The sequence below is a fragment of the Larimichthys crocea genome, chromosome XVII (assembly GCF_000972845.2).
Source record: "Larimichthys crocea isolate SSNF chromosome XVII, L_crocea_2.0, whole genome shotgun sequence".
Taxonomy (NCBI): Eukaryota; Metazoa; Chordata; class Actinopteri; family Sciaenidae; genus Larimichthys; species Larimichthys crocea.
In genome coordinates this window covers 21,137,100-21,248,081 of record NC_040027.1, presented here as the reverse complement: position 1 = coordinate 21,248,081, position 110,982 = coordinate 21,137,100, and the positions used below count along the sequence as shown (strand labels likewise).

The 110,982-nt window shown below is 40.6% G+C and overlaps 5 protein-coding genes and 1 long non-coding RNA gene across 11 annotated transcripts; 3 read left to right on the top strand and 3 right to left on the bottom strand.

Moving 5' to 3' along the window:
- Positions 1 to 5,496: 5,496 nt before the first annotated feature.
- On the top strand, positions 5,497 to 12,309 carry mindy4 (MINDY lysine 48 deubiquitinase 4). Its single transcript, XM_010732441.3, has 18 exons — positions 5,497 to 5,899; positions 6,310 to 6,429; positions 6,503 to 6,720; positions 6,807 to 7,068; positions 7,164 to 7,420; positions 7,535 to 7,593; positions 7,697 to 7,806; positions 7,908 to 8,024; positions 8,122 to 8,213; positions 8,401 to 8,502; positions 8,761 to 8,824; positions 9,379 to 9,444; positions 9,515 to 9,582; positions 9,748 to 9,811; positions 9,908 to 10,069; positions 10,602 to 10,782; positions 11,017 to 11,095; positions 11,192 to 12,309. Exons 1-18 carry the CDS (start codon positions 5,810 to 5,812, stop codon positions 11,238 to 11,240), a joined length of 2,160 nt encoding a protein of 719 aa, XP_010730743.3. The 5' UTR covers positions 5,497 to 5,809; the 3' UTR covers positions 11,241 to 12,309.
- A 6,612-nt stretch (positions 12,310 to 18,921) lies between these two features.
- On the bottom strand, positions 18,922 to 23,504 carry LOC113748025 (uncharacterized). The gene is made up of 4 exons (XR_003464065.1): positions 23,481 to 23,504; positions 21,381 to 21,434; positions 20,653 to 20,736; positions 18,922 to 18,937 (listed from the first exon to the last, which is right to left on the bottom strand). It is a non-coding gene; the product is annotated as an uncharacterized LOC113748025 (long non-coding RNA).
- A 1,814-nt stretch (positions 23,505 to 25,318) lies between these two features.
- zgc:153738 (dynein regulatory complex protein 11) lies at positions 25,319 to 30,992 on the top strand. The gene is made up of 19 exons (XM_027289905.1): positions 25,319 to 25,478; positions 25,944 to 26,271; positions 26,405 to 26,524; positions 26,692 to 26,874; positions 26,986 to 27,057; positions 27,261 to 27,466; positions 27,583 to 27,667; positions 27,764 to 27,874; positions 27,990 to 28,065; positions 28,261 to 28,367; positions 28,536 to 28,622; positions 28,701 to 28,762; positions 28,893 to 28,975; positions 29,260 to 29,367; positions 29,451 to 29,650; positions 30,007 to 30,093; positions 30,185 to 30,362; positions 30,439 to 30,677; positions 30,781 to 30,992. Exons 1-19 carry the CDS (start codon positions 25,468 to 25,470, stop codon positions 30,913 to 30,915), a joined length of 2,478 nt encoding a protein of 825 aa, XP_027145706.1. The 5' UTR covers positions 25,319 to 25,467; the 3' UTR covers positions 30,916 to 30,992.
- Positions 30,993 to 33,258: 2,266 nt separating this feature from the next.
- On the top strand, positions 33,259 to 74,910 carry obscna (obscurin, cytoskeletal calmodulin and titin-interacting RhoGEF a). The gene is made up of 85 exons (XM_027290247.1): positions 33,259 to 33,489; positions 34,349 to 34,462; positions 34,560 to 34,826; positions 35,183 to 35,344; positions 35,524 to 35,628; positions 35,736 to 36,002; positions 36,203 to 36,472; positions 36,643 to 36,909; positions 36,993 to 37,256; positions 37,343 to 37,609; positions 37,752 to 38,021; positions 38,179 to 38,445; positions 38,583 to 38,849; positions 39,069 to 39,341; positions 39,431 to 39,694; positions 39,883 to 40,149; positions 40,572 to 40,838; positions 40,921 to 41,190; positions 41,562 to 41,828; positions 41,922 to 42,197; positions 42,570 to 42,836; positions 44,316 to 44,582; positions 45,132 to 45,398; positions 45,492 to 45,758; positions 45,929 to 46,195; positions 46,289 to 46,555; positions 46,824 to 47,090; positions 47,393 to 47,662; positions 47,849 to 48,145; positions 48,267 to 48,524; positions 48,639 to 48,905; positions 49,265 to 49,531; positions 49,763 to 50,029; positions 50,225 to 50,491; positions 50,719 to 50,985; positions 53,294 to 53,560; positions 53,792 to 54,058; positions 54,288 to 54,554; positions 54,781 to 55,047; positions 55,157 to 55,423; positions 55,638 to 55,904; positions 56,135 to 56,401; positions 56,626 to 56,892; positions 57,020 to 59,248; positions 59,343 to 59,415; positions 59,522 to 59,616; positions 59,717 to 59,829; positions 59,968 to 60,168; positions 60,327 to 60,409; positions 60,638 to 60,808; positions 60,907 to 61,066; positions 61,189 to 61,290; positions 61,535 to 61,699; positions 62,329 to 62,487; positions 62,667 to 62,844; positions 63,013 to 63,126; positions 63,305 to 63,472; positions 63,944 to 64,046; positions 64,144 to 64,273; positions 64,367 to 64,472; positions 65,927 to 66,107; positions 66,154 to 66,324; positions 66,550 to 66,671; positions 66,748 to 66,860; positions 67,073 to 67,241; positions 67,368 to 67,455; positions 67,543 to 67,743; positions 67,832 to 67,892; positions 67,989 to 68,066; positions 68,163 to 68,335; positions 68,504 to 68,530; positions 68,610 to 68,762; positions 69,094 to 69,139; positions 69,223 to 69,300; positions 69,428 to 71,162; positions 71,271 to 71,399; positions 71,492 to 71,614; positions 72,323 to 72,490; positions 72,688 to 72,793; positions 73,012 to 73,251; positions 73,401 to 73,624; positions 73,738 to 73,752; positions 74,004 to 74,100; positions 74,431 to 74,580; positions 74,709 to 74,910. The coding sequence occupies exons 2-85, from the start codon at positions 34,423 to 34,425 to the stop codon at positions 74,887 to 74,889; spliced, it is 19,941 nt and encodes a 6,646-aa protein (XP_027146048.1). The 5' UTR covers positions 33,259 to 33,489; positions 34,349 to 34,422; the 3' UTR covers positions 74,890 to 74,910.
- A 1,022-nt stretch (positions 74,911 to 75,932) lies between these two features.
- On the bottom strand, positions 75,933 to 79,232 carry guk1b (guanylate kinase 1b). Of its 3 annotated transcripts, none has more exons than XM_019258966.2 (8): positions 79,121 to 79,232; positions 78,866 to 78,907; positions 78,429 to 78,548; positions 77,471 to 77,567; positions 76,782 to 76,920; positions 76,350 to 76,434; positions 76,184 to 76,269; positions 75,933 to 76,023 (listed from the first exon to the last, which is right to left on the bottom strand). In XM_019258966.2, exons 1-8 carry the CDS (start codon positions 79,230 to 79,232, stop codon positions 75,991 to 75,993), a joined length of 714 nt encoding a protein of 237 aa, XP_019114511.2. In that variant the 3' UTR covers positions 75,933 to 75,990. The 3 variants fall into 3 exon arrangements, with proteins under 3 accessions (XP_019114511.2, XP_027146202.1, XP_027146201.1); XM_027290401.1 differs by lacking the exon at positions 79,121 to 79,232 and adding an exon at positions 79,001 to 79,072; XM_027290400.1 differs by lacking the exon at positions 78,429 to 78,548.
- Positions 79,233 to 81,235: 2,003 nt separating this feature from the next.
- rnf220b (ring finger protein 220b) lies at positions 81,236 to 109,947 on the bottom strand. Of its 4 annotated transcripts, none has more exons than XM_027289910.1 (16): positions 109,625 to 109,947; positions 107,752 to 108,363; positions 90,493 to 90,619; positions 89,599 to 89,641; positions 89,403 to 89,495; positions 88,482 to 88,524; positions 88,050 to 88,139; positions 85,587 to 85,630; positions 85,160 to 85,247; positions 84,660 to 84,756; positions 84,361 to 84,420; positions 84,162 to 84,232; positions 83,977 to 84,061; positions 82,870 to 82,978; positions 82,059 to 82,133; positions 81,236 to 81,952 (listed from the first exon to the last, which is right to left on the bottom strand). In XM_027289910.1, the coding sequence occupies exons 2-16, from the start codon at positions 108,341 to 108,343 to the stop codon at positions 81,881 to 81,883; spliced, it is 1,689 nt and encodes a 562-aa protein (XP_027145711.1). In that variant the 5' UTR covers positions 108,344 to 108,363; positions 109,625 to 109,947; the 3' UTR covers positions 81,236 to 81,880. The 4 variants fall into 4 exon arrangements, with proteins under 4 accessions (XP_027145711.1, XP_027145712.1, XP_019114449.2 ...); XM_027289911.1 differs by having other exon boundaries at positions 84,162 to 84,229; XM_019258904.2 differs by having other exon boundaries at positions 84,162 to 84,226.
- Between the last annotated feature and the right edge of the window lie 1,035 nt (positions 109,948 to 110,982).

Below are 110,982 nucleotides of genomic sequence, written 5' to 3'. Positions count from 1 at the left end.
TCAATATTATAAATGAAAATGTTTTAATAAAATGAATAAAAATAACACGATTTCTTGTGCTGTCTTTGGTTGTGTGGGAAAGACTCGACTGTCCCTTAATAATAATAATAAGTAAGTATTACCCATGTACATCATCCTTGTATTCTCATAAACCTGAAGTTTTTTAAATCATGACAAGGCAAGACAATATTTTGTATCACTCCCATCTGAATCATTTCAGATCAAACTTCAATATGAATCTTTTTTTTTTTTTGCTCTTTGGTGTGAGTCCTCCCTTGCTGCATTGCAACTGCCACGTGAAAACAAGATAAATTGTCTTTTTGATCTTTGGCTCCTTAAAGGTCCAGTGTGAAATATTTAGGGGGCATTATGTTTTCGTTACTGTACATCACCTGAAAATAAGAATTGTTATGTTACCTTGCCTTTTAGATCCACAGTCCCATACCCAGTAACCCAGACCATCCAACGCTGGCTCTGTAGGGCACACTGGTCCTTTAAACAAACCCCTCTTCATCAAGACGGTATAAACAGGTACTGGTTCAATGCAAAAAGTAAAGTTATAAACACATACAAAAAAAAAACAGAAGGTTTTGTTTGCAGAGATTTATCTTGTGGCCCCCTCTATTTGTTTATATCCAGACCCCTTTGTTTTGAGCCTATTGCGCATGCGTCGGGCAGGCAGCGCATGATAAGCTTGCGCCGGGTGAGCGTCCTCATTCAAAAGAAACAGGCCGCCATGTTTGTTTCACTTATTCTCTACTGTGAGTATCCGTGAGAGCGGAGCTACTAGCATCTCCATGGAAACGCACATAGCCGAATCAACCGTGAAAGAACCACGCAGTTACACCAGTTTACAGCACACATGGACGGGCTGTGAAGAGTCAGAGGCCTGTTATCCACGTGTACGAGTGCAATCTGTGCTGTGTGGGGGCAGCGTACCCCACAACCGTGTTATGGTCCGCTACACGGTTAGCTAGAGGCTATCTATAACCGCTTCTTGTTTATTTATCTATGTTACAAGAGGGACACATTCCCATCACCATGGCTGTATCAGTAGAGGAGGTTTCTTCGTCCCTTGTGCGGGAATTTCTGAGTCGAAAGGTAAGTTGTCTAACGGCAGGCGGTGAACCGGACTGCTAACAGAGCTGACCGACTAGCTTAGCTGTGTTTCGGTGTAACGAGTGACCGTGTTAACTGGTGACCGTAACCGAATGCGTCTGCGGTTGTCGTAGTTACGACAGATGTTTGAAACAGGAAGACACTAGCTGAATGCCTTTCTTTTATTTTATTTTTGCAATGGTAAAAAAATATATACCTGATTCGTCTTTGGTGTTTTATTTGACATTTACGTATATTCTTTGTTGTTTTACGTCTGTCGTTACTACGGCAACCCAGACGCATTCGGCTCAAGGTCACCAGTTAACGGTCGCTCATTAACCGAAACACCTGGTCCAGCAATTGTAAAGAGTTTAGCTAGCTTATTGGGGTGTTTCAACGAAAATCTGATTTGATAAGTTTCTTTGCCACTGACGGAGAAATTCAACTTGAAACAAGTTTCTGTTGTTACTGACAGTTTATGGGCGTGTGTTAAAAGTTATTATTTAAAGATATTCACCTTATTATGGCTGCTACCCTCACCACTTTTGCTAAGATTCATGCTGCAGTGTCAGTTGCAGGTCTGATAGGTCACAAAAAACACTGTGTTGATGTGCAGGGACTCAAGAGGACGATTGCCTGTATGGATGAAGAACATCCACGCACAGAGCCAGTTCAACAACAGGTCACACTTGAGGCAGATCCTCAACATGGAGGGCTCTACAAAAGATAAAGTAAGTCTTGGGCTGGAGGTTGGCTGTGCAGGTGGGCATTAAAGGTAGTAGCTGACTTCTCTGTGATTGCAGGTTCAGAACGCCCCTTTGAAGACATTGCTGGAGATTATTGTAAAGTATCACATCAAGGACCTTAACAAGACAAGGTCACAAGCAACGAATATGAACCCCTGAAGTCTGAACGATCCACCAGCTCGATAGCTAATTCTCCTGCCGTCACACCAGCAGTGATGAATGACACAGAGGAGAGTACAGCAGCTTTTGTTGTCAGCAAACACGCCAATAAGGTATTTCACAAGTGACCTCTGATTCATTGATTTGTGCTGTTTATGACTTTTGTTTTAACTATATGGGATGTTCTCTTTCAGGTCTGTATAGAAGAAATCTACCCTCCTCAGCCTATATTTGCCACATTATTGCCTGAGACAGACAGGCTGTCTGGTCGTAGTAAACAGGTTTCTGGGCTGGAGACCCAAAAGCCAGCCATGGTGGATACCCTGCAGGACTCCAAGAGTTTATCAGAAGAGAGCCCGAAAAAATCTCCATCACTGAGCACCCACAAGGCAGAACAAATCGCATTAGCGTGGCATGATGGCTGGACCAATAGCTAGCACACCTCAGGTAATGAACTTCTGATACACTTCTTACATATACTATTTATCCTATTACTCATATTCATATATTCTGTTCCATCACTGATGTTTTCCCTTTCAGGAATCAAACAAAAAAGCGAATCGAAGGATAGAAGTGTCCCAGCCGCTGCTCATAAGAGACGAAGGAAACAGAACGTCTAAGGATGGATTATTATTAGTGACTGGCGTACATCAGAAAAGCTTGAAAGTGGCCTAACTGAAGTCAGCTCAGCTGACCGTGCAAGAGGGCGACGGGAGATGTGGAGTGCTCCTGAAAGAGTGCAGAGGGAAAACAGCTTTGAAAAAGTTGGACAAGACCTACTGAGACTAGAAAGTAAATAGCTATAAGATGCTAACAGTCACAGTGTCTGTGGCAACTTCACAGTTTTTAATACTTTCATACCAAGTTTTGTTTTTGTAAATTGTGTAATTGTGTCTTTTTCTTAGGGTGAAGTCTTTGCCCTCCCAAAATGGGCCGATCTGGATGTGTCTGAGATGGTTTTAGGTAAGTACAGTATTACAAAAAGAGACAGTGTTCTTGTCTTTGCCTTTTATTTGGTTGCTTTGTTTTGTCAAAGCTGATGGTGAGTTCATTGATTTCCAGATGATGTTGATGATGACGACGATCTACAAGAACTCTCCAAGTGGCCTTTCAGAAAACCATCACAGAGCACAGCTTTGCTGGTCGTCCAATGGACCAACACACTGCCATGGTTGGTGGTTTATGCCAGCATTTCTTTGAAAAACCAGGGACGGTTTCTGTTGTTGCCTTTGATTTTCCATTTGTTTTTCTGTTTGTTTTTTTTTTCTTCCAGGAATTGAAAGCGGTTCTTCTTGGTTCCAGCCTAAATTGTTTCAGTGTTGAGTGGAGAATCAGGTTTACATTCTCAGAAACGCATGACCTGAGATACGGAATTGTGCAGAAAAAGGTTGCCATTCTGTAAAATTCAAAAATACTATAAAACTCATTTCAGATTTGATTTATTTATTTGTGTTATTGTGCACTTTGTGTGTTTGTTTTCTAGGGTGGTCCTTGTGGAGTTCTTGCATCCATCCAAGCTTTTGTTCTAAAGAAACTACTGTTTGGAAAACATCAAAAGCAGTGGCAAGGCCTTCAGTATGTTATCCTTTAATTCATAGCTTTGGCCTATGTCATTAGCCTCTGTTAGCCCTATTGTAATCACTTGGATGCTTTCGCAGTCATTAATTCACATCAAGGCATGCTTTGTTAATGTTGACCTCTGCATTATGGTATTAACTTTACTACAACCTGCTTTTCTTCAAATGCTGCTTTGTTCTCAGGAGGTTAAGACCTTCCAACACTACCAGAAGAAGGTGTCTTGTTTTAGCTGTGGCTGAAATCCTGTGGAGGCAGGGAAGAAAAAACAGCCACATTTGCAATGTAAGATCACACTGGATCCCACTTAATCATCCAGAATACACCAGAGCCTCGTTACAAGATTGAAATAGGTCAAATGCATGTAAATACCTGGCTTACAAGTTGAAAATCGGGCTGGTTCTCTATGTCAGTGTCATGAACAAAATACACTACAGATGCTTGTCAATATCTACTCTCAGACCAACTGATCTCAAATACCTGATGTCTGTGCAGCATTGTTTTAAACCGTGTTGTTCTCGTTTTTACCTCACGAAATTCAGGGAGAAATCATTTCACCCCAACCGGACACTACAGGTCTCAAGGAGTGCTTGAAAAGGTATAGACATGCCACTGCTACACTGCTGCTGAAATTTGACCAAGGTAGCAATTCAGTTGGATTTAGCAGCATATAGATGAGAGGGTTTATATTAAAAATATCTTCAAGGGGTAGCCCAGGGTTCGAATCCGACCTGTGGCTCTTCCCATGTCATCTCCCTCTCCCCACATTTCCTGTCACTCTTCAGCTGTCTTATACAATAATACAATTAAGCTCAAAAAAGGCAAAAAAAAATATAAAATGGATTTCAATTTGTGAAACTACATCTAAAATTTTATTAAAGAAAACATATTTGTTGAAAATGATATGACATTGTAATCGCAGTTGCATATCACAGGAACAAAACAATTTGAAATCACACAATGTACACCCTGATTTTCAATGAAACTTTATGTTAGGTCCAGATTAAATGTATAAACTGCAACATCTGAAAAAGTTTAATATGTTGATTTTTCATGTACCAAACACCCTTTTTTTTTCTTTTTCTTTTGAGTTAAATGTAATACTCTTGATACAGTTGTCATAATTCAGTTGTGCTGGACTGTAGGTAACCGTTTTATGGTTTGTTCATGAAAAAAAAACATAGGCTAGCCTGAATATTTGTCATATATTATAAATGAAAATGTTTTAATAAAATGAATAAAAATAACAGATTTCTTGTGCTGTCTTAATGGTTGTGTGGGAAAGACTCGACTGTCCCTTAATAATAATATTAAGTAAGTATAACCCATGTATACATCATCCTTGTATTCTCATAAACCTGAATGTTTTTAAATCATGACAAGGCAAGACAATATTTTGTATCACTCCCATTTTAATTTTTTGTTTGTTTTTTTTGCTCTTTGAGTGTGAGTCCTCCCTTACTGCATTGCAACTGCCACGTGACAACAAGATAAATTGTCTTTTTGATCTGTGGCTCCTCAAAGGTCCAGTGTGAAATATTTAGGGGGCATTATGTTTTCATTACTGTACAATCACCTGAAAATAAGAATTGTTATGTTACCTTGCCTTTTAGATCCACAGTCCACCATAACCCAGTAACCCAGACCATCCAAACGCTGGCTCTTGATAGGGCACACTGGTCCTTTAAAACAAAGCAATGTTTTGTTGGGACCCCTCTTCATCAAGACAGTATACCAGGTCACTGGTTCACTGCAAAAAGTAAAGATTATAACACATACATCTAAAAAAAAACAGAAGGTTTTGTGTTGCAGAGATTTATCTTGTGGCCCCTATACTATTTGTTTATATCCAGACCCCTTTGTTTTGAGCCTATTGCGCATGCGTCGGGCAGGCAGCTGCATGATAAGCTTGCGCCGGGTGAGCGTCCTCATTCAAAAGAACAGGCCGCCATGTTTGTTTACCTTATTCATCTACTGTGAGTATCGCGTGAGAGCGGAGCTACTAGCATCTCCATGGAAACGCACATAGCCGAACCTCAACCGTGAAAGACACACGCAGTTACACCAGTTTACAGTACACATGGACGGGCTGTGAGGAGTCAGAGGCCTGTTATCCACGTGTACGAGTGCACATCTGTGCTGTGTGGGGCGCAGCGTACCCCACAACCTTGTTATGGTCCGCTACACGGTTAGCTAGAGGCTATCTATAACCGCTTCTTGTTTATTTATCTATGTTACAAGAGGGACACATTCCCATCACCATGGCTGTATCAGTAGAGGAGGTTTCTTCGTCCCTTGTGCGGGAATTTCTGAGTCGAAAGGTAAGTTGTCTAACGGCAGGCGGTGAACAGGATTGCTAACAGAGCTGACCGACTAGCTTAGCTGGTGTTTCGGTGTAACGAGTGACCGTGTTAACTGGTGACCGTTAGCCGAATGCGTCTGCGGTTGTCGTAGTTACACCTGGTCCAGCAATTGTAAAGAGTTTAGCTAGCTTATTGGGGCGTTTCAACGAAAATATCTGATTAATAAGTTTCTTTGCCACTGACCAGAGAAATTCAACTTTAAAAACAGTTTGTGTTGTTACTGACAGTGTATGAGCGTGTGTAAAAGTTATTATTTAAAGATATTTACCTTATTATGGCTGCTACCCTCACCACTTTTGCTAAGATTCAATGCTGCAGTGTCAGTTGCAGGTCTGATAGGTCACATAAAACACTATGTTGATGTGCAGGGACTCAAGAGGACGATTGCCTGTATGGATGAAGAACATCCACGCACAGAAGCCAGTATCAACAACAGGTCACACTTGAGGCAGATCCTCAACATGGAGGGTCTCTACAGAAAGAATAAAGTAAGTCTTGGAGCTGGAGGTTGGCTGTGCAGGTGGACATTAAAGTTAGTAACTGACTTCTCTGTGATTGCAGGTTCAGAACGCCCCTTTGAAGACATTGCTGGAGATTATTGTAAAGTATCACATCAAGGACCTTAACAATGACAAGGTCACAAGCAACGAATATGAACCCCTGAAGTCTGAACGAACCACCAGCTCGATAGCTAATTCTCCTGCAGTCGCACAAGCAGTGATGAATGACACAGAGGAGAGTACAGCAGCTTTTGTTGTCAGCAAACACGCCAAATTAAGGTATTTAACAAGTGACCTCTGATTGGTTGATTTGTGCTGTTTATGACTTTTGTTTTTAACTTATATGGGATGTATCTCTTTCACAGGTCTGATATAGAAGACATCTACCCTCCTCAGCCTATATTTGCACCATTATTGCCTGAGACAGACAGGCTGTCTGGTCGTAGTCAAACAGGTTTCTGGGCTGGAGACCCAAAAGACCAGCCACTGGTGGATACCTTGCAGGACTCCAAGAGTTTCATCAGAAGAGAGCCAGAAAAAATCTCCATCACTGAGAGCACCCACAAGAGCAGAACAAATCGCATTAGACGTGGCATGATGGCTGGACCAATAGCTAGCACACCTCAGGTAATGAACTTCTGATACACTTCTTAAACATATACTATTTATCATATTACTCATATTCATATATTCTGTTCCATCACTGATGTTTTCCCTTTCAGGAATCAAACAAAAAAAGACAGAATCGAAGGGTAGAAGTGTCCCAGCCGCTGCTCGTAAGAGACGAAGGAAACAGACAGTCTAAGGATGGATTATTATTAGTGACTGGCGTACATCAGAAAAGCTTAGAAAGTGGCCTAACTGAAGTCAGCTCAGCTGACCGTGCAAGAGGGCGACGGGAGATGTGGAGTGCTCCTGAAAGAGTGCAGAGGGAAAACAGCTTTGAAAAAGTGGGACAAGACCTACTGAAGACTAGAAAGTAAATAGCTATAAGATGCTAACAGTCACGTGTCTGTGGCAACTTCACAGTTTTTAATTACTTTCATACCAAGTTTTGTTTTTGTAAATTGTGTAAATTGTGTCTGCTTCTTAGGGTGAAGTCTTTGCCCATCCCAAATGTGGCCGATCTGGATGTGTCTGAGATGGTTTTAGGTAAGTACAGTTTATATACAAAAAGAGACAGTGTTCATTGTCTTTGCCTTTTATTTGGTTGCTTTGTGTTGTCAAAGCTGATGGTGAGTTCATTGATTTCCAGATGATGTTGATGATGACGACGATCTACAAGAACTCTCCAAAGTGGCCTTTCAGAAAACCATCACAGAGCACAGCTTTGCTGGTCGTCCAATGGACCAACACACTGCCATGGTTGGTGGTTTATGCCAGCATTTCTTTAGAAAAACCAGGGACGGTTTCTGTGGTTGCCTTTGATTTTCCATTTGTTTTCGGTTTGTTTTTTTTTCTTCCAGGAATTGAAAGCGGTTCTTCTTGGTTCCAGCCTAAATTGTTTCAGTGTTGAGTGGAGAAATCAGGGTTTTACATTCTCAGAAACGCATGACCTGAGATACGGAATTGTGCAGAAAAAGGTTGCCGTTCTGCTAAAATTCAAAAATCTATAAAAACTCATTTCAGATTTGATTTATTTATTTGTGTTATTGTGCACTTTGTGTGTTTGTTTTCTAGGGTGGTCCTTGTGGAGTTCTGGCATCCATCCAAGCTTTTGTTCTAAAGAAACTACTGTTTGAAAACATCAAAAGCAGTGGCACAGGCCTTCAGTATGTTATCCTTTAATTCATAGCTTTGGCCTATGTCATTAGCCTCTGTTAGCCCTATTGTAATCACTTGGATGCTTTCGCAGTCATTAATTCACATCAAGGCATGCTTTGTTAAGTGTTGACCTCTGCATTATGGTATTAACTTTACTACAACCTGCTTTTCATTCAAATGCTGCTTTGTTCTCAGGAGGTTAAGACCTTCCAACACTACCAGAAGAAGGTGTCTTGTTTTAGCTGTGGCTGAAATCCTGTGGAGGGCTGGAGAAGAAAAACAAGCTACATTTGCAATGTAAGATCACACTGGATCCACTTAATCCTCTACACCCAGACGTCCAGAATACACAGAGCCTCGTTACCAGGATTGAAATAGGTCAAATGCATGTAAATACCTGGCTTACAAGTTGAAAATCAGGCTGGTTCTCTATGTCAGTGTCATGAACAAACAGATGCTTGTCAATATCTACTCTCAGACCAACTGATCTCAAAAATACCTGATGTCTGTGCAGCATTGTTTTAAACCGTGTGTGTTCTCGTTTTTACCTCACAGAAATTCAGGGAGAAATCATTTCACCCCAACCGGACACTACAGGTCTCAAGGAGTGCTTGAAAAGGTATAGAGATGCCACTGCTCACAATGCTGCTGAAATTTGGGCAAGCAAATTATGCCAAGGTTGACCAAGTGGAATTCAGTTAGATTTAGCAGCATATAGATGAGAGGGTTTATATTAAAAAATATCTTCAAGGGGTAGCCCAGGGTTCGAATCCGACCTGTGGCTCTTTCTCCATGTCATCTCCCTCTCCCCACATTTCCTGTCACTCTTCAGCTGTCTCTATACAATAATACAATTAAGCTCAAAAAAGGCCAAAAAAATATCTAAAATGGATTTCAATTTGTGAAACTACATCTAAAATATTATTAAAGAAAACATATTTAGGATTTGGAAAAACACATTTTGTGCATTTGATATCTTTGTTGTTTTTTATTTGGAATGAATTTAATAGTGTGTAATAAATAAAGTGTAACTGTATCAATTAGCATAATGAACTTTTTACTTTAAACCATAAACTTAACAGTTCTGTTAACACTGCATGTTTTCTTGCTACTTAATTTATAAGAAGGCTGTGATTCACACTGTGGAAGTTTTATAACCATCTTTTGTTTTAGATCACATGTTTCACCGTGGACAACATCAACGACCTGCAGTTGCTTCTGGAGCAGCATATTGAGCAGGTGAGACAGATTACACAATTATATAAAAGACTGTCAAACATTTTGTCTTATCTGTCTGTCTTTTCCACAGTTTGAGTCCGGGGTCTTAGGATGTATACTGCTGACCATATCTGCCGTTCTCTCTCGATCCATTGACAAGTATGTTGAGTTAGCACAACTTCATCATCATCATCCTTCAGCTAACTGAGCAAGATGTGTAAAATCATGATCATCATCCTTCAGCTAACTGAGCAAGATGTGTAAAATCATGATATATATTTTTTTAAATCACTCTTTTGGTGGTTTCTCTTTATTTTTCTTTAGAGTAAGAGAGGATATGGATGTGCCCACCACTACGCTCATCGGAGCTCATGGCTACTGTACTCAGGTTTGACATAAAACTAGACCTTGCTAGTGTTGTATTGTGGTTTTATCACATATTCTGGTTACTAAGATTATTTTTCGATATTTATTTATTCTCCAGGAGCTGGTCAACCTGTTGCTCTGTGGAAAAGCAGTTTCCAATGTCTTCGACAATGACATGCAGTTGGACTCTGGCAATGGCAACATAACTCTGCTCAAAGGAATCAAAGGCCAGTGTGACATTGGCCTGCTGTCCTTATTTGAACATTATAACATCTGCAAGGTAAGTGTTAACTCTTTTGTCACCCTGCTACTGACAAGCCAGATATTACTCAGATTTAAGTGAAAACACAAGAACCTCAGGAAGCATTCTTTACTGTAATTATGGACACGCCAGCAGCACAGATGTGCCCATGATCACAGCACAGAATGCTCTTAAGACTATTAGGGTTTTTTTTACATGATAGTTCACATACACTGCCTGTAAATATTTCCGTTCACGTACACAAGAAAAAGATGACTGAAAAAAGTGTGTAACAGACTCTGTGGTTAGTAGTAACACATCAGACTGATCATGTAAAGTAAAATGTAACAAGTGGGTCAGTAATTGCACCACGGTTATGTGGATGTGTTTTGATAGGAAACATAGTGTGCTGAAGCTGATGTAAGGCTCTTCCACCCAGGATACAGTGATCAGTAGCAGATTTTTTCCTGGCATTTCTAATTATTGTGTCTTCAGGGTTCTATTCAATTGGAAATGAATAAAAGGGTCTTGGTATTTAATGGACCAGTGTGCTCTGTTCTCTGTATTTAAGGTTGGAGCTTATCTGAAGACTCCCTGTTACCCTATCTGGGTGGTGTGCAGTGAAAGCCACTTCAGTGTGCTGTTTGGCCTGCAGAGGGAGCTGTTGTCCAATCAGGACAAAGGTCTGGAGTTTGACCTCTACTATTACGATGGACTGGCCAATCAGCAGGAGGAGATCCGCCTCACTGTCTGTATGTAACATCATTTGTCCCGCACTTTTCTTTTTTAATCACTGTGTTTCCTGTAATCCAGCCACCTCAGTAAATGAGCACTCATAATAATGTACATCAGGGTATAATTTCTATAATCATGATGCAGTCTTGTTTTCATAGTAATCTAAATTATCTGCATCCTGCTTGGGTGTTAATGCTTGAGCAGTGTTATTACTGTACGTATGCCAAAACTAAAAATGTTTGTATTTTTAGCTGTTGGCAAATCGGCCCTGAGCTGTCAGGAGAGCGACACTGATCTCATTCCTCCTCTGGAGCACTGTATTCGAACTAGGTAAGGACACATTAAAACATTAAAATCTAATGACGTTTTTTGATGTTAATCAAAGGAGTTCAAATTTCCTGCACACATTGTTTTTGTTTTTTTCAGGTGGAAAGATGCATTAGTCAATTGGAATGACACTGAGCCTATTCTCTGACACGGTTTGATGTTATTTACAGTACGACAAGGACAATTAAACAACAAACATTTTGCAAGTTTTCAACATATTATATTGTTATTTCTTTATATTTAGCCATATATTTTAGCATAACCATGGTTCACGCGTGCCTGTAAGTTATACATCACGCAATATATGTGTAGCTGGAAAGGTTTGAGACCATACTGGAATATGGTATATCATTTCATCCATAAACACTGCCTTCATTGCCTGCAAAATTATATCAGTGAGATGATGTGTTTTTAAAAGGTTTAGCAATATACTTGAGGTAACTTTGTCTTAAAATGTACATGTCTGGAGAAATACTTGTTGGTGAAATGTATATATCGTATAGATACCGTATTGACCACAGTGGCCTTTTACTCTAGACCTGTACATTTTACATACAGAGATAACAGATCAATGTCCACATTTTATATTAAATTATTAGCATTTCCCTGCCTATTAGAGATGAAATGAATATGTGATATTTTAATCAAGAGAACGGTTGACTTTTGTTGTATGTTACTTGTAATTCCCAGAAATCAGAATTGCCTTGTATTACATGTGCACAATTTAAATTAGATAATCTGTTAAAGAGATTAAATTCAATAAATACAGATGTGTGTGTGTGTGTGTGTGTGTGTGTGTGTGTGTGTGTGTGTGTGTGTGTGTGTGTGTGTGTGTGTGTGTGTGTGTGTGTGTGTGTGAGAGAGACAGTCAGTCAGTCAAAGAGAGTGAACACTATACTAAATTGCTTGTAATTGCTCAGATGAATTTTCACTTTTGACAGACCTCTCATCTGGAACAGAAAATAAATGAATCGTTCAATACCTCAACTGTCTCCACACAGTGATGGTTGTTTTTTTCTTTTTTTCATGAAGCTAATTTTAACTGCAAACCAAACTGACTAAACTACTATTATGTCACTTAACTATAATTTCATTGTATAATGTTGAGAAAACATCACATCCTCTACAATAGACCATACCACGTCATGTAAAAATGTCACGTGTCCTGCAAATGTTTCTTTTCTATTTGAAAGGAAAATAAATCCAAAATAAACAAACAAATGCAAGGTGTAGAACATATTGTATTTGTAATAATGTCACCTTGTGTAAGGTTATGCAACTCACTGTCTTTTATAAGTTGTTATGTCTCGGTATTATTTAAATTATGAACTGCTGAACAATAAATAAAATGGACAAATATATAAATTACTAGAAATATCACTATGTTTGGTAGTACAGTTATAAGAAAAGTGAAGTGGTAAACTTCTGTGCATTTGAGGCATTTATTTCTTACTGCATTTGATAAAATGAAAATACTTTTTTCCAAATAAAGAAAACAAACTCGAAGCTTAACTATGTCGCGTGTCAGGGTGGAAAAAAACATTCAACTAAAAGATGCCTTGCAGTTAATCTGTGTTTGATATTAGCCATGGCAGGCGTCAGAGCACACAGTGTGGGGCATGCAGAGGGGGTGGCAGTGAGAGACCTGTGCCAACACCTCCAGCACATGGGATCAAAGACACTGCAGCTGGCGCACAGACAGAGCTACAGCAATTGAAATGTCTTGTGCAACGTGGACAATCTTGGAAGTGTGATTTGGGGGTCAAAACATATTGAAACCACCTTGGCAACCACACACAATAGAACAATAAAAGCTCCTTTTGTTATTAAATCTGTCAAAGGCAATCATATCCATTTCTATTTTAGCGAATGCAAATGCTGGAGAAGAGTTCACTGTAATAATGACAATGCATTCATCTTTCAGCTGTCAAATTCCTAATGGAGGCTGTACTACGTGAATGTATATTATTGGTGACTCATATGTAGGAATTTATGCGTTCTACAAAAGACATAGAAAGAGTCATGAATTAATCATGAGAGATGGAGTAAATCAATGTACTCACACAATTTTACAGCCATCATGGATACTGCGATCACTATAAATAAGGTGCCTTGCTTTAATGAGGCCTTGGGGTCTAAGAAATTGGATTAAAGTATTTACTTTTGCCACAAAATTCTTCTGTGGATGGGGGGAATTTTATATACGTCATAAGGATCCATGTTTAGGTTCTAGGTTATATGCTAGTCATAATGTTCCACGAATAGTTGCCGCGTGAAACATTTAAGTAAGTGCCAAATGGCAAATGTGTGTTTCCGATTTCAAAGTTAAAGACAAGAATAGGGGCACTCTATTTACTTGGTGAACTGGTATTAACTCAGAATTGGGAGTTGCTTAAAAAGTGTGCAACACTGGTGTTACTGTCAGTCCAAATCACAGCCTCTTTGTACAGAAATTATTGGAGTAGACAGATAAAAAGAAAAGGCAAATCTGCAATTCTATCTCTGTGTTTTAAAGATTACAACAGTGACGTTGAAGGTGACTTGTTCTTGGTTAAATCATTAAGGTATTTCTTCTGCTGCTGATCTTTGGTACAGCAGGATGCCGTCTGACAGGAAGGAAATGGCCCGTCTTTAGTCTCTATTTACTATTTATCGCACCAGCATTTCTCAGAGGTATCAGAAAGGGGATTTGGTGCTTGTGTGTAATTGTGTTAGAGCCCTCCCACATGCTGTCCCCAGTGCATCTTCTGTCTCCTCTCCTAATCTGTGCTGTTTGTCTCCAGATAAGTGATATCCTCCTCAGATTAGGATCCGGTGTCCCTGCCCTGCCCACCCGGAGAGAAAGGGATCTCCTGTGCGTCCCCTTGAGGTGCAAGCTGTATTTTTAGCTGCTTAATCCTTTTATAGCTCAGCCAGAAAACATCACTGCTTTCCATTAATTGTCCAAGCTAATCATGATACCAAATGCCAGTGAGGAAGTACTTTTCTTCTTCTTCTTCTTCTTCTTTTTTTTTTGGTTTATTGCAGGTCTGACAACATTCAGACATTTGATGGGGCATAAATTTCTAAGCTCTTCTGTTCCTGAGGAAGCTGTGATTTGTAGAGGAGGAACAATCTTCCATTTTGTGGCTCTTCAGAACAAGACAATCTAATTTTGAGATGGAAACATGTTGCATGGATGGATTAAGACCTATATTACACTTGCAGGATCGGTACAGCCAAAGAAAACATGTTCTTCCAGTCTAATTTCAGTTCACAAACTTTTGAACTGACAGCTTCTGTGGATGATTGTTTAATGATCTCGCAAACAAGCCAAACCTTGTTGAATAATGCATGATCCAATGTAACAAACATTCAAGCTCAGTCTGTAGAGACATGCTGGCGTGAGAACCCAGCTGTTGTAATCTTTGGCTTAGCATATGTTTTCTTCAGAACCTTGTCTATCACCGTCACTATGTGTGCGTGGTTCAATATTTATGTCACTACTCCAATAAAACAGCAAACACTGCGACTATTCCCCAGGCACACATCACAGTACATAATGATACAACATGACGAAAATGAAGAAAGTTGGACCCTGGTTTATTTTGTCAAGACTTTTTAGTGTTACTGTAGGAGTAGGTAATTTAAACTCTCTTATCTACCATTAAAACGTCGCTGTGAGGAAATGACAGGAGGCTTTAATTCTCATATAAAGTGTTTGTTGTTTTGCTTTTACGAAACCTAAAAGGAAAACAAGCAGCAATTTTCTTGTCTGACATCAAGACAAAGTCAAGTTATGTTCGGTGTGAATCAGATTTCATTCAGTTTAATCATGTAGCAAGTGGGCTAAGGCCAGGTTCATAATAGCAGGCACACTTCATTCATTGGATCATGATGATTGGGATTGAGTTAGCTTGAAATTGTTTTGCTTCCTAAACTACATTTTGTAACTGTACAAGAAAAACAAATTGTCAAGCCTTCCAAAAGGCAAAAAGAAATCTCAAGGAGCAAATGAAATTATTATTATCCACTTACACTCAAATATATCTACAGAATTAAATAATCTCTGTACAAAATTGCAAATGTTTAAAATGCCTTGCACATGTGATTACTTAAAGGGTTTGCTAAGCTTTTGCTGGTCTTATCCAAAGTATATCTGATTCTGTTAAGCTGGAATTGCTCAACATCCTGTTCAGTCCAAGAGTCCAAGATATCTGACAGCTATGAGTGAAAGTGTGATTGCCAGAGACAAACACAAGAATCTGCCAGACATTCTGACAGGGGTAAATGGTGTGTCGTCATTGAAAGACCTAACGCATTTTCTTCAATAATAGGTAGTCCCACTCCCTTAGGCTCCATTTGTGGTCACACCCATCACACTGTCTCACTTTATAGGGCGGATCTAACTTTCCATATTGCCCCTCATTTCAGTCATCTTTAATAATAGCAAAATATGCTGTGCTTCAATATTCTTTATTGTTCAGTACTGCAGTGCAGCGCATCACCACTGTCATCATTCCATATGTTCTCACTGTCAGCAATCACTCAAGTGCCAAATAAAACATAATGAAGACAATGACGAAGGATGACATATCTTTCAGACCAATAGTGGAAGAGGAATTCATATATAAGGAGAAGAAGAAGATTCCTCTCCGTCAGATATAACATTTATAACCAAAATAATCTGATTTTGAATGATTGTGAAATTATTATATACATACCCTTTCAATAAATAGGTGTATTTAATATTAAATTAATGTTTTCTTGCAAATATATGGTACAGACAGGTAAATAAAAAGCAAATCCATTCAGAAACAACCAACAATGTCCACCAGCAATTTCAGTATTGACAACAAGAACAACAAAAATAGAAATACTATAAACACAACAATGTTCATATGACTGCTGTGGATTTGAAGGCACTTCCTTGGCAACACATTGATCCCTCTTCCATTATTTTGGGACCTGAAATGAGAAAAAGATTATTAGAGTTAAAACATCTTCAGTTTCTGCTTTAAAGCAGTTTTTTAGATTTAAAAAAAAAATCCTCTGTTCAGTATTGGCAAAGACAACTTGACATCTTGGCCTTTCTGAGGAAGTCGTGTTGTCAGCTTCTAAAGAGGGTCATTACTGGTCTTCCATTACTGGCATTCCTCCATGTTATGTCTAAGCTCATTCAGCAATGATCAGGATGACTAAATAATGAATCACCTTAAAAAGTCCCTCCCTGTGATATACATTTGTCAGATTTCTCAGAACAGTGCAGACAGGATCTTATTATCTGATCCACTTGAGAAACTGAATACCTGAGGATGCGTCAGCCTCTTCAATTTTATAATCACCAGTGCTATACTGCGAAAAACTCAAATGAACTGAAATGACCATTTGTGTAGATGAACTCTCACAGCAATCACTCACCAGCTAGACCTAATTGCTAATTCGCTAAGAGGACATGCTTTTACCCATTGGATTGGATTTACGACTAGACGACAGCGAACACATCAGACCTGCTGTCATCCAAGATCACCTTAACAAAGAGATGACTATGACTACGTCCAAAATTACTCCACTGACGATAGTCTGAGTCCTGCCTTTGTCTTTGAGAATGGCTATGTTTAGGATTAGTGTGTTTAAGATTAGCATAAGAAGTATGTTTCTGGAAAAAACAATCTATTCATAAGAAATCCACCCTGATGTGTGCATTACTTGTTATACAATGTTTGGTTTTAAATCACTACTGTTATACAGTACTGGTTAAACATTAGAACACACCTTCTCATTCAATGTTTTTTCTTTATTTCTCTTACTTTATAAAATGTAGATTAGCTCTGAAGACATTAAAACTATGAAATAACGCATGTGGAATTGTATGCTCAAGAAAAACATGTAAACAAAGCATAATACGTTTTATATTTTAGATTCTTTAAGATAGCCACATTTTGCTTTGATACACTCACTTTGAATTTTTCTCAAAAGCTTCATGGGGATGTCTCCTAAGTTGGTTTTCTTTACAGTTGTGCCTTGTAAAAAGTTAATTAGTGGCCTTCTTAATGTGTTTCAGGCCAGACATAGTGTTAGTATACAGTAAACAGTCATATTTAACTACTGTAATAACCCATATTATTGCAAGAAACTCTAAACTAAGCACAAACCAGCAGAGGAAAGGAAAACCAAGAGTTACTGCTGCTGTAGATGATGAGTTCATTACAGTGACCACAGCCTCTGAAATCGCCAATTAACGGCACCTCAGATTAGAGCACCCGTAAATGCTTCAGAGTTCAAGTAGCCATCAACCATCAACTGCTCAGAGGAAACTGTGTGAGTCAGGCCTTCATGGCCGAATTGCTGTAAAGACACCACTGCTGAGGGAGACTAACAAGGAGAAGAAGAGAATTGCTTGGGCAAGAAACGAAAGGAATGGACATTAGATCAATAAAAATCTGTACTATGGTCTGATAAATCCGAATTTGAGATTTTTTGGTTCCAACCACCATGTCTGTGAGATGCAGAGAAGGTGAACAAATGTTATCTGCATGTTTGGTTCCCACCGTCTCTTCCCAAAGAGGAGATATTGTGGTGGTGTGGTGCTGCTTATTTGAATAATAATTATAATATTTACAATAATAATCAACATTGCTACCCTGTATCCTACCGGGACATACCATCCCATCTGGTTTGCGCTTATAGGGACCATTATTGGTTTCTCAACAAAAGAATGACCCAAAACACACCTCTAAGCTATTTAAGGGCTATTTGACAAAGTGAGAGTGACTGCATCAGATGACTTGGCCTCCACAATCACCCGAACTAAACCTAGTTGAGATGGTTTCGGATAATTTGGAGTTGAGCTCCTTCATGACAGTTGGAAAATCATTCGAGGTGACGACCTCATGAAGCTGATTGAGGGTATGCCAAGAGTGTGTGCAAAACTCATCAAAGCAAAAGGTGGATACTTTGAAGAATCTAATATCTAAAACATATTTTGCTTTGTTTACACTTTTCTTGTTTACCACATAATTCCAGTGAGCTGTTGGATCGACTAAAGAAGACTTCATCTCAGACTCTGGGAAACTATCATGGAAAATTTTCACTATTTTCTGTCTGTAATTTTACAGACAAAATGACTAATTGTAAAAAGCTATCCAAAGATGAATCCATAATAGAAATCTTATTTGTTGCATCTCTAAATAGTTATGGTTATGTCTGCTTACATTAACAGAGCTGTCACCAATAACCATGCAAGCTATTTCTCAAAGGGCATTTTTCCAATGAACAACCAGTGAACAAGACCATAAAAACAACATATAATAAAAACAACAAACACATACATAAACAATCAAGATGGACATAAATGTAGCAGCAAATAAATGTTCTACTCAAATTGTTTTTTAATGTGTCCCTTTGATGTTCTCGCAGAAGGATACAGGAGACACTGGGTCTAGAGCATGGAGTTTCTGATCCCGTCACATGCTCATTTCCCACATTTGCTCAACAAGATAAATTAAGATTTGTAATTCACATAATTCTTAAATCATACAAATGTTGAACAGATGCACTGCACGTATGCTTCTGATTATGTGAGCATTCTTCTTCTTCTGTTTCACATCAGACACATTACAATAAATCTGACCACAAGCAATAAACAAAGTGGTCACACTGAAAGGATGTTATATAAATCAAAACCCACAAAATCAATATATGTATGTCTTAATTAACCATTTATACTTTGACACATTAGAGGATGTTGACAGGGGATTAGAGTATGAATGAGAAAAACACTTTTACTCACATGCAGTATTTACGATTGCATGCAGAGTGGACTCATTGCTAATCGTGTTAGCAATCTTGCACATCTTTTGTAATCTGAAAAACAAAACAGTGGGGACAAGAGCCATGGATATGTTAACATCATACTATCAGATTAAAGCCCAATCATATAATTTGCCACTTTAAATAGGTGAATTATTCAACATTGGAAACAAATTATAAAAATAAGCTTACTTTTTTATTTAGATGTTTCAAATACAAATAAATTGTAATCCAGGTCAGATACTTTTAACTCTGATGTTTAAAAATAATCCAAATGTCAGAGTGTTTTCAAGACACTTCCAGTCCTTTAATCACAGTATGTCAGAGTGTTTTCAAGACACTTCCAGTCCTTTAATCACAGTATATACTAGTGCTCAATACATAATAGTGTCAAAGTGCTAATTATTGTCTGAGCAAGTTGCAATGTTACTTTAACAGAGCAGCTCTGCATGTTAAGTACACAATCACTCACGTTTTCTAATAACACTATCAGCAACATAAGCATGAGAAATGAACTATAAATGTTGCAGTCAACAATACTCTGCCTCATCCCAGTCCAACAGATGAATCCTGATAGTGAGCCAACTACCTACTGTATATCACAACAGGACATTAAGTCTGATTTGATGCGTACTTGACTGCATCACAAATACATTCTTTCCACAATGAAAACAAGTGTAGCAAAACAGATATTCATCTGTGACAAGGGAGCGCTGTCTGCAGTCATTCTCTGATCTCAGCTTGACGTCATCTCCTTAATTCCCAAAACATCCCAGGAGAAGGATGGATCCTTCAATTTGCAGACCATGGTTATAGCTCTGGATGCTTCTATATCAGCCGTACCCAGCCTAAAGTTCATGACATTCTAAGGGGTTACAAATTGATTGAAAGAAAATAAACATATTCTGCTACACAAATTATCTTTATTTATTTTTTTAATTATGAAATACTGGATAGATTTATGTCTTCATGACTCTAAAAACTATTCAAATAAAAATGAAGTGAAGTAAACATCACTCTTTGTCTAAACGGCTTGCAAAACACAGAATTATGCAAGGTGTTACATGACCAGGGGGTCAAAAATAGACATAGCTCTTTCTTAAAGCGCCAGATTTCAAAGCGGTTGGGAACCACTCAACAGTATTAAAATCAGTCATGTTTACATTCACTAGAAATCTTACATATTTTAGTATGGATCATTAATGTTTTTTCTACAGAGTTTATGACTCAATATATTTAACAATAAATTTAAAAATTAAAGTTTTGAAAAAACATACAAAAAATAAAAAAAAAGAAGTAAGTTACTTATTACGTATTAGTTTAGCAATCTAATCTAAATAGTCAATTAATCTTCTTTTTCAGGATTGTTTGGGTGTGGTTTGATCAAATGTGATTGACACTGAAACACAGCCCATCCACTGTAAGCAGATATTGATTAAAATATTGCTAAACCCTGACTGGTGTGTGTTAGTATGTAACATCAGCCAAACCCCACCCACTGAAAACCAGTAATTAGCAGAAAAGGATGAAAAAAACAAACAAACAAACCGCAGACAGAAATTTCTAATTTGAAATGACCAGAATTGCAAAACTGTTCCAACAGCAAATGTTGTGTTCATTAAGGAACAAATCACTTTCAAAAACATGATGATTAAAAACACTGAGTTTTGGAGCAGTCAAAGCATAATACGTGTGATGATTAAAATGCAAAATAGGCATAGAGTACATTATAAAAAAAGAGCAACATGAGAGGAAAAGGGCATACGTACATGCTGGTCTTGAGCAATCCCTTGTGTTGTGATAAAGTCTATGAAAGTGTGTTCTGCACTCCGACGAGAACTTGACTGGTCCTGCTTAATGGAAAAGGTCTTGTCAGGCAAAATGAGAAAAAGATTTCAAAGGCTTCATTATTTTCCCTTCCCTTCAAATTTGCCTACAGTGAAATTTGTAAATAATCAACAGAAAAAAATAGAAGACATATCACAGAGATAAAAGGTGACATGGTTAAGGAGTCAGGGTTCAGCTGGACTTAGTAAATTGAGTCCTCACTTATAATCACCTCTAAGAGTTCCTGCACCAACATTTAAACTTCCAGATTTTCACACCAATAATGAAGTCTACTATGGGTTCTAAGACGAATAATCAGCTTAACCTTGCACTGCCTTCAACTTAATTCTGTCAGCTTCTCTGCACTGCTGCCGTACAGCTAAGCCAGCCAACCCTCTTCTGACCCACAGCAATGCCAGTGTTCACAAAGCTTTCTATGACTTAAGAACTCTCTATACTCTATGCTTGCTTACAGGACTGAAAATTATGTTCGTAAAAGGGCAAAAACAAATCATTTCCAGCCAAAAGTTGCAGGGGAAAAGTGCCAACTATGTTCTAAAATATGCTGCCAGATAAAAAAGTTTTGCAATGTTTGGAGAGGGCAACAGCTAATGCAATCAAGGCTGAAACTTTTCACTTATGATGTTGTCTTTGGTGGCAATTTTCTTACCTGTGAAATGCTGAATGAATTTGCCTTTCATGTTTACGTCTCTAGGAACAACTTCTGGAAAAGAAAATCACTGTTAGTTTGTCATTTTGCAACCAGTGAGCACTAGCCAAATGTTGTCATGATTAATATATTTGTCACTGTCAAAGTCACCCTCCCCTGCATCTATCATTGTCAGTACAACCACTTTAAGGAAAACATTATGACTCAGTTTAACACGAGGCTGCACCATTATTATTCAATACCCTTAAAAGTCAGTATTATACTGCACTAAATACATAAATAAATATTATTTATTGTGAAATTTGTTCATCAGCAGTGCTTAAAATGTCGTATTTGTGTGAGCAGTCTATACCTTTATATTATTCTCACTGGACATCTGGTGCATTTCAGAAGCCTAGATGGGGATAAGGGCATCAAGCACCCCCCTGTCTGCTCTATGTCAACGCAGGCAACACATGTAGGTGTCAGATAACACATTGGCCATGCTAACAGGCTAAAGAGATTATTGTATTGGAGTTTAATGCTCATCACAATAAGTCCATGTCAGTAATTACCGGGCCTAACATTACATTAGCCCCCAGACCCAGGAATATGCAATGCTGGAAATGCAGGAGGAGAATGAAAGATGACTATTTGAACCCAACACATAAAGTCATTTAAAAAACATTTACAATCCAAATATACAGTAAAGCCAAAACAAACCACCCTATCAACAATGATTAAGTAAGTAAGTGTTCTAAAAAGAGTTATGGACATGTAAGAGCCAACTGTCATGCCAAACCCCAGATGTGAAGAGTGAAAATGGACAGTCTGGATGTGTACTGTATTACCTGGAGTTTAATAAATGCATGTCAACAAGAATAAAATCCAAACGTCTAAAGCTGCCAGTCTGAAATGTGTAAACAAATAAAAGCAGTTGTAAAAAATAATATAGTTCCTTTATATTAAGTCTGTCTCACCGTATCTGTCATTCTGATGACACCGCTGTGACTTTTGAGGAACACACAAGGACAATTACTATAAAAGTAAACAAATCAGTGGGTTTACAGATGTTTCTCCTCCTTTCCTTAATGTGTTCAACACATCCATCCTTGCGTGACCATGGATCTTTGGTAGAGTGACACGCACCAGTTGCTAATATGCTGCTTTTAATATCCTCAAAAGATAAATTCCATCCAGCCAGTGGTCTGAGAAAAGGTACTTTTCCAATTGCATAAGCTGCGGCCAGGACTTCGTGATGCCTGTGCAACATCTCTAAAACGTGATCTAATTGATAGTGATAGATGGGAGAATCAGAAATTGCAAATAAACAACAAATCATACTAATGAAGCACAGTTCCAGACTGAACTTAAAGTTAAGTATGCCTGTTGCAGCAATAAAAACAGTTTCTGTATAAAAAAGGATTCTCTGGGTACAATTTCAGTCTGGCTTGGACAAACCGTCTGTCTTGGATCTCGGATAATTACAGTTAAAAGGAGTGCTAGGGTAACAGTGACTTTGCTGCAGTGCTGTAAATTACATCAATATGACACAACACAGCCAATTTTGTTTCTCTGCTCTGTCTGATATGTCTTGCAGAGAAGCTCTCGATCTGAGATGCTTTCTGGCACATACACAGTGTGCATGCGGGGTGGTCATCATTCATGTTTAAGATTCAACAATGAATCATACTCAATGAATCATTCACGGGTTTGGCATGACGATGCTCCTCCTACATGAATTCATAGTACCTATCCACGTCTCCGTCATTAATCAACAGTTTGAATGAGAGAATGATACTGTATGTCTAACGCATGTGGTGAAAAGGTTTCTTTTGGAAACAAGTAAGTCTGATAAATATTCCATAATCATTTTGTCCAACAAAAATGAAGCATACTTGCTTTAAACGTGTTATACAACAACTTTAAATTTAGTTAGACATTTGAGAACAGAAAAGTCTGTATAACTGAACACATGAAACATGAACAGGCAAATTTCATTTGCTGTTCTATTCAGCCAAACTAAATAAGATGTGCAACACAGACTAGACCAATGACAGCTGTCTCCCACAGTAAAATGAGGTCATTATCAGGATCTAAAAATAAATCTTATCAGCTTACCTATGAGTCTACTGTTATCCAGCCTAGGAACATAGAAAGGCTTTTCAGGAGAGGAGAACTTCATGTCTTGGGCTGAAGTGAAGAGTCCACTGCTACAGCGCCTGGAGACAGCTTTGTCCCGTTGCTGGCTATCTCTGATAACCTGTAAGATTAGATCCAACAGGGTTCTTCTTTCTTTTTGCTTGACATCCTTGCTGTCCATACACTGGCCCGAGGTGATGAGCAGAAAGAAGATAGTCAATAGTATGTGCCATTTCCTCTCCACCTGCATGACTTCACTGTCTGAAAACATACAAACAAGTTTTGTTACACAGGGTTTGCTTCTATTACATAATTCAACTGAGGAAAAAAAGATAACTGCATACTTTGCATCATACTTAAACTCAAAACAGATGGATCAGCATTGCTATATCTTCACATTCACAAAATGACACACACACACACACAAAAAAAAAAGATTAATGCCAGAGGTAACATGCACAGCCTCTAAAAGTGGAATTAATCGCCAGAAATGTTCTGATGCAATACACTTTACACAGCAGTCGCATTTCTTCTAGTTTAATACAAGAATAAAACATGTATAGTCAATCTAACTTTAGACTTACTAGTTTAGGAGTTAAAGATGCTTATGTCCTGGAGAGTGGACACAGTTGTCTTGAGCAAATTCTTCCAGGCGTTGTCTGTGGTCCCGACAGGAGAGAGAGAACAGCCAGTAGATTGTGCTCACCACCGTCTTTCTTGAAATAATGCGTCCGTATTTATATGAGGAGCCACCTTCTTGAAGGTAATACAATCGATTTCGAGTGGGTGGTAAAGCAATGTTGACATCTTGCAATTTCTTCCAGTGGCATTCGCTCACTTTGGCACGCGCCCCTCCTTTACGCACCAAAACATCACCAGTTAACTCCAAATAAAAATGACCCTTTCCAGACAGACTAAAGGTTTAACATCTAAAAAAGCTCCTCTGACATTTTCATTTAAAAAAAAAAATGAAAATAAAAACAGAAACCACAAAGACTTGAGGCGCGGCAGCGCGCATGAAAGTAGTTTTCCAAATGGACCAACTTGTTGGATGTTGGATGCAGAGAAGAGAAGAATCTGTGGGCCTGTAAGCTTCTAGCTGACCTGTCAGCGTGGCGATGTTTTTGTTCACCGATGTCCAAGTCTTGTGACCGCCTAAGCGCTCCAGAGAATGCGCCTCCAGGAGCAGCCATGCGGCTGTTCTCTAACCCTTACTTAATATAGACCTATAACTGTTAAACATGAAATACATAGGCACATAGGCCTTTATGGTACTAAAATGCATTTGAATGAGAGTCCAAAAAGTTTGTGCGCCTGCTGGCTAAGATATTTAAATTATAAGACAATAGTTTAAGCGCAATCTAACGCAGTGTAATAATTAATTAACCCATGAAGCCTGCAGATTGGTTCATATTTTCATCTGTCATTCCTAATGGAAATGTAGTAGGCTACAGCCTCCTTTATATCTTTAATTAAATGCAATCTAGCACTGGCACTTATAAACAACATTTGCAGTTTGCATGCAATTAAACAGTAAATTAGATTTATATAAACTGCATCTTTCCCGACAGACATTTAAGTGTGCGTAAACTAAACTCACAGGAAGGACGTCGCCTAGTGGCGCATCACTTGTTGAGCAAGAAAAAAAAAACTGTAGGCCTGTATTTCAATCAGTCTGTCAGTGTTTTAAATGCTCACATATAAAAAAAAAGATAAAATAATTGTTTCCTGTTAGTGTTATTATTGTTTTTATAACAAAAACAATCATAATATCGCGTAATGTCAGCTCAGTTCACGTTACTTCCGTAATGCCTGTTACTATGGAGACGGCGTGAGCACCATGTCAACTAAACCCGCTGTAGCTATGGTTACTCTAGTTGTACACTCTGTAAAGTCGTTTTGTTATTTTGTTATTTGTTAAGAAACACTGAGAAACATTGTTTTTTACTTCTGTGGAGGCAGCGACATGTCGCAAAGGTAAACTTCCCAGCTCCCGTAGTTTAACCTGTTAACTTTAACTTTAGCTCAGTTGTGCTTGCACACTTTGTCATGTAACTTGTAAAAAAGAAAGAAAAAGAATGATCAAGCAACAGGACAGAAAGCAATACATGTAAATAATACAACAACGTGCGATACTGCTACTGAATGAATGGGTCTTCAGTTTGTTATCAAATGAGACTCCTGCTGGCTAAATGTCAGATCACTGACTGAGGAGCAGCTCTGGACTAACTTTGTTACCATTATGAGACAAATTTACCAAAAACACCAACAGGAACAGAAATCATATCTTCTGTCTTGTCATTATTCACTGTGTTTGATTATTTCTCAATGAATATGTCAAATTATGATGTATTTCCTATTGACTATCACTCACCTAATATTAACTAAAATACCATTTTACCAGTCTTATCCTCACTGTTTCATTGTTTTTCACTGTTCCAGAACATACAACCAGATGTGGGCAGACGTCCAGTTAGAGTTGAGCCGTTTGCTGACTGAGGAGCTTCCTGCCGAGCCCCCTCGCCCAGAAAAGGACAGGGTGGTGTTCTTCCAGCGTCTTGCCATGCTTTTTGTGCGCTACGTCCAAATATTTAGAAAGCTGGAGGAGGTGTATGATCAGGTGGTCCACCCTCAGAAGAGACAACTTATTCGGACAGTTCTTGATGGTGTGATCGGGAGGGTGTTAGAGCTGAAGAATGAAATGGTGGAAAAGGAGTTTTCAGAGTACCACTACATGGATGACGTCCTTCAAGACTTGAAGCTTAAACCTGTGAGTTACATTTTTTTTCAGAGCACCAATAATGAAATGACCTGAACACAATTTTATTGCCTTTTTCACTGCAGGCATTGGCATTATCTGGGATGACAAAACTGAACAGCTGTTTTCTTTGTTGTCACTCTAGGTAGACCTTGAGATCCCTATCCCTCGATATTTCATCAGTGATTGCAGCAAAGCACTCCAACAACGAAAGATGATGGTGGCAGATATCCTCAAAATGGTGGCGGCTACTGAAAGCCTAAGTGTGAGTTTAGAAGATATTTTCAGGACAGAGGTTTACCACATATGGGGGACAACTGGGAATTAGTTAAGTTTTAGATTTGTTTGTTATTTGTTAGAGTTAACAAATTAATAAAAAGCAGAAAAGTAATTGTTATTTTGTCTTTTCACTCCTATTTACGGTCCTTACAGCCTCTAATGGCCAAGGACATGAGTCAAGAAGAGGCCATAAAGATCATTCAAGTGGCGGAGAGAGCGCGCCAAGGACGCCTGAGGGCAAAGTTGAATGAAGAGAGCCGGAAAATGAACAGGATGTACACGACCAAAGAACCTGGAACAGGTGGCATTGAGTCAGCTGCAATCTGCATTCAGAAGGTCTCATTCTCATTATCAACATAAACCTACACGCCTCTTTTTTCCACCTCCTCTTTGTCTTGTGTTGTACAGTATTTAATGGCAAAACATTTGGTTGAATGTGATTTTCAGGTGTGGAGGGGCTACATACAGAGGAAGAGGACAAAGATTGCTCGGATAGAAGAGATGATTTTTTTGGGAATGGTAAGTAAAATTGCCAATCAGTCTGTGAATTTAAGACCTTATGTCATCTATTGTATTGCTTGAGATATTCAATATTCCATTTTGTTCAAGTGATCTTTTTACTTAAACTTTTCTTTTCCTTGATTGTAATTCCCTTCTGAGAGCTTGCAAAAAGGATTTTTAGTTTTTAACATATGAAGTATGTTTGGTCACTCCTGGGTTAGATCATGGATCCAAAATACCAGGCACCGTGCCCTGCAGAAATCTCTGCTCGGGCCAATGAAGCTTACACACGGACTAAACAGGAAGAGTATGAGGAAGACTATCAGAAGTCTGTCGTGGCTATCACAAACCAACTGCAGGATGTGGAGGGTCAAGACATGTGCATGACCATGAAAGACCAGATCCGACAGTGGTTCATTGAATGTCGGTAAGGTGGCATAAAGGAGCTTGTTGTGATTTTGGTCATTTCAGTGGAGCATTTACACATTTAGTAATATTAATCAAATAATTATGTTTTCCTCCGTTTGCTTATTTTTTGAATAGTGATGCTACGGGATCGTTCCCAGACTACCCGGATGAAGAGGAGGGAGGCTCAGCCCTCATTTTTTCTGAAAAGGACCCTCAGCAAGTAAATTACACTCTTAGACAAAAGTATTAATTTGTTGCATATTTTTGCAGCAGTTTGCAGAAGGAGAATGATGATTTGTGTACTCATTTCTTTCAGTTAATGGAAGAAATTGCTGCAAAGGAAGAGGAGGACTCCAACAACAAACCAAAAGGGAAGGAGGAGAAGAAAGAAAAAGGGAAAAAGGACAAAGGGAAGGGTGATGAAGAAGTAAGGGCTCATCACTGTATTAAATATGAATATGGAATAAGTTGGTCACGTATTTAAACCAATCCAAAAATGCTGCACATTCAATGAACCAATGCAACTTTATTTTGAACTACAGGAAGAGGAGGCAGGATTAAAGATGCTACCTTCGGCTTTTCTTCCAGACTTAGAAGTGGGACACAAAACCTATGTAGGTATGTTTAAATCGAAGAAAGGTTAAGATTTTCCACTGTCCAGTTTGTTTAGAGTCTATCCCCTCAGATATAAAGAGAACATTTGTAAGTTCACATTCAGTTATTAATATAGTAATGTCATAGCGTCTCATTCACAAAAATAATGCCTTTTATTGTTTTATTGTTTATTGTTATTGAATTATTGTTTGTCATCAGATTTTTGGCAAAACCGCAATGAGACCAAAAACTTCAACCAGAGGCATGAGGTGGAGCTGATCAAGGAAGAAAAGAGGAAAGTCATTGAGGCACAGATTCGACTACAGGTGATGCTTACTACGAAACAACAACAAAATATGAAACATATTAAAGCGCTACATATTCAAACAACACGTTAGAAATTTAACAGGAAATTGGGCATCACTGTTGTAATCATAACAGTTCAGTGTCTCACGCCACCAGCTGCGCTCATTAGTCTATTCTGCTTGTATCAGGTAGATGAGCAGATGAGACAAGAGCTAGCCGAATGGAAGCTAGCTGTGGATAAAGACAAGGGCGGTAAAACCAAAGGAAATCCCAAGGTAATAAATGAAAGACAAATGACAGTTCACACACAGTTGACATTGATTACCTTGAGCTGATAATATTTCACTGCACAGAAAAAGAAAGGATCTAAAAGTGGAAAGAAGAAAAAAAAGGAGAAAGATTTGACGTCTGACAGGTGAGGTCACACAGAGGATGCACATGTGGCATATATGATTTTCAGCAAAGCATTGAGTTGTATGAAATCAATAAATTAGTTAATGCTAATTATGGAGAAAACACTTACATCATTTATTCACATCTGCTAGGACTCTTGAGTCCCTGTGTCAGGAGCTGGTGGAACAAGGCTTGTTGAAACAGGCAAATAATGTTAGGATGCAGGATTACTTGGGTAAGACTTTGTAAATTGTTTGTGTTAACTGTTGTGCTATCTTTCAGAAATCTTTGTGTTTTAATCATCATAACTGTATGTGGACTTTTAATCTGACAGCAATCAATACATAGACATAGCACAAAACTCTTAGGATACACTACTTTGTAACAGTTTAGTGGTGATGTGCTGCCCTCTTCTGGTTTGTGATTGCTAAAACACTAACTCTTGCAGTTTGCCCCACTAATTCACTTTGCAGATTAATAACTGATGGTAATCTAATAGTTGTTCCCGCTTGTTCCTAGGGGACTATAGCTACCTTGGGACCACACTGAGACAAAATGACATTGAGCCCATGCCATCATTGTCAGATGTGCGGCAGGTCTTATCTCTGTATGCAGTTCTACCATTAGGTAAGAAAGTTATTCAAGATATATTTAAAATAAATATAACTAAAAATGTTTCTTGTGATTTGTAAATAAGATAATGTCTGCAGGCTCTCAGGAGGTACACGAGAAGGCACCTCTCATTAAGGCCATCCTACTGGTAGGGCCGGCTGGTGTAGGTAAGAAGATGTTGGTCCATGCAATCTGCCAGGAGACCGGTGCCAACCTCTTTGATCTGTCACCTCTGAACACAGCAGGAAAGTACCCAGGCAAGAGTGGCCTCGCAATGATGCTTCACATGGTGTTAAAGGTAACACACTTGTTTCGATAGATAGATAGATAGATAGATAGATAGATAGATAGATAGATAGATAGATAGATAGATAGATAGATAGATAGATAGATAGATAGATAGATAGATAGACAGACAGACAGACACTGTAGATAGATAGAACACTGAAACACTCTAAGTCTAAGAAAACTGTGAATACTCCCGCCGTAGGTTGTGGTATGCAGGGCAGTATGATGTCATGTTGTACCTGCTATTGATCAAATTGAACAAACTGTGGAACATGAGGAATTTTCTGTAAGTGCTTTCCACAGGTAGTTACATTATGACTCGTCCAGAAAGTAAAAATGCAATTCTTCATAATCATCTTTGCACAGGTTGCAAGATTGCTGCAGCCTTCTGTAATATGGATTGAAGATGCAGAAAAAATGTTCTACAAGAAAGTTCCCAAGGAAGAAAAAGAGGTATTTCTGAGCAAGTACAAAAGCTGAATAGCATTATCATGTTATTAAACATTTCAGTTGGTCATTGAAACTATTTTGTATGTGTACGCAGTTAGAACCAAAACGTCTGAAGAAAGACTTGCCCAAGTCTCTCAAGCTGATCAAAGGGGAGGATCGTGTTCTGATAATAGGAACAACTAAAGACCCACTAAGTGCTGATATCAAGTCACTGTGTAAAATGTACAGCAAAATCATCCTTATCCCAAGACCTGACTATGGCTCAAGACACAGTAAGTATAGAAACAATTCACATTTTTAATATTATGTTAATGATATCTTTAAAATTACTTTGACTTTTGTCTCCAGTCTTGTGGAAGCAACTGATCAAAAATCAAGGAGGTGAGATAACTAAGGCGCTGGACCTCAGCTCTCTTGCGAAGATTTCTGATGGCTACACACCCGGTCACATTGTCCAAGTGATCCAGAGTGTTATCACCAAGCGTCGCATCCTACAGCAGGCAAACAGACCACTCACTGCTGCTGAGTTTGTCGTTCCATTAGCCAAGATTGACCCCGTGTTTCAGGAAGAAGAAGAGTCTCTTAAAGTACAGTGGATATCTCATATTTTGTTTATGTTGCATTTTCATTCAAATTGTAATCTAATCATAATTTTTGTTTTGTTTTTTAATCTTTATTACATATCTCCAGAACTGGTATGCAAAGACACCCCTTGGGAAGAAGAGAATTAAAGCTGCCACAGGAAAGGAAGAAGAAGAAGGGGGGGCGCCAGTTAAAGATAAAGGCAAAAAAGACAAAAATGCAAAGAAGAAAGGGAAAAAATAAGTTTGTCTTTATGTTTTTTTCACAACTGAATGTTATATATGTAAAAAATGCCTTCTGATAGCTGTCTCCTAAAAAATAAAAATAAAAACAATCCAATTAAAAGCATGCATTTTGTTTTTGTTAACTGGGACTATCAGGAACATTTTTCAGGATGTGACAGAAATATCAAGCAGTAAAATGCTTTTACTAGTTCATGTTACAAAATGCAATATAATATCATTATGAAAACATCTTAGATCTGTTACTAAAACTTGGTTAAAGGAGCCATACCACACACACTTCACATAGGACTTTGTATGGTCTATAAGGGAGGGTGATAATTCCTGCCTTAAGACCATCATGTTAAAATTTAAGCAGGTATCAACAATGTTTTTGTCCAGAGATAAGAACGTAAATAGCCATTCTATTTCTGCTCTTACCACTAATCAAATCACAGCATTGTTTTCCATTTGTGTGTTATGTTCACTTTAAACCTTGTAATACCTCTTGCAGGTGATTATGTTTGGAGTTGATCTACTGGATGACTGGTCCTTGATGAAATATTTACCTCAGTATGCAGCCAACCACACTACATATTCTATATAAATATGATCTGAAATACATTCAGGAGTTGGCATGGGTGGATGGACCCCTATGGCTGTAGTTATCAGACTCAAGGCCATGCTGTAATTAGACATGCCAAGACTGTCTCTTTTACTTTCTTCAGTCAAGGGCATCTAAGGTTGTTCTACTGTATGACTATGGCTGCCTGACTATGACACATAGTTATGCATTTATTTTGGAATAATAACACACTAACACCACGTGTTGCTTACCTGAATGAAATGGCATTTTACCTGACTGGGTTGATGATCAGATGACTACTGTAGGTTGAATATACACTATGTTGAACATCTATTATGACTGCTGTCAGGTGTAGAGAGTCTGGACCAAAGGAAATGTGACACACACAAGGGGGGAGTGTTTCCAAACAAGGATCCAGAGGCTTAGGTGGACTGTTCAGCTGTTTTGTCGAGTTCTAAAGTCACTCAACACATCCTCACATTGCTTTGGTTCCTTTAACATTACTCTATTTTTAGCCTATGTGCGCCATCGATGGGATGTTCCACACGTGAAGACCCACATTTCAAGATTGTCGGCCATCTTCACTGTGGCGCGACATGATTTTGAGTCATTTCTGACCCCAATCTTCAAGGGATTTTACATCCTGTTTTGAAGCTAGTATGAAAATACCACAGACTCTTTATCCTTTCCTTCTCACAAGTCACAAGAAATCTGTTAAGAGCATTGTAATGAATAGCCTGCTGAAATGTAAAATGAGATGGTTAGCTTCTGTCCATCATTCTCCTGTCAGTGACGACAACTTGTTCTTGTGTCCCAGCAGGGCTGCAAAGAGATTATCCGGGCGAGTTTCACTGGAGCAGTCAGTGGCACATGGAGCTGTCTATCAAATTGAGGGGAACACAATGTAGGGTAGCGCTGGCTTTGTTCTGTCTTTATCTGGATCAGGGAACCCCAAAATTTCAAGCTCGAAAATGTAAACAAAAACACCTGAGCCTAATATATCTTGGATAGGAGGAGCGAAAGGTGGGTACACTGGTATTCCCCCACTATGTGGAATCAATATCTGTGTTGCATGGCTGCTTTGTTTCTTTTAATCTTTTCTGTTTTTTCATTGAGCCATTAGTATTGAGAACTGAGTCATCATGGGTCAAAAGAATAGATAACCTCACAAGGGAATGCTGATCTGTGGTATATAAGAAAGGATATGTATGTCTTTATATCATTTAACCTTTTGTGACCTTTCAACTGCAGCAGTGGTGGAAAGTCCCTGTGGTGATCCATGATCTCTCTAACCTGAGGTTCAACACAGTGACACATTGGGTCAGTACTGTATAGGGCACGCGATTAAACTACATCAGTCTTACAATACATGGAATGATGTACTTTTATCTTGGGCTTGGAATTTGATTGTTTGCAAAACACATTCATGTGCAGACAGTACAAACTGTGTAACCTACATCCTCATGCTACACGAAGATAACTTTCACTTCCTGGGATGCCATTGAGTAATTTGCACTAAGCGTGTCTCTCACTCATTCATGCACACTAGAAAACCATCAGCCACACTGAGCCTATTGTATACATTTTGATTGTTTTTTTTATAGTTCTACTGATACAGGGCATGAGTTGGCTCTAACCAATAAAGCCAAAGCTATCTTTGCCCTCATACTGACAGAAGGCTATTTTGGAGGTTAGTATGTGGGGAGAGATATGTCAGCTGTTCAGCACTACTCTCCATCAAAGCAAGAAAAAAAGGGAAAAGGCTATAGGCTCTCTGCTTTGGGGACTGGGAAGCAGCTTTCAAACCTGGGCATGCTCTCCTTAGGGTAGATGTTTGTTATTTGGGGGCATTGTGAGAAACAAGACAAAACTTGTATAGATCTGTTGCCATGTTGGATCTTTTGTTAGGCACTTTTTTCCCGGTGAAAGTGTTTTGATTGTTTTCCATCGGGGCAACAAGAGGGCATGCATGGATTTACTCTTTCTAGAAAACACCTGTCTACATTGAAGGTGGGTGCATCGCTGCATCTTGATGTGATATCTTGACTTCTTGGTGTTACTTTGGTGTTTTTTTTTCTTTCTAGCCCTTATTTTGTTGCATAAGTTTTATAGAACCAAACGACAGTTACTATTGAATTTGGATATAAATACAAAATTACACTGTGCAGTTCTAGATATGCAAGTTTCAAGTACTGTCAAAATCTTAATGGGCGTGTACTGTATTTCACTTTATTTCAACTTATTTTAAAGGAGTTTCTTTTAAATTATTTACATTATTATATTTATTCATTTCACATGCCATCTTGGTAAGCGTCTCATTGGAGTTTACTTTTACTTTGTTTGTTGTCGTTTGACACATTATGTGTTTTTGGTACAGTAGGTAATGAGATCGATGAGACCGACCCTCCTCTTGGAGTGCTTGAACAACCTCATGCCTCTTATAATAGTGGGAGGAGCCAGCCTCTGGAGAGTGTTTCATGATCTCAAATATCATATCAATGAGTTTAGTAATTGTCAGATCTCATTTGGCTTTGTGTTTGTTTTTTTTAAAGCTTTTTCAGTTTAGTGTATGCAGCCTCATAGAGGTGGCATCACAGCTGAGTCTATATTGGTGGTGCTGAGCTCAGCCAAGTGAGGTGACAGAGATTACTCTGCTCTTCATTACTGTGGAGGACTGGCATGCCATCACATGCCATCAACCATATGAGGGTGATGCCATTTTGACAATGTTTCCATTTTGGAAGTGAAGATTTATATCATTATTAGGCTGAGAGGTTTTTGTGAAACATACCAAGTATCCTTTATAATAACAACAATTATGAGTTATTTTCTGAGCCAGATTATCACCCAGTATATATTTCTATTTCAGTTGTAGCGCTTCTGTGATAACCGTCGTAAAAAGCAAACAAGATTCCCCAATCACACTGAAAGAGAGAAAGAAGCATGGGAGACACTATACCTGGAGGAATAGTAGCTGCTGCAAGTAAGTCTTCTTCTTACACAAAGCTGTACATTTCAGTGTAGTCTATGCAATGAGATTTTGAATCTCTGATCTTTTTCTGGGTGTGTTTGTGTGCTAGAGAACCGTCTGCAGGTGGTGAAGGGATTGGAGGATGTGGAGGTGTCCGAGTGTGAGAGCTGCTCTTTTGAGGTGACCCTCAACCTGGCCTATATTGAGGGTGTGTGGATGAGAGATGGGATGCAAGTCAAGTCGAAGCCCAACTGTCGCATCAGCACGCATGGGAAGAAACACTCCCTCATACTGAACAGGGTGTCTTTGGTAGATGCAGGCCTGTTCTCTTTTCAGGCCAATGGCATTGAGACATCAGGCAGACTCATTGTCAGAGGTATGATGGTACAATAGACTTCCATAATATATAATTCTATGTCCAAGTCAATGATTGCTAACATATTATCATTATCATTGTGAGTATATTAGCAGGCTGATTTAAGTCGATGTGCTGTTGTACAATCTCAGAGCTGCTGGCATGGCTCTAGACTCGTAGTCTTTTAATAGTTTTGAGAGCTACATTAGAGCCACATTGCCTTTATGAATCAAAGAACATTCAAACACTTATTAAAATTTTGTAAAGAAGTTATTACAAGGCTCTCAAAAAGTGACAAGCAGATTCATAAAAGTCTGTTTAGTTGCTTTAACTTTAAGTTTTAAGTTTACAGTCATGCTTTGGTTATCCTCTGCCAGCTAGGGACATCCAGATATTGAAGGAGCTGGACGATGTTGACACCACGGAGCGTCAAATTGTGAACTTCTTGTGTGAGGTCAATCAGGTGGATGTCGATGGTCGGTGGTACAGGGATGACTGCCGAATTCGACCTGGAGACAACATCAAGATCAAACATCAGGGTAAGAGACCAGCAACATGGGTTTTACACAGCCTTAAATACTCAAGAGAATAAATACTCACCAGTGTTTGTTTCATTGTACATTCAACTTTACCAAGAAATACACAAATAATATACACAACCAGGTTAAAATACACAACCAGGTTAATCGCAGTACATTTTGCATTTTGCTGATTGCAGGTAAAACTCACACCCTGTTCTTCAAGTCAGTCAGACCAGAGCATGCTGGAGAGATCAGGTTCACCGCAGAGCGTGTCTCATCATATGCAACTCTCACAGTAAAAGGTGAGCCATCAGAAATATTATGTTGCAGTTTAACAAATTTATGAAGGAAATAATGTCTGACCACATCTGGTCACATGTGGTTTACAGCCTGTTCCTCTCTTCTTCAGAGCTCCCTGTCCAAATAGTGCGTCCTTTAAGGGTTAAGATAGCAATGTATCACCACCGGGGTTTGCTGGAGTGCCAGGTGTCAAGGCCTAATGCTCAGGTCAAGTGGTACAAGAACTGGAAGGAGCTCCTTCCCAGTAAGAAGTACCAACTAATCAGCCAAGATATCTACAGGCAGCTGACGATTGATGACGTCTGCTCTTCAGATGAGGACACCTACACCTGTGACGCAGGAGATGACAAAACCTCTTGTCAGCTTCTGGTGGAGGGTGAGATGCCCGCTGTATCATATCATATCGGTCTCAATGTATGTCTTGCATTCATGTGCCCTCACTTTGAGTATTAATGAGTAATTCCTATGTTCATGTGTTCGTAATGTGCAAACTATACAATCAAGAGTGTGTTTTGTAATGATATAAGTCAGGAGTTGTGTCAGTAGTAGTGATGTGTTTTATTGCTGCACATGCAGAGCAGGCTATCAGCATAGTACGGGGGATGAAATCAGTGGTGGTGATGGAGCCAGATCCTGCTCTGTTCCAAGTCGAGACCAACCTAAAATCAGGGAGGCCGCCCCGGTGGACCCTGAACGGTGAGGTGTTGGAACCCAGTGCAGCAGTGAACATTGACAGGGAGGGAACCATCCACAGCCTCTGTCTCACTGCCACAGAAAGCTCCATGTCTGGCCCTGTGCTCTTTGTAGCGGGCAAGAGTCGTTCTACTGCTCAGCTTACTGTCCAGGGTGAGTTGCTTAAACCGGAAGAAAGACTTCTCTTGCTATTCTCTTATTGTACAGTGACAATGTGAAAGGTAGTAGGAACCATGCTCTGTGCAGTTTGGGTAGCATTTATCATTGAACTGAATTTGTAAAAACAATGTCTCATTAAGCTGCTTTATATTTCTCCTCACCAGAACGACCCCTTCAGGTTGCCAACCACTTGGACGATGTAGAAGCCAAGGAGAACAGCTCTGTGACACTGAGCTGTGGGTTTGCCCCCTCTCCCAGGGTGGTGCGGTGGTTTAAAGGTCGTACGGCGCTGAAGAAGTCAAACAAGTACAGCATGAAGAGGGAAGGGAAACGGGCACAGCTGACCATTCATGGCCTGACAGGAATGGATGCAGGACAGTACCGCTGCATTGCTGGAGGTTCACAGAGCACAGCACATGTGAAGGTGGAAGGTAGGTTAAACATGTAATAACTTTCTGTACTGGATATTCACTACATCTTTATAATAAATTATTTATCCCCTCTTTTACTGTAGTGCGAACACTGAAGTTGGTTAAACACCTTGAGCCAGTGGAAATTGAGGAGGATGGCATTGCCACATACTCTTGTGAGCTCAACTATGTGGTGGCCAATGTGGAGTGGCTCCTCAACAATGTTCGCCTCTATTCCAATGCCATTAACAGGATCCAGCACATGGGCACTATGCACAGCCTCACAATCAAGAAGCTGCGGCCCCAGGAGAGCAGGGTCACCTTCAAAACAGGCCCTCTCTCTGAGACAACCAGCCTAAAGGTCAAAGGTGAGCTGAGTGAATAACTAATGTGTATGATTGCGTTTATCTGATGCTTGTATCTGAATATATGTTAATGATGTTCTTGGCTGCAGAGCGCCCAGCAGTGTTCCTGAGGTCTCTAGAAGATGCAGTAGGAGAAGAGCAAGGGGAAGTCTGCTTGCAGTGTGAAATTTCCAAAGAGACAGTGACCCCTGTTTGGAGGAAGGATGGTATGGTCCTGACTGCTGATGATAAATATGAGATACTCCAATTTGGGAAGTCCATGGCACTGATCATCCATTCACTGAGCAAGGATGATGCTGGACAGTACACCTGTGACCTGGGCACGAGCCAGACCAAAGCTAAAGTTACTGTACATGGTGAGTAGTAGGAAAAAAAATGGTGGTAATTTGACAACAGTGCCACCAAATGATTGATGGAATGAGAAAACTGGCACTAAGCACTGATTAGATATATTTCCTGTAATAAAGCTGCTTTGTTTTTTAAATGTCTTATTTACAGACTTACACATCACTATTGTTCAGCGTATCAAGACAACATCTATCCTCGAAGGTGAAAGCTGCACTTTTGATTGTCACCTCTCTCATGATCTTGATGATGAGCCTTCGTGGACCATCAATGGGCAGGTGGTGGTCACCAATAGCCGTATCCAGGTTATCAACAATGGCTGCAAGTATAAGATGACTATTAGAGATGCCATGCTGAGTGACGCTGGAGATGTTGTCTTCACAATTAAAGACCTGAGCTGTAGGACTATGCTCTTTGTTAAAGGTGAATACCTGTCAGATAAATGATAGGCACTTTATCTGTGTTTGTGTATGTAAGGATACTGTATATTATTTTGAAATATGCCTTTGGGTAGATGCATTTATGCAACAACAACAAAAAAAAGCCTGAATGTGAGTGAATGCATTCTTCTTCCTTACAGAGAAGCCAGTGCACATCTTCAGGGACCTGTTGAATGTCAAAGCAGTGCCGGGTGAAGACGCAGAGCTGAGCTGTGAGATAAGCAATCCAGATGCTATCATTCATTGGTTGAAAAATGGTCATTTGATTAGGCAGAGCCCTAAGTATGAGATGAGTGTGGAGAAGAATCTGGCGAGATTGGTGATCAAGAATTCCACCATCAGAGACTCTGGAGAGTACTGCTGTGAGGCTGAAGGTGCCGCCTCACGTGCCAAGCTGGAGATCAGAGGTAGGTGACGGCTTTTTAAAACAAATGTTAGATGATGATTATATACAGCACAATGGTATGAAAATCAATGCTGCTCTCAAATGCAGCTCTAAATATGACGCTTGACTTAGTTTTCTAAACTTCATCATTCCTTTCAGAACTCCAGCACACATTTGCAAAGGAGTTAAGGGACGCACAAGCAGATGAAAAAGGTAAAGTGACCTTGGAGTGTGAGACCAGGCGGCCAGCCAAGCACGTGACTTGGCTGAAGGGCATTTTGGAGCTGAGGTCCGGTAGGAAGTATGTCATCAGGCAGAAGGGTGTGGTGCTGTCCCTCACCATCACATGTCTGGAGAAATCGGACACAGATATTTACGTGTGTGACGTCGGTACTATGCAGAGCCGGGCACAGCTGACTGTGCAGGGTGAGACCATAGACACTGGGCATTGCATCACTATGGTTTGGAGGTGTTGGTTTAAACTGTTTGGGATAAAGGTTTATTACTAATTGAAATTAGGGTTATGGTTAATTCCTTTTAACTGAATGATAAATTGATTTAATTCAAAATAAATACTCAAAAATAAATTGAAGGAATGCACATGCAATAGCTTTGACTTTTCCATATTTTCCATGTCTCTATCAGGTCAAAAAGTGTTGATCCTGGATGAATTAGAGGATGTTGAGTGTCTGGAGGGTGACACAGTCACATTCAGGTGTCGAATTTGTCCCAGTGACTACATCGGGGTCAAGTGGTATCTGGATGAGACTCTACTGTACACCAATGACCTCAATGAGATCCAGATGGTGCCCGGAGGCTACCACACGCTCACATTCAGACAGCTTGCTCGCAAAGACACTGGCACTATCTCGTTTTCAGCAGGGAACAAAAGATCTTATGCCTCACTGTTGGTTAGAGGTGAGGCTTTAATCTGCAATTATTTTGTTGTATTTTTAAGTCACCTTTAATTTGATCTTGATTTGGCTTCATCTTCATCATGTTCCCAGAGAGACGTCCCACCATCATCAAAGCGCTGCAAGACTGTGAGGCTATTGAAGGAGGTGCTTTGGTTTTGTCTTGTGTGACCTCCAAGCCATGTCACATCCTGTGGTACAAAGATGGCTGCCTGATGTGGCACTCCTCAAAGTATTTTACCAGTCGTTCTGGCTGTGAGGCCTGGCTGACGATTCGGGAGGTCTGCAACAACGATGCTGGAGTCTATGAGTGCAGTGCTGGATCTGTTACAACTAGGGCTGTCGTAACTGTCAAAGGTATTGTTGTAATTCCTAGCTGATACTTTATTTAGGCAAGGAGACAGTTGACTATTGTCTTTTGACCTAGGTATCAGACAGGTTTCTATATAGGATCGATAAGAATTATGCATTATGGAGGTAAAATTTGTAATAACATTAGTTTTTCTGCTTACCCCCTTGTTTTTACCCTTTGTTGTATTTCTTAGCCATTCCAGCAGAGTTCATCCAGCCTCTAAAGTCTGTGGAGGCCAAAGAGGGTGAGACCCTGACCCTGACCTGTGAATACTCTCTGCCTGGGGTCCAGTACCACTGGAGGAAAGGTTTGGACAGTATCAGGCCCGGAGATAAGTACACAATGAAACAGAGGAAGACAGTCAATTCCCTAACCATCAAAGCCCTGAAGCCTAGCGACTCGGGAGACTATACCTGTCAGTGCAGAGATCACTGCACAACAGCAAACCTCAAAGTTCATGGTATGACATTAACGCCTTACTGTCATGTGCATCTAACTATCCCTAAAAACAAGAGCAAGAGCATTTCAATTACAAAATCAGTACAGGAAACGGTTTTTACCTTCCAGAATAAATGTCACTGTATTTTTTGATTCTCTTCTCTGACTTGCCTGCATCATGAAATGTTTTGCTTGTTGTATAGCTCCATTATGCAAAAAGATAATGTATTCCGTTATGGAGTGTTAACAATTTTTATTGGGTGCTGTGTTGTCATTTTGTCTCATATCTCCATGACAAGTTGCTGACAGGCTATGTATGGGCATAAATACATAAATAATATTATTTATGTATTTATGCCCATGCATAGAATTGTTTCACTAATTTACTATTTCCACCTTTCTCCTAACTGAATTTATTAACAAGTGTCGCCTCTTGTTTTCCAGGTATCCCCATTACGTTCATACAGCAGTTAAAGAACATGCAAGCAGAGGAAGGAAATAATGTCATACTGCGCTGTGAGCTGTCTAAACCCGGGTTTCCAGTAGAATGGAGGAAGGATAATGTGCAGTTGAAGAATGGGGTTAAGTACCAGATAAGGAGACGGGAGACCAACTTGGAGCTTCTGATATGGAAGCCTGTGCCTGAGGACAGTGGGGTCTACAGCTGTGTGTGCACTGATCAGACAACATCTGCCACTGTCAGAATCTCTGGTAGGACATACCAATAGGCTGATGTTGATAATTATCAATAATACATCATCAATAATTATTTATGTCACCCATAACTCCTCAGCTCTCCCAGTCACCTTCAAGCATAAGATGAGGAATGTCCTGATTGAGGAGGGCAACATTGCGGCTTTCCGCTGTGAGCTGTCGAAACCTGGTCACAGTGTGGAGTGGAGAAAGAGAGGGGATGAACTTCTCAGGAATGGAGAAAAATATCACATGCGGCAGAGAGACACGCTGATTGAACTGAGGATCTTTGATGTAATGCCTGAGGACAGCGATATCTACACATGCATCTGTGGAAACATAGAGACCACCGCAACTCTGACTGTTAATGGTAACTGTTTGTTATTGACAGTGTTTCAGTTATGGTCAACTACTTTTTTCTGTTTACTTTGTAGGAAGTCATAAACATGGACATAGACATTAAAACACAACAAAGCAAAAAACAATACAGAATTAATAATTGAATCAGAAATTAGATAACCTTTTTGTACAAAATGCACATAGACTGGAAGCTTCTTTTGTCACAGCTTTTTGAAATGAGTTAGAATCATGAAACCAGTACTGAAAATATAATAGTAGCTACTGTAACTCTCCATCATTTTGCAAAATGCAGACTTTTACAATACAGTAGCACAATAACACACACAAAACTGATCATGACTGATTTACTTTTTTTCTTGTGAATCTAACTTCATCTTTCAGCTCTTCCTATCACCTTCAAGCAAAAACTAAAGAACCTTCAAGTGGAGGAAGGACACAACATCACACTACATTGTGAGATCTCTAAACCTGGTGTCCCAGTTGAGTGGAGGCTTGCTGGAGATCTCTTGGAAAATGGGGAGAAGTACCAGATAAAGCAGAGAGACTCAGCCCTGGAGCTGATCATCAAAGATGCTGATCCAGAGGACAGCGGCGTCTACACCTGTATGTGTAGAGAACAGAGGACAAAGGCCACTGTCAAAGTCATCGGTATGTTTATTGTGTGAGATGCGTGTTAGGAGTGCATTGAGTTACCTGCAAAGCACTTCTTTAATGTTCTTTTGTCTGTGTTTGGTTCAACAGCTGTCCCTGCCACATTCAAAGTTAGCCTAAAGAGCCAGGAGGCTGAAGAAGGGAACAGTGTGACTTTACGCTGTGAGCTGTCAAAAAAGGGACTCCTGGTTCAGTGGCAGAGGGAGGCTCAGGTGCTGTCTGAGGAGATGTTTCGAGGAAAGTATCAGATGAAGGTAGAAGGAAAGGTGGCTCAGATAACCATTCTCGACGTCCAACCAGAGGATGCCGGGAAGTACAGCTGCATCATAGGAGATGAGAAAACCACAGCTGAAGTCAAAGTGAAACGTAAGTTTGAAGACCCATGAATAGGATTTCATACCTGTTTCCCATGTTATCTTTGCAGTATATTTAAAATAGTGATTATATGGTTGAATATGGTTGATGTAATCTTTCAATCATTTTGATGATAATATCTAAAAAGCTTATGGGTGCCGCCATTGGATAGCCCAATGCTGTATCTGTTATTTACTTATGCCGTGTACCTCTGACTTCAATCCAATGCCAAAGTGTGAAATATTTTTTGGCTTTGAGTAGACTAGGAGCATAAACATGTAGGTGCCTGCTCCTTGTATTGCAACAAAAGAAGAAAAGTGAACTTGGCAGGTTGCAAATGAATGCAATCAGTGAATACAGGATTACCTATTATATCCACAACAGCACTTCCTGTGATGTTCAAACGAGAGATCCAATCCCTGGTGGTGAAGGAAGGCGATGGTGGAGTTTTCTGCTGTGAGCTTTCCAAACCTGGAGCTCCAGTGGAGTGGAGGAAAGGCAGAGTGATCTTGAACCCTGGGGGTAAATATGAGATGAAGCAGGAGGGACGTCTCAGTAAACTAATCATCAACAACATAGAGGAGAGTGATGCTGGGAAATACACCTGCAAGACCAAAGACAGCCAATCGACCGCTGAGCTCACTGTCCGAGGTAAGAGACATTTAAGTCAAAGTTCCCCCACATACGTATGTATGTTGGATTCATTATCCGGTTAAACACGTGTCTTCCTCTTTTTTTGAATTCTCCTAATGTATTCAACAGAATCACCTGAGCACAGACGTCAAAGAGGTCAGCTCTGATATAGTACAAAAACAAAATAGACCCAGTGGGTATCAGCACTGTGTGAACACCATTATTCATTTCACTTGAGGTCAATGGAGAGATTATTGTTTCATATCCTAGTCTTCCTTTGTGTGGCTAAATGTCACAGTACTGTGTGTACTGTACATTGCTTCTCATGAGTTGGGTGGAAAGACAATAGATGGGATGTAGTCACGTCATATTGATGTGTTTAACTTAGACACATCCCAAACAGTTTTCTACTAAATTCTAGTATTAGTATGAGCTTTAGTGTTTTTCGTGTAAGTGATGTTACATGTTTCATAGGTTTGACCACCTATGACGGATTATCATATAGTTACAGAATCCCTGAGGGTAACGTGAGGAAAAAAAGCATTCTTGTGATCCATTTTCCAAGTCTGATATAAATAGTTTTTTTCTTCTGTGAAAAGAAAAGTAAAATCGATTTATTTTTATTAGGATCAAGTGTTTGTTTTTGTTATACTCATTGTGGCCACAAAAGACCGAACTACACCGTTCCCCCTTGTTCTAAATGATAAAAACATGCTTTTTTCCATGTAAGTTTTCATTTCTCCATACTCATTTTCACCTGCCAAAACATTTCTTGGATGAAAAGAGAGTAAACTAAAAGAAACCTATCTGTTTCACAGGTCACTTAAACCATAAACAGACAGAAAACAAACTAGACTTAGACTAAGCCTAGACTCATTCCTGCTTAGAAAATGGCTCACCAGTTGTTTTTGTGTGTCTCAGGGCTCTGTATTTAATCCATTCCATGATTCAAACTTCGATTAGCTAGAAAACGGATGATGAGCATGACAGTAAGCATTCCTGTCATTTTGCTGACATCACTGTTTTTTTTATAGCTTTTTTGGTTCAGAAGAGATTAGCTTGGATTTTTTTCTATCCTTTATTTGACCCTGACCTCAGCAAAGGACAAACTCTAGAAACACAAACGTCTGTTCCTGTTGTGATGATGTTACACCGGTGATCAGTCGAGTGTTGGAGTTTCTACATTGTTCTTTCAAAATGAAGAAGCATTTACATCCTCATGAGGCTTTTACAGTGAGGCGTGGAAAATCCTGAATTATGTCCTCAGGAGCACATTGACCAACCATATACTAGATTTCGACCCAGTCTTATTTGCTTTTAGTCTTTTTAGTTGATTTTCAATTTGGCCACTAATCACAGGGTTGATGGTTTGAGCCCAAACCCCAAATAGGTGCCAATGGTCAGGCAAGCACCTTCACAAGCTACAAATTGTAAAGCACTTTGAATAAAGGTGCGATATATATGCAGCCATTTGCCAAGAGTTTCTCTAATTGACAGGTTTACCAGCAAGTTTTAAGATGCCACTAGTCAACCAGGAGGTGATGGAGGGCAACAGTGTGATTCTGCGCTGTGAGCTTGACAAACCGGCCTCTTCTGTGGAGTGGAGGAGAGGAAGAGAGCTGCTGAAAAATGGAGACAAATATCAGCTGAGGAAGAAGGATCTGCAGGTTGAGATCAAGATTACAGACATGACCTTGGATGATGCTGGAGATTATACATGTATATGTGGAGAACAGATGACAACAGCTAAGGTCATTGTGAATGGTGAGTGTGCACATTATAGTAAATTACATTTATTTATTTATTATTACGTTTTTCTTGCGGTCTTTTGAATGTACTAAAGATTTCATGAATACATGGTATATGCTCTGGGTTACAACAGTGGCAGATTCAAGCTTATCTGAGGGGCGGGGGTAAAAAAATAAAGGGTATCTTATCACATTTTCTTGCACCTTGGGCTAGAGGGGCACCTAAGAAACCATCCGGTGTCATGGTTTAAGGTTATGTTAAAGTAATAATCTTAGAGATTTTTATTTAGATAAATGTCTCTCACTATCTATCACCAAATTAAGTTATGAAACTTGCAAATCCAATTGTCAATTGACTGACATCATAGAGGCGACACTGTTTTAATGTCTGATAACACACACAAAAACACACATGCAGTTACCACGGGTGTGTTACCTAAAATGAAATTAAGATCTTCCTGACTGTTACTTCATTTGACTTATTAATCAGAGACCAGAAGACATTCCTCCGTATGAAAATGTTTTCACCTCATTTTGATATTTGTCCTCCTGTGGTCTCCTCTAGAACGACCCATCAAATTCCTTCAAGAACTGAAGAATATTCAGGTGCAAGAGGGCAATGGAGTGACACTCAGCTGTGAGCTCTCTAAACCTGGCACTCCAGTGCAGTGGAAAAAAGGAGATAATGTGTTAACCAACACAGAGAAATACCAGATGAAGCAGAGCGGCTCCACCGTGGAGCTTCTCATCAGGAAAAGCCAGCCTGAGGACAGTGGCACATACAGCTGTGTTTGTGATGACATAAAAACTACAGCCACCATCATCATCACTGGTGAGAGCTATTACACATTATCTAACACAGTAACACAATTTGGCCCATCTTATACAGTATTTTGTGTTGTCTCTCTGGGTTATCACTCCTCAGGCATCCCAGTAACTTTCAAACAGAAGCTGAGGAACCAGGAGGCTGTGGAGGAGGGCAGTGTGACTCTGCGGTGTGAGCTTTCCAAACCTGGAGTCTCAGTGGAGTGGAGGAAAGATGCTCAGCTTCTGAAAAAGGGACAAAAATACGAGATGAAGCAAGAAGGCAGGGTGGCTGAGATGCTGATCAAAAATTTAATTCTCTCAGATGCGGCGGAGTACAGCTGTTCTGTTGGCACTGTTGTGACTTCAGCTGACATCAAAGTAAGAGGTAAGTATCACTTCCGCCATTACATGGAAATACACTACTCAGCTCAGTTTCTTAACCACAATGAGACAGACTGTCCTGTATTTCTTACAAAGTAAGGAAAAAATTAAGTGAGAGTGCACTATTGCAATTTTAGATTTTTGCCTAAGTTGCTGTTTGCTTGTTTTTGTCAGCAATTCCTGTGACATTTAAACAAGAGGTGGAGAATTTGGAGGTGAGGGAAGGGGACAGCGGAGTTTTCTGCTGTGAGCTCTCCAAACCAGGAGCTCCAGTGGACTGGAGAAAAGGCAGAGTCATCCTCAAACCTGGATATAAATATGAGATGAAACAGGAGGGACGTCTTACTAAACTGATCATCAACAACATAGAGGAGAGCGATGCTGGAAAATACACCTGCAAGACGAACGACTGCCAATCAACTGCTGAGCTTACCGTTAAAGGTAAGAGAGAGATCCCACACGGATAACATAACGAATATCTAAACTTTCTCCTTTTTTAAGAAAATAACCATGTGCTGGTTGTTGTCCTTGCAGCTCCTCCCATCACATTCAAGACAAAGTTAAAGAACGAGCAGGTGGAGGAGGAGAACAGTGTGACACTGAGCTGTGAGCTGTCTAAGCCTGGCCTTGCTGTGGAGTGGAGGAAAGGACAAGAGGTGCTGAAGAATAATTTCAAGTACCAGATTAAAAATCGAAACAGCGTCATGGAGCTGACTATCAAAAACGCACAGCTGGAGGACAGTGGGCTTTACAGCTGTATATACAGTGACATCAAGACCACATCCAATGTCACCATTACACGTAAGGGCAGCTTGTAAATGCGAACATGTTTTAAACTTTTTTTTTAATTAGGAAAACCTGACATGTATTTTGATTTGTGATTATTCAAGTTTGAATAGGCCAGAAAATAGCAAAATGTTACACTGCCCTACCCTGTTTATATATTTATGTACATTCTTTTTTTTCATTACTCGTGTTTTCATTTTAGAAAAATCTTAAAACTAAAGTACAGTCACCATGTAACAGTCCGAGGCAGGTTAACATGCATTTAAACTTGATTTTTCCACAGCTATCCCCCTCTCATTTAAGACGGGTCTGAAGAACCAGGAGGCCGCCGAAGGAGGCAACGTGATCCTTCGCTGTGAACTGTCCAGGGCTGGGGTGCCTGTGCAGTGGTGGAAGGCCGAGGACCAGCTCTGTCATGGAGGAAGATATCGAATGACACAGAAAGGGAAGACAGCTGAGTTGTACATCAAAAACGTTCAGCCTGAGGATGTCGGGGAGTACAGCTGCATCTTAGGAGAGCAGAAGACAACGGCTGAAGTGAACGTGAGAGGTATATGGCCTGCTGTCGATTACCACGTGAATTCTCATTACTCACAGCAACAAACAATTTATTCAATGTACCGTTTGCAATAAGGTGGTCTATCTAAGATCATGATGCTCTACTCAGTCTTTACTCCACTGCTGCTGCTTGTACATGAAATTATTGTTATAGAGTATTTCATAGTCCTCAACATCTACTTGTAGGCTCTGTTTTAGATGTAAATTGAACTTTTGTAACACATTGCCTCCTTTTCTTCTTTTAATGTAAATTGAACTTTTGTAACACATTGCCTCCTTTTCTTCTTTTACCAGCGGCAGCATCTGTGTTCTTTGAGAAGGAACTGGCGAGCCAAGCTGTGATGGAAGGAAAATCTCTGCTGCTGTCTTGTGAAGTTTCCAGTGCTAATGTCCCTGTCACTTGGAAGAAGGACGACAGTGTCGTAGAAGAAGGAGGGCGATACATTTTAAAGAAGAAAGGCCCCACACACACACTGGAGATCAAGAAACTGTGTCTAGAGGATGCTGGAGAGTACTGCTGTATCACCAGAGGCAAGAAGACCATTGCCAAGTTGATTGTGCGGGGTAGGTGGATATTACAGTACAATTGAACTCATATTTTTCTGTTATTTATTGATATATTTGGCTAATTCATTTACAGTACAAGAAATGGGGCATGAATAAAACCACCAGGCCATTCTCACCTAAGTTGTTGTAAAATATGTCACAATCCATCTCCATCTCCACCTCTAAAATTCCAGCTGTATATAGCTTCTTCTTCCTCCACAGAGCGCGTGCGGATTGTGACCAAGCTGCAAGACATAACGGTGAGAGCGGGTGAGGATGCAGAGTTTGTGTGTGAGCTGAGCCATGCAGACGTGAGTGAGGGTGTCTGGTGGCTCGGCTCCAGTCCTCTACAGAAGAACGAGATGAACCAGATGACATACCAGGGTCGTGAGCAAAGACTGGTCCTCACTATGACAACGCCTGAGGAGACAGGCACCGTGGCATTTGTGATTGGGGAGGAGAGGACCTCTGCAAGTCTGGTAGTTGTTCCTAAGCCCAAAGGTAAGCAGAAACCTAAGGGATAGAGGGCGTAATTTAAAATGTATTATTCTGTATTAATGTGTAATTTCAGCTAAAGCAATATCCTCTGAACCAGACCATTCTATTTGATTTCAAATTCTAGTTTTATTTGAGGAGAAGCCTAAAGACCTTGTGATAACGGAAGGAGAGACTGCCACTTTGTCCTGCACGACCTCTGATTTTATCTCTCCGGTTGCCTGGAGGCGCAACCACATCCCTCTCCGAAATGGTGATAAATATGAGATACGTAAGGAGGGAAAACTTAACCTCTTGCTTATCCATGATGTGGATCCTCTGGATACTGGAATATACTCCTGTGACACAGGAGATGTGCAGAGCAGTGCCAAACTCACTGTAACAGGTAAGTTTCACTTAGGATGCTCTCTGCTGTACCTGTTTTGTTTTAAAAAAAACTAAAACAAAAAAAGGCCTATCAAATGTATTACACCACATATCTCAATTATTTCTCTTCCAGAGCTCCCTCCATTTTTCCAAGAAGAATTACAGAGTGTGGAAGTAGAGGAGGGAGGTTCAGCCTCTTTATACTGTGAACTGTCTAAACTTGGAGTGCCGATTGAGTGGAAGAAGAACAATCTGACACTGAGACCCAGCAGAAAGTATGAGATAAGGCAGGACGGCTGCTTCCTCCAGCTGCACATCAAGGAGCTGAAACTTGAGGACAGTGGCAGCTACACATGTCAAGCAGGAAGTGCAGAGACCACTGCAACTGTGTTAGTGACAGGTGTGTACATTTGAACAAGTACTCTGTTTACTCTGATGCATTTAACCAGTAAACAGCTTGCTGTATTTTTACTGTATCAGCATACTCACAGAGAAGTTACATGTTTGTCAGTCAACGTCTTTCTGAACGTAGTAACAACTTTCCAACATTAAAACGTCCAACCAAATATAAATTAATCAGTAAATTTGGTTGTCAGTATTGGATGCAGTGTAGTGTAGTACATACTTGCGTCAGGTATATAGACTTTCAAGTAATTCCTTGTAATTGTGTGAATGTGCAAATACTGCATGCTATTATATTATGTATTATTATATGTTATTATTGCTATTGTGACTTTTGGTGCCGTCCCTATTTCTCAGAGCTTCCTCCATTCTTCAAGAAAGAACTAAGAAGTGTGGAGGCTGAAGAGGGAGGTACAGCTTCCCTGCACTGTGAGCTGTCTAAACCCAGAGTGTCAGTGCAATGGAAGAAGAACAAGCTGCCGCTGAGAGCAAGCAGAAAGTACGAGATGAAACAAGATGGTTGCCTCGTCCAGCTGCACATTAATGAGCTTCAACTTGAAGATAGTGGAAGCTACACATGTCAAACGGGAAATGCAGAGACCACTGCAACTATATCAGTGAAAGGTGTGTGCATTTGGAAAACCTAGTAATTGTTTGAATGTTTTTTTTATTTTTAGAATTAATAATCAAAACTTCCTGAAACTCTATGATTTAAAAATATGATATGATATGGAGCAAACAGCACTCATCTTTCTCATAGGTTACAAAAACATTAACATATTTCTTCTACTGTTTATTTTACTTAGGTATATTATACATTTAATTTCAAGTCTCTTACCCTCTTATCTTTCCCAGAGCTCCCGCCATTTTTCAAAGAAGAATTACGAAATGTCAAAGTTGTGGAGGGAGGTACAGCCTCCCTGTGCTGTGAGCTGTCCAAGCCTGGGGTGTCAGTGCAATGGAAGAAGAACAATCTGCCGCTGAGAGCCAGCAGGAAGTATCAGATGAAAGAGGATGGCTGCTTCCTCCAGCTCCTCATCAACGAGCTCAAACCTGAGGACAGTGGAAGTTACACGTGTCAAACAGGAAGTGCAGAAACCACTGCAACTTTATCAGTGAAAGGTTTGTGCGCTTGTGAATCTGCACAGTAAATTATGGAAAAGCATTTTTAAATAATTACTTGTTATTAACTGAACTTGCCGAAAGTATTTCCAAGTGGAGCAAACATATTAAGCCTTAACTCACATGGTCTTATTACTGTTAAACTATAACATCCCACTCTGTTACTCTACTCTACTAATATTTTATATTTCACAGAGCTCCCCCCATTTTTCAAAGAAGAGTTGCAGAACATGAAGGTTGACGAGGGAGGTACTGCCTCCCTGTGCTGTGAACTGTCCAAACCTGGTCTATCAGTACAGTGGAAGAAGAACAAGCTGCTGCTGAGAGCCTGCAGGAAGTACGAGATAAAACAGGACGGCTGCTTCCTCGAGCTCCTCATCAAGGATCTCAACGCTGATGACAGTGGAAGCTACACTTGTCGAGCGGGAAGTGCAGAGACCACTGCAAGTGTATCAGTGAAAGGTGTGTGCATTTGGCAGTGTACAATTGAGTGTCTGCTCTCCATACAATTAACCAGACAACAAAATGTAATATACTTTCTTGAGTTTGTCTGATGTTTCTTGAATGTGTTAAATTATAATTCCACTATCTACATTGTAAGTCGGTTAAAAAGTCTTGATATTGTCTGCATTACTAAATGCATTTTCTGCTTTTCTCCTTTTTCTTCCAATCCATACCCATTTTTGCAGAACTCACACCATTCTTCAACAGAGAATTACAAAGTGTGGAGGTTGAGGAGGGAGATACAACCTCCCTGTGCTGTGAGGTGTCTAAACCTGGAGTGTCAGTACAATGGAGGAAGAACAATCTGCCACTGAGAGTGAACAGGAAGTATGAAATGAAGCAGGATGGGTGCCTCCTCCAGCTCCTCATCAAGGATCTTAAACTTGAGGACAGTGGAAGTTACACATGTCAAACAGGAAGTGCAGAGACCACTGCAGCTGTATCAGTGAAAGGTTTGTGCATTTGAGAATCTGCATAGTAAGTTTCACAGTGTCATTGAGATTTAAATCTTTTAAAAATAATTTATCTAATTTATATAATAATAATTGTTCTCAGTTTTCTGAAAGTACTTCCTAGTGGAGCAAACATCATTTATCTATCACAAATATTTTATCCATTATTTATACTTATTTAGCCTTACCTTATTTGTCTTAAATGTCATTTCTGTTATACTAAAACGTCCCACTCTGTTACTCCCTAAACATTTTATATTTCACAGAGCTCACACCATTTTTCAAAGAAGAATTGCAGAACGTGAAGGTTGATGAGGCAGCTACAGCCTCCCTGTGCTGTGAACTGTCCAAGCCTCACCTTTCAGTACAATGGAAGAAGAACAATCTGCCGCTGAGAGCTAACAGGAAGTATGAAATGAAGCAGGATGGCTGCCTCCTGCAGCTCCTCATCAAGGATCTTAAACCTGAGGACAGTGGAAGCTACACATGTCAAACAGGAAGTGTAGAGACCACTGCAACTGTATCAGTGGAAGGTTTGTATGTTGTATGTAAATTGGTCGAAATGACGATGTCTGCATTACCAAATACATTGTCTCCTTTTGGTTACCTCTGAAGCTTTCTTTGATTCCTCTTAAAGGTCCAGTGTGTCAAGTTTAAGGGGCTTTAAGTAGCCCAGAACAAACATACCAAACATACTGGCTTTAGAGCGGGCCTTTCACTTTTCTTGATGCAACTGTAGTTTCTACTTCGCAATGAGCAATATCACCGCTAGTTGCCACTAAATCCTACATACTGATCCTTTGAGATGTATAATTATGCTTTTTTTTATCCATACCCATTTTTGCAGAGCTTGTACCCTTCTTCAGCAGAGAATTACAAAGTGTGGAGGTTGAGGAGGGAGGTACAGCCTCCCTATGCTGTGAACTATCTAAGCCTGGAGTGTCTGTACAATGGAGGAAGAATAATCTGTCACTGAGAGCCAACAGGAAATACGAGATGAAGCAGGATGGTTGCCTTCTCCAGCTCCACATCAAAGATCTAAAACCTGAGGACAGTGGAAACTACACATGTCAAACAGGAAATACAGAGACCACTGCAACTGTATCAGTGAAAGGTTTGTGCGTTAGTTAATCTGCATAATCTGCAAATTTTACAGTGTCAGTGAGATTTAAAGTATGGAAAAATATTTTTAAATAATTACTTGTTCTCATCTGAATTCACTGAAACTATTTCCTAATGGAGCAAACATCACTTTTCTCTTACAAATCTTTAATCCATCTTATTTAGCCTTAACGTATATGCCTTAAATGTTTTTTTTGTTATACTAAAACATCCTGCTATGTGACATTAAACATAGCATTCTTAAATATTATATATTTCACAGAGCTCCCACCATTTTTCAAAGAAGAATTGCAGAATGTGAAGACTGAGGAGGGAGCTACAGCCTCCCTGTGCTGCGAGCTGTCCAAGCCTGGTCTGTCAGTACAATGGAAGAAGAACAATCTGCCACTGAGGGCCAGCAGGAAGTATGAGATGAAACAGGATGGCTGCCTCCTGCAGCTCCACATCAAAGATCTTAAACCTGAAGACAGTGGAAGCTACACATGTCAAACGGGAAGTGCAGAGACCACTGCAACTGTATCAGTGAAAGGTTTGTGTGTTTGGAGAATTTTGACTGTATCAGAACATTTTAGCAGTAGAACTACATGCATTTTATTGTACAATGCATTCATGTACTTTCCTGGCCTATCTGGTCATCAATGTGATTTCCTACTGTATATGGTAAATCCACCCACTTTTTTCCCCCCTTAGAGCTTCTTCCATTCTTCAAAAAAGACTTAGTAAGTGTTGAGGCTGAGGAGGGAGCGACAGCTTATCTATATTGCGAACTGTCTAAGCCTGGAGTGTCAGTAGAATGGAAGAAGAACAAGCTGCCACTAAGAGCCAACAGGAAATATGACATGAAACAAGATGGCTGCCTCCTGCAGCTTCTCATCAAAGAGCTCAAACCTGAGGACAGTGGAAGTTACACATGTCAAGCAGGAAGTGCAGAAACCACTGCAACTGTGATAGTGAAAGGTCTGTCCATTCGACAATGTTGTTCAATTGAGTGTTTGCTCTGCATGCATGATTCATCATAATTCAATGTACTTTCTAAAGATTGTCTGAAGTTTTCTGAATGTTTTAAATTACTATTATTGCAATACACTATCTACATTGTAAATTGGTTTAAATGTCAAATCATCAAATATTTTCCAATTCTACTGTCTATATGTTTTTTTTTACCAATCCATGCCAATCTTTGCAGAGCTCCCACCACTCTTTAACAGAGAATTACAAAGTGTGGAGGTTGAGGAGGGAGGTACAGCCTCCCTGTGCTGTGAGGTGTCTAAACCTGGAGTATCAGTGCAATGGAGGAAGAACAACCTGCCACTGAGAGCTAACAGGAAGTATGACATGAAACAGGATGGCTGCCTCCTGCAGCTCCACATCAAGGATCTTAAACCTGAGGACAGTGGAAGTTACACATGTCAAGCAGGAAGTGCAGAGACCACTGCAGCTGTGACCGTGAAAGGTTTGTTCCCTTGAAAATCTCAATCTGTCAGCAAGCTTTAAATAATGTAAAACCATTTTTAAATAAATACTAATTCTCATCTGAACTTGCTGAAACTATTGCATAGTGGAGAAAACATCATGCTCTATAATATTTTTTTACATCTAATTTCGCCTTAACTTTACATTATTTGAAATGTTATTTCTGCTATGCTTAAACATCCGACACTGTTACTCCCATGTTGTATTTCAGAGCTCCCACCATTTTTCAAAGAAGAATTACAAAATGTGGATGTTAAGGAGGGAGGTACAGCCTCCCTGTGCTGTGAACTGTCCAAACCTGGAGTGTCAATACAATGGAGGAAGAACAATCTGCCACTGAGAGCTAACAGGAAGTATGAAATGAAGCAGGATGGCTGCCTCCTCCAGCTCCTCATCAAAGAGCTCAGACCTGAGGACAGTGGAAGTTACGCATGTCAAACAGGAAGTGCAAAGACCACTGCAACTGTATCAGTGAAAGGTTTGTGCATGTTTGGAGAGTTCTGACTTAATTAGAAAATTGTAATTTAAAAATTAAAATGAGACCTACATGTATTTTATTGTATAATACTTTCGCGTACATCTAAGGTTTAGTCCTTATATTATCTTACTCCGCTGTATTTGGTAAACCCGCCCACTTGGTGATGTTTCAGCTACTATTCCTATTGCATATATAGTTGTACATTTCTGTTTTCTTGCCTATATACCAGAGCTCCCTCCATTCTTCAAGAAAGACTTAGTAAGTATGGAGGCTGAGGAGGGAGCTACAGCCTCACTGTGCTGTGAGCTGTCTAAGGCTGGAGTGTCAGTGCAATGGAAGAAGAACAACCTGCCGCTGAGAGCCAGCAGAAAGTATGACATGAAACAAGATGGCTGCCTCCTGCAGCTCCACATCAAGGAGCTCAAACCTGAAGACAGTGGCAGCTACACATGTCAAGCAGGAAGTGCAGAGACCACTGCAGCTGTGATAGTGAAAGGTCTGTCCATTCGACAATGTTGTTCAATTGAGTGTTTGCTCTGCATGCATGATTCAACATAACTTAATGTACTTTCTAAAGGTTGTCTGAAGTTTTCTGAATGTTTTAAATTACTATTATTGCAATACACTATCTACATTGTAAATTGGTTTTAATGTCAAATCATCAAATATTTTCCAATTCTACTGTCTATATGTTTTTTACCAATCCATGCCAATCTTTGCAGAGCTCCCACCACTCTTTAACAGAGATTTACAAAGTGTGGAGGTTGAGGAGGGAGGTACAGCCTCCCTGTGCTGTGAGCTGTCTAAACCTGGAGTATCTGTGCAATGGAGGAAGAACAACCTGCCACTGAGAGCTAACAGGAAGTATGACATGAAACAGGATGGCTGCCTCCTCCAGCTCCACATCAAGGATCTCAAACCTGAGGACAGTGGCAGCTACACGTGTAAAGCAGGAAGTGCAGAGACCACTGCAGCTGTGACCGTGAAAGGTGTGTGCATTTGAAAATGTACAATTGAATGTCTGCTCTATATGGCATTCTCCGATTCCACAGAAGGTGTATATTTCTGTTAATTTCCAATCCATACCCATTTTTGCAGAACTCACACCATTTTTCAACAGAGAATTACAAAGTGTGGAGGTTGATGAGGGAGGTACAGCCTCCCTGTGCTGTGAGGTGTCTAAACCTGGTCTATCAGTGCAATGGAGGAAGAACAAGCTGCCACTGAGAGCTAACAGGAAGTATGAAATGAAGCAGGATGGCTGCCTCCTGCAGCTCCACATCAAGGATCTTAAACCTGAGGACAGTGGAAGTTACACATGTCAAACAGGAAGTGCAGAGACCACTGCAGCTGTATCAGTGAAAGGTTTGTGCATGTTTGGAGAGTTCTGACTTCATTAGAAAATTGTAATTTGCATTTTATTGTATAATACTTTTGTGCACATCTAAGGTCTATCCGATAGTCCTTATATTATCTTACTCCGCTGTATTTGGTAAACCCACCCACTTGGTGATGTTTTAACTACTATTCCCATTACATATATAGTTGTACATTTCTGTTTTTCTTGCCTATATACCAGAGCTCCCTCCATTCTTCAAGAAAGACTTAGTAAGTATGGAGGCTGAGGAGGGAGCTACAGCCTCCCTGTGCTGTGAACTGTCTAAGGCTGGAGTGTCAGTGCAATGGAAGAAGAACAACCTGCCACTGAGAGCCAGCAGAAAGTATGACATGAAACAAGATGGCTGCCTCCTGCAGCTCCACATCAAGGAGCTCAAACCTGAGGACAGTGGCAGCTACACATGTCAAGCAGGAAGTGCAGAGACCACTGCAGCTGTGATAGTGAAAGGTCTGTGCATTTGACAATGTTGTTCAATTGAGTGTTTGCTCTGCATACATGATTCAACATAATTCAGTGTACTTTCTAAAGGTTGTCTGAAGTTTTCTGAATGTTTTTAATTACTATTATTGCAATACACTATCTACATTGTAAATTGGTTTGAATGTCAAATCATCAAATATTTTCCAATTTTTTCTACTGTCTATATGTTTTTTACCAATCCACGTCAATCTTTGCAGAGCTCCCACCACTCTTTAACAGAGATTTACAAAGTGTGGAGGTTAAGGAGGGAGGTACAGCCTCCCTGTGCTGTGAACTGTCCAAACCTGGAGTGTCAGTACAATGGAAGAAGAACAAGCTGCCATTGAGGGCCAGCAGGAAGTATGAGATGAAACAAGATGGCTGCTTCCTCCAGCTCCACATCAAAGAGCTCAGACCTGAGGACAGTGGAAGCTACACATGTCAAACAGGAAGTGCAGAGACCACTGCAAGTGTATCAGTTAAAGGTTTGTGCATGTGGGTGTTGTGGTGCATGCATGGAAAATCTCATTGTATCATCTCTCAAGTTCTCAGTTACAGGGAGGTGTACTATACTGTCCAAATACTTAAATGAAATGTGTGAACTGCCTGGAACTCCATGAAAACAAAGATATTTACAAAAACAAATTTGGCACCTTATCCAGCTCTGTCTCCAACGATAGTTTTGGTCTGGTCTGTCCTATCTACCTAGAACCCGCTCCATTTTTCAACAAAGATTTACAAAGTGTGGAGGTTGAGGAAGGAGCTACAGCCTCACTGTGCTGTGAACTGTCTAAGCCTGGAGTGTCTGTGCAATGGAAGAAGAACAACCTGCCAGTGAGAGCCAGCAAAAAATATGACATGACTCAGGATGGCTGCCTCCTCCAGCTCCACATCAAGGAGCTCAAACCTGAGGACAGTGGCAGCTACACATGTCAAGCAGGAAGTGCAGAGACCAGTGCAACAGTATCAGTGAAGGGTGTGTACATCTTAATACCTAATTGGAAAAGTTACAGGAATAAAAATAGGTCTACTCGTGTTCTTTTTCTGTCCAAACTCCACTACGCATAAACCAGTTGTCAATATTTTTTCATTTTTGTGTCTAGCAGTGCAATCCACTCCACCAAAGGTAGAACCTCCTACAATACTGCCTCGGACAAAGGCCACTGTTTCCAAAGAAACGCCTTCTGCAGAGAACGAGAGGCCTATTCCTCCAGAGCCCAAAAAGAGAACTAATAGGAAAGCATCTATTACAAACACAGACAAAGATGTTGAGCCATTGTTTGACCTAAAACAGTCTATGCTGAGGGCAAATAATAATGAAGACCAAAAGAGCACCCAACCTGCAAGGTCTACGGAGCCGAACTTTGATGTTGCACAGGGTGTCATGCAACTGGACACGCATAAAGAGAAGGGACTACTGGAAAAGGATGATGGGGTTGACAGGGAGGTAAAAGAGCCAGCAAGGACTTTGGAAACAGAGAAAGACGTTGTCATGGAGACCAAGCAACCAGGAAGGAAGCTAGAGAAAATAGTCAAGACTGACCATAACACAGATCAGTCAGACAGGGTTCTAGGAGACACTGCATTTCAACAAAAGAAACAGCCATTAATATGTCCGGAAAATCAAAATGAAGTTGAACAGAGGTCAAAACAACCAGGAAAGCCTTCAGAGAACACTAGTGAAGTGGAGAGGAAAGAAAACCTTCCAGGAACGGTCCTGTGGAAGAAGAGTGAGGATAAAAAACCTGTGAAACCAGTAGAAAAGTTTACCAAAGAGACAATAAAGGAAAAAGAAGAAAAGTCTACAGTAAAGGAGACTGAAGTAGACCAAACAGAGGAGGAACCTTTTAAACCACCAGTAAGATCGAAAGGAAAGGTGACAGAGGGAAAGGAACCTCTTAAATTTGTTTCAAAGGAAACTGAAAAAATACTTGTCCAGTCAGTAAAGTCTACTGTGAATGATTCAGAAGAGGACAATAAACAGAGAGACCTAGTTAAACAACAAGAGGCAGAGAGCCAGAAAACTCCACTGAAACTAGTAGTAGACAAAGAGTCAGTAGAACAACCAGAAAGGATTTTAGAAAAGAAGTCTGAATTTTCCCCTCCAAAACCACCTGCAAGGATAAAAACCAAAGCAAAGGGAGGAATGGAAAAACAATGTTCAAGGGACACAGAGACAGATCAGGATGATCAACAGGTGACAAGAGTTGCGGTGAAAACAATGGAAGATCAGCCAATTAAACAGTCAGTTGGGTTTCCAAAAAAAGAGGTTGAAGAGCAACCAAGATTTGAGAGGAAACAGTCATTACCAAAAGCCTCTGAGGTAGTAGAGAAAATTAAGCAACCTGTTAAAGCTGCAGAGAAGGACACAAACACCAAACAACCAATCAGACAACCAGTTAAACCAATGAGAAAAGAACCTGAAGTGGACCAGGAAATTAAACTCGTGGTCGAGCCAATGAGAAGGGAGGAAGAACAACAAACAACAAAGATGACAGAAGATATTCCTCTCCTTTACATTTCTGAAGATGAAACGTTCTTAGAGGCTTTGACCGACATACCAGCGACACATAGTGATGTCCATCCCCCTGGCTCTTTTGTTGAGGGTTTAACCCAACCCCCTACTCTTCCTTTAATTCATGAACCCAAAAGTGCACAACCACCAAACAATGCAACACCAGAGGTTGACATCAGCATTGAGGATGAACCAGAACTGCAAGAGGCTGCAGTCAAGATCCAGGCTGCCTTCAAAGGCTACAAAACCCGCAAAGACATGCGACCTGTCTTTAAAGAGGTGTTTAAGAACCAGAGTGCAGATCTTCATGGTACAGTCAATCTAGTGTGTGTCGTAGAAGGAAAACCCAGCACGGTGCGCTGGCTGAAAAACGGGCAACAAATCACTAATGACCATCGATGCCGAATTAAGACCACAGAGAATGGTGTATGCACACTGGTGATCAAAAACCTGACCACCAGTGACAGTGGGATCTATACATGTGAAGTGGTGAATAAATTCGGTGTGACCTCCTACAATGGAAACATAACAGTACAGCCTCAGAAGCCTGCTCCGATAGTCCAGAAGCCTGTGCACCCACCGCTTGCAGCCATAACTCCTCTGCAACTCGCTCCGCCAAAACCAGAGGCTGAAACCAAAACACAGATTCAGAGTCTACCTCAGACTGAAACCCAGACAGCCACCTCAGCTACAGATACTGCAAACTATGTGGAAAGTGTAAGTGTCTCTCTGTGGGAAGCCTACAACCTGACTGAGCAGCAGGACGCTCAGATGACTCTGCAAGAGAGGAGAGGTTCACTCATTGCTACCAGCTCCAGTGAGTAACATGTATTCTCTGTATAGTATAATCACAAAATTTGGATTTTCTTGATATTTACAGTATAGTACATATAATTTTCTTCTTTCAACAGTGTCGAGTCCCTCTGATTATGAAACAGCTCCAGACATGATGGAACCTGTTGAGACTTGCCCAGCTGTACTGAGGTCAGAGGGCAGAGAGGATATTTTAATTTTGCTATATAAATATAATATCTAAACTTTTTTATTTTGTTCATTAAGATGCACAAAATATCTCTGAATATTTTTACAGGGAAGTGACAAAAGCAGTGGACCAAGTGCCTCCAAAAGATGATAAAGAACAGATAGCTCCTCCACAACCTCCAAAGAAACTACTAAAGGTCAAAGGTCAGCAGTGCTGCTTTTATTTTTTTGTTGCTGTATGCCACTAGTTCTTATTAAATTTCCTATCAGGTATATTTATGCTATCTTCCTCTTTGATTTGTAGGGCCTCATGAAAGTCGACTGAGGACACCATCTCCTAAACACCACCGTGCTCACACACCCTTAACTAGTACCGTCTCTGGATCTGAGTCAGAAGGGGAGGAGGATCGACGAGAGGTACTTTTATGTATTTTGTTTCATCTTGGGTATATGCACTGTATTTATAGACTTATGCTCTGTAAACATTCATGCAATAATTTAATTTAGTAACGTTTAATCGTATATGCCTTAAACTATGTTTGTTCCCCCCCTGAGACATTTGAAATGTACGTGGCTCGAGCTGACTACAGTCCAAACAGTGGAAATAAGGACAGTTTTGTCCTGAAGGAAGGCCAGTTTGTAGAGGTCCTGGATTCTATTCATCCTGACAGATGGCTAGTGAGGACCAAACCAACCAAAACCAACCCTGCTCGACAGGGATGGGTGTGTCCAGCCTACCTGGAGAAGAAGAGGAAGGTAGGGCGACTAAATCCAGATGTCAAAATGTGTTATATTGTGAAATGTTAATCCTGTCCTGTTTTCAATGCTGTGCTGTCAAGAAAGAGGTTATTGTCTTTCAGTAATGAGAAATTAAAAGGCTTTAAATGATAAATACATAATGATGTTTTGAACAGGAGACCTTCCCACAATTAAGAGCACCACAAGAGGATCTTGATGGAATTGGATCAACAGGAGAAGAGTACAGGAGAGCTCTGAGGTGTGTCATGCTGCAGTTATATAATGACTGATATTTTTAAACTATATATTTCCACTATTTGTTTGTTTCTTGCTCATATTTCTTCCTATACTGCAGCATCTTGATAACTTGGCTTTTGTGATTGTGAAGAACTTATTTGTTCTCATCACAAATCTCAGATGTAAACTGTTAAAAAAACAAATGCTGCTTCATTGTTACAAATCTTCATTAAATTCCCTTTATCTTTAGCCAACTGATCCAAGGTCTGATTGATGGCGAAGATGAGTTTGTAAAGGAGATGAAGATGTTCACCGAAATGCTAAATAATTTGGACTCCAGTCACAACGTCCCGATTAATATCCTCAACCAGAAAGAGATCATTTTCAGAAATATCAAGGACATTGTATGCCTGCATGAGAGGTAATACATGCACACACACACAGGAAATAATTGTACTTGGACTGTATTATACATAACTTACATCTCTGAATGATAAACAAAATCATATGTCTTCTCAGGACTCTCCTTCCCGGTCTGAGAGAGTGTGCCACAGACGACGATGTGGCCATGCATCTGATCAAACAGACTGAGGACTTTGAGAAGTATCTTCTCTACATCGTGGGACAAGCACAAGCAGAGGCCTGCCTCACAGACAAGGCTATCCAGCAGTATTTCAAAGTACTCACAAAATCTGTTTGCATTTAAACATAAACATTTAACACTGTGGAAACTGTGTGCTAATAAGCAAGATTATTACACTGATCTAATGTGTTTTATTTCTTTAATATGTTACTATTCAGCAGTTAATAGAGTCTGGTAATCCTGAGGCTCCTGTCATGGATGTCCTTACCTTCCTCCAGCAACCAGTGGAGAGGATTCAAACCTACCAGGCTTTACTGAAGGTTAGGGTACAGTTTTATTTTTACAAATATATGTGTGAAACCTTAATGATTAGTGTCAGTGAGATGGAGGCAATGACTGAAATATATTATTCATGTTTCTTTGATCACAAAGGAATAGAGAGATATCGAAATATTTGCATATTGAATATTGAATTGAAGTTAATATAAATTAACTTAAGCTTAAGCTTATTCTGCTGCTAATGTGTCAAAATACCTAGGATGTAAATAAAAATGTTATTGGCAGGAGTTAATAAAAAACAAAGCCAAAAGTGGCCAGAGCTGCTGTCTTTTGGAGGATGCTTTCTCCATGGTGTCCTGTCTACCCTGGAGGTCTGACAACCTGCATCAAGTGTCCCTCATCGAGAGCTACCCAGCTCCTCTTAGCGCCCTGGGCGAACCTGTGCGACAGGTAACTACAGATAATTGACTGAATGTTTTTATATTCTGGTTTGGATTTGGGTCTAATAGCTTGTATCAATTTTTGTCACAACTAGTAAAAATGATGTTTCCTGTGTGTGAAGTTTAATCTCAGCTGAAATTAATCTGTTGTAATAAATTGATCAGAAAATTACATGATAACAGTGTGTAAGGCTTTCCTATTACCGAATTGCAGCATCAACTAGAAAATTTCTAAAGAAATTTTGAGTGTGCCTGACTCTGACCCCGTCGCCTGCATTCATTATTACTGACACTGCTTCCCGTTTTTTCCTTCCTTCCTTCATTCCGTCCTTCCTGTCGTCGTTTTTTTCTTCCTTCCTTTCGTCATTCTTTTCCTTCCTTCCCTCATCGTTTTTTCCTTCCTATCGTCGTTTTCTGTTTTGTGTGTGTGCGACAAAAACTCTGGGAGGAGAAGTAAACAGAAAAAAGGGCGTAAGAATCAGTTGAAGAAGAAGAAGAAGCGTGGTGGATAACATATAGTGTGCGCTTTCAGGCACACCTAAATACTCTGTATCACAATACTGCCTGAAAAGTACATAAAATAAAAAGTATTTGATGAGTCATCAGCATTTGATTAATTTTGCTGTTAATCCCCCTCAGGGAGTCTTCACAGTGTGGGAGGAAACGCCAGAAATTAAGACGACCTCTAGGGGGCATCAGAGACAAGTCTTTCTCTTTAAGGAATGCATTGTACTGTGTAAACTCAAGAAGGACACCAGTATGAACAATGACACCTACACCTTCAAGAACAAAATGAAGGTAAGATCTATTCTCCTGTTCTCGCTTATTCTACTGAAGCATCACAATAAATAAACCATTTAATACCACATATAGCCACATGTGATGACAATTCCTGTACTTGAGTGTGCTATCAAAGCTTTTTTCAACGTGACCCCATCTTCCCACTCATTGGTCTTTCTCATTCTCACTCTATCCAGCTGAATGATGTTGAAATAAAGGAGACTGTGGGTGGAGATGACAAGTCTTGGGGATTGTGGCATGAGCACAGGGGCTCATTGCGGAGGTACACACTGCAGGGACGCTCCTCCCTGGTCAAACTCTCCTGGCTGAAAGACCTGAAGGAGCTACAGCAACAATCCAGCCTGCCCACTAACAGTAAGTGGGTTTCTTTGGGAATGGAAATTTTTGTCAATCAGTGTGTTCTATTCTTTATATTACAACAGCAGCTGAAGTATAGCATTGGCTTCTGATATTGATCTGGATAATATTTTCATTAAATGCTTGATGAGTGATTTCTGTATTTGTGTTTGTGACTGTCAACAGGTCCACCGGTGTTTGAGTCACCGTTGTCTGACTGCACAACAAAGATAGGACAGACAATCAAACTGACCTGTAAAGTCACAGGATCTCCAAAACCAGTGGTCAGCTGGCTCAAAGGTCAGAAATAATAAATCTTATCAGAATATCTACAGTATATACTGTGTATATTTTGCCATAGTGTGATAAGAAGCAATGTTTTTAGTAGTGTGATTTCCTGATCGGCGCATTATTTTGCACACATGCATTGTGTGGTTTGGTTACAGTGCTAGTTTCACAGTTAAAATCTGTCTCTTAGATGGCCTTCCTTTAGAGGATGACCCACGTCACATCATCACAGCAGACCGCTCAGGCACCTGTAGTCTGATCCTGGACAGCCTTACTGCACAGGACTCTGGACAGTATGCTTGCTATGCTAACAACTTCATGGGCAGTGCTGGTACTCTGGCTAAGGTGGTGGTGCAAGGTGAGTCTGTGGATGCATCAAAACCACTTGAGTGTTGCTGCAGGTACATGTCTGTATTTGGAGGTGAATGTTGTACATGCATGCACAGAGGAACCCAGGACAGCTATATTATTACTTTGTAATTATAATACATTACTATGCTAGTTCTTCTACTTCTGCATCTAGTACTACTAAACTTTTACCACTAGTAGCACCATTATTATTACAGCTGTCACAATTACTACTATCGGTGTTACTTAAATTACTACTACTACTGTGGTTTCTAATCCTAGTGTCTTAATACACCCACTACATTACACTACACACATTATTTTAATCACTCCTACTACTTACTACCCGCTATTATATCTACTATTACTATTTACTGTTAACATTATTACACTTCTAATTATAATTACTATAACTGACATTGGTCTTTTACTAATTATAAGGGCACAGAAGACACATTCACGTAAATCTTCTTCTCTCCAGCTCCCCCCAGATTTGTGTGTCGGCTGGAGAGTGCTTGTCTGATAGAGGGAGAGGATATACTGTTTACCTGCTCCACACAGACTACTCCGTTACCACGAATCAGGTATGGCAACACATAGCAAATGTAACCACCATAGTGAATATGTGAATTTTTTCTAGTCATTGTATGTGTCAGACACATCAATTTTTGGATTTGGCAGGTGGTTGAAGGATGGCAGAGAGTTGACTGACCAGCAAAAATACTACATCCTGAATGACGCTCGTAGTGGTATCTTGTCTCTAACAGTCATCAGCGCAACAGAGGCAGATATTGGACAGTACGAGTGTGAGGTATAAGACCAATAAAGTCAAATGTACAGTTTATCAAGATAGTTAGTAACATTGATTTAAGATGCAGTACTTCAAATGTTTTGTTTTATTCAGCTTTGGAATGAGTTCGGCTGCGTCAAGTGCAAAGCAGGGCTTTGCCCCGCTTATGTACCGCCGATTGACATCGAGAATGACCAACCACAAGACTTACCTCCTAAAGGTACGTGGACGCTCCACACTTTCACTAGTTCACCTGGGTCCGAGAAAGGATGAAGCACATGCCATTGACCAGTTTCCCTTCAGTTCATCACTTCTGATCCTGTCACCCTTTTTGCATCACATCGTATGACATTACTTCACAACAAACAGCAACAAATTCCACTTTCAACCACTACCATTCATCCATTCTATCCAGGTGATGTCATTTTGAGATTTTACTCACAGTTTCCTTTTCCCCGTTTCAAACACACTCACATCATAAGCAGTTCCAACTACCATACCAGTTGTCACAAGATCCCCAGGGATTATAGCATGAAGTGCAGTCTATACCTGCATGCTTAAAAGATTCATGCACAGCAAATGTGGATTCACAACTATTAACAGTATTAACTATAACTATAACTATCTAATGATATTCACCATCATATGATGAAATGCATGAAATACAGCCACACTTACACATGTTTTTTTTCTTCCATTTTTCATTTTCCATTACTAATATTGCCATTTGAGTTAAGTGATTGTCTACGTTGTTTAACTTAAAAGGCAGCATGTAATAACTAATGCATGCATCATAAGCTGTCTCTGCTGAATGCAAATATCCGTAGATAACCTCTATCCCAGATCGCTACATTGACCTTTATTACATTCAATCTAATCAAAACCATCTATGACCTAATATCTGTATAACAAAATAACAAATGTTTTTTTATTTACTGTTGAATAAGTTTCACCGCTCACCTCATCTGTTCATACAGAAGTCCCAAGCACTTCTATATGTTATTCATACATTGAGAGTCGATCTTAATACCTAACAATAACTACTTCTAACAAGCTTCTATTGCCATAACCCAGCAGGATCTAGTGGCTACCATTCACCATAGACACCATACTGCAGCATCTTCACCGATGAAAAGACATCGATACATTTATTGTATGGAATGTTTTTGTGTTTTTCATCATGTTTCCACTTTGCACAGATTGCATGAGTTGGAACAGACTAGTTCAATTTCCGCCATTCCTCCAAAAGTACTACCATTACTGTCATGTTAGGCAGTGATTTGCCAACTGTAGTATCTATTCATTTACCACAGTTGCTATCGCGTTGGGTCAGCAAGGTAAGGAATAAAAGTAGAATATGGTAGATTGTTATTTAGCTGATTCGATAGAATTATTAGATGCTGATGAAATCTACTGTAAGTATGACATATGATATTCTTTATATGGGCTATAAAACTGTCTCACTCACATATATGTCTTTTCTACAGTTTCTCTGACACCAGTTCACCGTGTGTGCGCTTCCATTTTCCATAACCTACATGTTTTTCCATCTTCCCTCTACTAGTCCTAAAGCAGGAAGTTCCTCACATGGACTGTTCCATGTAAGTCATCATTGTCATGATAACAAATAACCACCCGACATTCCCCTTTCTCCTCTTGCCAACGCATGCCCAGCTAACTCTTCACTTCAACGAACAACAAGATGGTCATGTGCTGGGCAGGTGGAGTGGGCATACGCCCATGTCCTCTTGGTGTGTTGGGTTAGTGGGGTTAAACCCTCAAGTATCGAGGTAAGAAATGCATTAGTGCTGCATCCGGTAAGTAAGGTAAAGTACTTTTTCACTTTCTTTTTCCAGTGATTCTAAATAGTGACAGTACAGTCAAATCAAGAAATCATAAAAGCAAAAAATATTTAAGTGTCTGACCCATAAATTCCTGCTGAATGGCATTTTGGTTTTTGTAGATGCAGACTCGGAGGGCTGGACCACTGCCTTTGTGAAGAAATGGTTACAGACAGATTTCAGCCCTACCTCTATTGCTAAGATGCTCTTCCCTTCTGAACACGCTGAACAGTAAGTTTAGTATCACCAACAATGATGTATTGTTTCAGTTTTATTATTTAATTTCTTTCTTTCTTTAATTTGTTGAATTAAGCATCAGTTTGACTGTGTTGGTAAATGTCTCAATTTACTTACTTAAACAACTGTAATTTAGTAAATAGATTTAAAGTTATTTCCCAAAACTGATCAGTACTATTTGCTAGTTACCTTTTCCTTTCATCTTATCTTTGTCTCCAGAGCTGAATGTGGTACTGAAGAGGCTGTCCCTGCCTCCACATCCATAGGTCAGACACCATGTTATCTAGAGGATGAAGAGGAAGAGATCTACATCTCAGAGTCATTGCAGGAAATTACAGATGGTATTCTTGTCTCTAGAGTATGACTTCTATCAGACTTTGTGCGATTACTGACTAACTCATCTGATCGCCTTTTCAGCTCCTCCCTCCGTCCAGGTACCCACTGAGGACCTGTGTGTAGAGCCTGGCCAACCAGCTACATTTATTGCCATCATCACAGGAAGACCTACTCCGAAGATACAGTGGTACAAGGTAGGAGCACTGCAGATCAGTGGTGCCCACCTGAAGGGCTGGTTGCAAGAAAAGCTGAGTTGTGACATGACTGAAATATCATATTCCTACCATGCACCCTACTTTTGTATATACTGTTTTTAGAGCCAAACAGCCTCCTCTGAGAATGAATAAAGCATAAAAGTTTGATCAGAATTTGTCCCAATTAAAACCTTACTCTTCTGTGATTGGAGGATGGTGAGGAGCTTACAGCGAATGAGAACGTGGAGATGGTACAGCACGGCGCCCGCTGCTCAGTGACCATAGTTTGCCCTGAGGGTGAGGACAGTGGCATATACACCTGCTTCGCCTACAATGACTCTGGCCATGCCTCATGTGAGGCTCAGCTGACAGTGGAGGAAGGTGAGACAACAGCATGCTGCTATGCATCGTTATTTTAGTCCAATAGAGATCTATAGATGATAATCAGATCTACACACGATTATATTGTAGTACCTGCTTCATCCAAAGGTTTTGTTTTCTTTTTAGGTCCACTGGAGTGTCAGGAGAGAGAGGTGGAGCTGGGGAAGAGAAGGAAGCTATTCTCTGTCTATGATGTCCATGAGGAAATTGGACGGTGAATTTCTACTTTATATTGATGTAGTCCAAACTGCCCCTGACCCTATTAAGATTTATGATGATCAGCATCATCTCTGTGTTTTAGGGGAACCTTTGCGGTAGTGAAGCGTGTAGTTCACAGAAGGACAGGTGAAGTGTTTGCTGCCAAGTTTCTGCCTCTGCGGAGCAGCACTCGGACCAGGGCCTTCCAGGAAAGGGACTTGCTGTCCCGTCTAGCTCACCCCAGAGTGGCCTGTCTGCTGGACTTCTTCTGCACCAGACGCACTCTAGTGCTGATCACAGAAATGTATCCTCCTTGTTAAATGTTACAGTATGATCACTCCTTTTTCTTTACAGTTTGTATTCAGTTAAAATGTCTTTAACAACATTTCTAGGTGCTGTTCTCACGGACTTCTGGACCATTTATTACTGAAAGGATCTGTCTCAGAAAGAGAAGTACAAGCTTACATTTATCCCCTACAAAGTCATTTGTTCTTCCAAATATTATGTATGGCTCTTGATGAATAAATGATATTATACATTTTATTTCAGGTCCAGTCATACATCCAGCAAATCCTCGAAGGAGTTGGTCACATTCACAGCATGAATATTTTGCATCTGGACATTAAAGTGAGATTTCAGGCCCAGTCAACATTGTATTATTGACTGTGTCATAATTCTTTATGTAGTTCTTAACTCTTTATTCTTTATTCTTGTTTTCTTCAGCCTGATAATATCCTCATGGTGTATCCACCCAGAGATGAGATCAAGATCTGTGACTTTGGCTTCTGTCAAGAAATAGACACGTCCAGACACCAATACAGCACGATTGGTACACCAGAGTTTGTTGCCCCTGAGATTGTTCACCTAGAGCCGGTGACAGTGGCCACTGATATTTGGTGAGTTCAACTACATTTTCAGAATTTCCAGATGCTGTAGACCCACTCCTCTAGTATTACAAGGATATTTAAATAAAAACAAAAAATTATTAGCAATAAACCTCATACAACTGTAAATTACAGAGTAAAATAAGACAGTACATTAATATTTATTTTTCTCTCTGTTAGGTCTGTAGGTGTTGTAGCCTATATATGGTATGTATTGTTGTTAAACATTTCAATATACACTATATCAGTTTCTTTCGACTATTTATAGTTTTCTTTGTTTTGACAGTCTGGTGTGCCGATGCCCTTTTGTGGGTGAAACAGACCGTGCTACACTGCTCAGGGTTGGAGAGGGAACCCTGAACTGGGACGCCCCTGATCTCATGTACAGAAGCCCGGAGGCCCAGAACTTTCTTCACATGCTCCTTCAGCCAGATCCAGAGTAGGGAACCTGTATTAGTGTTGCTTACACATCAATCCATAAATGAAGATATTTAGGTAGAAGTCCAGTTTCCTGTGAGACATTAATAAGTGTCATTTCTGACTCAACAAATCAAACATAACCCAACAATGCAAAACTAAATATAATAAATAGTAAATGGAAACATTGCTGAAAGCTGCATTTAACATTTAATATAAAACACAAAGAACAAAATGATATAACATTTATATATTTATTTGCTCTAGAAATAATGCCAGTGTAGCCTGACAACAGTTAGGTGTGGCATCAGATGCAATAAACATCTCACCACTCCATTTTCTTCTCTATCTAGGAAGCGGCCATCTGCCTTCGAGTGTCTGAGCCACGTATGGTTCCAGGTGAGATGAACACAAGCTTTACTGTATTCCAGAACTGTAACTTAGGCACACATCTAAACATCTAAATTTCTAACTGTGTTCAGGACGAACATGCAGGAGAAGACACCGATGAAATCAACACAAAGAGTTTGAAAGTCTTCATGTCAAAAAGGAAATGGCAGGTGAGTTTCCACACTTGTCTCGTGTCATTAATTGAAATCACAGCCTCTCCTCATAACTGGTTTCTTGTAAAGTTGACAATCTTGAAGTTTCACATTTCACCAGTATCTTTCCCATCTATCCTTTCAGCGTTCTTTGACTTGTATTGGGTCAGTTCTCACACTGAGGCCCATCCCTGAACTGCTGGATGCTCCTCTCAGAGACACTGCAGTGACAGTTCCCCGTGAACCCCAGGAACACAGCAGCACTTCTCTGAGCAGTGGCTCCTCATCTGAGTATGATGAAGCTGACTCCTGGGACTTTTTTCAGCACTGCAGCCAGACTGAGGAAGAGGAAGAAACAGAGGAAGACTACGATCCTTTAGTGGAGCGAGCGCAGATCCCCGAGCCTTTTGCCAAACTCCACCTTTATGCAGAAGAGGAAGAGGAAGTGACATTAGGGGAGGAAGAGGATGGGGAGCTGATAGGAAGGAGGAGTGTGCTGGAGAGGAGTATAAGCAGGCAGTCAGCTGCATCATCAGACGTGTCGTGCCAACAGACACCTCAGAGGGAGCGTAGGTTCAGCAAGGACAGTAGTCCATCTCTCTACCTGTCTGATGGGGATGAGGGTTCCGGGAGCGACGGAGGTCGCATCCCTCGTGGCAGCGTCATCCGAAGCACTTTCTACAACACCTCCCATCAGCTTTCGCCCATGTCTGCCAGACACATGACTCTAAGGGACAAATTCCAGGCCAAAAAGCAGGAAAGAGGCCGCAAACCACTCCGGAGAAGCTTGTCAGGACGTCTCAATGAGCCTCTTATTGAATATGTGGAGGATGAGACGGAGACCAATCGTGGCCAGAGGCGGGGATCCATTCAGCCTACAATGCAGAAGTCCTGTTCCTTTGACAGCGGCGTTGGCCTTGTCCACACCAATATACCCCCTCACAGGAGGAGCAGGTCTCTTGATGAGTATTCACGGCGATCTCCCAGCTCACCCAAGCGCACAAAGTCAGGTGAAGAAGAAGGCTCTCAAAGTCTGAAGGAAGATTTCACAGATGATGAAGTGGCAGGTAGAAACGTGTTGGCCATCCCGAGCCCTCCACGACCAACAAGGAGAAGAGGTTCTGTCGCTCCAGTACAAGGGACACACATGCTGGGTGCATCATCTGTTCCCTCAAGTTTCCTTGCTGGAGACCGAATGAGCTCCAGGTTAGATCAAGAGCAGACAGAGGGAGACACCTTTGCAGGCTCCCAGGGATCACTGGCTGAGTCCTCTATTTTGGAGCACGGTGGCTCTGAGTCTTCAAGTAGACTCGACTCCTGTGAGGAGCTGAGTCGTGGTCACTTCAGAGGAAGATCAGGAGAGAGCGAAGGGTATGATGATCCAGGGGAACCTCTTAATTCACCATCCTCTTGCTCATTCCAAGAAGTTAAACCCAGAAGCTTGATTCCTCAGGCACCGCCTCGTAACCGCACCCGCTCCAACCCCAACTTAACAATAAACAGCAGAAGTCAACCAGGGACCCCACTAACAGCGAGCCCCAGTCCCAGTCTCTCTTCTCTCCAGGCTCCAGAGAGGCCTCCCAGAGCCAGGGACAAGAAGGAAAGCTATGGCCTCCAGAGGCATGCATCCGCTCCAGCCCTCGAAGCCCCGCCACCTACAGGAAAATCACCCAAGCTGGGACTGCTAAAGATCTTCCGCAGGCAGTCCTGGACTGGCCACTCATACTCCCACTTGGATGACACAGAGTTAGGACCCACACTAGGAGAGATCATGAAGCCAGATACTCCCACCATGTCTCTGAGGAAGAAAATGAGAGCTTCGGCCTCCAGCCTGACCAAGCTGTTTTCCAGGTCTTCTAGTAAGGAGGATGTGAGCAGAGGTGAGTTTTATCATTATGAATGAATAAATATGTCGTCCATATTAAGGAAAAAGTGAAAAATACAATTGACAGTCATTTTACTTTAGCATTGTTTGTCTGTTATAACAGGACCGATAGTAAAAGGATCAGCTCCCAGCTCACCTGAAACGGAGCATCGCTCTGGTCTTGAGAGTCCAAAAAAGAGGACCTCCAAACTCATGCCTTCTTTTAAAATACCTGCGTTCAGAAAGTCAAAAGGTGAAAAAAAATTATCTTAATTCTTTGGATTATGTATTTCTATGCTGTCATCATTTTGGTTGTGTATGTTTATTCTACTTCATAATTTCCAGATCTGACAGCACGCCCCAACAAGCCTGAAGTGCTCCAGTTAGATGGAGGTGGATTCCTGCTGTTTTGGAGACCAGCCCAGTCTAGCGACCCCGTCACCTACTGTGTGCAGTATTGTACAGACGGTGGGTTCACAGAGATGATCCAGCAGCACAGAAATTGTGATCAAAATGTTTAAAGATGAAATTGAAATGAGTTAGCTTTAGCTTTAGCATTGGAAAAAAACATTTTAAGTTACATTTTTGGAATCACTTATCACATATATTTCATTAGGCATGTGCAGTTCATAATGTTACAATGAGGCACTAGATATTTTTAGCTGGCACCAGCAGCTCTATAGTGTGCTCTGTCGGTTGGTAGGTCAGTCCTACCAAAATCCCACCTTTTGTGGACAGTTTTTGTCCTTGTGGGATGAAACTTGCCATGAAGTGTTTGCATGCATGTGTGTGCATCGTCACGCTAATTCCAAATTTGCGTTTGTTCAATCACAGATTTATTGTTTTTTTTAAATAATTTATTGAGCGTGACTATAGTGTGACTCTTTTTGAAGATCGGTCGTCAAGTGTCCTTAAAACATACAATGATGAATAATCTTCTTATAACAAAACATATTTGAAAGTGTCTAAACTGTTTTTCTGCAGCTGATACATGCTACTTTCCAATTGGCCTTAAAACAAGGCTGTATGCTTCTCTTTTTTTTTTCCCAGCTTGAAATTTACCTCAACAATCATTTTATTTTCTATGCTCAACATTACTAATGGCACTTTTTCTGGAATCTAAGAGCATTAAAATGTGATTTCACAGTGAAACTCGTGTATTGTGCACCTTCACAGGTGGGGAATGGACAGTTCTGTCAGAGGAGGTGACAGACAGCTGCTATGTGGTGAAAGATTTACCCAGAGGAGCTTCTTACGTGTTCAGGGTGGGCTACATCACCAAGACAGGAGCGGGACCTTTCAGTGACGCTTCAGCACCTGTTGTTATGGCTACTCATCCTGAAGGTAAGAACAATACTCTTAAACATGATGCTACATGTTTGCACATTCAGGGTTTTATCTGAGACCAGGCTTTGTAATATTTGCCTCGCTGTTTTGATATGAAGATTTACAGTAATTATATGTATTGACTGTGTAATGTACAAACCACTACTAGATGGAGGGTTACAGTGTTTTCACTTGTATTCACTCTTGTTGTACAGAGTCTCACATTCCTCTCATCCAGACTGAGTCTCTGGGGTCAAAGGTCATCCGGTCAGAACAACAAACAGCACAGAGGAACTATAGTTTCCTCTCTGAGATCAACAGGTGGGATTTTTAAGTAGAGCCTGCAACAGTAACATTGATAGTAACTTTGATTTTATTATGATTGATCGAAATAATATTGTATTTTTTCATTTGCTGCTGTGTCACAGAGGACTGGAACCAGTTCCTGCATGCATTAGGAAAACTCTTACCTCGTGTCTCCCTCTTCATCTTTTGGCCGTTTTCTGTACCTCTTCATCTTTTGTTTCCTTTTCTCTCAGGGGTCGTTTCAGTGTCATAACCCTATGCAGGGATGTTGAGACCAGCCAAGTGTTTGCTGCAAAAATCACCCCTTACCAAGCAGAGCAGAGGCAGTTGGTGCTGAGGGAGTACCAGCTGCTGAAGAGGCTTCATCACCCCCATCTGGTGCAGCTGCATTCTGCCTACATCACCCCCCGCTACATGGTATTAGTGGAGGAGCTCTGTCCCGGCAAAGAGCTGCTCTACAGTCTGGCAATGAGGTACAGGGCGGCTTCACCAAATTGTATATGTATAGACTTATAGGCAGAGGGACAATATGAAGTTAAAAAAAAGGCATTTGTAGCAGTCCCTCACATACTGTGGTTAAGCTTAATAAACATAGAATCTGTCTGTGTCTGTGCCCTCTCAGAGATTTGTATGCAGAGTCTCATGTTGCAGAGCTGCTGGTTCAGATCCTCAGTGCAGTCGACTACCTTCACAGCCGTCGAGTCATCCACCTTGACCTGAAGTCTGACAACATGCTGGTGGATGATTGTAACCACCTGAAGATAGTTGACTTGGGCTCGGCTCAGTCCTTCACACCCGGTCAGCCTCTCAACATCGAGCACATCCAGGGCCTGTCGGAGAGCAAAGGTACTGATGTATTTCTCGTTTCATTTCAAAAGACCGACTAAAAGATTTTGATGCTTGCATTGTTGTAGACTCTTCTAATGTACTAAACCTTTGACTGTCATGGCCTTCAACAGACTGCCGCAGCAAAGGTACACATTCTTTAAGGGAGGACGGATTGATGGATGGAAATGATTCAACCTAACTTCATCCACCTCACCTGATCCTAGCTACCATAACCTAACAAACCCAAGTTCATTTTCTTATCGTTTTATTATCCATTTCTTTCTGGTTTGATTAATTTTCCTAATTCCGAAAATGAAGCATGTAAATCATAGTGGCATTTGCAAGAAAGTGCACTATTCTTTTACGAACAATGTCCTGTGTCTGTCTGTTTTGTCAGTTTATATTGTGCTTCCTAAAGCTCCGGAAATCCTGGAAGGTCAAGGTGTCGGGCCTGAAACTGACATTTGGGCTATTGGAGTTTTGTCGTTCATCATGTAAGTATAAAGATACAGGTGGTATACTTATATAAAGTATTTTGTTGAATGAGAGTAAAAGAGTACTTAATGTATTTATGCTTTTAATGTAGTAATGTTTTTGGATTAAAATCTATCATAAATCTTAAAATTGACAAATGACACTTTTTAGATAATATTCTTTTCCTTTTTAATTATGTAGGCTGATTAGTTCAGTTCTTTGATCATGAAATGTTAACAGTGTGACTGACTTTTAATCTTCTGCAGTTCTGCTGAATTATGAACTAATTTTGTAAAATATTCTGTTTATATTTTTGTATATTGTATGTATTGTTTTCTTTTCTTCACTAGGCTGAGTGCTGACAGCCCGTTCCACGCAGAGCTCGGCTGGGAGCAAGACAGAAACATCAAGAAAGGGAAGATCCAGTTTGGATGTTGTTACCCGGGTCTGTCAGAGGGAGCTTTAAACTTCATGAAGAGCAGCCTAAATAACAAATCCTGGTGAGTCTTACAATGTAATCTAAACATCTTTTTAAGTTCTCGTTTTTTCTTATGTAAATCAAACCTACAATTATTTGTGTAAAAAGTGAAGTAGTAACTTAAATGTGTATATTCTGATATGAAAATAGGGGGAGACCCACTGCGGCCGAGTGTCTCCAAAACCCCTGGCTGCGTTCCCACCGTGCTGCATACAAAGGCCGACACTCCAAAGTGTGTTTCTCCACAGACAAGCTTAAAGATTACCTCAAGCAGAAGGAGGAGAAACGAGACCAGGTCCGTACCAAGCTTCAAGGTCCCTTCTTCCAGTAAGGCAATGCTGTAGGGGTCTCTTTCATCACCTTATACAGTAAACAACATATTTCATTTCAGCTGAATGTTTCCTGTGTGACTCTTTTCTGGCTAGCTGCAGCCAGGTCAGATTTCTTCTGATTTTGAAAATGTGATACGTCTTAATGAGTTTTCAAAGCGTATTAGTTTGTATATGTGCGTGGGCTGCTTTTTTGTGTGTGTTTTGGTTTATATGGAAACATATCAGGGATAAGGTTTAGTCTCAGCACACGAGTGCATGGGTTGTAAAAGAGAAACTGTTGCTCTGCTCGTCATTATCAGACAGATACACACATGTTAGACCTTAAAGTGAAAAATGTTTTCTGTATTTTTCTTTCAGAGTGACAGATTTTATTTAGAAATGTTCACATTTTGCCTTAAGGTTGCATTGTATAAATGGAAAATCGATTAGATTTATAGGTTTTATTGGATGCTTCTAAGTTAATACTTAAATATTAAAATTGAATTGAATGAGACAAAAGTGGTCCTCACATTCTTTATTTAGTCTCATTTGTACACAAACATACATGCAGTGATTTTATCTCAGACTTTGCACAGATTTCCCACATGTAATTAAATAACAATATTTGTCAATATCAATTGACAACATTTTCACTTACAAATGAGTGTATTTACTTCTCCTGATAGAATTCAACAAAACTAAAAAATGAATATGTAGTTATTTTCCGATCAAAGTATTTTGCAGTGTGTGTACTGTCTGGTGTGATTGTGTGACCTATGTGTACTCCACACTTGTGGACAGACCTGTGTCAAACGTCAGGTTATAAAACCAAATGTAGCACCTAATTTGGCTGTTGTACCTACAGTATTGTTTTTCTTTGTTCTGAGCCTGTTGATAGAAATGTCAGGGTTAGGATTTATTATAGCTAAATATCAACCATTGATTTTACTAAATCTAACATAAACCAGGACTCTCTTAGTCACAAACTTTCAGTTCCCACTTTTCCATCTGAGCATCATCAAGCATGAAACCTCTGACCATATGACGTTAAAAGTTTGTGTGAGTCACAAGCATTGGATCTTCTGTCCAGCAGCAGAAAGACAGGAGGTACCGTTCTTCTCTTACGATTTGGCTTCCTGAACTTTTTGGATTTCCTGTATGAAGAGAGATTAGCGATCATTTTGTGCATTTAAACAATGGTCCTGTCCAGCATTGTGAATATAAGAGTCTATGCAACAGCTGTCAGATAACAGAAGTAAAATATGTGTTCAATAAATAAGAGCAAAGATATTTTATGGTTTACATGTAACTCACTTCACTGAGGATATCTTTCAGCTCCTCGTAGGCTCGCTCTAGGTCGTCATTAATGATAACAATATCAAACACTCCAGGCTCCTTGCCTAGAAAAGAGAATTTAATTAGTGCCACTGGTTGTCTTTGTTTCCGCATCATGTCCAAGTAGAACTGCAGAGAAACTTACTGAGCTCCATATCGATGCGTGCGGCCTCCAGGCGTTTCTGTAAACTCTCCTCTGTTTCTGTCTGTCTGTCCCTGAGACGTTTTTCCTGTGACAGACAATGAAACACAACGTTATCTTTGAAAACCAGAGCTGCGTCATCAAGTAATAAAAATCAGCCATGTCTGCACATTTAACAGCTGTATTTTATTTTATTTTTTCCCAATTTGATCATATCAATCTCATTCTGTCCCTCAGGATTTGGGATTTTTTTTAAAGGAAATCTAGATATACAAATTTGATATGCACAAACACAACAAAGTACGCAACAAAAAAAACATAAATTAAATAAATGACATAAATTAGCACCCTGTCTCTCTGTGACAGCTTTCTTTGCTGAAAAGCATATTGAAATATTGCAATATACTACATTAATGCATCAAGCTGGACATTTACCAGGATCTCCATGGAGGGAGGCTGGATGGAGATGTAGATGGGGTTCAGGTCAGTCTCTTTAATCCTCTTCACCCCCTGGATGTCCACATCTAAAATGCAGATTAGGTTCTGGGCCTGCACATCCTCTATGGCAGCTTTACTAGAGAATTAATGTATTGTTACGTTTTAAAATTAGATTAAACAAGAGTCAGGAATATACATTCCTGGTGTGACAATGTCCAACCAGCTACTGAGAGTGTAATCATGTTATTTTGTGCTTCTCACACATAGTGACTAAGGTAAGAGGATCGCCTCATTGATCCAAGCTGCTCAGACTTGTTCTGCAATGAGTGTGTGTGTTATCTTCAGAATAAGAGGAAGAGATTAAACTTGACACACAAGGTGGTGAGCTGCAGCGTTGCTCTTTTTGACGTAATGGGGTTAAAGCTCCTTCTGTGACCAGACTATTACATATCCTCTTGATCCCTGTGGTTAAGGCTGACAGTTTCTCTTATATAAGAAAACAGCTTTCATTTCTATTGACAATATCAGTGAGAATGATATTCCCGCAAAAAAATGTAAAGGTTTTTTTGCAGGTGAGCATCATGCTGAGGCACTGATACTTATATTATTATTGAAACTGGACTGTTTTCTTAGGTTGCTCTTGATTAAAAATATGGTGGCGTTCACGCAGAGATGCAAATATTTACCTTGTTCCATACATGTTGCCAGAAAACTCAGCATTCTCAATGAAATCTCCTTTGTCAATTCCCTCCTGCATGGCCTCTCTCGTTGTGAAGTGGTAGTCTGCAAGATGCAACACACATAATGAATCTAGCTCTGCCATGAAAACTTCCTGAATGAAAACAGAGGCCAACCTCGTTGTATGGGGCTGAAAGTGTGTGTTCAAGTGTATGATGTTCTCCTCTGAACTAAATATAAGACTGTGAAACTGCAAAAAACAACAACAACCTTTAAAACATATTATATTATATATCACACCAGTTCCATAAATCTCTGGAAATCTAAAAGAGTCTTAGAAACAAACACGTTACTATTTTCTACTAACAATCTGAACGCTGGATAGATGAAGAAGTGGCTGTGCTGTAAACAAATAGATAAAATCCCTTATATCAAAGCAAAATTACTTTTGAACAGCACTCAGAAAAAAAATGCAGTAAATAAAATATTTCTATGCAAGATCAAAACCTCATTTTGGTACAAAGAGCAAAATCCACTATTGTGTTCCTGAAATGACGGGTCATATTTTGGATTAATAAAAATCAGTTTAGTGTCCTGTTTTAACATGTTATAAGGACGTGTCAGTAGTATTTTCCAGTTTATTTACTTTCTCCTTTAATGCTAATAGTTAGTTTGATAATGCTACAGCCACAGTGGGAAATAGGACAGTTTTGGGACATAAAACGTCACAGGACTGGAAATGGGAATTACTACCGAGGCATAACAGGGGGCTATTTTCAAAAGCTTTTTACTCCAAAGTGTAGACTGTCTGATCCCGATTCCTTCATTTTTCTTTTTCTCTTTTTTTGTTTTTTGTTTTGTTTTTTCACATGACTATTTCCTACGAATCCAATGACAGTGTGTCAGGATGATGAAAGTAACCCCCATCCCTCTGTCTTAAAAACTCAGGAAACACACTGAGGTCACCTTTATCTGTGGTTTCTGATTTGTTTGGACACGAAAATGAGTTTTCTAAGTCTTCAGAGGAAAAGACGTCTGCTACGGGCAGTAAAGTAGCCCCCAGAAGCATGGGGAGCTTGTTCAGCCCTATGGAGAAAGCAAAAAAGGCACAGAGAAAGGTTTATCCCTTTTATATCAGCGCAGCTGTACAGGGGGGGCAAAACCATTTCTGCAGTTCACTTGGGAGTAAGAAGTGTTGGGTGTTATTTTAGAGCAGGCAGGAAGGGAAGGCTAATAAATGTGGTACAGAAACAAAAAGCAATGTAACTTATAACACAGTTATACAGATTCAAATCCAAGTCCAGGGCTCCTGCAAGCGTGACAAAAACATCAACCACCCACTTGTAATACTTGTGCAGATACGACAAAGTGTCATCAACAAGTCTGAGCCAGAACTACTGTACCTTTGCCATCTTCCTCTCCTGGTCGAGGGTTTCTTGTTGTGTCTGTGAAGAGAGGATTACATTACATTACATTACGGAAACCCACAAATAAGGAAATGAATCATCAGAAATGTTTTGATAGATATTAAAGTAAACCTCAGCACAGCACAGAATCTATTGGCCAGTGTAGATTTAGACACTGTGACACATGTCCTACTTTCTCCTCAGACTGGATGTTTTTTTTTGCGATGGAAGCCAGTTGGCACACAAACGTACGTGACACACTGAATCCAAAGACGTCCTCGTGGTCCTTCATCAACCTCTTCATCAGAGTGCTCTTCCCTGCTCCAGAGGGGCCGCTCAGCACCACAGGCCTCGGTCCTGACATTGTTCTGAGACAGATGGACAGGCGGGGACAGGGTGAGCTCAGGTTTGTGCCAAGAGCAGATTAAAATCTGATCTTTTGTGCCAAAATCTAGCGTTGAATAGGATACAGGGCATCTTGGGGTGAATTATTTTATTCAGAAAGTGGTTTGGAGTTAATGATTTTTGACCTTTTGATTAAAACACCATTTGCATTTTTTCTACATGTATTTTACTACTCCAGTGCACTGTCCTGTTAACAGGTGTAATGTGAGGTAAGGCTAATCCTTTGATCCAAGCCTCTCTTAATCACTACACTGTCAGGATGAAACACCCCAACACGCACACACAAGCAGGGGGTTAAAAGCAGAGCATTGCTCTTATGTTATTGTCTTTTTAATAATCTCCACTAATAATTAACTGACACCTCAGAAATTCTCCCCCTTCTATTTCCTTTAATTAAAATATTGAAACACGTCTGTGTCCTAATTGCTGACTCATTAGACAGACAGAGGCCCTGAGGTTAATGTTAAGAATGCCTGTTAATGAAGTCATGGCAGGTCAGTGAGCAGGACTAATTGGTTCTGTACCAGGCGGCACAAAGGGAGCCATGACAGGTGACCCCGTTTACCTGCTGTGCAAAGAGAGGACAACGTTTCTGGGACACTTTTGAATCAATTCATTTAGAATCCCCATCATGATAATTACTTAATAATACAGCCAGGAGTCAAAAAAACATCCTCCCTTCAACATCTTTGTTCTACAAATTATTCACTGGCTTCACCTGCAGTTTTACATAAAAAAGATCAATAAAATCCCAAACTATTATTTTTTGCTTCTTCTTCACAAACTTCACAAAATTATAAATATTTGTAATCAGCTAAATGAGTCAATCAACTCTTTTAATTAATTTACTAAGCAGCAAATACTGTACAAGCATTACGTTATGAATGTGTATGACGGGCTGTAGGGCAATACAGTGCAACTCACATTAGGAAGTGAATGCAGGTTTATTGTTTACGTGCTATATTACATTTTTTAATATAGTAATTTATTTATCATTTAAAAAATCATCTCCATGATTTAAGAAGTTAGAAGTTCCACCTTACCTTCTCTGTAAGTCGAGATGTTCAACAGCAGATGATTCTTCAGCCAGGCTTCTTAATGGACTGTGTACAGAGAGTGTGTACAGTGTATGTGTGTTTGTGTGTGTGTGTGTGTGTGTGTGTGTCTTCACTGAAGCAGCTCACTGTCAATCTGAATTACCACCACCTCTCTTCAGCTCAGTGACCAATCACATGTGTGCACACTGGCTTGTTTTTATCCTCACCGTCCAAACGGCTCGCAAGGCCGTGTGGACAAGGTAGAAGATTTTAAAACAAACGATCAGGTCACTGTTGAAGTGAAGTATAATGTACTACAAATTGTCTCTGCTGTGAATCAAGAGACTTGTTGCTTAAGCACTGGATTTGGGATTTACCCCTTTTTTAATTGAGGACCGTTTTACTCTTTCAGAAAGTCATACATACTCATACCTGGAAGCTGCCCAGTATAACCACAGTCTACTAAGCAGCTTTATGAGAGTAACTGCAGGTCAAAGTGGTGGAAATGACGGAAACATCCTCCGCTCTTTCAGCAACATTTTGGAAACTGGAATAAAGTGCTGACTGACTGACTGCTGTTTGACTCTAAATGACATTATCCTGCTATTAACTGCAATGAAATGGTGATTTTTGTGTTGTTTTCCTTCTTTGTATGATTGAACCTTGTATAGGAGTGGTCTTCTCTCCGCCACAGGGTAAAAGCTCAGAATAGCAGGGTTAAGTGTCCCTCGACAGCTCCGGATGTGCTGCAATGGGCTCTGCCTGGCTAATCCTGCATCGACCCACTTCTTAAAGTGCGTACACACCACATGGAGTGATCATAAGATGGCCCAAACAAGTCCATTCACACCTGAATTCAACAGGTGAGCATTGACGTCATCCCTACAGTTAAAATACATAGTGATGCAACAACTTTTTAGACACACGTTTTATTGTAGTAACATTGATAAAATTAGATTTAATGATCCTATACAAAGAAACACATCAATGACAAAGACAAAATGAGCCTGAATGTGATGAGATTATTGTAAATGTTTCCAACCTACCAGAGCTAAACAAATAATAAATGATCTAAGCAAAGACAAACTCTGTACAGTAAATACAGTTGGGTTGTTCTGCTAGTCAACATCATATACACACACACACCAATCCAGACATACACAAAACTATGTACATGTGCTTTGCATGTGATAAGACTATTTTTTTCCCCTCATAAAACAGAAAAAGATTAGAAAATCGATAAATATTGTCCCAAAGCATTTTTTTTTTAAACTCAAATTACTTTTCAGTGCCTGAGCTCTCAGTTGGTTTTTAGATGCTTCTTCTGATCTGGTCTGTGTTGCAGCAGGAACATGGATATTGTACAGGGCTGTGAAGGAAGGTCAAAGGTCACACTTGCTGTTCTTCAGAGGTTAGTGGATGTTAGGAATACACTGACGAACAGTTAGGACCAGGAAGGTGTGAGGAGGAAGAGGAGGGTGGGAGTCTATGACAGGCCAGCTGCCCACAAGTCCACCCCTGATTGGTTAAAATAGAAGAAGCCCCTTCAGTCGTTTTGTGAGCGGCTGCATCACAGGAAGACCCGCCTTAGGTCGCCAGGTGAAGTGATCGTGTTGCACTGAGGACACAACTTCTTTGCACCCTAAAAAGAGAAAAACGGAAAAAGAAAAATTGTCTTTTATCAAACATACTCTGGTTCATGCTTCATTTTTGCGTTTATATGAATCAACACGAATGTGATGATTTACCAGCGTTCGAAGCCAACACTCCTCACAGTGAACATGCCAACACTGGATGGAGGTGAGAGGAGTCGTGTACGTGTCCTGCAGAGAGAAAACATGATGATTCTTCACCTGTAGTACTCAAACCTACCACTAGATGTCCATGTGAAACTACAAGACGGGCATTAACAGACACAGTTTGTTAAATCATTTTTATTGAAGCCAATTTAACTGTTTGTGTAGTTTTAATATGATAAAATACATATTGTGACTCTACATAAGATCAAAAGGCCATCACTATAAAATCACTCTGACTTGTCTCCTTCAAGTATGGACGCAACATTCTTAGATTCATATTCAGAGATACGTATGTTTGTGCAGAAAAAGGGCTTTAACAAATATCACTATTTGTTAAAGTCCTTTCTTTCCTATTAACCAATTATTTATCTGCTTTATAAAATGTAAATAAAGTAAATAAAAGTTCTCAGAAGCCCCCAGATTTTTGCTCAAAAATGTCTGCTTTTTGAATAATTGACTAGAGTAAAAATAATGTCAGCGATAGGTTTCAAGTTTGTTTTATTTATCAAACTATATAATATATCACACAATACAAAACTGGCAGTATAACATGTGTTACTGATAGATATGTTTCGATAAGTCTTTAAATGAAAGTAATTTAAATGCAAATCTTTATGAGCAGATCAAAATATCATCATCACCACATTTATATTCACGTTAACACAAGTCCCTGCAGGAATATCACAACTTTCTGCATTACTGCACTGTTGTCTCTATTTTGCGTGTCTGCTCTGTCAATTTAATTTGGCTCCGTACTCACCATGCAGATGAGGCATTTAAATCTGTCTCCTTTAGACAACTGTTTTTCCAAATCCCGTATCCGAGCTTTAAGTGCATCCAGAGTTGTCAGCGTGGAGTCCTCTGAGAGCCTGCACACACACACACAGACACACACAGATGGACGGTAACAGGAGGGGAGACGGGAGAGTTAGGCAGACACTGGAGAGTAATTTATAAATCGAAGACAGATTAAATTATTCGCTGGCCAACATGGACACTGAGCATGAAATTTATCAGCAATCACATTGCCTGCATTCGCTGTCTCATTTATCATAGGCAGAGGGTGGAGGAGGGGGGTGAGGTGAGGCGTCAGGGTTCTCACAGAGATAGACATACACACGCACAATTACAGCAGCGAGTATATGTGCAAACATACTGTACAGCGAGGCAGGAACGGGCTACAACACATTAACATGTACATGCATGCGTCACCTGCTGTGACCTTGATTGATGATATCATCACATTGATATAGTATTGTGTATCAGGCTGGTGGGAGCAACATTAGGCTACAACACATACCGGGCCACCAAAATACACTTTATACTTCCTCCACTCTGATTGGCTGATTCACACTACATCTAACCTACCTCACTCTCGCCAGTATGATCCATGATTTATGATAGTTCTGGAGCTCAAACCATGTGAGTATACAGAAAAATAAAAAGACTTCTACGTCAAACTTTTTACAAAAAAAGGACGAAACGTCTTGAACAGTATGTGACGATGTCCAAAATTACTAACAAAGAGGACTGTTTTGTTCAGACAAAGGAAGGTGGGCAAGACCAGCAATAATGAGCTCAAAAAAATCAATTGATTAGGAGAAGAAAATTATTTTTTATTGTATTATAATAATGGTGTGATAAATATAAAAACATGTTTTTTATTGTTTCTTTAAATGATACGTCTAAAACCTGAACCATTTTAGCTGTTGCAAAACTTTGAATAAAACTACAAATCACAACCTAAAACATGTTATATCATCAAAATGTTAAACTTTTGAGATTATTTACAGTGAGGATGTCTCTGTGACTGAGACGTGTGAATGTATGTATGTAAGTGACGCAGAAACCTGTTGTACAAACTTACGTCTCTATCTCAGTGTTTTTGCAGGTTTTGGGGAGACCAGCTATGCTGCCGTCCACTTTCTCTCCACTGCTGGTAGATGGACTCCCTGAATGAACAAACAAACAAATAAAGATCCTATTTTTATACAATTCTATTTTTTTCCCCTTTTGTAATCAGTTTACTTGTTCAGAATTTGCTGAACTCACCGTCATTTGACCATTTGGAAAACTCTAGGTTGACTCTGGAGTCAGGCAACGTGCTGCTGCTGCTGCTGCTGCTGAAAAAAAAGATAAAAATAATGTTTAAAAGCCAATAAACATAAAAGATTACCTGTGATAAATGATAAGGAATAGATTTTTTAAAATATATCTAACTGAATGAGAGCCTATCAGGTGGGATACATACTTCACCGCTGTTTCCTTGGAGCTTTCTCCTGAGCAGGGGATGACATCTGTCTCTGTGTATCTGAGGACAAAGGTCAGGAAACAGAACAATACAAGACAACAACTTATCTAACCTGTAAATGCTGAAAAGAAATCTGAAAAATAGGTGTTAATTAATCAAATGTTTTCTAAGTAAAGTTCTTCTATTTAAAATAAAATCCAACTGCAGACAGGAGTTTTTGCTTATTGCCACTGTTTAGTCACTCTGTACCAGATTCTTGTCACTTCACTACAAACTTAAATATACAGTGTAAAGGATACTGCGCCCTGCCATACTCCAGAGTATCATCTCCATCCACATCCAGGTCTGCATCGCTGTCTCGACACTCCTTAGAAGTTGTGCTCACCAGGACTGCACCTGAGGAGACATTTCAAAACGTTGATGCCGTGGTGTATGAAGTTGTTTGTAAAAAGACAAAGTTCTGTTCATATTTCTAAGGTCACAATAAGGTGAATATTTAAATCACAAAATGTTATGTTGCACGTCTTTTTACGCCCTAACTTGTCCGTCAGTCAGAGTGAAACAACTTTGCAGGTCAGAGCTTCCTTCTCGGGTAAAGAAAACCATTACTTTAAGATAACCTTCAAGGCATCCTGCTCCGCTGTAATCTGGACTGAAAAGTTCAGTGGTTTTTCAACTGTCACTCAGTCACATTATTCATCCTCCACTGAGCAACATCCTACACACGGGCACCTCGATGGCTCGCACACACACACACACACTTACACACACTTTGTGACACACACATATTCATGCTTACCTTTAAACCCTCCGACAATAGATGTCATCTGTATCCTTCTCCTCTCATTCCACTCGTCCTCCAATGGAGCCAAGTCTGCTGAACCCTCCTAAAACACACACACACATAAAGTACACAAATTCACTGTCTCGCTCAATATGTCCATATGCCTCCCACAGCCTCGAGCTACGTATCTGCTTCTGTGTTTTCATAGCTGTGAACCAACGCCGGCAGTGTTTTCACATGGATACACAGTGAGCTGACAGTGATCCTGATGCTACGTGAACAAAAGCAGGCACCAGTGTTGGAGGGGAAGTTTGGACCACCGACATTCTCTCAACCTGAGATCTGTCCGCTATATATTAGTCTCTGATTATAATAAAAATATCAAGGATTCAAACATTTTCATCTGTCATCTTGGAAAAAAATAAATAAATAAAACACACACCTGTCCATCTTCTGGTTTCCTCCTCTTCAGCTTCCCAATCCTGACTGTGAAGAGACAGAAGATACAGATACTTTAATATCAGAACACAGTCAATATAGTTGGTTCAATTCTGATTGTTTTTCTTGTTATGTTGTGAGCTCTTGTCTTACTTTCCAACTCATACAAACTTTCTTTATTCCCAACTGCAGTTATGAATGCGTACAGATCAATAAGGGCTTTTTGACATGAGCTTTGTGTGTTAAAAACGAAAAATTTCAATGTGATAGAAATGTGTGTTCCTTCCATGAAGAAAAAGCATTAAGGAGAATAGAAACAAGTAGCAGTTTGTGATGGAAATCACACAGGAAAAAGTAAATGACTGTACGAAAATTATTAAGGCAGAGAGGGGGTCAGAAAAGGGGGAGTGTATTGAAATGTTTAATTTTGCTGAGGGTGCGGTTGTCTTTTTTGGGGGGGAGATCATAGTGTCTTTTCTTTGTCATCCTAAATTTATATTTATTTCCATTTGCAATGTAATTAATAGTTAATAGTTACATTCATTTTTACATCAAAAACACACTTTCACCTGTGCCAAAAATGTTTTGTCATTGTTTCAGGGTTTTATTCATGTCAACATTGGTGATGAACATTAAAAGTTCCATTAAGCTTTAAATTGAGGTACATTATAAAACAAGTTGTACCATTTTACTGTTATTATTTTGACTTGTTGCAAAGAAAACATTATTAGCGCCGGGGAGGGTGAAGTGGAAAGATTTGTCTGTAAGAATCCAGAACAGATGCCAAATGTCAGAATTATTTAATTATTTTCATTTTTTTTTTTTTTTTTTTACATTTTATGTGATGAACATGAAAAATGATATAATCATGATGTTATTTCACGGCGTAATCTGAGTTTAAGGTCATTTCTTTACTTTTTTTTTTTTTTACATTTTGACAGCACAACAGTGATTCCCAACCGACGCTACCACGGTAATTATGAGAGGGTATGTACTGTAAAAGATTGTGGAGTAGTTCTGCTCATTAAAAAAAATTGAAATGTAAAGTTGAAAAGAAGATGAAACAAAGTCTAAACATTGACAGGTTTTGGATTATTATGCCTTATATGCAATATATATTGTAAAAATATCCACTTTTATATAATTACAAGTGTGTTATAACATCCAGTTTAGATAAACATATTCGGATTATGATGTGTGGTGCGGGTACATGAAGGTACTTAAGCTCATCTGACAGCAACATCATTTAAAAATAAAACACTTTTCTTCTTTGAGCTCCTTTCAAGTTTACGTGCGGATTAAACTGTAACACAATCACACAATGAGTCGACCACATTTACACACTGAAGTTGAAGTACAAAAAAGAGCCAGAAAATCACAGATGTGAGCTAAACTGCAGGGTTTTTTTTTTTTTTTATCAACAGCGGATGCAAATCCTTCCTCCCATCTCCATCCTGTCGTCCCAGCCCCCCCCACACACACACTCTCCTCTTTGATATAAAAGTTAACATGGCAGAACACCAACTGCACCTCCTCTCCCACTGTGACCTGACTGACTGCAGATTGCATAAGGGGACATTAAGTTTTAGGGCCCTCTAATTCCCACTGGATGACAGTGGCCCCCGGAGGTGGGTGGGGGGTAGTTGGAGGGGACAACACACAGAGAGCTGGTGGCCGTGACCCGATCGCCGCCATCCCAGCGAACATAATGAGGGTTAAAGAGACGGTCATAGATGAGGAAGAGCTCATCAAACAGAGAGAGGAGAAGGAGAGAGAGAGGTTGATTAATCAACAGAGGACCTCCCTCCTCCTCCTCCTCCTCCTCCTCCTCCTCCTCGTCCCCTCTTCTTTTGCCTCCCTGACATGTATTTAGAAGCTCATTATGCTGTCCTGTTATAAGGCCCAATAAAGGCTAACAGACCTCGACAGCACTGGCAGTTTGAAGAGTCAGCTAAGAGCCGGAGAACCTCAGCGGTAATAATAACAGTAGTAAGATGTCAGCCACAGCTTTAAGGATGCTCTGCAGGTCTACATGTCTGTATCAATGCAGAGACACTATTATATCATTGAGGGTTTGAGACAGTTTGAATGATTGTTGTTTTATTAGTGTTTAGTATTTCTTTTATTAATTGGTACCATTTTTTAATAAGGCACCTTTATTTTTTGTTTATAAATCGTAAATAATAGCTTTATTAATGGTTTCGAGTTGAGAAAAATCACATTGCCTGGTTAGGGTTGTTTAGATCATCACTTGATTTATTATGGTAACAACCCTTCATTCATGACATCCTACCAGGATAAACACCAGCACACACGCATGAAACATGAACCCTGTTTTTATGAAAAATTGACATTTAGGAGACAACTTAACTTTACTAGAAAACCATGTCCTTATTTTTAAATTGAGAGAAAAACTCAACAGCGGCTCATTATGGTTGATGATGAAGTGCTTCTCGGTGTGTCTTACCAGCTTGTGTGCAGTCTAGGTGGGCTCCTGCGCTGTGGGGGCGTAATGGGGCAGATTTGACGTAGCACCTGCACCAGCAGAGGTCATCGACTGTTAACATATCAAGAGGTCAAAGTTGAAAGGTTAATAGCTCCTCTGCTCGTGTGGGCGCTAGGCCGGTGGAGATGTGGTGGGAAAAAGGGTGATATCTGAACGACGGGGTGAGGGAGAGTGGAAGGGGGTTGGACGAAACACATAACTGGTCGCATCAGTGTGAACAAAAGAAACTAGAATGTTGTTGTTTTTTGTTCAAAAAAACTGACTCCTTACTTTAAAAGAAATTCAAAGCCATTTAAAACTGCCAACCCGGCAGACTCTTTGGTACTGAGATAAACCGAGTCAGCAGCAATGAAACACAACAGTTAGTCCACTGCACTACATGCATCAACGTACCATTTAGTCTGGTGTGTCTGTTGGCCCGCACACGGAGAAACGTCTGCAACAAACACAGAGGACAACATCAGCATGTTTCAGATTTGTCTCATGTCAAATTTAAAACTATATAGCAGCACAATATCTAGCAGTAAGATATTAACACACTGGATCTTCATTTCTTAGCTTGTCATGGATAAAACTTGTTTCCATAGTTAGTTATTTATTGAAGAGCCATCTCTGCATGTGTTTCCTCTTCAATATTTTTTTTCTTAATGTTGTCATTCTATTTCTGTCTCCTCTGTATATATGACATCTTGTCTGTACGTCCTGGAAGATGTTTCCTCCCCCATTGTCTTGAGGATTTTTCCATTGAAGTTATTTTTTGTGTGGAATTTCTAAATCTTGGGTGTGTGTTAATACATTTCTGAGGTCGTAAAGACCTTTGAAACAAACCTGTGTTTTTGAGCTATATCAATAAAATTGACTTGACTTGACTCCTGATGAGCCAGTTACTTTAACGGTGAGGTGTTGAGCGCAGCATTTCATCAACCCCAGACCGTAAAACTGGTGAGTCACTGGCACCACCCCAAGAAAGAAAACAATGTTTTTACGATGTTAATAACTACTAGTTGTCCTGTGCTGTTTAATAGAGTATCAGCACACACATTTAGAGGTGATGCATACAAACGTCAGACTAAAAATTACCTGAAAGGTTAGCAGATTCAATAAGAAATTACCCACAGTATAAAGCTGACAAACTCCATAATGTCTTAATTGGAATGAACACTTTACGGTTTAACAAATGCATTGTTGTTTTGGCTCTTTAGGTTTTTTGCACATATGTTGAAAAAGTGTGCATTTATCCGTTTATTCTCTCTAAATCTGATCCCCCAGTAGTAATGCACTGATACTGGTTTTGTGTTATTTTTTTAACCTCACCTGGTATCGGTCAGAGTGGGTGTCCTCAGACGGTCGTGGAGGTGAGGTGGGAGAACCTCCTTCGCGCTTGATATGAAGAGAGAGCGAGAGAGACTGGACAGAAACAGGAGAAAAGAACAGAAAGAAAGAGAGTCAGCGACAGGATGAAAACTACTGTGTTCTCTTGCAAACTCATAAGCAATATTAACTTTTTTACCTTTGGCGTCCTTATGAGGTGGTCGTGCTGCACTGGAGTAGCGCTGCAGAGAAAAGATGCAAATAACACAGTAACTATTAAACAAGCTTGGAAAGCCAACACACACACACACACATACACACACACAGAAATCAACTACACTATTTCCAATAAAATATACAAGCAATATTGTCTTTTAAATGTCATCTTGTAAATAACCGTTTTTATCTTGTCTGAATTTGTATCTCAGTCTGTGTATAACCTCATTTTACACGCTATGCCTATCACACAGATACTGTACACACTTTCATGCTCACACACACACTTTCACACACACACACACACAGTGTCCCCGTGGGCCAAGTTCAATTTGAAACCATTACTGTCCACGGAGCGGTCGTTAAGCAGATTTGGAGTGTAATGTCTTTATTGGAGGAATCATTCTTCTGGTCTAAGCAGCAGGTAATGTGTGTGTGTGTGTGTGTGTGTGTGTGTGTGTGTGGTGTGTGTGTGCACCTCTGGTCCTCCTGTGTATGTTTTAGACACTGAGTGTGCATGTGTGAGGGGCTCAAAGCAGCCATTAGCAGGACGTTATCCACCCGCTGTATGATTTGTCGCCTCGAGGCCGGAGGCTGTAATATGAAATATGTAGGGAACAATGAGGCAGCTTGTAAACACTGCACGCAGCTGACAGTGAAGACGGGAGATACCACCTGGGGAAACTGAAGGGGGGAGGGGGTCCTCTAGCTATGAAATCTGTCAACATTAATTATCACCTGAAAGCTGAACAGAATAGAAAGTCTGGGTTGCAAAACAAGAAGAAAATGACAAATGGATAAGTGAAGAAAATGGAATAAATAAGTGGAATAAAGATTTGTGAATGAATCGAAATCATTTGTGACCAGATATTGATACCTGATTTGTAGCTGGGCGAGTTTGGTCAGCTCCTGCTCCATGTGGTCCTGCAGCTCTCCTGGTCGCAGAATAGCCTGACAGACTGGACACATTGGGGCCTGAGCGTCATAAAGACCCTTCACTTTGCCTGGATAACAGGAGAGAGTTAAAAAGAGGTGTTACAGGAAAAACTTGCACCATGACTTTTCATGTTGGTCTTATACTGAGGTTATGAAAAATGATCTGTGCCGCAGATAAACTATGGAGAGATAATACGGTGAGTTGGTGGTCATTTCTAATAAGCTTCTTTCAGTACGAAAAGTCAGTCAGGAAAGTGTGTTTTTGATGTGTTTTACATTTTTTTCACTGCAGATGTTTGCATAAATGTACAGATGCTCAGATAACCAAATAAATCCAACAGATTTGTTTTGTATCAGTAGGGAAGTAATGAGTAAATCATGCAAGAGAGAGCAAAAAAAGCCCTTAAACTGGAATCAAACTGGCGATGTTGGGATTACATGGTAATCATCTTAAACACCTGGACCACCACGACACCTCTGCTCTTTAAACTCTACCTCAAAGGTTTTTTGTTGTTGAGAACATCCTTCACCGTGTGTGTTTGTGTGTGTTCAGTAGACCCATCTGTACTATTGACAGACAGCAGTGAGAGTAGAGTTACACACACACATAAACACACAGACTCGCTGCTATGCCCCCCTGCTGTCAGTGTGTTGACATCATAGGCTGTCAATAGGAACATTACCCAGGAGGGCCACTCGGCCCATTGGGCCCTACTGATGGATTACTGCCATAAGCAGCCAGCTGGGAGCTAGAGGAGCTCTACTATATCAAGATTTTACCTAGTAGATGAGGTGATTTACTCCTGAAAGCCATCAATCACATGAAGAGAGCTAGTAGGCAAGATGCACCTAATTTCCCATCTCTGCACAGTCAAGAGAAAACAAATGACAGTGCTGGCAAACACAATTTAACAATTTAATCACAAACAGATTAGGATGTTTGACCGTTCACTGTGGAGCAGAGTGGACTGAACTTTACCATGGACCCAATCCAAACACTGGACTAACAGCTCCACTCCAAATGACCAAAGTTCTGATGCCGATGTGTGTCAGCAAGCGGCGTCCCCTGACATCAGTTGAGCTATGAGCCCCCATAATGAGGAACCAAATAGGACAAAATGGCCTCTAAATAAAACATGGGGTGGAAAATAGAAAGCGGAGTCGGGTGTCCTTGGGAGAGTGACAGCTCTCCTGGTTTGATCCCCCCCTCTCTCTCCCTCTCTCACCTTTTTTGCATCCCCTTGCGGAAGCCTAAATGACTTTTCCCGACATGCATCGAACGTTCCTGGGCTTTCTGCGCTCTGCCGCCCGGAACATGCAGGCATCAGTAAACAATGAAATCTCTGGGCTGAAATTGAATTTATAACCACATTACCTGCACAGATAACGTCTCTGAATGGCGCCGCGATAAGAGCAATGGGATTTGATTTTCAGGTGTTTTATTGGTCCACTTTTTGGATAAGCCCCCCTCCTCCGACTACAGCCTCTCCCCCACTCTTCACCTCTGCTCCACACAAACATCAGATTTAATGGTGTGGGAGCGGGCGTGTTTGGATGTATGGATGAGTGTGCGTGTGGGTGTACATGCTTTTGCTGAGGCTTGACTCGGCGCTTGTGCTGCGCTCTCGTAAGTGACAGTTGTTGGTTCATGACCACCTTTTTACACGTCTCCATCCCCCGTTGCCCTGCGCCTCCGCCCACATAAACCCTGTCAGTATCAGTCAGCCTCAGCTCCTCTTCAGCCTGGGGGGTCTCAGACACACAACAGGGGGCTGTAAAACCTGCCTGTGGGGCTTGTTAACTGTTCCTTCACTACGGCAACTGGCTCAGATGGATTGGCCCTCTTTCGCTGGGCTGTGCTGAGTCTGACTGGCCCATCTCCAAATGGATTCACTGTCTCTGTGTCTCTGATTGTTTCCTTTTTCTGTCTTTGTGTCTCGCCAGTTCAGGACCTCCTTTCCTGGATGTCTAGCCTTTGTCCAGCTGCCATTTGCTCTTTTTCACTTACTGATCCCACTTGGGAGGATGCTCCTTTGGCTATATTTAAGCCGTGTTCCGTTGAAACACAATGTGTGGATCAGAATGGCACGATATAATTTTTAACCTTATTTTGTGGTCACTTCAAAATTGAATAAACTATTTTCATAATCAGATTATGATGGTGCTTTTGCGTACAACTGGAAAACCTGAAAAATAGATTATCATAGAAAATAAATATATTTCTACGGCATCTTTTCAGGAAGAATCACACAGATGAGTGTGCACAAACATGCCTGAATACAATCTCTATCTCATCTCCACGTGGATTTGAAGAGAACACACCCCTAGGGGAGAATAACCCATCAAAACGCTGCGATATGTCTCTGCCCCATCCCCGTTATCAAGAGCATCATGAGATAGTAAAGTTCACGTTTTGAAACAAAACAAGATATCAGCGTCCTTCTTGTCCCCTTGTATGATTGATGGTCAAATCCAGTTTCTGTTGTTCTGCATCAAGACGTGGACTGTGACTGTCTCACGTTCAGTGCTCGCCACTGAAACTGAGAGATCAGAATCCCGCTGACAAATCCTCAAAGCATCGAGGCCCCCTAAGGGCCTGGGTAATGGCCGATGCCAGCGCCCATATGACGGCTGCCAGTTCTGCTGATGCAGACGGAGCGGAGATGCCTAACGTGACCTTTAGTGAATGCCACATCACATCAGGCCTGGATGTCACCCGCTGACATTATGCTGGGGCATGAAAAGGCTGTTCTGCAGGGGAGACATGGTGACGAACGTCCCCCCGGTGACAAACCTGTGGACGTGGTATAATTCTGATTGACATGAGGAGGATTGGATGGCTTTGAATGGCAGGAGACGTACAAGCAAGCATCCAGGGGAGGATGTGGAGGATGTGGAGGATGTGTGGAGCTTGTTTTGCGTCGGCTGGGTCTGTTTTTCTCTGTGTTCATTGGCGATAAAGTGCTGAGACAACTCAGTCCAACTGGCATCATTATCCCAATCATCAAACAATTCTCTAAGCACATCAGAAATCCCTCTATAAAGTCGTAACAAGCACAGACTCTATATAACCAGTAAGCATGTAGAGATTGGCGGGGGGAGTAAAGTTAACGCTTGGCGGCTAACACTGCAGTGGTGGGTTGTGTAGGCAGGTCCTTGGCACACTTTCAGAGGAGTTGGAGGGCTATAAAAGCCATTGGCTCCTGCCACACCTGTACCCCACCCTATCCCGCGGCCTGCTTCCTATTTAAAAGCATCACATGCAGGATATTAGTCAGGGTTTTTTGCCGTCTGTGAGGTAGAACTAACCTCTGAAGCGGAGGGGGGAGAGGGGAAAGTATGCAGGCCGCCGTTTGTTTTTTATTGGGGAAATAATGGCCTATTGAGAGGTTGGGTATTTAATGAGCAACATAATAGGCCCTGTAGTAACACATCTGCTATGAGCAGAGTCATTTCCTCAGCTTTCAAAGGCTGCTGCTCCAGCCTTTGAAACAGCAAGTCCAGTTGCCTTTGACTTAGTACTTCTAGATATCTGCTTTTTATTAATTGCAGAATTGCTACACCGGTAATACATAAAAGAACGAATGTGCTTCTAGACTCCGTGTTCAATTCTAACCACATTTAACGGCCGATGAAGGTACACTTCCTCTCCTGGCTTGACCTCACATCTCTCACTGTCCAATCTAATTCCAGCATCCTTCAAAAATATCCCTCCCTCTCCGCAATCAATTGTGTTTAATGTATTAAAGACACTCACCACAACCACCGCAACCTTTGGCCCTTGCACAAATCAATGCCTCGTTACACCACTAATCATCATTCATTGACTAATAAGATCTGTATCAACCTCTTGTAGAACATTGATTGGCCTTTGGCCTCTGTAGTGCTTTGTGCATTACGCGGACAGCGGGAGATGGCAGCTGTAAGTCCTGGGGAGTCAGATGATGAAAAAGCTCCTGGTGGGAATGGACAGGAATCCTAAACCCCGAATAGACTCATTCTGAAGCACCTCAGGCCAGAGCCCTTTTCTTCTGCCCTACAGATCAATGGACATAACCTCTCTGACCACAGGTCAATCAGTACACAAACCCACAATTTCTCTCCCTCTCCTTCTCTTTCTTTCTCTCTCTCATCTTCTCCATTAGTCACTACAATTGTTCCATCAGGTGCAGGTGTGGCTCAGCATGTATGTCTCCAATCATCTCATTGATGGAGAGTGGACTGTGCAACTGTATCCCTGTGTCCATATTTCCCCTCTCAGAACCTCAGGGCAAAGATCGAACCCTGCCTCCGCTTTGCTCCAACCAATCAATCTGGGTCTCATTGAGATGCATGGCTCAATGATCTTTGATAGTGACTTACAGATTGGAGAGAGGGAGTGGAAGTCAGGGGGGAAAGTTAGGTCCGTCCTTGGGTATCTATAGGTGATATGAGGCTACTTAAAAGCCACCTCATGGGAAAATATCTGTAGGTCTATTCGAAGAGTTTTGTTGTGAAATATCTGCCATTTGAAAAACAACAACTTGGCTGCTTTCTGGTGGCAACAGTGTTTATAAATGGCCATTTTATTTTTTAAGTTTGGAGACCGTGCTTCAATAAGTCTACTACATGAATAGATTCGAGCAAACTTGATATCAGCTCTGATCAAATGGTGCGGCATGATCATCAAAGGTAAAAAATGACACGAGGAAGAAGAATAAAGGTAAAACAAAACCTCTCTTTTCAGCTGTTGTTCTTTTTCCATTTGGATCTGATCAGGTCCTGTTTGAGCATCTTGGATCAAGTTTAATTATCCTCTGCTCCTTTCAGTTTGGTTCTGATTGTCTTTTGGGGTTGGGTCTTTAAAAATCTCTTTAATATATTTATTATCTTTCATCTCTCTAATACATTTTTGGGCAAGTTTCAAGGTACCATCTCTCTTATCCCTACCTGGTTCAGATCCCACCAGGAACCTTTGTTCGATGTATTTCCCCTTCTCTCGCCCATCATTTATTGTCATATATCTACTGCCAAAATACATAAGACATGTAAATGCTCCCCAAAAAATTGAAAGAAGCAACGAAGCCCAGCATTTCCGATCCTCTAAAGTTAAAACGTCACCGAGCTCATACTCTGGGCAGCAAATACCAAATCCAGACTTTGACATCCATTTGCTGACTGCTGTCTGTCAGTCACGTCGGATCAAGAAGACATTGACAGCGGACAGCGATAGAGATGCTCACAGGTGGCCTGCCACTCATTCTGATGCCATCAACCTGCACTCACTAGACAGACGGAAATATATAGAGATCCACCTCTGTCACACTATATCATACTATCAGGCCTTAAACCTCTCTCAACACACTTCAGGCAATAAATTGCTGTATTCAGTTCAAGATGAGTTAATATTCGCTGGTGCTCATTTCATTTCATTTCCTACCGCTGTTGTGTGAGAACTTTAATACTGCTTTTTCGCTCCATTTTAGGGATTTTACAATTTTGTATGGGTTTAAAATTAATCTACCACATTTGAGTTTGTAAATACTTTTACACCAACAAGTAGTTATCAAGCTGGAAAATACAAGGGTGCTTCTAGTAGCTTGTGAAAACGTAACATTTTGTGGATAATGACGACAGCAACGCCCTACTTGTTTGCATGTTTAGGCAAAAATGAAACAAACTGGCACAAAAAAGTGCCGGTTTTGCAAGGTTTCAATGAGTGCCTTCCTCTGGAAGTAAGTAACTCATGAAAATGTGCAAACCTGCTGTGAGGTATTTATATGTATTTTATATACCAGTGTGATTGCTGCCATACATTTTCCTTTCTTTTGTACGTGTGTGGTTTAAAGCAAACATGTATTAGTCTGTTAATTCAAATCTATATGTTATTCCTGTCATGATTGTCTGAACCACAACCACTCTGTGTATGTGTGTGAGAGAGAGAGAGAGTAAGAGAGAGACATCAAGAAGCTAATAAACAGATCACAATCCCTCATTAGAGGATAATTAGATTGGCTCTAAAAATACAGATCACCATTATCCGGACCACTGATTAATACACATTAATACTCTCGTTCTCTCTGTCTCTCTTTCTGTGTGTCTCTCTCTCTTATTATTCCGTCGTCTCCTCATCACTTCGCTCTCATTTTCTTTTCCCCTCTCGCTCTTTCTCTCAATTAGTGGTTAATAAGGAGAAAATGAGACGATCGCTCTGTTGCTTGCATCAAGTACTCAACTTTTCTAAACAGTCGCGGACAAACAGTGTGTCACAGTGTGTGGAACGTTCTGAAGAGTTTAATTATCGGAGCACTTATAAGTGGCACAAGAACAGCTACAAATTTCTTACTATTTATTTGATCAGTTAGGGGAACTTAGTATCCACCAAAGGGAACCACAGCTTCAATTTTGCACTTTGTGTTTTTGCCGTTTCGTTGTGTTTCTCCTGCCAACTCTGACACATTCAGTGTTGTAGGCACACGCACCAAGACTCAGTCTCACACTCCTAAACTCTCTAAACATCACACCATAGTGTGGGCAAAGTGAGTGCTCTGAATACACCCACAAGCAGCTTTTCTTATTATTATTTGATTTTCTGCATTGCTTGCTGCTGTCAGGTGCACGAGGCACGTTCTAAAAACAGATGAGATTCCCAGATGGTGCTGAGAGGTTTAAGGGACATTTATTAGTTACGGCATGTAACAAAAAAGGCACTCTGGTATACTGTTCTGAACATAAGTCCTGTCATTATGACTCCAGATGAGTTTGCTGGGAAAGAAGGAAAGACTAAAAAGCTTCAGAGAAAGAAAGCTACAAGGCCAGAACCACCTTTTGTAAAACATTGCCTATTTGACTGAAAGAGTAAGGTATGCATTAAAACATTGAAAAATGAATGATAAATCTCACTCTTTATCAGAGTTTCTAGAGGATCCATCTACAGTGACGTCTATGTGAGTCACGGTTTTGTTTGTTTTGTCCAAAACCATTTCATTTCATTCTCTTTTGATTTGTTTTGTCAGCTTGTGCACTCTTCTCGATGTTAACCGTGTGTGTGGGCTGGCTTTATTTCCCGAAAAACTGAAACATAGAACTGTGTGAAAACGAGCACAGCTTCAATACAAACACATGACAAAAAAGAAAGGAATGAGAAAGAATAGGAGGGAAGACAGATGTGAGAGCATGAGAGCAGAGAAGAGGATGTTTTATGTTTTGAGATAAGTTTGTCTTTCTATTTGATTTCAGTGGTCGAGCATCCACACACTCAAATCTGTGTAAACATCTTTTAAATGTGAGTTTGCAGATGTTTTTCTTAATTGAGTTTGAAAGTCTATATTTACAGACAGTCTATAGCTGTGTTGTTTCTCTTCTCTCTAAAAAAAGAAAAGAAAAACACATCACCAAACATGTCAGAAAATCCCTGTCTTTGTGTAGATAACATGTTTGTACATTTTCCTTTTCAGCCGGTAGTGTGGGGCAGCTGACACACACACAAACACTGTCTTGCTCTACCAAGGAAAACACACCCACCTACTTTCCCCTCACACACCTGTCCCACATACACTCAGCAGCACAGGTGAATAGCGGAAACCCTAGTCATTAGGGTGCAGCACTCTGCAGGGACTGAAAGATCCTTAAAGCTGGCAGTATGCTTCAAACAAAATCTCAATTGTTGTGTTTTCCCATGCAATGTGCCAGGTTTGTGACCAAAAAAAGCCCCGCATTTGGCCTTGATTGCAGTATGAGCACAACTCTAGTCAGAACTTGTCATAATTTTCGGACACCACTTCACAGTGTCCCACCCTACAGCCTCATCAGCGGGTATCATTAGAGATAAGCCATCTGCTCTCCTTAAGATAACATCTGATACTGTCAGAAAGTGTGTTGACTGCTGCTGGTACGAGAGGACCACAAGCACCTGGCGCTCTGTGATACACCTGTGTTTGGGTTAGTCACACTTCCTAAAGGATGTTATTGTGTCTGCCTGGATGAGCAAACAATTAGGGCAGATGACGATGGTATTATCTTCAAATGGTGGAAAGATACAGATGATTGAGCAGCTTATCTTCAGTCGCCTATGCACAAAGGAAAGAGAGGAATTGGGAGCATTTAAAGCAACTTTGAGGATTACTTAATTGCAAAGGGTGAAAAAATCTTGGAGGAAAATTATCTAGTAAAGCACTTGTGTAAATGTAAATTATTCTTCACTTTTTTAGCAGATTGTGTCATTTTCCTACAGTCTCAGATTTGCATTTTGCAAGGACAAAGTTATATTGTATACGATTCACATAAAAGTAGGAATATTGTATGAAACTTTTCTGGTAACTTTAAGCATGTTATGGTAAAATAACTGCAAGGACTCGTGTAGAGTAGTAGTAGACTTCTAAAATTGAACATTATGAACTTCACAAAGTAAATACTTTTTGCTGGGCTGTTGTATTAAATTGAATTGAATTCAAGTGTTCAAGATCTTGTGTCCATGTAATGAAATACTTTTAATTCTGCAAGAAAAATCATCAGTCTTGTTGCCTACATGCTGAAATCTATTGTGAGGTTTAAGCATTACACTGCAAACAAAAGTGAGCAGTAAGTAATGCTTTTATAGTTGTTGATGTTTTCTTTTGAGGAAAAAGGGCAGAGCATCCCTGCATGCTGTGTGTGGTATCCCAGCACCACACTGACTTGACTCTCCCAGCCCTGAAGCCTTGTTGAGAGAAAGATATATCGAGCTTTAATACAACGTCTGAGTGGTCAACCCTCCACATCAGACCAGAAATCACTGCTGCTGATAGATTTATTGCGTATGTGTGTCTGTGTGTGTAGGTGGATTTGTGTGTTTATTAAAGAGCGAAAGTGTGAAGTGAAACCGAGTGAAAATACACACATTGTTTGTATGTGAGAAAGAGGGAGGGCAGAAATGTGTGTACAAACACATTTCTGGCTGTGTGTGTATGTGCTCATGTATATATCATTTACACACACCACTGTGTAGCCTTGGTGAGCGCAGCGCAGTGTGAGCCCCCGTCGATACGCCCCTCCGATCTCCCCTGTCAGCAAACACAGGAGAACAAAGAGGCCTGTGGCAGCGCCAGTGGGTATAGATCTTCTCCCCTGTGTTCACGCTCAACGGGGTCACACAGGAGCCGCTCATAGTTCAATCTCCTCTACTTGACTGATCAGGAGCTTTGAGCTGCTGCTAATGAGACTGGACCCTCTCCAGTCTGCACAACTGGGAACCAGCCCACCCAGAGCAAAACTATGTAGAGCTCAGGAGTCCACACAGACACAAGAAGTTATTTCAAACTGATAAAACTAATTAAAAGCAAATTATTGGTTATAGACATTACTGATTAAAGATCCTTATAATCAAAGGTTACTTAGTAGAGAGACTGCTGCTGTCTGTGATGGATTTGACACTAAAATATGTAAATTAAAGTAATTATCTTTAAAATACTATAAGCTTAAAGCATGATAAAAACCTATTACCTAAGTAGTTGTTGATAATATTTTGGTTGATATTATGTAACTATCAATTTGATCATTTTCATGCCAAAAATAATGTGTATTGTATGTTTGTTTGTTTTTTTTTGGAAGAAGGGAAAAGTATATTCATACTTGTTAGGGTGTTAAAGTTTCCATAAAACTTATATTAAGATAAAAAATGATCAGAAAACATAACAATAAATATGTTTTCATGTTTTTTTATATTGTGATTTAAGAATCAGAACAAGATCAGTTCAGGTCAAAAGCTTCAGTGCTGCAGCATTTTTGTCAGAGCTGTGTGATGCTGACAGGCTGATCAGGCAAAGATATCAACAATTATACTAATCTAATTTTACTTTTGAATGTAACACTTGTCAAAACCAAACCTAATCCCAGTTACACTTTGCTATGGTACAGTTTAAAACACTTTCTTTTCTATTTGTTTCTATAAAGACTACATTAGATGAACAGTGCAGTTATTACACCTGAAAAAAAATCTGATTCATTTTAATTCCATTAAAAATGTCCAAGTAGGTAAAACTTCTCTAGAAACTTGTTTGATGAGTCCACTGGACACATTTTAAACTCTGAACCGGATTATTATTGATTTCTTTTTTTTTTTACTCTTTTTGACTTTTCTTATGTGAAATTCAGCTACAGCAGCACTTGATGTGCTATAATGGTGTCATTTGCATTGAAACAATCCACAGCATGTATCCCACAATCATTCAGTGATTGATTTGTAATTGCACTAATAGGGTCACGACCGAGACAATAGGATGTGTAAAACAGAGTCTCTGCCCTCACCCAGCCTCACAGACTTACAGCGGGCCTGCTGAGCGCTGCATGTGTGGTCTGTGGGGACAATTAGTACAATCTCCATACTAATGGCAGCCTGTAATGGACACTGCTGAGCCTCCCGGCCACTGTATGTGTGTGTGTGTGTGCGTGCATGTGCGCCTGTGTGTTTGCATATGCATGTGAGGGAATGTTTGCATACGCGCATATCCTTTAGTGTGAGTGCCTTCCTGTGTGTAGTTCAGCGGCTCCCTGCCCTCTGGTGTATGTGTCTGTGTTAAATGCACTGAGTTACCCTATTTATGTATTAATGTGTGTGTGTGTGTGCCTTACCAGTGTGTGTAGCCAGTAGCCTGTATTTTACTGAGGTAACCCCCCCCTCCCCTCCACACTCTTTGCTCGCGGCTCTAACCCTGATCCACGGCCACTCATTAGCACCATAATAAAGAGTTGAGACGACACGTAAAAGGTTATATACTGCTGGACTGCTGTTTTCCTATCAATTATCAGGCTAGTGATTTATGGCCTAGACTCAATGCTATTTTCTGAGGAGAACTGGGGGAGTGTTTACACCCCTACACAGCGGGGGTGAGGGGTCAGTCCTGGCAAACTTTGACCTTTAAGGCAGGGGTGCTCCTGCACCGATGGGAGTTTGCGAACAGCTAAGCAGCAATGGGAGTGACTAAATCGATCAGTGGATTTTTTAAGGATGCATGTGTAAGTAATCTGCACAGTTTAACAAGTTCGACTGTCACATGCATGTGATTATATGATTAATATAAACGCTAACCTTCTCTCCTCATTTACTGTTTTAGGATGACATTTATGTGTCCATGGCAAGTACACAACTTTCCGCTACCTGCTTCTGCTGCGGATAGAGAATTAGTAAATGAGATGAAGGAAAAGTGTGCGAGTCTTTTCTTACCTGTACATGTCGTCCTTTTATTCAAAAAAGCTACAAAAGAATTGCACATCGAATAATCTACAATTGCTGTCAATCCTGTCCTAAATGATGTTGGGACGTCATGTATTTGTGAGGTAAAACTATCACGCCTGACATGCCTTTGACATATTGGCTTTTGTCAAGCTCCTCTACAGATGGTAGACTTGCAAGAAGTACAAGTGACATGCTGTAATAAGGTTTGTGTGTGACACAAGGCAGACACACATACTGTACATTATATATATATATATATATTTATATGCGTGTGTGTGTAGGTTCCTGGCTGCCATCCAGCCGTGCAGGATTGGTGTGGTCTTGCTGTCTGTCTGCGCTGCACCTCAGCAGCATGTGTTTAACCCCAGCATTTGGCCTTCCTGCCCTCTCTATCTGGCTGACTGATTTGTTAGGCTCCGGGGACAGGACGGAGGATGTGAGTGTGCGTGTGTGTATGTGTGTGTGTGTGTGTGTGTGCCACTTCTTACGAACATGCGATTCAATCTACAGAAATACCCCCTCCGCTTTTTCCCCAAGCCTTTTCCTATACACACACATCCACACGCAAACCAGGTCTTTGATCTGAGATCAGAGGCAGTCGTGATGCAAGTCGATCAGGTGCGCAGAGAGAGAGAAGTAGAAAGAGGGAAAACGGAGAGAGGGGAAAAAGGAAAGATGGCCTCTGCTAAAACAAGGCTGTTGTTTTAACGACCCCTGGGCCTTGCACTCATTATGACCCTCTATCTCTCTGTCTCTCCCTCTCACTGTCTGTCTCTTTCTCTTTCTTTGCACAGAAGCAGCACTGTTGGTGTGGGCCGATCACAGCGGGCGATGGAGGCAGATGCAGCGACAACAAGATGTGTTGTGACTCATGTTTCAGCAGAACATTCAGTTGACCGCCTAACAGGTGCTGACGGTCACCGCAAAAGACCCCTACGCACACACACATACACACAGATTTCCCCATGCTACTGTAAAGGCCTACTGCCAGACTTATAGAAATCCTGTCTGTCTCCGACAAGCCGTGTGGTCCCACAGCCTGACGCGCTGAAACTTCTAAAGATACATCAGCCTGCATGGAAGCTTTGACACACACAGATACATACACTCTGCTTCCACAAATACACAGTAACACATAAATCCTCATACAAGAGGAAAATACTTCCATGCTCCCTTTTCTCCAGCCCTTATAAGATGAAGGGAAGGAGGTAAAAAGCTGAGAAGAGTTTTCCCTCCTGCCAGGATGAAAGCATCTTTTACTTGGGAGAACATTAGGAGAACAAACTACCATCACAACAGGAGGGGGAACAGTCAACCGCAGCGTGCTCTCACATCAAACACAACCACTATTAATATTGTAATGCTCCCTCCCTGAGTGTTTGAAATAAAGACTACCAGTGTGGTCAGTAAGAGAGATGGCTGCAGATGTCACTTATCTGGGACGATGTAGCTTTTAAAAGATGGATGCTTTTAAGAGTTTGGTATCTTGATTTTCAGGTTTCTTTGCTTTTCTTTCAGGAGTTTATCAAAATCAATGATTAATGCTTGTTAGTCGTAAAGTCAATTAGAGTTTTTTTTTCTATATGTCTGAATTCAACTTACCAAACTTTTTGTTTGTCACTCTCTTCTTTTCCCCTCTTTGCTTCTATCTACCAGCGTTCCCAGTTGGGTTGTTCATGTTTACACCTAAATATTACTAAATTACTTCAGTTCTCTTACTAAAGTTTGTTCGTGACAGATCGCACAAACACAAAATCACAACAGCAAAAATAGGGAACATACTACAAACTCGACACCAACATATGGTGAGTGCGATTCGTGATGCATGGAGTGCACACGCAAGTCTGCCTGATAAGGAGTATACACCCTGGGAATAATAGCAGGGCAGCAGAGACTATATGTGTATGCATGAGCATCGAGTGGTTGCTATTGATCTCCTGTGGTCTGCCAGTGGGATGTAAACACTGTGTCTTTCAACAGGAAGCTCCACTCAATACAGGCAGCCATCAACGACTGTTACACAGAAAACACAGCACCCCGTTATCAAATCAGCGCACACAGATGGAGTATACGGCCTCGTGTTTTTGTGTCCTTTTGTCAATATACCACATATACGAACGTATACGCATAAATACATGTATTAAATCTGTGTAACGGCATAATTTTGATGATTTAACGACTGAATGGCCGCAAACTCATATGTGGGTTAATTCCACAATATTTAGTTTTATGAATAAGCAATGATCTTAAAACCATCAAGCTAAAAGTGTTTTCCATCAACTTGCTGTGATGTATTTTAAATCACATCCACCTAAACACATGCAGGCATACACCCACCTTCAAACACACACACACACAGAAAGTATGTAAGCTGTGTCTGAAACAAACCCATCAAACTTCACCACAGACGTAATCCAGGTGCCAAATCTAAGATGAATCTATGTAATATTGATTCTGCACTTATCCACTAACATCCATGAATAACCAACCGTGGAGGACACTTACGCTCTGAGCGCATCTGGTAGTGAATCCTCAGTGTGTGCCACGCTGATGTTTCCCCTTTATTAACTTCCTGCAGGTTGTCTTTCCACTCAGGTAGATTTGGTGAGTCTCCTCATGCCAGTGAGAGAAATCCTCAATGGGCCGTGTCTGATTTAAAGGCCTGATGAACAGACTTTTGTCTTGGTGAAGAGTTTTGCCCATGTTAGATACCTATAGTGAGATTCAAGACTTCTATCTATCTTGAGAAGACAGTCTCTCCTGTCGCATTAATTGTGCGTGTTACTGTATATTGTACAGCTGATACGCATGACGTTAAGAAAAGCGATATTTTCAATGACTCAAGATTTGTTTCAACCTCATCATCTTTCATTAAAAGTCACAAACAACTAACGGCCAGCTAGTCACTAACATGCATGACAGAAAGTAACCAGTCATTAGACTAAATCTTTATAAATACATCACAGAGTGACAAATTGGGAAAACAGTACTGTAATTTACTGATGTGTGAATCTCCATATATATGCTAACAACATGAATATGGGTGATAAAAACTTGCAAAGAGGCTATTTCACCACATTTGTGACATGCAATCATTTCCGTTCCCGTAATTTTGTTCACTAGTTAAAATAAAAAGCATAAACCCACAAATGAGAGACGTGCAGACATTTGTGAAGCATTTGTGAAAAGTGTCTCCAGGCATTTGTTTAAGGAGGGAAAAGAAGGATGTGAGAAAAGGTTAAGATGGACAAAATATGTGATATGTGTTTCGGACAACAGTTGACTATCTTTGTTCACTCCACAGGTGAAGGTTTTCACTTTTCTGACAGCCGCATTCAGGAGTTTGGCTTGTTACAAGTATCACAACACAGGGGCTCTCAAACATCTGGCTCCAGTTATCACAGCTCTCACTAAGCTTTGCCACCACAATAAGATACAGACGCACACACACATACACCCACTCCGTCAGCGTCTGGCCATGGTGTGTTTTGCCACTCCACTCCTCCAGTTTCCCAACTCGTGTTTCTGGTAAAGAGCCATTTTAGTTTTAGCTCAGGCCTGGAGCGGAAAGCATCTCCCTGAGGAAAATAAGCATGACTCGCTCCAGTGAAGACATCTGCCCTTTGAAAGCGAGCATGGCTGTTTGAACAGCTGTCAGAGCACACCGTGCGTCTCAGACCTTCCCTGATAAAACAGAGGCAAAGGCTGGGAGGGAAAATCGACAGAAGAAAGACACTAAGTGGACAGAAGGAGACGTCCACTGGCAGTGATACACAAGGCAGATGGGAAGAGGTGTCCTACCTGCATACTGTGCAGAGAAGCTATGGGGGGAACTACTTGCTACACCTGCTCACCTGTACTTTGAACCAGAGACTACGTGGAAAGTCCTCAAAGAGTCAATCCAAAAAGTTTTGATTTTTTCAGAGGGAAGTCGACAAAAGTCTCATGATTTCACCTCATGTTCAAAAATACTTGAACAAATTTAGCTCGATTACACTTTATGAAAATCCATCCAGATTAGGCAGCAACAGTACAGTCGCTGTTCGCCGCTGAGTGCTTTAAAGCAGCATCTGGAGTATTCTTATGCCTAACATGGATGTCTCAAGGGGAGACTGAAGCACTTGGAAGAAACCAATACAGACACACGGAGAACATGCAAACCTTAACACACAAGGTCATTTCAACAATAAAGAAAACTTAAAAAGTATAAAAGTAGATTTTTATGGTTTAGTTTGTACTTCAGTGAGTATTTGCATTACTAGCAGTATGCGAGCGGAAGACACGCACTCAGATTTCAAGCTTAACACTTAAGACTTTTGGTCCTGAAGTGACTGTCTGTTACCCAGTCAAGAGGAACAAGTGTATGTCAGACTTAGAAAAGTGCCGGGAGCTCAATTGCATTAAAGCTCTTAGTTTGCCTGAGCTCCAATCTAATTGGATAAAGCTGGAAAAGCAGCTTCCAATGTGCATGAATCCATTTTTTTCTCTTTTTTTTTTTTGTGGGGGGGGGGGGGTCCTCCCCATGTTCTATTCCACCCCGTCTTTTGTCCTTGTCAACATTCCCCAAATGAGATTCCCAAAATCAGGAGGTGAGGGGAGCACGCATGCTCGGGTGCACAGAGCAAACATTGTCAGACAGACACACCTCTCACACCAGCATGCTGGCTGGCATCTCTTTCCTTTCCCGTCCTTATTAAAATTCCATATTAAGATTCCTTCCTGCCACTCCGCCTCCCTGGCCCTGTCACTCAGCCACCAACCAGCGACAAAATCAGCAAGTTTCAACAAAGACACACACATATGCATAGAGACACCACACGGCACAAACTTTTCTTAAGACAACTCGTCCCTGCTCCCGCCCTTTATGTGTGGGATGAAAGTTTCCTTTAGGTGATATGTATGAGAGCGTGTATCAGCGTCTCACCCCCCCCCCTCCTCCTGCCTTCGCCCTTCTCCTCCTCAGCACCCCCCCACCCCCACCCCCCTTTTTCTCATTGTCATTATTTTCGATGGTGTCCCCCTCTGATCTGCCGAGCCTTTGGGTGCTCTCTCTCCTCTCTCTCTCTATCTGTCTTTCTCTGGTCCCTTTCATCTGTCAGGCGCTCCCCTTGGCGACCGCCACTGAGGGGGTTTGATTTCCCATCATGCCTAGCATTGCCTCCCTGACTTGGGCTCCCTCTCTCCCCACCTCCTCTCCCTCTGAGGCGAGTGTTGTGCCCCCGCGTCGTTGGGCAATTATCCCCGGGAGTAATGAGGAGCGTCTCTCCCTCCGTGGCGCACTGACTGACACCTCTCCCACTCATTTGTCAACAAATCAGACGGCTGGTGTGGGCGGCCATATTGAGCTGAGGGTTGTCGTTGGGAAAGCTCAGGCTGAGGCGCATCGCCGCGTTTCTCTCTCTCTCTCTCTCTCTCTCTCTCTCTCCCTCTCTTTTTCTCTATCCTCCTCCATCCCTTCCTCTCTATCTCTGCCACCTCGTTATCTCTGACAGGGTGTCATTCGTTCCAACTCTCACTCCTCCTGTGTCAACCCTCCACACGCTCCGATGTATTTGTGTTCCTCAGGCACCAAGAAAAGTCTGACTTCCAATAGGCCTGATGGTCATATGTGGCTAATGATCACTAAGCTGAACAAGTGACACTATTCAATTTATTTGTGTCAAAGTCAGTCACAGCCAATTGCTGTTAAACACTTTGTCCAACTAGACGATAAAGACGAGCGCAAAAAGAGAAAATGTTTCCGGATACGTCTTTACTGACAAAGGCTCCTTTCAATTTGTCACCATTAGTTGATGCAGCTGTGGAGGATATGTAAATCTCATCTGCCGTGTCATGTCAAGGTGAGCAAAGTGTTTGATGTGCCAATTAAAGCGCATATTTCACCGCACGCTTTAAAGATGTGAGACGAGTGACTGTGTGAGCTTCAGATGTGAGCAGGCATAGCTGAGCGTGTTTACATACTGAAACATGCATCAGATGTGTGTTTCTGTGAGTCAAGTGTGTACTCACTGTGCTCTTTGCGCTCCTCTGGGCTTGATGAAGCCTCTCCATCAGACAGCAGGCCAGACATGGAGAACAGCTTTCTCCCTGAGTCCTCCCCAGCTTTGAGGGAGCCTCCCGGGGAGCCAAAGTCAAACTCCTTCCCCTCCACCTCCGGGAAACAGCTTTTCAGCCTCTTAGCAGGGGTGAATGCCGACTGGTAAACCGCCGATTCCCTCTCCTCTTGTGGGGAGGAGAAAGGTCGGAAGGCGCCCACCCCGCTGTGGTTGAGCATGCTCAGGGTGGAGCAGTCCAGGTTTGGTGGGGTGAACTGGGGGTGCAGGTGGAGCAATGAGGCTGGGAAGTCTCGGGAGGGAAAGGTGCCTGACATGGGGCCCTGGCGCTGATACATGGAGGTGAACGTGTAAGACGCTGAGGGGAAGGGGAGGTGGAGGTCTTTCTCCACGGAGGCAGGGACACCGAAGGGCCTGGGAGCCTGGCAGGGGACAGAGGCATCTCGGCCAGCTTCGGCAGTGGAGGCGAGGACCATCAGGGCGGGGGAGGCCAGTGGAGCTGGCAGGTAGGAGGGGCTGTCCATCTTGAAGGGGCGATGGAGGTCCATTCACCTCCCTGTTAGTGGTCCTGAGGAGAGGGAGAGGACACACAAGAGTAAGAGGAAAGAGTTGATGTGGAGTATAAAGGCTGAGCTGAACAACAGGGAATTAAAAGAAATTACAAATTGTTTCTTTCAAATGTGGCGTATAAAAAGCAATTATTTTCTCTATGCCATTACTGAGTTATAATAATTAATTTGAGCTTTCTTATGAAGAAATAATGACTTTGATTTAGGCTGAAATGATAATAATAAAAGATCATTTAATTCTGTTAGGTTTACAGAGAATTTTCTTTTATGATCCAAATGCCAAAATCTCCATGTCTTCATTTTGTGAAACACACCCAGTTGCAAATCTCAAGGCATTTTTACAATTACAATTTTGGACTAATTTCAATAGAAAAGGGTTGGAGGAGGCCTGCTGTGCCTGTAAATAATTACGACGGAATAAAGTGGCAATAAAACACACACGTAGAAAAGAAAAATTTAATAGTGAGGTACAAGCAATTAGATTTAGGAAAATCCTCTAAACATGTTCGGAAAAAAGAACAAGTCCACTTTTTTCTTCTCTGTAATTAATTAATTAAATCAATAAATTGTAAATGCTGATTGTGTCCAATAAAATCAAAGTTTTTGCACAAACACATCAAATAATTAACTGAGTTGAATTAATTGCAGTTTCTTTAAAATAGCAAGAAAAAAGTTGAACTATAATATATAAGAAAGAAGAAAAATACTGCTTCGTCAAATTAGCAAATCCCTGTTTCTTAAAATGAGATTTAGTAAATACAAAACAGATTTAAGTAATTTTGGAAAAGGCCAAAATAATAAAGTAAAGTTTGGGCCCACTGATTCACCTTTTTTTTTTTTTTTTTTTTTAATTGCCTCAGATTTTTATTTTATTTTAGTTTATGAAAGAAAACATCTGTTCTTGAAATTAACCGGGATGAGAATGAAAGTTTGCGCACAGACTTAATCGACTTAAAAACAACTCAACAAATTGAAGAAAGAATATAACAAATATTACAACTAAGAGGGAGTTCAGCGATCAGATGACATTTTATACAATCTGAAAAGCGTAAAGATCAAGATTTGGTCCCCAGAATTAAACATTTTACATCGTTCATCAAAACCGAAAACAGTTTTCCAGCGAGAGCGCACAAGTTCCGTAAACTACCACAGAGCTCCACACCCGAAACAACACATGGCAATCAAATAACCAATTAAGCCAATTAAAACAAATGAAGCTGTAATGACTTGTGTTACCGTGCAGCATCAGCCGGTACTTACCTTGTACTCAAAGCGATACTTCTTTTTTTTTTCTCCGTCAAGCAACTGTCTCTTCTTTCAACTTATAATTTCACGGACGCGGCACTTTCTCCTGGTCGCGCACGAAAAAGAAAGAAAAGAAACAAAAAGGGGGAAACGTGCAGCTGCGGGCAGCTTTGCCAGTCCTCCTCCAGATGTTGCGAGTGTTAAACAGTGAGTTAACGCTGAGATGCGTATAGTTCAGAGAGGTACAGTCGCTGCGTTTCTGGGGAAGGATCAGGGCATCAGTGAGTGGACTGGCTGCGGGTCGGTCTGACTCTGTTGGTCTCTCCTTCGTGCGCTCTGCGCGACAATCCCCCCACTCCTCTCTCCCCTCCTCTCCCCCTCTTTCCCTGCCCTCTTTCTCTGTCGCCTCTTCCCCCCCACCACCTCTCCCCCTCCCTGAGATGGACACATTCAATTTCTTGCCCTTGCTTGATGTTTTAGAGTGAAATCGAGTCAAAAGAAAAATACAGTTTTCAGTTTTCAGGAAAAACAGTAACACAACTTTGTGCCATAGAGATGCCTGAGCATAGAAAATAGAAGAACAACATCTGGATTTCTTCACGAAAACCCACCAAACATCCATTAGAAAGCACACTCCTGCACTATATCAAGACTTTCTACCATAAAAAGCTTAGATTTGGTGCATTAGGTATACACGAGTTAACTCAAGTCCTCACTTTCACTGTGTGTATGTGTGTGTGCTGTTCCTGGGAATGGCAGGTGATAGAGTTATCCTCTCCTCTGTGGCTCACTGGTGTGATTGGCACTTGGGAACATTCCCTTTTGATGAGACACAATGCAAACCAATGGTATTATTTGTCACAGATAATCTGCTTTCAACTCTGACACGTTACACACAGCCTAATAATCTACATTATTCATATCTGATTTTCAGCACATTGTCAGAAAGCACAGCTCAGAGCACCACAAATCAGCCCAAATCACTCTTAATTTGTTTTTATCGGTATTGGTATTGCTTAAAGACTTTTTGAAATAATGTAATTGAAATAATTCCTTATTCCCCCGAGCCAATCCAGAGGCTTTACACTGCTAATCTAATGTGACACGCAATTTCCGTCTCTCAGACGATTGCTTCCCCTCAGGTCCCTGTCTTTAATGAACAGCCATTTGGCTGTGAGCCTGTGTGTGTGAGTGTGACTGTGTGTGTGTGTAATCAGAGAGCAAGAAAGAGTCTTGAGATAGGAAATGAGTGAACTGGGAATATCAGAGCTGAGAAGAAGACACAAGCAAGAGCCTTGTGGGGAGACATAGCTGGAAATCAGTGGCTGCATCGTGCAAACTCAGCCTGAAATCACACCGGATAATTGGGATAT

What these genes read in the sequence shown, in the direction of transcription:
- mindy4 (XM_010732441.3), top strand. Translation starts at nt 5,810, where the DNA reads ATGTTACAAGAGGGACACATTCCCATCACCATGGCTGTATCAGTAGAG. An exon ending in ACGGAATTGTGCAGAAAAAG is followed by an intron (nt 8,025 to 8,121) that starts GTTGCCGTTCTG and finishes TTTGTTTTCTAG; the next exon opens with GGTGGTCCTTGTGGAGTTCT. An exon ending in CTCATGGCTACTGTACTCAG is followed by an intron (nt 9,812 to 9,907) that starts GTTTGACATAAA and finishes TTTATTCTCCAG; the next exon opens with GAGCTGGTCAACCTGTTGCT.
- zgc:153738 (XM_027289905.1), top strand. An exon ending in CTGCAATCTGCATTCAGAAG is followed by an intron (nt 26,875 to 26,985) that starts GTCTCATTCTCA and finishes TGTGATTTTCAG; the next exon opens with GTGTGGAGGGGCTACATACA. An exon ending in TTCCCAAGGAAGAAAAAGAG is followed by an intron (nt 30,094 to 30,184) that starts GTATTTCTGAGC and finishes ATGTGTACGCAG; the next exon opens with TTAGAACCAAAACGTCTGAA.
- obscna (XM_027290247.1), top strand. Translation starts at nt 34,423, where the DNA reads ATGGGAGACACTATACCTGGAGGAATAGTAGCTGCTGCAA. An exon ending in GGCTGTCGTAACTGTCAAAG is followed by an intron (nt 39,695 to 39,882) that starts GTATTGTTGTAA and finishes TGTATTTCTTAG; the next exon opens with CCATTCCAGCAGAGTTCATC. An exon ending in TGCAGCTGTGATAGTGAAAG is followed by an intron (nt 55,905 to 56,134) that starts GTCTGTGCATTT and finishes CAATCTTTGCAG; the next exon opens with AGCTCCCACCACTCTTTAAC.
- guk1b (XM_019258966.2), bottom strand. Translation starts at nt 79,232, where the DNA reads ATGTCAGGACCGAGGCCTGTGGTGCTGAGCGGCCCCTCTGGAGCAGGG. An exon ending in AGGAGAGGAAGATGGCAAAG is followed by an intron (nt 78,549 to 78,865) that starts GTACAGTAGTTC and finishes CTTTCTCCATAG; the next exon opens with GGCTGAACAAGCTCCCCATG. An exon ending in GGCAACATGTATGGAACAAG is followed by an intron (nt 76,921 to 77,470) that starts GTAAATATTTGC and finishes TTAATTCTCTAG; the next exon opens with TAAAGCTGCCATAGAGGATG.
- rnf220b (XM_027289910.1), bottom strand. Translation starts at nt 108,343, where the DNA reads ATGGACCTCCATCGCCCCTTCAAGATGGACAGCCCCTCCTACCTGCCA. An exon ending in GGAAACCAGAAGATGGACAG is followed by an intron (nt 85,248 to 85,586) that starts GTGTGTGTTTTA and finishes TGTGTGTTTTAG; the next exon opens with GAGGGTTCAGCAGACTTGGC. An exon ending in TTAAATGCCTCATCTGCATG is followed by an intron (nt 82,134 to 82,869) that starts GTGAGTACGGAG and finishes TTCTCTCTGCAG; the next exon opens with GACACGTACACGACTCCTCT.